This window comes from Ruditapes philippinarum, unplaced genomic scaffold (assembly GCF_026571515.1).
Source record: "Ruditapes philippinarum isolate M1 unplaced genomic scaffold, ASM2657151v2 ctg234_1_1_1_1, whole genome shotgun sequence".
In the NCBI taxonomy this organism is placed as follows: domain Eukaryota; kingdom Metazoa; phylum Mollusca; class Bivalvia; order Venerida; family Veneridae; genus Ruditapes; species Ruditapes philippinarum.
In genome coordinates this window covers 72228-216406 of record NW_026854287.1, presented here as the reverse complement: position 1 = coordinate 216406, position 144179 = coordinate 72228, and the positions used below count along the sequence as shown (strand labels likewise).

The 144179-nt window shown below is 32.4% G+C and overlaps 8 protein-coding genes across 10 annotated transcripts; 4 read left to right on the top strand and 4 right to left on the bottom strand.

The window, feature by feature from the left end:
- The first annotated feature begins 9810 nt into the window (after positions 1-9810).
- Positions 9811-21475, top strand: LOC132739672 (dorsal root ganglia homeobox protein-like). Its single transcript, XM_060727431.1, has 5 exons — positions 9811-10350; positions 19334-19465; positions 19703-19863; positions 20291-20422; positions 20933-21475. Exons 1-5 carry the CDS (start codon positions 10062-10064, stop codon positions 21188-21190), a joined length of 972 nt encoding a protein of 323 aa, XP_060583414.1. The 5' UTR covers positions 9811-10061; the 3' UTR covers positions 21191-21475.
- Positions 21476-32493: 11018 nt separating this feature from the next.
- Positions 32494-50484, top strand: LOC132739681 (nuclear receptor subfamily 1 group D member 2-like). Its single transcript, XM_060727442.1, has 7 exons — positions 32494-32962; positions 36249-37048; positions 37215-37359; positions 39559-39824; positions 41077-41305; positions 41999-42223; positions 42722-50484. Exons 2-7 carry the CDS (start codon positions 36287-36289, stop codon positions 42949-42951), a joined length of 1857 nt encoding a protein of 618 aa, XP_060583425.1. The 5' UTR covers positions 32494-32962; positions 36249-36286; the 3' UTR covers positions 42952-50484.
- Positions 50485-58364: 7880 nt separating this feature from the next.
- LOC132739680 (peptidyl-prolyl cis-trans isomerase FKBP4-like) lies at positions 58365-72624 on the top strand. The gene is made up of 10 exons (XM_060727441.1): positions 58365-58749; positions 61703-61867; positions 62700-62798; positions 64335-64441; positions 65825-65971; positions 66961-67044; positions 68299-68413; positions 68884-69005; positions 69728-69910; positions 70703-72624. Exons 1-10 carry the CDS (start codon positions 58491-58493, stop codon positions 70856-70858), a joined length of 1437 nt encoding a protein of 478 aa, XP_060583424.1. The 5' UTR covers positions 58365-58490; the 3' UTR covers positions 70859-72624.
- A 3146-nt stretch (positions 72625-75770) lies between these two features.
- Positions 75771-92748, bottom strand: LOC132739679 (tetraspanin-4-like). The gene is made up of 8 exons (XM_060727439.1): positions 92655-92748; positions 86832-86979; positions 85632-85823; positions 84788-84862; positions 84116-84232; positions 83016-83159; positions 81329-81412; positions 75771-80878 (listed from the first exon to the last, which is right to left on the bottom strand). Exons 2-8 carry the CDS (start codon positions 86901-86903, stop codon positions 80813-80815), a joined length of 750 nt encoding a protein of 249 aa, XP_060583422.1. The 5' UTR covers positions 86904-86979; positions 92655-92748; the 3' UTR covers positions 75771-80812.
- Positions 92749-94394: 1646 nt separating this feature from the next.
- LOC132739674 (uncharacterized) lies at positions 94395-94898 on the bottom strand. The gene has a single exon (XM_060727433.1). It carries the CDS (start codon positions 94896-94898, stop codon positions 94395-94397), a length of 504 nt encoding a protein of 167 aa, XP_060583416.1.
- Positions 94895-96572, bottom strand: LOC132739673 (uncharacterized). Its single transcript, XM_060727432.1, has 2 exons — positions 96542-96572; positions 94895-96264 (listed from the first exon to the last, which is right to left on the bottom strand). Exons 1-2 carry the CDS (start codon positions 96570-96572, stop codon positions 94895-94897), a joined length of 1401 nt encoding a protein of 466 aa, XP_060583415.1.
- Positions 96573-101293: 4721 nt separating this feature from the next.
- On the top strand, positions 101294-124632 carry LOC132739678 (nucleosome assembly protein 1-like 1-B). Of its 3 annotated transcripts, XM_060727437.1 has the most exons (16): positions 101294-101413; positions 106361-106397; positions 106690-106754; positions 107163-107289; positions 107613-107754; positions 108267-108353; positions 109179-109211; positions 110604-110667; positions 110974-111125; positions 111934-112073; positions 112308-112453; positions 112757-112776; positions 113196-113315; positions 113690-113767; positions 117767-117816; positions 121360-124632. In XM_060727437.1, exons 2-15 carry the CDS (start codon positions 106381-106383, stop codon positions 117776-117778), a joined length of 1203 nt encoding a protein of 400 aa, XP_060583420.1. In that variant the 5' UTR covers positions 101294-101413; positions 106361-106380; the 3' UTR covers positions 117779-117816; positions 121360-124632. The 3 variants fall into 3 exon arrangements, with proteins under 3 accessions (XP_060583420.1, XP_060583419.1, XP_060583421.1); XM_060727436.1 differs by lacking the exon at positions 117767-117816; XM_060727438.1 differs by lacking the exons at positions 109179-109211; positions 117767-117816.
- A 5334-nt stretch (positions 124633-129966) lies between these two features.
- On the bottom strand, positions 129967-135678 carry LOC132739676 (transmembrane protein 183-like). The gene is made up of 4 exons (XM_060727435.1): positions 135464-135678; positions 133241-133351; positions 132016-132220; positions 129967-130994 (listed from the first exon to the last, which is right to left on the bottom strand). The coding sequence occupies exons 1-4, from the start codon at positions 135486-135488 to the stop codon at positions 130379-130381; spliced, it is 957 nt and encodes a 318-aa protein (XP_060583418.1). The 5' UTR covers positions 135489-135678; the 3' UTR covers positions 129967-130378.
- Positions 135679-144179: the final 8501 nt, after the last annotated feature.

The following is a 144179-nucleotide window of genomic DNA, read 5'->3' as shown; positions in this document are numbered from 1 at the left end:
TTAGTACTGGAGAGCAAATTATTATTACATTCAACGAATTGAATCAATGCAGTAACGAACCTACATAAATATAATATTCTATGTATCACATGCACAAAGTAAAGACTGTTTAAAGTAAAAAATAATAATTATCCATTGATGCGCCTTTATTATAACTCTAACATTTATGGCGTCTTCATGTTTGTATAATGGAAATGACATCAGATCTAAATATATGCACAGTCGTACAATACCATTTTTATGAAGTCACAACATTGGCACTAGTATATTATCACGCAGGGCAATTCTGATGCTTCAATCCTTAAAGGCTAAATAACAGCGCACTTAGTTTTTGGAAATATTTTAATAAACACTCTATTTACCCGACTGATTTTAGTAAAATTATGTGTCGCAATTCATTTGAAAAAAAACTGCAATCTTATTGGAAAAAAAGAATTTCAAACACTAACTAGTTTTTCAGCAAGAAACCGCAAATGTTTTAAATCAAACTTAACCTCGATTAAAGCATAATAAACGGTTATGAAGCCAGTAAAACTTTGTTTCGGATAGTTATCGTCATATTTTATTTCATTTATAAATTCGGTAAAATAATCATCTCATCTCAAATAGGGTGATTGAACGGATTGTTCATCCTTTACTATATATGACTGTAAGGCATAGCATATCAACTTTATGTGAAGTCAAAATACATGTATGTTTGTTTTATATTTAATAAAAGACTGTGTAGCAATTATCAATACTTTCAAATAATAATTATTTATCTTTAAAGGTTATAATCTGAGGTGACCTATAAATTTTGAATATTGAACAGTCATTCACTGAATGATATTAATATGTAAGTAAGTGTTTACTACATTTGTATTTTGATGCATGGGAGGCCAATGAGACCATTGCTGTTGCCAAAATACGAGTAAATCATCATAATTATCTTTTTACGGGCTTGACTGACTGATATGGTTTTGCAACTCGGTCTGGTACCTGATAGTTGTATTCGGTGAGCATAGTCGACATGCTAGAGCATTCTTTCATGTTTTCACAGACGCACGAATTTTAAATGCTAAATAATTATGGTTCCATTTTTACACTTTGTATATTAACTAAAAAAAACAGAACCGGTGCAATATCACAGTCCTTTACTGTGTTATCAATGTTTTTCTTATACTACAGAATCCAAATATACCATCAACTTCATTTTCCTCCAAAGAATAATTCTCTCATTATAAAAGGTTATGGTAAATTTTAAATGTCAATGGAAAAAAATTGTTTAAATGTAAAAATTAAAACTTTAGAACTTGAACACCTCATCAAATCATGTTCGAATGAGAGATATTTCTGGATATCATAGATGATTGGAAAATAATAGATCATGTTTTATAAAATTCAGAATGAGTACTCGCAAATTAGAAATTGATATTGGTAAAGATAAAACAAACCTCCAGTAATTTTAAGATTTAAAGATTATGGAAACATTGTGAGTCTTCTGGTGTAGAGGATGAACTGTATTTTCTGGTACTTTGTTTCAAAGATGAAGTAGAGGATGAAATACATTTTCTGGTACTTTGTTTCAAAGATGGGGAAGAGGATGAAATACATTTTCTGGTACTTTGTTTCAAAGATGAAATGCATTTTCTGGTACTATGTTTCAAAGCTGAAGTAGAGGATGGACAGCATTTTCTGGTACTTTGTTAAAAAGCTGTAGTGAAGGATGAAATGCATTTTCTGGTACTTTGTTTACAATATGACAATGAAATAAATTCATTTATCAGCAAAATCACGTTGCAATATAAGAACTTGTTATCTTTATGTTAGAAATGAACTTATTTTTACGTAATGATAATGAATCAGTAATCAACTCTTTTGCAAAAATTATTTACAAATCTAATATCTTAAGATACAAAACAAAATGATGTGTAAAATTGAAGTCATTAAAGAATATGTAATGAACTATGTGTCTTTTGTTAAGATAGTTGTTAGAATTGTTGCAAGAAAGTCACATTCTTATAAAGACTCATTCATCTGCACTCTCTCACTGTTGTTTGCTCCTTATCATTGTGATCAGCAATATTAAATCACTTTTTTGTAAAAGAATATAGTTTGTGTTGTTTAGAGATAGTCAAAAGGGGAAAAAGTAAAATCTGCATATGTATAAAAACACTAAAGTTTTGATATAATAAGATTTTCTTGAAGAAAGAAAAGTTTCAAAATTGTTATTTACAATTATAGCCTGTTTGTTGTTGTTGTTGTTGTTTGTTTGTTGTTGTTGTTGTTTGTTTGTTGTTGTTGTTGTTGTTTTTCAATATTGTAACAATGTGTGATATATTTTGGATTTTTTATTTCCAAGTGAATTAAGTGACACAATTAATTCAAATTTCAAATTGCTTTAAAATTCAGATCTTGCTGCATATTGCTGTTTTCATAAGAATTGTTTACATATTTAAAATGTCCGACCTCATTTTAGCATCTTTTTTTTAAACGAAAGTGATTTCATTCACACGGTTAGTACGCATTAAGTATCCGACCGTACCATTTGCAATAGACAGTTTCGCGAGTCATTGAAAATGTAATGAAAGAGAATATCAATTTTATTGTTGTTATTAAAATGCCTCTTATCTTAGTATTGGCATAACGTTTGCAAAGTGACTCGTAAGTTTGGCACAGATATAAGATTACAGGGCACTTCACATGGCCCTTCATACAAATTTAGGGTCGGCATAAGGGTCAGTTTATTGACTGTAATGCAGGTGCAGAAGAATGCGTGTCATACGTGCTAATATTCTAGATCAAAGTATATTGCTAAATTTTGTGATTTTATTGACATAATATCAAAAAAAGAATTAAGCCTAAATTCCACGACGGTCGTTTGATGGTTTTCATTCGTAAAAGAACAAACATATTGAATATTATGCTTCTTTTTCCAGATATGAGCTTGTAAAAGTAAGTATAGTTAACGCATTGTATTCTATGTTGCTTGCATATAGAACGCACGCTCACCGATTTCACAACGTTTACCATTTTTATTGGGCTACTTGAACCCATCAAACGAGCTCTGGAGAATTTCTTCATTCCGCCAACGGCAGCTCATTTTATAGTACCGTGAATTATCAGGCCTCTCAGGTACTCATAATATACATAGGTGAAGTGATGCTTTCTAGACTAAAATATTTGCTATTTCCTGGAAATTAGCAGTTTATCTCTTAGGTATCGAATCTAGGGCCTATCGGTAGAGAAACAATATGTGTGTCCTATACCAGCGGACTACTGCTCCCTATTAACTTCTAGGAATTTAAAACTGTGATGGTATAAAACGGTCATAATTTTATAATGCTAGAATACGCGTAACTTGGAGTAAAACCTTTCAAACCGCCCTCTCTTTATCCGGAGCCTACTCGGTCAGGTGTCGTGAATTTCTCTAATTTAGTCTTTTATTACAACAACAATTTTATGTCTGATACTGGACAACATTTTACATTCTACAGCACAAATGTCTTTAATTGCCATCATTAGATTGAAAGAGAAAAAAATCTGAACACCCGTTTCACAATCATTTAGTGAATGTTTTGCCCTTCGTTGTTTAGTAGTTGTTGTTTTTTTCTATTTGTAATTTTTATAAATTACGCCAGCGTTCCACTCATACAATTAAAAAGTATTTGCACATAATATAAGCAAATCTCAAATTTCTTTGTAAATCTATCTCAATCACAAACTTGGTGATGATGTATAGAACTGGAAGGGTTTTTTTTCTTCTTTTTTTTATTCAAGAATATTTCTTCATTTCAGTATAATATACAGACAATACTTCATGTTATGGGCTTAGCCTTTATTCTTTTAAAGATGTTTAATAAACCTATTTATGAAATACAGGACTAATACATTAACATCAATAGCTTCCGTTGAAGTGATCCCATAAACGAATAGCCTTTCTCAATGATCTCTTATCACCTGGCATTACAGAGTTTAAATATCAATAATTCATTTTGTATATCAAATTTTGATAAGCATAAACTAATATGAAGTATTTACATACGAAAATTCATATCTACTGCGTACGAAATAGCTTGAGCCTTGCCACTTATTTTCTTTCCGTTGGGTTCATTTACAGTCATTTAGGCTCTCCATCCGAGCAATCTGTCAGAGTTATATGCCCCTAATATATAACCATATCAGGTAATTGTTAAGATTTAATACATTATACCGTGTTCTTATCTTCAATAAGACAATATAAGCAGATTTAATATACAAAGTAAATAATTGCAGCTCTGATAAAGCACTTGAAAGCCTGAATCAAATCCAAAGTAAACGTTCGAGTTCGCTTTCAAACAGTAATACACTTTTGAATGGTTTTGTGAATTTTGACTACTTGATCAGAATTCGTGTCTAATTTTCTATATAAGGCTTTATTGCCTATTTGTTTAAAATCTAGAAACCAATAAATTATTTTAATTTCCATTAAGGTGTGTTTGCATAACTTATGGTATTAAGCCGTAAAATTACAGCATTTTTCAAACAATTTTGAGCCAGTTATCGAAGACAACAAAGTTAATTATTCAGTTAAAAATAACTACTAGTATGTTTCAAATAAAAATTTGATTTTGTTTAGGCACTATTTCCCTAAATGTCTGACAATTTTACTCGATCAAAATACAGATTTTGAAAATATTTAATGAAATATCTTATTTATACCATATTTGAGTAAACTGTTCAAAAAATAGATTATAATCGAGTTCATGTAGTGTGAGTTGATAGACAGGGTCAAATTTCCATTCAGATTCTTTTTGTTATATCGCGTCTTGCTGATCAGGTATATATATTTTTAATAATTTTTATTTCTATAATTCGTTATCTAGCCGAAATGAATTTTTCACATTGAAATATTCGCACAGTGTTGCCCTAAACAGTTTATATATTTATCCATATAATGTATTTGTCTCATGTATTTGAAATGCAGGTATGCAAAAATACTGTTTACATTGTTTTGACAGGAAAAAAAGATATCTGTGTTAATTTATATTTATTAAGTAAATGATTAAGTTTTATATCATTATTACATGTATCAACATAATGTTTATTTCCCTTAATGACGCCACGAGATTTTAAATTATAATCAAATTGGTGACACATTTATTTCGAGCGTTTATTGACATTAATGTCATTGAATATCTAATTATTGATAATATTATCATGCAATATCGATACACAGAGTCCGAAACACTTACCCCCGGGCAACTATGTGGATGTACGCGAATACTAAGAGGTTAATACACGGCAGGAGAGGGCCGGAAGGTGATAATCGGCCCGCAAAATGAATTTTGGACCCGAGGGCTTTAGCCCGAGGGCCATTATTCATTCAGGGCCGATTATCACCTTCCGGCCCTACTCTGACGTGTATTAATGTCTTTAATACACTTGGTAGATCTTATAGTAGCATTTTTAAAAAAGAAAAAAAAACAACAACAACAAATAGAAATCTACTTTGAAGTTCTTTGGTTGAAATTCTTGTGTTCTGTACGGAGATGTTTACTGTTTGTGTGTTCAAAGAAGCAAGTTTTATTTTCATTTTTTTTTTCGGATTGAATTTGTCGTATTATTTCTTCAAATTTCAACAGTAACAAAAATGTTTTTGTACTAAATACGATGTGCTGTCAACCTACTTTCACTTTTACAGTTAACTGTTTCATGACGTAAAATATGACGTCATTGTTTCAGTTTGTGCACGTGCACATGTTCTGCGGGCTGATAACTAGTTCTCGGCCCCGGGCCGCAAACTCATAATTGGTCACGTGACAATCATAATCAGTTGAAATCATAGGCAATTTTGTTACTATATATAGTAACAAGTGTATTAATAGATAAAATAATCCAAATCTTCTCTTTTTTCTCATTTCATCTCAGCATTCACAGTTTAAAAAGCAATATTCTTTACAATCATTTACAAGTAACGTCGATCCTGAAGTGTTAAATAAGTAAATTTGATATATTGTTTAGTTTAAACAATATTCAATTCAATTTAATTCAATACATCCATCTAAACGTACATACGTACATACATACATACATACATACATACATACATCTTCATACTTCATATACTATATTTATATATAATTTTTTTACAATATAAACATAGGAAAAGTCCTTTTAAAGCTCTATAGCTTTATATGTATCTATTTATTGTAAAGGTATTATTGATATGTTGTTATTGTAAAACAAAGTTCCTTTCCGGATTCGTACCGTAAGAGGCAATCTGCCACGGAGGCCCCGGTAGACTGAAGAGTAAAGAATGCGCTTTAATCGAGTCCGTTATAGATGATGAATGAAATCTGTATTGTTTGAATGGGGTTGTTTAACCAACGAATCTATGTTACAGCCGCTTTAATAATAACTGCACAACAATACAAGATGACAAGAACACTTGAAAATTGAAATATTTGATTTCCCTGTTTAAATTAAAGTAGCGGTCGTTAATAAAATCAAGTGGCACATTAAAACAATAGGTTTCGCTACAGGTGTGCTGGCTTGTATGTTCTCAAGCCCAGTCATGTATCCGCGTGAACCACCTGGGCTCAATACTTCACAAATTAAGGGCAATAAACAGATATTCGAAAATTTGTATTTGAGTTTAAATGGGTATTAATCTTCCCAGTTCTTAAAATTTATGTTTTATTGGTTTCAGATAATGTTTGTGGTTTTATTTTTTCTACGTTATATTACTGAGACAGCATTTTAACAAATAACTGAAGTTTGAAAATACCAGCCAATGGTTATATTCTGATATGCTAATACATGTAGAATATATGATCAAACTTTTGTAATAATTATGTTCTAGGTATGTGACATGTTTATGACTGATGTTTATGTATGGAGATGATTTACATATGTATAATTGTAATCATATATCTGTTCTGTTTACTTTACACATATATAAAAACGTATAATAAAAACGCTGATTTGAATTTGCTGTAGCTTTCGGCCTTCTTCAGCGGCATTCATTATACATGCAAATATATTCATATTTATTATATGCATGCCTTATATATAGAAAAGGAAACCATATTGTTACTGTATGTATAGTAAATGGCGCTGAAGAAGGCCGAAAGCTACGGCAAATTCAAATTAGCGTTTTTAATTATATACGGCAAATTAGAAATTCCATCTCTATAAAAGCTTATTGACATAAAAAGAATGTTTAAGAAGTTAAAATGATAAACAAAAGAGTTTATATTCTATGTTTGTTTTCAATTCCAACATAATATAAAAATGGAAAAACGAAAAATATTTTTTAAAAAAATAAAAAGCAACAACAACTTGTGTGTGAAGATAATCTTATATGTTTTTTCTGTGGCCATTTTGTCAATTTCACATGAACTTTACATTTAGTTTTGATAAAACGGCTACGAATCAGCAGGGACAATATTCAAGGAACAACATTTAGGTTATAATTTTTCCGTTCGTCGGAATTGGCCATATTATTGTCACAAACTAATAATTAAATGAAAAATTCTATTTTTGTATCATACGTGTACTAGCAATAAAGCATATTTAAGAAAAAATGTGTTCTCAAGAATTTGGCAGTTAAGCATATCAAAGTATATATTCTATGATTTTTTTTATTTGGGGTAAAAAAAAAACAATATTTAGGAATTTTTTCATGACCATATCTCTAAATATTTCATTCATTCATTCATTCATTCATTCATTCATTCATTCATTCATTCATTCATTCATTTCATTTCATTTCATTTCATTTCATTTCATTTCATTTCATTTCAATCATTTCAATCATTTCAATCATTTCATTCATTTCATTTCTTTTCATTCCTTCATTTATTTCATTTCCATTCTATTTGTTTTATCAATTAATTAATCAATTTAATTATTTATATATATTTATTATTTTTCATTCATTCATTCATTCATACATTCACTTATTTTATTCATTCAATAATTCATCCATTCATTCATTCATCCATTTATTCATCAAATCATTCACTCATTCATTTATTTATTTATTTTTCATTCATTCATTCACTCACTTACTCATTTATATTTTTTCTTATATTTATTAATTCATTCATTAATACACTAACTCTTTCATTTATTTATTTATTTATTTATTTATTTATTTATTTATTTATTTATTTATTTATTTATTTATTTATTTATTTATTTATTTATTTATCATTCATTTATTCACTCACTTATTTATTTGTTTCTTTTATTTTATCTATCTTTCTTTCTTTCTATTTATTTTTATTCATTGAATTAATTAATTTTGAGTGGATGTAGAGATGATAAATTGATCAAGTTATTAAATTTGAATACATGTAATTGTTTAACCATTGAACTGATTTTGTTCAAAACATTATTTTATAATTTAAAGTTAAGTATGCGTATGGAATAAATTAACGCACATGTTAACCGGAACAGAAAGTTGTTGGCATTTGCCACCAGTATAGAGCCAATCCACCTTATTCTTCCGTGCTTATAACAATGTTGGCACATAATTTTTTGTATTTTGCTTTTGAAATCCCCTAAACTTTGAATAGACTGCGGGGAAACTCCAATACTCGCATTCCGCAAGTTAAAAGTTAAAAAAAATTAAGCGGTAGTTAAAAGTTTTACCTTCTTGGAGAAGGAATAATAAAAACTTCTAAAGTGGACTAGCATTGCTTAATTATTTATTCCACTCTGTTATCAAAAGAAAATATGAGTAATAAAACATAAGCTACGTATGATATTCAGGAATAAATACAACGGAAATACCACAACTGTTAAAATGTTTTCCCTATTCAAATCAAAGTGGAAACAATAAAATTTACTCATTTCTAACGCTAAGCTAAAATAATCCGTTTTATGAAACACTACTCTAAAATCATTGTAATGTTACTTCATTCTATTCAAAGTAATTTAAATGTCCTTCTCAAATTCATTTGAAACTTAATGATATGTCTCATGAACAGCACATATATATCATTATATACATATTTTGCTTACTGACATATTATGTTAAATATTAATATTTGGGGGAAAAAGAAATAACTATACAGTCTCTTTTCAAAATATAAAATAGACATCTTTTGAATACACATAGAGAAAATATGTAACTTTTTAAACTCTACACACTACAGGTAATCACAGTATTCGAATAAGTGAATGTATATACTATGGTAGGGAAGCTGCATTTCCTATTACTTGTCAAATTAATTTGGTTTATTCTTATAAAAACTGACATTTTTTTATGACAAGGAAGAATTTACCAGATTTCAATAAATTTCTGCAATAAAAGTAATTTACCTAAAGATGAGCATCGTGTGTCTAAAAACAATATCAAAAACAATACATCTTCTATATCTTTTAAATTGTGTCCGTATATCAATTCATTTTCTTATAAATTTGCTTCTTATTGTTTTCAATCATTGTTTGATCATTATTTGTTAAATGTAGGAGTTCAAACTATTTCTCCCTTTGTGTCTTGTAAGACGGGACTAAAGCATTAAACGCTCAATTGCCGCGCTCACTGTAAATTAATTTTCTCCCCGGGAGGTGCACTTACGTTCTTTTCTGTGATTATAATAATCTGCAAAAACAAAGATTTACACATCTGCACCAAGTGAAAATAGAGATATATATCCTTAATACAGTCGACTGAAATTAACTTAAACTAATACCACTGACATTATTATGTTAACACCCCAAATTATCTTCAGACGGCCCTTCAGATGAGAAGCGACCAATATGATGCCTTGATTTGATCTGTTATCAGTAACAGGCATAATGTATGAGCCCTTAAACACCCAAAATCAAACAAAAGCGCGTTAGAAATGGCCCATTAAGTAGATGTATCATTCAATTGTTAAATAGTCAGCACTGTCAATTTCTTTTGAAATTTTAACTCAGAGACTTTCAAAGAAACTTGTAACGATATGTGAATCTCTTTACTCTAAAACCGAAACAATTTTTGGCTATATTGAATTATCAACGGGGAAGATTGTGCGCTTAATTTTCTAAGTGTTTAAACTTGACATAATTATTTTGAGAAAAGAAAAGTGCCTTTAGTCTAAAAGATGGATTCAAAATCGATAAATTCTGATTCTTTGCAAAGATCGAAACTGTCATCAAAATGTGGTAATAGGTATTCGATAGACATGATTTTAGGTCGTCTGATGAAAGACTCCACTACAAAGGAAACTGATGAATGTTTTGAAACAGAAAACAAAACAGACGACATTGATGCAAGTATAACAGAAATAGACGCTGTTGAAACAGTTACCGATAAAAACGCTACTACAGAGATTGAAGAAAAAGAAAGCGCCACACAGAATGTCATCGAACACAGGCTACATACTAAAGACGGTAGGTTAAGTTATATTGCATTTTTCTTTTCTTTCTTCGTCTTTTTTCGTCGTCTTTTTGTCGGAAGAGATATGCATGTTGATTGATTTGAAGGTGACATATATATAATAAGCTATTTTAATTATGAAGAATCAAGTACTTTGTTAGTTATCTTTATGTTTACAATGAGAAATCATGTACATATATATATATTTTGTTAACACTGAGCTTGTGAGCCAATTTTATACATTATTTAAAGTTTATTTGAAATTATTAGTGCATCGAAAATTGCTTGCACTTACCAGTATCTGAGCTTAAAGCCAAAGGGACATACCCATTAATGGAAGTAACATAATGCTCATTTTTTTGCTGTCAAGTTGAGTTGAATTAAATATATACTAGTATTTCAAAAGAATGAGTTTTATAATAGTGATTGACCAATGATTAATAATAAAATTGTTTATGATAAAATATAAACACTACCCGAATTATAAAAGACTGTCCCACTCTTTTAAAGATTGAACGCTACAGATACATTCCGAATGATAATTATAAGTATGTTCGCGGGTCGCGTTGATTATTCATCATTTTTGCATGGCAAAATATAAAATTGAACACAATTTCGGCTAAAATTAGAGTTATTTTTACTTTTACAAGTGCATCCACAATTTATAATTGAATGGGCATAATGTTTATAATAATGACAGAATATAAATTATTAACAAAATGAATTATATAAAAAGTCGAGCTTCTTTCTTGTTAGAATGTTTATAAAATGAATAAAATAATTTTTAATGTTTTTCTTTATATTTGCGTTCATCATTTCCTGTTTACTCACCTGTACTATATATTATAGGAATGCATTATCTGTATATACTATTTCACACAATTATTACACTAATTTTGTTCGGAATGCATTGGTGTTTAAGCGGTATTATTATCACATAATTCAAAATATTCAATTATGTACAGCAACATTGTATAAAATGCAGGTCCGAAAACAAAATCAAAGACTTATTTAAATTTCTTTCCTGTGAATAGTGAAAGCATTATCATTTTCGTATTATTCGGTTAAAATAAAATAAGATTCAAATAAAATTATATCCACTTATTTTACTGTTAATTTCTAATTGATATATGAATGATACTACATGAAAAAGCCAGGTGTGTCAATTTAAGATAACGGAATCAACAACAACATAAATAAAATAAATATATGTTTTATATATATCTTATAAAGAAAAGTGTTGATTACAAATGTCTCCACATATATCACAACTACGGCAATTGTGCTGCAATGAGTATCAGCCATGCGTAAGATATGTTTTGTACTTAGATCAGAAATGACTTTATTATTGGATTTATCTCTTTCTTCTAAAATGAGGAGCCCTACCTTTATTCTTCGTCAAAGTTAAATGGAAATAAAAACGATACAGATGCATTTATAATTGATTTATTCATACTTAATTGTTATTATTATATGGTATATGTGGACACACACTGTACAAGGCCCTCGTATACATATTATAATTTGAAACAAATAAAACTACCATATCTTGCTCACGTTTAGTTTTGGAAAAGTATCTGAGCACAATAGAACAAATTGATTAAATCATTCCGTGCAGTCTAGCCAGGCTAAACGCTACTGGCTAATTAACTTTTCATTTTAATCTTGATATCTTCAAAATTTATTATGGACAGTCCAATAAAAATGAAATCTAGGCAAATAAATTTTAGAAACTCGTCAGTTCCTAGCTTAATGCAATTTCATGAGATAAATGATAGCTTTGTTTTCATTTAATTTTACAGATATCCTTTGTGCATGTCATTTTATTATTGGATTTTAAAATGGAACTTATACAAGATTGTCATATTTATATGTTTCTATTTCTTGCTTGTAATTATTTTACCAGAGCAATAAAATTTTCTTGAATAGTTAACTATTATAAACGCAAAACGAAACTAGATTTGAATATATGTTTGTATATATTCCCAATTTATATATCATTTGAAAAACAATGAAAAGGCACATCATGCCTCAGAAACAAACTTGTTTTACTTCTCTTGAAAGGGCAAACGTGAATTTAATAATGTTCAAATAATTATTTTAAGGAATGTAAGACGCTTATTACCTGAAAAAAATGTAACAATAAATGTGAAATAATTTGTCATAAAAGTAGCAATATGTGACTAAAGTAGTATTTTGACTTCCGTACAAAATACTAATTCACTATAACTGTACTTATTGTCAAAACCCAACAGATGAAAAAGAAAAATCAGGTTAATGGCCAGTAGTAACTTTATGGATACTATAAAAGTACATAAAAATTAAAGAGCTTTTGAGAAATAAAATTAAAAGCATTTCTGAGGCATAACTGGCCTGTAAGCATCCCCATTTTCCTATAACGTGTTGGTTAGTTTTTTCAAAAGCCAAATTACTACAGATAGTCGAACAAATAGACTGCTCTCTCCGCTGATGGATGTAATAAATTATTTATCTACCTGTCAAACCATTTCGACCAAGATTTACAAAAAAAAGAAAAAGAACAATTTATTATAATCTAGGTCAAAGAGGTAAAGACCCTGTCACACTAGACTGTGCTTTTACTGTGTTTGCACAGCGTTGTTAAAATGTTCAAAGCGCCGCGAGATCGCAAGAACAATCTGATATTTTTGATGACACGGAGACTTCGCGGCGTCTTCATGGCGTTGCTAAGGAGCTTCCACGGCGTTGCAATGCGTTCTTACGGCTTTTTCATTGGCGATTGTCTGCGTTTGGACTGCGCTTCTACTGCGTTCTTTGCGCTTCCTCTGCGCTTTCACAGCGCTCACACGGCGCTATTGCGGCGCTCACACTGAGCTGAAATCGTGCTTCACATACAAGTTCTGAATAGTCGTGTACCTGCAAGCAAGTAGTATTCTAGCTTGCTGCCGTTCATCATACATGGTTAAAAGGATATTCACGTTCTTTATATACAGTGAAAACCCTCAATTAATACAACAAAAGGGACTGCATTAAAGTGGTCTTAATTGCGAGTGGTCTTTATTGTGGATATAATTAACTGTCAAGGCATCTCTATTTCATGACTACTCTATTTGAATTATTATGTATAAACATGTTGAAACAATTATATTATAACCTTCAAATATTACTATAAACTGATGTTATAATATTTATCAATCCTAATTAGTACATTAATTTGACGATATTTAATGTATAAATTATATTTTCATAGGTCTTGTTTCATGTACATAATTCACCTAATAATTAAGAAATTAATTTGTCACAAAAAATGATCAGAAAGTAAAAGTAAACCAATCTGAAATTTATTGTTTTACCTTTATACAATATTCTAATCATAACAGTTTTAACACAATGTTTCGAGTGTTATGCTTTTGAGAATTCAAGCAGATGAATAACAAAATCCTTGTTATCTGAATAGGTATTTACTGGAATATCAGGTGTCCCAACAGTGGGGTTAGATAAAAAAAACAATTAATTGGGACTAAAGCTGGTGGTCTTAAATGTGGATAAGTGGGGTAGTCTTAATTGTGGATCATGTAACCATTAAATTTACGAACAGAAAATTCCGTTCTTTTAAAAAATGGGTCTAATTAGAGGGTTGGTCTTAATTCTTGTGTGGTCTTAAGTAGGGTTTCTATGGTACGGTATTCTGCAATTTCAGATGAACGCAGTAGAATCGTCTTGAGTGCGCAATGGTCGCCATGACAGTGCCGTAGAGTCGCAGTAAGAGCGTTTAGAAAAAATAAAGCTCTGTGAAAGCGCCGTACACACGCAATCTCCGTTCAAGCGCCGAGGCTAATTACGGCGTTTATTAGGCGATACTTCTGCGCTTTCACGGCGCTCCTGTTGCGTTGAAGGAGATGTTACTGAGTTGCTACGGCGTTCTTACTGCGATCCTACAGCGCTCTTTTCAGAACGCGTTTCGAGTGACGGCGTTTGTTTTGAGCATGCTCAAAATGCGCGCCGTCGGTCGGCGTTCTATGCGATGCCACTGCGATGCTATTGCGATGCTGCGGCGATGCTTGCGATTCTACTGCGCTTACCTCGGCGTTCTGAATTTTCTTTGGACGCCGTGAGAACGCCGCTCTAGTGTGACAGAGGTTTTAAGTATAAAGCATAAAACGTTGCCGAACAAAATTCATTTTAGATGCTTGAAGGATTATTATCGTATTGTGTCCTTATCAGTCAAAAACGTATGAATACATGTTTTTTGTGGTTTTTTTTGTTGTTTTTTCCATTAAAAAAGGTTCAGGCGAAAAAATGACCAACGTCGTTTTAAACAAAATAATGATGTATAAAAAGTTAAAAATAGCACATACCTTGTAAACGAGGTATCATGCATCTATTATCATCAATTATCGTTACAGATTAACAGGCAATTATATGATAGTTCAATTATCATCTTCGACATTTTATAAGGGAGTCAGATAGATATCTTCATTTAACATGCTTGCCTTTATGTTAATATTCTTTAACCCCCTCCCCTGCCACACCCCCCCCCCCCAAAAAAAAAACCAAACGCCATAGACACATACACTCACATACAGTTTGATATAATTTGAAAATCATTGTTTTATTTGATTAACTCATGACTGTTATACAAATGGGTTATGTATTAACGCCAAAAATGTTGTCCTACCTTTACAAGGAACATGTAAGATACACTATGCATGTTTTTCCATAAATTTAATGACGAAAGCTCCAATAACGAGGCAAAACTAACAAAAGAAATGAGGGACAAAACAACGAAACAGAAAACAGTTTGGAGGAGAAATGTGTCCGAAATTCTTAATGGACAAAACTGTTTAGTAATGTACACCGTGCTTCTATTAGTTCGCGGTACTTAACGTTTTGTAACAAGAAAGAAAATAACAAATGAAACTTATGATACATGAATTGTCATAAGCTGTAACATATGGGTATTTTCTGCTGTATGATAAAAGGAAACAACAGTGTATTCAGTCAAAATTAGTTTTAATGGACCAGACGTAGATCATATGTCGGCCATTTTGAAAACAGTATGTCATCATTTAAATCGCAGAGAATGGTGTTACACTTAAGTTTTTTCATGTTTCAGTTAAAATTTCTACATGCCATTTTGCTTAATTTTAAATATCAAAACTATCTTTACCTTGTAACTCAAAATGTTTTTCAACAAACAAGAACATTTAGAAAACAATGATAGTTTCAGACGTATACACAAATTTAATAGACTGTTGTTGCTTTTGATGAAATTTGTAAAATGTTGTTATGTTAACGTAAAAATCTAGAGATTTAAAATATTTTGCACAAAAACTTTGTTGTTTAGCTGTATGAATAACATATGTCAATTCTGACAAATTTTAACCCTGGTCTCATGTTAATATGCCATTACCTTGAAACAATTAGTGATGTTGAGTATAGGAAGTTTGTTGCAGAATGTTTTCGAGCGCATTTTAGTAATTAAACTTTCAAATAAATACACTTTTGTATATTATCTTCGAAAAATTATTATAGCAAATATAATAATAATATTAACAAAAACAATAGAAATATTAACAAAAACAAAGTGTGTAATAATGACTTTTTTACATCTAGAATAAACGGACGTTCGTTGATCTAATTTTGTCAATTCATCTTATCATGAATTTTAATGTCGGAGAGCTTCCAAACTCAAAATATATCGTAGGAGATTTTCATTATCAAAATTCCAAAATAAGATATTATATTTCCGTAACATTTTTTTTCTTCAATTTTACTTACGTTTAAAGATATTTGTATTTTAAGTGAAATAATTTTTCGTACGTATTCTTCATCTTTATATTTTTTTAGATATATTCTAATACGCGTATCCTTATTGCATTACATTTTTTCTTTTATTTCAGAAGTCTTTGGGCATAACACTTTTCCTTAATGTAATTGCCTTATGCCATTACATTTTTTCTTTTATTATAGAAGTCTTTAGGCATTGCACTTTTCCTTTAATGTTATAGTCTTATGACATTACATTTTTTTCTCATTTTTTTACAGAAATCTTTAAGCATTACACTTTTCCTTTAATGTAATAGTCTTATGTCATTACATTTTTTCTTTTACAAATGTATTACAGAAGTCTTTAAGCATTACACTTTTCCTTTAATGTAATTGTCTTATGGCATTACATTTTTTTTCCTTTATTATAGAAGTCTTTAAGCATTTCACTTTTCCTTTAATGTAATTGTTTATGGCATTATATTTTGCTTTTATTACAGAAGTCTTTTGGCATTACACTTTTCCTTTAATGTAATATTCTTATGGCAGTATATTTTTTCTTTTATTACAGAAGTCTTCTTTTATGTAATATTCTTATGGCATTACATTTTTTCTTTTATTACAGAAGTCTTCTTCAATGTAATAGTCTTATGGCAATACATTTTTTCTTTTATTAAAGTAGTCTTTACACATTATACGTTTTCTTAAATATTATAATCTTATACCATTATATTTTTTTATTTTATTAAAACAGTCCTTAGGCATTACATTTTTGTCTATAAAGTAATAACGCAAGAATGTTTAGATGTTTCAAAATCAACGCGTCCTACATAACTCGGACAGTAAGTACATCTAAAGAAGTGAAATACGCTGTGCAGTTTTAATGTAGGGCCCTTGTCGAAAGTGATCTTTCTTTCAAAATGTTTTAAGAGCAAATTATTGCGGCGAAAATGAAAAATACAACGCTATAAGCACGACCGTTTCCTGAGCAAGTTAATCCGTGCAATAATTCAAAAGATTTGAGGCAGTAATTTAAACGATTAAGATTATTAGAAAACACTTGTTAGTGGTGAATCGTACAAAATGTTTAATTTACAGCACACTCACAGTAGGGAGGGTAATAAATCCACGTTTAATGTGCTAAAGGGATTTAGTCCGGTTTATTACTAGTGAATGTTATAGGGTTTCTTTTTTTCTTCTTTTCCTTTCTCAAGGGGCAATCTACTTATAGTTTTTCAAATGAAAAACAAAAGTGTAGATTTTAACACAAATAAAATCCATTTCATTATTATAGGTTTTTATAATGAAAAACAAAAGTGTAGATTTTAACACACATAAAATCCATTTCATTATTATCGTTTTTAAATGAAAAACAAAAGTGTTGATTTTACTCACATGAAATCCATTTCATTATTAAAGTTTTTAATAAAATAATAATAATAATAATGAAAAACAAAAGTGTAGACTTTAATACACATGGAATCCATTTCATTAAAATAGACAATAACAATGTTAGCGTTAGTATTTTAGTATTGATATTATTCAGTTTTTTGTTTTGACATGTATTGATATGTATTGTAACATTATTTTTGAAATATATCAATATGTTTTGATATTGTTTATTAATGTATGGACATATGCAATGTTATAAATTAAATTCAACGATAAGCACATCATTCATGTCCGATTTCTTGAAGATTCATATATATCAAATTTCCATTAAACCAAAAAATGGACGTATATTGTTAAGAATAATTACATTTGATGAGACAGAAATAAATAAGAATAAAGAGCTTTAAAGGACCGTGCGTCCTATTTTCAAGTTTGAAGAAGAAGTGACATGTGTATCATATAGAGTCCACTATATAAATCCTAATTGTAACTAAACTGCTGGAAATGTATTAACCTTTAACAGACCAGCATACACAGAGCAGTCGGTTTTGTTGGTAGCTCAATTTTTTTATATTGAAATTCATCTTACAAAGGTTAATTATATTATTAATACGTTATATATTTCAGTAAAGCCAGTAAAATTATATCAAGGAATTAGAACTTAAGACTATTTTGATTAAAAAGCTGTATCAACAAAATTGAATGATAACTTTGAGACGCAAGAAAATGTTTAATTTTTATGCTTATAAATAACTTCGAGACGCAAGAAAATGTTTAAATTTTATGCTTATAAATAACTTCGAGACGCAAGAAAATGTTTAAATTTTATGCTTATAAATTATCAACCTTTCTCTACCATTTTTTCGTGAATAATTGAAAACATTGAAAGCTAATATAGCATGAAACGTGCCTGTAGTAAGATTTTAAACTTGTCAGATATTTATATTGTTTAACAGTATCTTAAAAAAGACCGACTCATGTTGAAAAAGTTAAGATTTATATCAACTGATTACTATCATAACTAATAGAATCAAAGATCGAAATAAATTCAAAGCTTTTATATCAAAGGCTTACTTGGCGTGTTAGGTAATTGAAACACCAATTTCTGACAAGATAAATCTTGACGAACACTCCAACATTTTCTTTAAAAGTTTTCATATTGACAAAGACGTATACTAATAAATTTGCTATTTCTCTCATCTCAATGAAATTTTCAATTAAATTCGCACTAAAGCGGTAACCGAGGGACGAATAACGGGCTTGTTTATTTGTTAAGAGTTTCAATCAATCCGGGTATTAATTTCTAAATTATAATCAAAGGGTGATAGTGTATTAATGGAGATTACGTGTGCTTGCGGGCTGATATAGCGACTTTTATCTCAATTGCCAGATATATCTGGATTAGAAAATGTGTTAATTGAAAGCTCATCCATCAAATATTGCAAAAATTCATTGATAAAAAGGCGGCCAAAACCGCTATCTATTTACAAAGAAATTTACATGCACTTGGAACTTGTTAATATCTTATTAGTATATCTGATACATGCTTTGCTTATAAGTAATATCAGAGTGTGATTTGATAGTAAATTACTGTTGATAGCATAAACAATCGTTTAAGAATTCCTATAAACGCCTTTTGGATTTTGTAGTTTATTTGGTCTTAAATAATGCGAGTCTGAGCCGCAATCTGTGCCTACCCTCTCCAACCATCATGTTATTTATAACTCCGAAAGTGACTCGTGCAGTAGATTTTGAGCAGGGTGTAGAATGCTCAATGTAACTTTAACATAGCAGTTGCTGTCTGTTGTTTGGTTTAGGTAATTTAGCACCTGATTCATGTTTTAGTAATATTTTCAGATTTGAATGAAGACGATTGCCCTGAAACGATTGACATAAATCACGTGACATCAACGTCCAATGAAAATCTCTGTAAAGATACAGGAAATGGAGACAGTCCAACGCCGTCTGCAAGTTCGTCCAATTCTACAGGTAAATCTAAAGACATCGTTTTATTCAGATAATATCAGTTTTTAAATAACTTGTTCTTTCTATGATGAAAAGAAAGCATGGCGTCAGGTCAAACACTTGTGAAAGGAATTTTTGCTATTTAGTATCATTTGTTAAAGCTTTGTCAATTGCATCGTTTTAATGTCTTTCTTTGTTTCAAATTATTAAAAAAATATGATTGTCAAAGTTTTTATGAGGTGTGTGCTCCTAACATTTCAGTATCAGACGACAGTTACCTAAAGAAACGGCGGTTTAGAACAACATTCACTGCGGAACAACTAAAATGTCTGGAGGAGGTGTTCCGAATGACGCACTACCCAGATGTTAACGCACGTGAAGATCTGTCGCAGAAAACAAACCTTCCAGAAGCTCGCGTTCAGGTAATATTTACATTGTGTTGTCGAGTGACATTGAATCACTTGGACCTTAACGCTATGAGTTCGAATCTTTGGATACCTTTATTTTTTTACTCTGTCTAGTTAATGGGTTATTCAATTCAGATGCCTGTATGTATCTATGTGTCCTAATAATGCACAGACGGGCGCCCAGCTCCATTAAAAGCTAGAAAAATGTTATATGACTTTGCCAGAGCCTGCATGGCTTCAACTACAACCAAAAATGCATATAAGCGAGAATAAACTTGTTGTTGAAATTAAATATCCAGTTAGACGAAAGCATATACTACAATGTTAAGTACACTTTCTTAACATATACCTATAACTAGAAAAAATGTATATAAGCAACGATTTGCAAATTCATTTGTTATGAAAATCGACTTCAAGCCTTGATTATTTCATAATCTTTCAGATTTGGTTCCAAAATCGCAGAGCAAAATGGAGGAAATATGAGAAGTTGGGAAACTTTGGTGGACTACAGGATTTGACGGATGTTTCGTTCGTTCCAGCGCCTAAGACAGCTATGAGACCTGATGTTTTTCCGGTAATATTTTACAAGGAGTTCAAATACTTCGTTATTTATAATATGCTTAGGAAAGAGATATCAATTTGAGTGAATTGATGTAGAATGATGCACGGTTCGAGTTCAAATGCACAGGAATATAACCATGAGTGATTTATTACAAAGCATTCGAACATTATTGTACCATAATGCAAGAAATATTAATATCTATTTCCATTCTAACATGTAAAGAAAATGTGTTGAACTACTTTGGTTGAGCGTAGAAGTAATTTTCCTAACGCGTTTTCTCTATTGATATCATATATGACGTCATATTTCTCTGCAGTGTGAAGCGGACTTGAATTTTCGTTTTAGCTCACCGTTGCATAAGCTCAATAGTCAGGTGTCTTAGAAGTTAAAATAGTCTATAAATACTTTCCTTAAAAATAACAATGTCAAACACTGTTACACTACCTACTGTATTCATACAAAAGTTATACAATACATGCCCATGTAGCGCTTTAATTTGAACTTATCATGTCATCTTTTCAGCGGTTTGTCAAAACACGAACAAACTCCGATGACACTTCTGATAACGAATCACCAGAACTTTCTCCATCATTAAGGATGCCTGTCCCACCATTCCCACAATTTTTGCCGTTTCCGATGTACAGTATCCCAGGATTCCCTCTCGGTTGTTTTGGATACAGACCACCGGAAGCACACAGAAGCGGAAGTATAGCTTCACTGAGAATGAAAGCAAGAGACTACGAGGCGGCTTTGGGAATGCAAAACATTTTTAAAACATGAAACATTGAATGATGTTGTAAATATTTAATCATTGGTGCCATTATTTGTTACGTTTGTTTTTGTGTGAAAAGAGTAAACATTGATATGTTTGTTTGGTGTTTTTCTGTTTAACAAGGAGGACAATGTTTGTTTAACTCTTATTTAAAGTGAGGCGTTGGATAAATTGACTTATCACGAAAAAAAACAACAGATATACAGGAATAAAGATCGACTTATATAATACAATACAATATTCCTGAATGTATGTAGAAAGTTATTTTAATAAAATAAAATCATTTGATAAATGTTAGTTGTTGTATTTTGATTAAATGCATGTACTCCCGGTAAAAAGACCTTATATGGACCACCGAAAAGTGCTTTGAACAGTTAATAAATATATGTTGATTTCCAGTATTTACCACGAAAAAAGATCTCAAAAAGACCGCATAAAACGGCTATTTTCGAGGAACTATAGAAGTATTTATTAATAGTATTTTGATTGTTTTACATGAAAACTTTCAAACTGAACCATCACTGTAACTATTTGATCGACATTTTTTTAATAACATACATGTATCTAGAACTAATGACTTTTTGCTCAGTACCGTTACTCCAAATGCAACTTTTCTGCCCTTTCCGTTGAACTCCGGATATGGATTATTGGTAGTTGAGTTGTTCCAGATGTTCTGAGTATGCAATCATTTATTACGTTCAGTGTTTGCACGCATCAAAAAAAAATTATTTGCAGGTTAAAGTCCCATTTTTCTTGCAATGGAAGAACTTCTAACGCACAATCCTCAAAAATTAATTAATGCTGACATCTGTATTATATAGTTCACTGTATGATTCCGTGTTCATAAGTGGATATAACTCTAACCAAAGAGCTAATGTATAAATTGGTATTGAAATAATGCATGAACGAGTAAAAAAGTAAAACAGAAAAAAACATTGTCTCTCTCTTTAACACGTGCCGCTATATTAAAAGTGCATACGCCGCATATGCTCTACAGTGACCATAGAAATGCACGGCCCCTAAGTACTAAACATTTTTAGTTTACCTTGTTGATGAAATGTTCCGATTTAATAAAATGTATGCTTCATGCTTTAAATTTTTACTACCATTGTTTTAGTAACAACAAAAGTCTATTGTTATAGTTATTTTGGATCATCCCTCGAACAGTTCGGAATTAAACATTGTCAATGAGTCAGCAATTAATTGTGTTATATAAACTCAGTTGCAAAAGAAAATTTGCATTTGTTTTCTGGGAAGTTCTGTTTACATAAATAACAGTGGCACATTTGGTGTCGAAATTTGCAAACTTGTATTTACCATACAATGGTTGAACTTGTATTGAAATTTGATAAATATCAAATGTTTGGTTTCCTGTGCATAGCGGAAGATGAAATATTGTGATTTTTGACGTTTTTTATTCCTTTAGTAACTGACCATTAATCAGTATCTGTTGCGTTTATCTCATCTATGGATTCACAAAAGTGTTCGGTACTGCATAGACTTGACGCAACGTCATATGGATAAATGATGTTCCATTTATAAATTCAAGTATTCAAAGGCAAACAAAAACGCATTTACAAAAGACAAATTATCAAATTTCAATTAAATGTAAATTATCATGTCTGCAACATTTGATACCTTTTGCTTTAATAAGTATAAAAAATTCCTTGTAACTTAGTGCAAACTTTCTTTTACAAATCGGTATACATGATGATTGTATAAATTTATCTTTCTTATTTTATTTCCTTGTTATATTCATTCTTTAGTTTAGTTATTTTTTCTTGTGATGGAACCTGAAGATTATTCGAACCAGTCACGGGTCAGTTTCCTCTTACTCAACAGTAATGTTGTCACATAGAAAATCAAAGCACAGAAGGCGCTGAATTTGTTTGGGTCTCAGAATGTCAGAAAGGTCAAGATTGTGAAATTATAAACCAATTTGTTTGTATAGTGTCACCAAATTCTGTTTCCAGTGTTATAACTATAGTAAGTTGGCTATAAGACTAATTGCAACCTGATATTCAATTCAATGTTTATTTGGCTTAATCAATTAAAAAAATGAGTTTCCTGAAATGGGATTTGAACTCCGGGCTCTCGCTTCTAAAGCGAGCGTGTAAACCCCTTGACCATTGGGAGTTATAAGAGAACAGTCTAAAGAATACCATATTATTGTTAATTAGAGTTTGAAACCCTGAGCTGAATATAAGCATGTATATCTATAAGAATAACACAATATTAGAAATCTTCGACCTATCGGGAACTATTTCACGGGGGGGGGGGATCACGTGACTTTGTATAGTAATACCCACGAGAAAATGGCGACTGCTGAGCCCCAGTAAGTACCTTATTATGTTAAATTAAGGTGACAAACGTTTCTTAAATCAAAACAAAACCAAGCGTATCATATGCGCGTTAATTTTCTTCAAATGACATTACAAAGTGCATTATCCTACGTTTTGTGGTTTTTGAGAACATTGTTTGAATTGGTTGAAAATTGCACATTCAGCGATAGTAATTCGCACGAAGCGATATAATTTGGTACCAAAATAAAGGAAAATAAGCTTACTTTCTGCACTGAAGACACAAAATCAATCATTTTATTAACATCTGTTATCGTAGAAGTCCATATAAAATATATTTTCGAAGGTATGTAGCCTACAAATGTTCTTTGCAAGTGTATAGTAAGTAAAACGAACAATTTCTGGATAGTAAGTCGCACGAAAACAAAATAGTAAGTTTCACGCACAGTTTCCATTAGTATACATATACATTAAAAGAAAGTTAAAGTCCATATGTAAAAAGATAGAAAATACTTATTTCAATTATTCAAGATCAAATATTTCACTTTTTGTCTATAGAACGAATGCTTAATTGGTTAATCATAATATATCAAATAAACTTTTGATGGGATTTGACATTACACGGCTCAGTGTTATTTTTCTGTTGCGATAGTAGTTTTTTGACCCCTGCAGTTTCAGGTGTGTCTTGGCCCTCATTTTACTGTAATTAGAAAAAAGATGAACAAATATAATTGCTTGTTAATTGGTATGGTGATGTTTATTAACTGAATGCTGATGTTTTATATGGTAGTATTTGTTACATTTAGTCACTATGCTACTTAATTTATGAAAATATATTGAAGAATTCGCAAGAACAAAATAACTTCTTACAAAAAAAAAAAAAAAAAAAAAAAAAAAAAAAAAAAAAAACAATGATACAGTGATTCAAGTTATGATTAAGGCACATTGTGCCTCAGAAATCCATCTTGTTTTAATTCTTTAGAAATGTCAAACATGTGTTTCATAATGTTTAAATAATGGATAAAACGCATGCTAGAATTTTATTACAACTGAAAAAGGTAGCGCTGAACATTAAGTGATGTGTCGTTAATGTAGCAAAATGTAAACAAAGTAGTATTTTGACTTCCATACGAAATACTTATTCACTAAAGGTATACCATTTTCCAACAGAACCAAAGATGCAAAAGGTAGTTTCAGTATCTAGCAAATGAGTATGTTTTCGGAAACTGTAACAAGATACCAAAAATAAACAGATTTTTTTTTAAATAAAAATGATAGCATTTAAGAGGCATAATTGACCTTTAAAGAAAAAACGGATATTTGAAATCAAACGGTCAAAGATATTTACACCTTTTAAAGTGAAGGCAAGTGGAGTAAAAAAAGAATATTTACATAAAACAATCTTAGATGCTGGGTTTCAAATCACACCGTCAATGTCGGGACACCTGAGTTAAAGCACCGACGTTTTGTTAGCTAGTTTGATGAAAAAATTCAAGGACTCTGGTCGGACTAGAATCCATAGCGGTGAGAAACATGTGTATAAAAAATCAGGGACATTAAACACTCGGCCATGGACGCCCTGAATATCTTATTTACTTACTCTATCACAAACAAAAAGTAAGAGTTTACGACGCAACACATTTGCACATGGTAAGAAAATAAGCGTATAGTAAAAACATAACGTTTTAACAAAACTCCTTGGGTTTATTTATAAAAATCTGCCAGTGTATAAAAGAATAAATTTAATAAAAACTTGGTATACCAGTTCTATGATGGCATTAATTAAATATCAATGTGATATGGCGAAATGTCTTCTCCTTTGCGTTTTTGGTCCAAATTGCAGGTACTGAAAAGTAAATGATGGTGTTGTAATATTTCCTTCTGTACAGTTATTTCTTTATATAGCTAGTTCTAAGGATAACGGATGTGGGTCCAGTCTAACGTGAAAAGGGGCCAAGTGTAACGTACATTGTTGAGTATCAATGTCAATGTCTCATTGAGTTTTTTTTTTTAAGTTAAGTAATCTTTAATGAAATTATATGAATATGAATACATGTACATGTATTATGAAATAATATGAATTATTATTAAAATACTCTCTCGATATTTGTTTCTCTGTCACCGTAGACGGAACACACTTGCAAATTTGAAACCAAATAATTATAAAATTGTTTCGTCACATTTTAGTAAGCTATTGGAAACTGTGCGTGAAACTTACTATTTTGTTTTTGTGTAACTTACTATCCAGATATTGTTCGTTTTTACTTACTAAACACTTGCAAAGAACATTTGTAGGCTGCAGACCTTCGAACAAAATTTTATATGGAATTCTACAGAACAGATGTTAATAAAATGATTGATTTGGTGTCCCTTTAAGTGCAAAAAGAAGGCTTATTTTCCTTTATTTTGGTACCAAGTTATATAGCTTCGTGCGAATTACTATCGCTGAATGTGCAATTTTCACACAATTCAAACAATGTTCTCAAAAACCACAAAACGTAGGATAATGCACTTTGTATTGCCATTTGAAGAAAATTAACGCGCATATGATACGCTAGGTTTTGTTTTGATTTAAGAAACGTTTGTCACCTTAATTTAACATAATAAGGTACTTACCGGGGCTCAGCAGTCGCCATTTTCTCGTGGGTATTACTATACAAAGTCAGGTGATCCCCCCCCCCCCCCCGTGTATTTATTCGTTACAAAAATTAATGCGCCTGTCATTTGACAATCTTTATGCAGTGATCTCCCCTTAATATTTCGGCATTAATGTACATATGAAGGGAAGTAACCGCTTCGAGGAGTTTGGACTACTTTCGGCATTTGCAAATAAGAACATCAGGTCTGACGACCCAAACAAATAAAAACAGTGCTGAGCTGCCACTACCTCCCTCTCCCTACCTTTCTCAAACTATGTACTTGCAGTATTTTTCAAGTTAAACGTGTTTTGATATTTGAAATTTGATTTTGATTCAATTTCTTCGAGAGAAAAAAATAAACGTATATAAAATATATATGTCGCATACATATTTTAGTAGATGGTGCTAGAGAGAAACATGGTCGTTAATTCATTTTGGTTGTTTCAAAGATTAAAAGACTTACTTTGCCTATTTGAAAGTCAGTTACAGTTGTTTGACACTTATGGTTAAGCCTATTCTATTGTATGGGTCGGAAATAAATATATACTATATAAACTCAAAATGTCGATTTTTTACTGGGATGGTTTTATGAGAATTAGGTACATTCTCACATTGAAAATTATTTATAGAATGTTAACTTGTTGGGGCACATTAGTTGGAGGTAAAGCTGATAAAATATTAAGAGAGTAAAATCTGCGCTAGACAATATTGATGGTTCTGATTTTTTTGGTTACACAGAACGATTAAAATTTAAATAACTTTAAATATTGTAATAAAATCACGATTGCGTGCTCAGTTTTACAATTATGGAGAGGTGATGTTTTCAATTATGTTAAGTGTTTAAATTATAGAATACATAAAACACAAGTTAAATAAAATTGAAACATTTTTTGCTATGATTACCAAGAAATTTAGCAATTACTCTTTGTAAATTAAGATATCTCAATTCTCACCAAGGTCCCTTATTTTGGACTTGCGCACGTTGTAAATCAAAAGAATGACCGTTCATTTTACAAAACCCAAAAATAATGGGTTTGCCCAATATCCGGGCCAGTCTGCGCACCCCCGTCTGACAGGGATTTCCCTGCTTTGCTATAATTTCTCTACTTTTAATAGGTCGGTAAAAAGAACAAGCATGGATCCTGATCAGACTGCGCGGATGCGCAGGCTGGTCTGGATCCATGCTGGTCGCAAACCCATTATGTTGGTTTTGTTGTGACGCGGCTCAAGTAGGTGACGAGTGTCATTATTTATTTAACATATGAAATACACACTGACAGATATATCTAAAATTACTGTTCTGGGTTTTCTAGTACATTAAATTTTCAGACTTTGATATGTAGTGCTAAATAATACAAATACTTTACTTAACTTTTGAAAGTTCATTGAGTCATCTTCCTTATTCACTTCTTTGTCATGTTTCTATTATTATTTGTTATATTGTTTGTTCACCCTTATGCCCTTAAGGACAATGAGTTTTGTAAATAGATAAAAACCACAGACACATTAAAGGCACATTATGCCTCAATGGCTCAGAAATCCAAATTTTATTCAGTTCTTTAGAAATGTCAAACATTTGTTTAATAATGCTTTGAAAACAGATTACAAGCATGTTACATGTTTAATAAGTGAAGAAGTAGCACTGAACATGCAGTAATGTGTTGTAAAGGTAGCTAAATGTAAACAAAGTAGTAGTTTTACTTCCATACAAAATAATAATTCACTATACTTATTCCAATTACCAACATAATTAACAAAGTTAGCCAAAAATAGTTTATGCATGTGGCAAATGAGTATTTCTTTGGAAACAGTTACCACATAAACAAAATTTCTAACAAAAAAGTTTTTGAGAAATATCGGAGACATACTGGGCCTTTAACCATTTTAAAAATCGATGTTTTAATTACTTCTCCTTAAAAATCATGTAATGTATGCATAAATTTATAAACGCAAGTACATATGTATTCATTATAAAGTTTACAGTTTTGATAACTTTTTAATTGAGTCACTAGGACATAAACAGGCTGACATAAAGTTAAGACGTTTGGAAGGCATACATAAGGCCAAGAACATGTAGTTACTTTAAGATGTTCGCCTTTAAGGTTTAAAAGTGAATTTTACTACGGCGAGAAAGGCCAAATGTATATAAAAGCTTACAACCAGAGAAGCTAGCCCCGTGTTCATTGAGAAACGATCAAGATCAGGATCAAATTATCCTGATTTCATTTTCATGGTTTTATAGAACTAGAATATTGATAGCATTTTGCTAGAATATAATGGTACGTAAACAAAATGTAAACATTGCTGATTTGTCAGGAAATAAGCCTATTTTGGGATAAATTTGACAAATAACAATGATGGAATCAAAATAAGGATCAATTTTAGGATCAAGATCGATATTTGGATCAAGTGTAAATTGCCTGTATCTTGTAAAATAACAATAAATCTATTCTTAAATTTCATAAAAGTGCTATTTCAAGTCCAATTTTATCAAATCTATTTAAAATATTTAATCTTTGCAGATAAACAATGAAAAATGTTTGAGTTTTTAAACTTGATCCTGATGTTGATCCTAAACCGTAAATCTTAGTGCACAAGGGGTCTGAAAGCTGTATATGCATCGCAACTAGATATTTATTGAGTTCTTTCCTTAGTCTTCTTCGAATCGCATATAGGTTTGAAGCAGGGGGACCCGAGTTCCCCTCTGCTGTTTATGTTCTTCGTGAACGACATCTTAAGGTATATTAATACCGACCTAGATTGATGAACTTCAGCTATTCTTAATACTTTTTTCAGACGACCAAGTATTGTTTGCTTAGTCCCCGCAGAGTTTACAGTCTATGATGTCTGATGTCGAAAGATACTGTAGTCTTTGGGGATTAAAGATAAATACTTCGAAAACAAAAGTAATGATTTTTGAAAAGGGCAGACATACACGTCATGATTTTTATGTTAAAGGAACTCCACTGAAGTTTATAAGCCTAAAAACATAAAAATTTGATTTTTCACATAGATAAACATGAGCACTTAAAACAGAAATATAAATAAAATATAACCAAGAAATATACAAAAAATACATTGAAAACCATATGTTTGTGCTATTCTCAGTCCGATTTGAGTGAAAAGCGTTTAAACGCTTTTCAATTTTGGGTCATTTTTCACTATTATAATAATTATTCTGGAAAAACGGAGGGAGATAATGATCTGAAATTTTGCACATACGTTGTTAGTATAGATCTACATCAACTGGAGTAATAATCTCAAAAAATTATTTCGAGTCCCGTCATGTCAAAAAACCTCAGTGGAGTCCCTTTAACGACACCCTCATTGAACTGGTGAATTCATTCAAATATTTAGGTATCACTTTGTTAAAGAACGGAAACTGGTATAGAACTCAGAAATACATCTCTGAACATGCATCATTCGCTCTTTATAACGTTTTTACCATATTTAATAATATTGAGTTGTCTGTTTCTCAGAAATGTAGAATTTTTGATTCACTTGTTGGCTCAATCCTTAATTTTGGATCAGAAATTTGGGGATGCATGACGGACGCGATGTTGAAAAAATACAGTACATACAAAAATTTTTAGACGACTTTTATGCGTTCGAAAATCAACTAACATCTCGGCGCTATACGGTGAATTAGGCTGTTACCCTTTTTCTGTGATGAGACAAATTAAGATGATTAAGTTTTGGGTGAAAATTATTAAGCTTGACGATACAGAGATTGTTAAAAAAGTTTATTTAATGCTTAAGCAAGATGTTGATTCTGGGAATACATATAACTCGAAAAAAATGGGCTTTTTGTATTAAAAACATTTTAACAACCCATGGTTAAGCGTATGTATGGATCAACCAGTTTGATATAGTGTCCCTTTTGTTATTATCAGACAAAGAATTATAGATGCTTTTATACAGAAATGGTATACTGATAAAAACAATCCTAGTCGCCTTCAAACTTATAGCATTTTTAAACATGATTTTAAATGTGAAAAGTATTTTGATTTAATCACAGACAAAAATCATAGAATTGCTCTTACTAAATTTAGAACGTCATCGTAGAATCTGGTCGATATGAAAACATACCAAGATCAGAAAGAATATATAAATCTTGTTTAATGAGACAACCTGAAACAGAGTATCATTTTTGTTAGTCTGTCCACGTTATAGAGAATTGAGGAAAAGGCTTTTTAAACCTTATTATTGTCATTGGCCGTCTGTTATAAAATTCGATAGCCTAATGTCTTCTAATTCTAAGAAAACTATATGTGCTTTATCTAAATTTATTTACTTAGCAAATAAACAACGTATTTCATAATATCTCTTCTAGTAATATCTGAAAATGAAATGTTGTATTCGAACCATAATTAAATTGTTTAAGATAAGATGTTTGCATGTGCATGGGAACTGACTTGCAACAGTGAATATTACGTTTAGTCTATAGGACTTTAGTGTTCTTCATGTCTTTTATTTTAGAAAATGACAGAATAAGTTAAGTGCAGACTATTCAGGATATTGTAGGTTGGCGTCTGTTTATTTGAAACGTATGCATGCAAGCGCAACATATATATTAAACATATTAAATATTGAATATTGAACATAATATTCCATGAATCATCTTATGTTTGCTGGAAAAATCCATGTTTTGATCTCCAAACATTGTATATATTACAATTTATACTTGTTATAAGCATTGCACTATGCTTTATACAAATAAACTTTTCGTGTTCGTATTCGTATAATCCTTAGTCGTGAATCGCCTCGGTCTTGTTGTTGTGCGCGTTTTGAGTCCGAAGTTTTGCTTTCATTGTTTCGAGTAATCTCCCATTTAGCAGTGCTGGGGTTGTGAAATATGGTCCTCGCTCTCATAAACAGACTTTTATGAAAACCCGAGTCTGCCAATTGTCAACTGTTTTTTGGTTTGTTTTTTTGTCCACGCTCTCCAGGATCTCTTTTTCTCAAACAACCAGTCCATATTAAATATCAGTGTTTTTCTATTTTTCAGACCGTCGGATCATTGATTCAATTTGTTAGTGTTTGAGATTGAAGCAAACGCTTTTCGCCCCGGTGCTAGGGGCCGTGAAGACTTTTCACATTGAATTTATAATCTATGAAAGAATGAAAAGAGGGCCCTGCAAATGTCAACTTTAATTTTCTTTTTTGTTTTCATTGTTCTTCAGGGATCATATACAGATTTTATATTTAATCAAGATTACATTTCTAAAAACCACAACTTTCTTCTGATAATAATAAAATATTTAAAAAAGGATCTAGATATATATATTTAAAGCTACAGGAAAGGGAACTTTCTGCGTCAAAATATGCGGTCCCCGTTTCCGAAATGGGACGAACTTTTACAAAAATTCACCCGTTTTAAATATTCTTTTTGACCCCGAATGGTAAACTCGTGGCCACGCATATAACCGAGCGCACCCCTTAAGTAACCGTCTCCAAGACTGGTAACTGTGGCTACGACATAGTATCGTCGTGCGCAAACTCAGTTAATTATCTCGTGCCCCTCGACCCAAATTTGTAGCTCCGCTGGCCACCGACAATATAATCTCGAGCGCACCACTTTTTTTAAAAGTATTCAGGGGCACGACATAGAACTAGGGCCAAGACTCTGTAACTCGTGCGCACGACTATTAAAAAACGCACAAAAATTTTTGTCACTTTTAAAAATATCATAAATAAATCGTAAAAATCATTTCTTGATTCAAAAAAAGATTTTACAAAATGCGCTGACTTGTATTGAAAATGGCAGCTGATCACATCTGTGCTATGATTGGTATCAAATGCAAAGAATTATTTTTGAATCTTCGCAAATAGTACTGCAAATAGCGATCTGCATCTAGTGGAATTTAAATGTCCGTCGCGAAGAACTTTGTCTCATTCCACCAGCAGCTCGCTATCTTCCGAGGACTTTAAGTAATAATTACATGTACTCTAGAGTTGAAAGTCTACAGTATTTTTAATATAATTTTTTTTTCTTTCTTTTGTAAAATACAGGTAAACATGTAGTCTACACTTTTGCGTGTTGATTGCAAAACAATACAAAGCTCGTATATATATGCATTGTTTTAAATCACAGAGATATATTTAATAAACGTCTCTGCACACATGTACATGCATATAATTATATAGGCCTACTATATACTGTACAGTTCATTCGCCTGCTTGTTGTAAAAAACTGTTTGTTCTGTAAAATACCCTATATAACAGTAATACAATATCGAGTCGGTAATTTCACAACTTTATTAAGTAATCGTTCGATAATCGTCGTTTTGTTCGGTAGTCACGGTAACATAATAAATGTTTTCACCTGGCCTCGGTATCAAAATCTAGGACATACTCTTCTATATTTAGAGGTAAAATTAGACATATTTTACAGATTTCCGGCAAAAACAATCGTGAAATATTTACCAAATGAATTGATTTTAGATTTGATTTGCCTTATTTTCAGGCTCACTAATGAGAACAGTGTTTTTATTACCAAAATATCTTGCAAAGTGCGCAAAATAAAGTATGAATTTGCTTTTCGAATGAGGTCAAAATTCGGCACATTTTCGTGACAATTGCATGAAAAGCTTTCATGATATGAATGGTGTCAATGGGTTTTAAGTCGGTTAAATTTCATTGATAATCTATATTTAATATTGTACATGTATTTTTAACGCATATTCAGTGTGACGTATGTTTGACATGTGTTAAATGTGATTACATCGAATCGTTAATTGGTGTTTTGATCAGCTGCGAGATGATCGCCTAGGAATATTCCTCTATTGATCAGAGTAACAAATAAATCGGAACAGGAAAGGTGGGAAAGAGTCATCACCAGGTAGGTGCAAATTTAATACATGCATAAAGATAGAAATCTGTTGTTTTTTTAAACGTTGTTTGTGTTTGCTTGATTACTGAATTTCTGACCTATTTTAATTGTTTTTATATAGAATTTTTATATAATCATAAATGATTATGTTTATTTACAGAGAGCTGAATGGATTAATTCTTCATGTGTGCAACCAAGCTAAATTACTATAGAAGTAATATTTTGAATCTAAATATAATAAAAAAAAAATCACCAGTCTATAGATAGTTTTTAATGATCACAAGTCTATGGAGACAAGAAAGGGGAAAAAAGAAAGGGGAAAATATTTTTTAAAAAAGGTCATATGTAGTTGTGTACCTGGGGGTTTCCTTGTGCATTTATTCAGTAGAGTTATTGCCCTTTACTTAGTCAAGACTCAATATTTCGTTTTTTCAACTTGTTTCGCACAAAGCCCAAGAAGTGATTGATCTAAAGTCACAGAACTTTACAGAAATGTTGGTCAGCATTTAAAGTTCAAGTTTTTGCATTTGTGGGTTTGCGTGTGGATTTATTCATTATTTTGTAGAGTTATTGCCCTTGACTTATGTAAATATATACAATGTAGGGAATAAAGTTAAGATTTGCATTTCTTAATTTTGTGAAAAATCAATATGTCAACATTAGAAGACTAAGGGTAGGGGGGAGTCATGTACAATTTCCTTTATCCCTCTGTTATACTGTCCTACTGTATTTTAGTAGACTGACAAAACAGTGAAGTGTGTGGGGCATCCATGTCTTATGGACACTCTTTATAATGTATCTGAAAAGGTCTCCCAGCTATGATGCAAGTGGGTTTTTATAATTCGAGAGTGAAGAGTCGGAGTTCATCCTATTGTTAGGGTTTCCTTACACATACTTCATTTCAAAAAGTATATATTCTTTTTTTTTAATAAGTCATTTTGTTGCCATGGCAGCCTTGGTATATACATGTATATTCAATGCATAATGCATGAAAAAGCAGAAACTTGTCAAGGTAGCTATCGATAGTGCACTTTGACTACACTGGACTAGAATTACAGAACAAATGATGAAGATGGATGACTTCTTATCACTTCACTTTTATTACAATAGATTCGATAAGAATGTTAAAGTAAATGCGAGAAAGCCGTTCCAAAATCCAATCTAAGAAGAGAACATATAATCACAACATGATCACATTTTAGTTAAGTGTATGCTATTTCTGTACTGAGTAGCAGCATCATATAGGAATCACTTTTCCATTGTTTGCCCGTCCGGCCGTACCAACTCAAGTGACATTATGGGGTGAATATCAATGTTCATTCTGTACAGACTTGTACTTGTGGGGAAAAAGGTTGCTTATGGGGTGCAAAAATGTGCTTATGTGGTTTTAGAGATCAAAGAAAATCAAATAACCTGATAAAAATGAGGTCTCCTCCTCTAGTAGTAGTAATGCTTTAATGAAAGTCGCCGTATATGACCTTTACTAGAATTAATGATTAATGACCCGTTTTTGATAATTATGAGCAATGTACTTTAAATTTTAATATTAACATTTATAAATTATTCAATTAAATATGTATGAAGCTAGTTTTTGTATGTTTTAACATACAGAAAACAATACTGTTATCTATATTAAGATATTAAACATGTTGCCCCAGATAAGTGACAATTTGCCACAGTTAAATTAACATCATGGCAGAATTTAGTTGGAAATTGTTCAGGTTAGATAACATGTTAGTCAGATTTTTGAGGTCAGACAGTGTCTTGCATGGAAATCCTACATTTTTTATTAAACTATTAATATGGAGATTCATTTCATAAATTTCTGGTTTAACCCTTTACCACATATAGACGTGTTTTGACGGCTTTTCGACCCCCCCCCTTTTTGAGACCTCAAGCAGTGAAAAATTACTCTATTTAGGCCCCAAATACTGTTTCTTGTTTGAAAAAGTGATTACTTTGAAATCAGTTTAGATGAAAAAAAAAAAAACAATGCAAAATAGTGATTTTTGGCAATTTTGAGACATCCCCGTTGCCATGGTAACAGGAAATTTATGATTGAGCATGCTGTTACAGAGGCTATGGTCCAGTAAACATTTGTGCCGAGTTTCATCAGTATTGAAGCATTTTTCATAGTTTCATAGCAGTTTGAACTTGTAACAGGAGGCTTTTCAATGAACAGCCATTTTTTACAATATACTTATGAGGTAAAGGGTTAAGAAAACATTTTAATTAACAGAATTGTTGGAAAATAATATTTCAACTATGAATCTATCTGTTTTATGGTAATAAATAAATGTATATCAGACAATTAAAAGAAAACATAAAAAAGAAGGAGTAGAGCACTGCACCTTTTTCAGGGCAGGGTAGTATAATAAAAGCCAAGTAGGAAGGGGGCATAATTATACAAAACTGATGGGAGAATTGCCTGTCCTGAATACTTCAGCTTTCATGGTTATATCTGCCATTCAGACATGCCATTTAAGTTTTGATAGTAGACAAAAAAATTGCACTGTGAATTAAAAGTGATAATCTTTGATACTTTATGAGAAATAAACCTTCTCACAAGTAAGGGTTAAACAATGGGTTGGGAGTGTCTAAGTCAAAAAGGGGTATAACATTGCTCACTATAGTATCAGAATAATCTGAACATGTGATATCATGCTTCACATTTTGATAATGTACACAAGGTGAATAGCTTTGAAAGTTTCTGGGAATATGGAATATAACTTATTACATGTTTCAGTGACCTTGACTTTTGAACTTTTGATCTGAAAATGAGCATGACAAATAGAACACATCAAGGTGCATATACATAAAAAGTTTTAGGTTCCTAGCTCTATGCACTTTGATTTAATGGCCAGTTTTATCATGTCAGGTTCGAGTGACCTTGACCTTTAAACCTAAAAATGGGTGTGACTGGTAGAACTCAATTCAATGTGCATCTACATACAAAGTCTGGAGATCCTAGATCAATGCAATTTGCATAAATGGCCACTTTAATGATTTGTTATTACAGGTGTCAGTGGCCTTAACCTTTGACCTTATCAGGAAATATGTATGATATATAGAACTCATCTAGATTAATTTATAGCCAGTTTTGAAGTTTGAAGTTCAGTGCATTTTGCTTTAATAGCCAGTTGTATTTTTTGTGATTTCATGTCCCTGTGACCTTTGACCTTTTTACCAATTATTTGTCAGTCAGTAGTTTGTATTATAATTTCAGCAATTTAATGTGTCAATAAAGAGCTGTTCTGTTGGTTATAACAAACAATATCTTTTTTTCTGATTTCAGGAAATATTGTAGAAAAAATATCATCTGATTAGCCTAGAATGTCAGTTTACACTCCTAAAGAAAACCATTTAGTTAAACAACGGTTTGGTTCTAAAAATCAAGAACTCGATTCCTTTGGAAGATTTAGTGAAACAAAATATTTTGAAGGAATTGGAAGTATGGAAAAAGCAATGACACCATTTGAAGGTTCAAATACAGCAGATGAGACAATATCAGACAACATAGGTGGTCTGCCAGAAGTTTTAAATAGATTTTATGAACAAGGAATGAACAGTTTAGACACCGAGTTGACAAGCCAAATTTTATCCTCCATTAGAAACAAATTAACTTCCAGCATGAATCATTCACCTGAAACATCAAAAGAACAAGATGTATCTGAATTGACTTTAATTAAACAGGAAATCCAAGAGGACTTTGTTAATTATAATGATAGTTTTGATAATGAGCTTTCGTATCCCCAAACTTCACAGGCATATCATCAGAACCCGGTGAACCATTACTCAGCCTCTTCATTAGAATCCTGCTCATCTAATGTTAGTCCAGACTCCTCTCTTAATCCATCATATGCCTCATCTGCGTCAGCGTCGCCCAAGGAATTGCTACAATTTGGATTTGCCGAAACAGATTTTGGCCAGTCAGAGCAAGCGGTCAGTTGTGACTCTACACAGACTGCTTCAGGCACTGGAGGAGCGAAATTTAAACAGGCTTCAAAGCAGACAAATTTGCTGCCACCATGTAGGGTGTGTGGAGATAAAGCATCTGGTTTCCATTACGGAGCTAACACATGTGAAGCTTGCAAGGTATAAGTTTACTTAAAACTTCATTGTCTCAATCATAACACATATAATCATAACTCATATAAAAACAACTTATTTTTTATCATAGGACATATATTAATTGGACATATATTAATTTAGGTGCTGTATATAAAATTGTTATCAACTTATCTGCCTCTTGATCTTTCAGGGATTTTTTAGAAGAAGCTTGAAGAAGGACAGACTTGATTTCAAATGTAACGGTTCAAATAAGTGTGAGATTCAAAAGGGTAGACGAAATAATTGTCCCATGTGTAGGTACAACAGATGTCTTAATGCAGGAATGTCAAAACAAGGTAAGATATGGAAATTTTTTATGAATATTACGGAATGCCGTTAGGGCCATTGCCTATGAATGTGTTGATCTGAAACGCGATAGTCGATAGTACGATGGTGAAAACGCGAAATCACAAAACTACGATGGTGAAAATGCGAAAGCACGATGATGAAAACGCGAAAGTACGATGATGAAAACGCGACAGTACGATACTACGATGATGAAAGCGCGATAAACTGTCGTGTTTTCACCATCGTACTGTCGCGTTTTCACCATCGTAGTTTCGTGATTTCGCGTTTTCATCATCGTACTGTCGTGTTTTCATCATCGTACTATCGCGTTTTCACCATCGTACTATCGCGTTTTCACCATCGTACTATCGCGTTTTCATCATCGTACTGTCGTGTTTTCATCATCGTACTATCGCGTTTTCACCATCGTACTGTCGTGATTTCATCATCGTACTATTGCGTTTTCATCATCGTACTATCGCGTTTTCACCATCGTAGTTTCGTGATTTCGTGTTTTCACCATCGTACTATCGACTATCGCGTTTCAGATTAACACATTCATAGGCGATGGCCCTAACGGCATTCCGGAATGCCGTTAGGGCCATCGCCTATGAATGGTTTGAACTGAAACGCGATACTCAACAGTACGATGATGAAAACGCGAAATCACGAAACTACGATGGTGAAAACGCGACAGTACGATGGTGAAAACACGATAGTTTGTCGCGTTTTCATCATCGTAGTATCGTATTGTCGCGATTTCATTATCGTACTATCGCGTTTTCATCCTCGTGCTTTCGCGTTTTCACCATCGTAGTTTCGCGTTTTCACCATCATACTATCGACTATCGCGTTTTAGATCAATACATTCATAGGCGATGGCCCTAACGGCATTCCGTAGAATATAGGACAGTATTACTTTTTTGAGGGGAAAATAATATAATTGTAAAACTATATCAAAGAGGAATAATTTCAAAATCAATATGATTTATAATTGTACATATTCTTTCAATTATGGTAGTATAATAAATTAGCTGATGTTAATAATGGTTTTTTAACCTATGCAACCGGTTCAGACCAAAATCAGCCAAAATAGTTTGATATTCAATATGAATACCGGTATATTATAAATATATTCTGATATTTTCCGTAGAAATAATGAATGGTTTTGTCCAGATTGAAATATAAACATGTTCATATATTTTGTGAGGAAGGGTTAAAAAACAAGAATTACAAAAAGTACAAATGTTGGTTTCAGTGTGAATATTTTTCAGTGTTTCATAATTAAAAAAAAAAAGAATCTTGCTAAGTGTAGAGTATGATAACATATTTTTTGAAGAGGTGAATATCAAAAGGCACTGGAATACAAGTCTAGACCAATACAGCATAATCTCTAAGAGCTTTTAAAACCAAAAATTAATATTTTGTAGAATCTGTTAAATATGCATACCCACTTAAAACATTTTTAGTGGTGTCAGTACTTCTTTGCACCTTTTTGTGTCGCCTCTACGGAGTAGTGGCGACATATAGGGATCACTTCTCCGTCGTCTGTCACAAAACTTGTCCGGACTACTCCTCATAAACTACTGATGCAATTTCATCCAAACTTTACAGGAATGATCAGTACCAAGTCTAGTTGTGCACTGTCTGTCTGTCTGTCACAAAATTTGTCCCAACATGAAATTGGCCATTATGAAGCGACACATGTGATTACTGATCGCTCTTGTTTTTGAAATGTCAAAACATATGCTTTTTTCATGGTACATGTATATTGATTGAAATAAGGTAAGATCTCCAGGTGCAGATTCTGCAAGATTCTTTGTCAGAGTGAAAATTTCAACAAAGTCACCATGGCCTTTGAAGTGTCCTTTCATTTTATCTTTTCTATATCAGTAATCAGATGTGCACATATTTTCTGGACAAACAAGTCATGAAATGCATTTTAATACTATTCCATAGACCATAAAGAAAAACAGGAAGACAGTGTTTGCTTACTTTTTATATGAGCTTACAATCAAATATGCCTTTATTTACCAAAATAATTGGTAATGTTATATATTATCATCAATAGGGGTAAAAAGGTTGAAAATAAAATGTAGTAATACATGCACTTAAGGAATAATAGAAGAAATAGCATTATAATTAGCATTAAATTTCTTTATGTATTTCAGACTGCACATTAATGTTTTCCAATTTAATTTCTTCAGCCATTAAGACAGGAAGATATACACATGAAAAGCGGACACAGGACATTGTCGAGGTGAAAACTTTAAAGGGAGAACTCGGTCCACATTTCCTTCAGCCATCTTTTATCAAAGTAGAATATCCACCTAAAAGTGCAGCCAAGAAGACACTGAGTACAGAAAATCGACAATTGTTAGATTGTATCTACTCCGCTCATAAGCAAATTTTTCCATTTTGGCATAAAGTTCTTGACTCTGGATCTCATCAAATAAAGTCAAGAAAACATGCGGTATGTGGTTATTAAAACTTTATTGAATAAATAAAGAATAAAAGGACAAATGTAACACTTCACAGGCCTAGACATTATAGGTTATCCTGTTATACTATAATTATACCCATTGTCAACAGAGCAAAAGATGTAAAAGATACATGTAGTTCATCTATATGGCAAATGTTGTTGTAACAAAAAATTGTTTGTTTGTTTGATTGGGTTTTACGTTACACAGACACAGTATAGGTCAAATGGTGACATTCCAGCTTTACTGATGGAGAAAGACCTCAGGTGCCCTCCCGTGCATTTTTTCAGGCACGAACTGGCATCTGAGTAAAACCACTGACGTTCCGTAAGCAAGCTGGATAGCTTCCTCACATGAAAGAATCCAAAGTAACAAGAAATAAAAATGAAAACATTTCTGAGGCATAATGGACTTTTTAGTTAGCAGTTCAATAGAAGATTTTGCATTCTCTCCAGAAATTGATACATGCAGTTATGAATCAGGTCATTTGATTAATTTAAACTGACTTTGTAACATACCTTTTTATTTCCCATTTGTGTAAAAATGTAATTTTTATTTAAAGGAACTTCACTGAGGTCCATATGCCTTAAAATTTAAATTTGAATTTCTTACATAGATCAACAGAAACACTTAAAACAGAAAGATATGCAAAATGTAATAAATTAATTAATATTTAAAGTCATATTTTTGAGCCTTCTTTGTACTTGAGTGACAAGCCTTGCAAGACTTTTCAAATTATGTTCATTTTTCACAATTGGAATTATTATTCTGGAAAAACTGAGTCAATGAATGATCTAAAAATTTTGCACACTTTATCTATAAATATCTTCATCAAATGGAACATTAATCTCAAAAAATTAATAACAGTTCCGTCATGTGTAATAACCTAAATAGTGGAGTCCCTTTAATGAAAGAAATATATGTACTTGTCTATTAGTCTAAGCTTTGAACTCTTCCATGTGATGATGCTATACAGCTAGCTAATAGACTGTTGGTGTACTCTGGAGACTGCGTGTACTTTAGTAATAAAGCTCTTATGCATGTACTTGAGTATAAAGCGTTAAATGGGCACCTGATGTGTTCCTCTGCTAGTAAAGCTAGATATTCGCCATATAATCTTTATCATGTTACAGCATTGGTTTGATTCAAAACTAATTGAAAAATTAATTGTTTACCAGTTACCAAATATCTTTATTCTTCTCCTGTAATATTGATGAAAAATTCCCTCTAATTTTACTAAAACAGGAGCAGTATAGGATTAAGACAATTTTGAAATCTGAAACATCAAGTATGGTGTCCGAGGAGTGCAATAATGTCAACACTGAAAGTATGGTGGAGGAGGATGAACGTAAAAATACAATAGATACCGTCACAAAGCACATAGAGATCTCAATTATGGCGTTTGTCAGATATGCAAAGTCTATCCCAGGATTCACAGATCTTACTCTCAATGATCAGGCAGCTCTTGTCAAATGTAAGACCCATTTTTTACAATCTTAAATAAAGAACAAATATTAAATTTCAAATTGCTATTCTCTGTTAAATGGATATTTATTGTTGTTTTGATGCTAAAGAATAACAACTCAGACATACGGCCTTCATAGTCAATTACATGTACTATGCATCAAAATTTCAAACCAGTGTTAAGTAGCTGATAAAAACCTCTGAGATAATTATTATTTCTTAATTATTTGATGGAATTTGATATCTTTGTATATATTTAGATTGAGCTTTATGTGTGTGAAATTCTTTAGCCGAAGTACTGTATGATGATACTATCCTATTAATATGTATCCATTACAAAGTTTCTTTTTTATAGGAAAAAAAAATACATCCCAGGTTTGTTTTAATGAAAAAGATACTTGTTTTAGTCAATTACTTCTTTGTTTAGGTAAAGTTGGCACAGTTGTTCCTCCGCAGTTAATTCAGATGAATCATGTTGAGAATTTGGCAGTTATTTGTTGAGGAAACAGATCCTTCAGCTTATATTAGGAAACTGCCTTCTGATAAATGACTGAATATTTGTTATAACCCAGAGTAGTTAAACAAATGCTTTATAGTCTTTTTTTGACACACTGATAATTATATATAAAATGTAGATTTTATTTCTTATAGAAAACATTATCACAATTTTCTATATCTACAGTGTAATTTTCTATATCTACAGTGTCAAGGTTTGAAATCTGGATGATTGGGGCTCATAAGTTTATGGATTATGATCTGAAGGTGGTATCTGGGCCACGTGGGAACTCGTACCATATGGAAGAGCTTGCTGATGTCATGGATAAAGATTTTGTTAGCTCTCTCTTCAACTTCGCTCAATCAATGCAAGATATCAAACTGACCAATGAAGAGACAGCTCTGCTTAAATGTGTAGCCCTCACTTTTGCAGGTACAAACAATGTAGTTTTTTTTATATTCTATAGGTTCAGTGCCTTTTCTAGGTAATAAGTAAGTTGAAAAGCTACCTTTTTTCAAATGTTTCATTATATAACCAGTCATTACTTTTAAGAAAAGGGTCAAATCAGTTCAATTTTTCTTAGAAATTGAAGGAGCATTGATATTTTGGCACCTGTTTTGAATTTCTTTTGAATTTGGGGTGGGGTGAATATTTTGGAATATTTGGGAATCGGCTGATCAATTTCAATTCAACAGGTTAAATGTTGATGTAAAATAAGGTGAACACATTAAAATTGCTAGATGATAGAACAAGAAATGCAGTTTAAAATTTAACAAAAATGCGATAAGTTGGTAACTTATTTATTTTAGTTTGTGAAGGAAGGAAGCTTTAAGCTTAAAAAGAGACTGTGTAGCAATTATCAATAATTTCTAATATAAAATTTGTGCCTAGTATATATTTAAATGTTGACTTTTGTGGTTTGTTTAACAGATCGTAGTGAGCTACAAGAGCCGGATAAAGTGGAAGCTATTCAGCTGAGACTGACCAACTGTTTAGAAGAGTTGCTAGGAGACGGTCAGAGGTTTGCTAAGGTGATGAATGCCCTGATTCGTCTGAGAGATCTAACCGAGTGGAATAAAACTATCTCTGAAAACATGGTTCTAGAATGGCCAAATATGAAACAGCATCCTTTATTACTGGAAATCATGTCAGTTTCATAATGGAATACAGAATTATTTTTGTTTTGATATTTTTACTCTGGATCAATTTCTTTATATAGTTAGTAAGATTTGAACTAATTAGCACTTTTTGCAGGATATTTTATGTATGTTTAAATGAAGAGTAAGAAATCATACATGGTAGGAATCTTGAATGAAGGCAAGAATTCAAGTTTGATTGAAGAAACCTGATGAAAGAAGGGTTTAGTTCTTTTTTGTGCAAAATGATATTCAGGGTAACGTTTAATTAACATAGCAATGATATTTATATTGGTATGTGTGAATGTTATAAGTCTGTAAGGTATGTAATCTTGAATTACATACGAGGCTTACAGGAAATCATAAATTTGCAATAGTATACTATTATTTTAAAGTGGCATTTAATTAATGCATGTCTTTAAAATGCTGTTTGTGTATTATGTATCTGTTTTGTTTGTTAAACATATTGTTTTTCATTTGACAATCAAGAGAAGGTTTCCTTCTTTAAAGTAAGTGTTTGCCCGTAACATTAACAAATATTGCATATATAATTTCGTTGTTTTGACAAGGTCTCAACTATAAGCAGTTTACATACATATTCATTATTGTATGTGTATTGAAATTGTGTAATAGAAAAGTGTGTTTATTTTTCTTAATTGTGTTCTGATGAAAAATTTATTTTTCCTTTAAAATCAGGGTAAAGAAACATGTGCATATCATGTCATATTGTTTGATCTCTTTCATTTACTATCACATGTACAATATTTGTAATATAGTGTTCTCATTTTCTTAGTTTATGATATTTATATTACTATATTATGTTGAATTTTCTTTGTTAAGTGTCTGTTATGTTAAAGTGACAATATGCTGATCCATAAGATAAGATGTAACCATCAAAGAGTAATTTTAAGATATGATGTAACCATCAAAGAGTAATGTTAAGATACATGTAAGATGTAACCATCAAAGAGTAATGTTAAGATAAGATGTAACAATCAAAGAGTAATTTTAAGATAAGATGTAACTATCAATGAGTAATGTTAAGATAAGATGTAACAATCAAAGAGTAATGTTAAGATAAGATGTAACCATTAAAGAGTAATGTTAAGATAAGATGTAACCATCAAAGAGTAATGTTAAGATAAGACGTAACCATCAAAGAGTAATGTTAAGATAAAATGTAACAATCAAAGAGTAATGTTAAGATAAGATGTAACAATCAAAGAGTTATGTTAAGATAAGATGTAACTATCAAAGAGTAATGTTAAGATAAGATGTAATCATCAAAGAGTAATGTTAAGATAAGACGTAACCATCAAAGAGTAATGTTAAGATAAAATGTAACAATCAAAGAGTAATGTTAAGATAAGACGTAACAATCAAAGAGTTATGTTAAGATAAAATGTAACAATCAAAGAGTAATGTTAAGATAAGATGTAACAATCAAAGAGTTATGTTAAGATAAGATGTAACTATCAAAGAGTAATGTAATGCTAAGATGTAACCATTAAAGAGTAATGTAATGATAAAATTTAACCATCAAAGAGTAATGTAATGCTAAGATGTAACCATCAAATAGTGACTTTAATAAAGTATTTGGCAATGAAAAGTTGAAATATAAGATGTAATTGTCAAAGAATAATGTAATGATGTAATCAACATAGCAAACTTTAATGATAAAGTCATCAAAAAGTAATTTAATCCTGTATTTGAAATGATAAAATGAAGTTATCAAGGAGAAATTTATATAATGATATAATGATGTAGTCATTAAAGTGAAAAATGAATTTATCAAAGAAAAATTTAATGATAAGGTGTATTCATCGAAGAAATGTATTAGTAGTAAAATGGTTACAATTAGTTAACAAAAATGAATTTGTTACAGTATAGGTAAATGAAATGATTGGAGGTAGTCATCCGATATAAATGAGATAATATGAAGTAGTCATAAAAGATTAATATAATTTAGTCAATATATAGGAGCATAACTTTTAATGAAAGTCATTAAAGATGAATTAAATCTTTAAATGTAGCAATATGATAATATGTAGTCAATATTTATGGATATTATTATATGATGTAGTCATAAAGGAGGATTATACTAACAAGATTTAGTCATTAATGATAATAACACTAATGTGATGTAACCGTTTAGTATTATGATTGCATGTGACCAATGAAAGAGAATTTTTTTTAACATATTTAATCAGATATTTTTATTATTATTATAATTATAATGCTATAATCCAAAACTCTGTATTTTTAATTTAAACCGGTGTCTTCTTTAAGTTTTAGATTTTGAAATATTGCAGCCCAAAGTTTTTACAGGAAATATATTATCATGTATATGAGAATATTTGTATATGTTTGTATTGAAAGTTGTTTATATCCAAATCCTACAAGTTATTTGCAACATCTTCAGAAGAATTTCATTGCCCATTTTCTTTGAAAGGGAGAGTGCACGATAGGAGATAGATTTAACTTTGGGAATCTACTTGCTATTAAAGTGTGACCATTTAACCAGAAATGCTGACATGGAAAATTGTTTAATATACTGCTTATATTCCAACTTATATAAGGGATAGTCTGTCTGCTAACAAAAGCTGTGGTATAACAGGGCTTCCACTAGGAATTTTTTTTAGGAAGTCAGGACTTCCTTTCAAGGAATTTTGGAAGTCATGAGGTAAATTTCTGGAAGTCAGTTGTTCTTACGCGTATAATTTTCATGTTTCAATGTTTGATTTATAGTATGGGATGATACAAGTAAAAGCAATTATTTTAATCACAAGATTCTAAAAATGTCATTCCTTTTAATGTTTTAAGTTCAAAGTATCTTTACATGATTGTTGGGTAAATATTTTCAATAGAAGTAAGAACATTACCCTGAAAAGGACTGTATTGTTGTTATTTAAGGACAGTGGTAACCGTGTAGAACGTGATAACATACAAATAATTGCTCATTGGTGTAACAAAAAAAAAATATTTCCAGAAAACTTTTAATTCTTATACTATAAGCATCACTTATTATGTTCATTTTTTCTAAACGAAATACAATGTATTGACTGCCATTTAAGTTTTTCATTAAGAATACTTTCTGGTTTTGTTCATAATTCCTGTTTCATATACATGAAGTGTACAGTAAATACATGTAGTTTAATGTCTTATAGAAAACCGTGCTTAGTGTTTTCTTTTTCTAGAAAAAGCCTGGTTTAATCTTATGGAGCAGGGATCCAATAACCTAACTTTGCATTCCTTTATACATTTGTACATTGTTTATTGTAAAAGTTTAGCACATCATAGTTCACTTTCTTTATTTACTATGTGCTTCAATTTGTGTTTTCTGTATGTAATTAAAACCTGCCTGCATAATAATTCAATTTGTATTAAATTAGAAAAAGCATGAATGTGATAAAAAAAATGATATAAAATTTGTGCCTTTTTTCAGTCCTTTTTTTATACACAAAAGCATTCCAAAATTACGGGAAAAGCAGTTTACCAAAGATGATTTTCTTGTGATGATTGTACATAATTTATATGGGATGTATATGTCTCTCTTGTTATAATTTCTATTGATAGTATATTTTGATATAGTTTATGATCATTATTGACTTGTTATTGAAATCTGATATATATAAAGTTATTTTATATTAATGGCATTTCTTATTTAACCCTTAACCGTAGTTGTGAGTAGCTTGACGATCAACAGCCAGGTCAACCTGCACATCTAGGCAGGCTGACCTGGTTCGTTACTTTTTCACTGACATGATTTTATGTTCATTTAAATATCCTGAAGATGGATTATAAATTGGACAGTATCAGAAAAAGGAAGTTATGGTAAATAGGTTTATTTAACAAACTTGGCAGGTTATGGGTTAAATTGATGTGTTGTTGTTTTTTTTTACCAATAAAACAAACTGAATATTGGTGAGTGTATCTATCCGTGGTTTCCGTTTTAGAAAATCATTGCTAGACTTTTAAGATGGTGAAAACAATGTGATATATAAATTTATTATATACATGTACTTATAAATGAAATATTAAGAAATGTTGATGAAATAAAAATGTATATTTTCATTTTTCATATTTTCACTGTAAAAATTTATTTTTCACTTCAGTGAAACAATTGTTTTTGGTATTTTCACTGGTGTTTTGCTGGACTACTTTGTTCTGAGTTCAGCCTATACAAAATATTTAAGGGGAAGTCTTTCAAATGGCAATATAAAAAAAAGGAAAATGTATATAATTAACAAAAAAATTAAGTTTTTTCTATAAATACAGGATTTATTTTCATCTTGTACTATGAAAATTATCATATTTCACTCAAGGCTACTGTTTCTCATGAAATATTTATTTTCATACCAATAGATAAAAATAAATCTAGTATTTATAGGAAAAAAACTTAAATTTCCTGTAATAACTATGTACTGAATAAATAAATTGACTAAGGCTGTTTTATTATAAAATCTATAAATACATATAGCTTTTATATTGCTCATTTAGGATTTCCAGAATGTTTATTTTTATGAAAAGAAACTGTTGAAAATGCTCTGATAAGGACCTGTTAATATTTTTACTAAACCAATACAATGGAAGGCATTTCAATCTATTTATAGATTAAATGAAAATTTTCTATATTTGATAATTGCTTAAAGTCCAGTGTCACAATTTGTTTTAGTTTTGCTGTAAAGTGATCCAATGTCTGACTGCTGGCTCTTATTGTTTTTGTTTTTTTAATTTTCTCAGCTTTTTTTATGCTGTTTCTGGAAAAAGTCTGATTATATCCACTAGTTTAGATAAGTTATGAGCCAGTGTGGAAGACCACTGTAATCGCCATGTTAGACCATATACATGATTATATAGAAAATACAGCTGTCATTTAAGGCTAATATTCTTACTTTCCTTACTGACTTTTGTGATGCTGTAAAAGACCACATTCTGAATGATTCACATATTAATGTAAAAAATATTTGGAAAATTTAGTCTTGTAAATCAAACAGTTTGGTTTGTTTTTGTACTTTTGATTTTTCAATGCCATATCTATTGTCTATGTAAAAGTAGGTTGAACAGATAAAAGTTGAAAATTTCCACTCTGGCTGTGAATGTATGGCTATATGAGGATGACATGGGAAACTATCCTTAAGGTCAAAGCCTAGTCTTAACATTTTGATTGCTTACAAGATATATTAGGGGAAGTAACTACTGTCACATTTTGTCTAGGTCATATTTTTCTAGTCTTTATTTGCATATCTAAATACAATACAGTTCCTAACTGAGCTAGCTTAGGAAAGGTCAGTGGTTTCTACACAGGTGCCCACTTGTGCCTGATATAATATATAAAAGGGGCACTTCAGGTCTTCTCCCATCAGTAAAGCTGGAAAGTCTCCATTAGACCTTTACAGTACTGTTGGTGTGATTTTTATCATACTTTATATTTTAACAGACTTGTCCTTGTTCGATCTGGATAAAATCAGTTATCATTTTGAGGGAAAATTTTGATATATATACTGACTGAATAGGAAACAGTGCAGACCATGACCAGAAGGCCAAGCTATGCTGACTGACCTTGATCTGCACTGGATGCATGGGTGTAATCAATTGTCACTAATTGGACTAATAGCTAAAGCCTTATTTAATCAAAAGGAAAATACACTTAATACATCACAACATTAATGTCCATATAACCATATGTATACATGTTTGATCTTCAGCCAAGTTGCAAAAAATTAATGTCACCTACTAAGTTGCCGCACATTTTTTAGCTTGAAGCTAAAAGCTTATTTGAACTCTAGAAAACCGTTGTTACTGGATCAAAGATCCATGGGTTTAGAGCAAATACTTTGACCATACAGCCTACACTCCCTTTTTAATATCACACAAACAATAGCTTAAACTTGTGTCATTTATTTTCATTCCATACATGTGTATATATTAAATATAACATGAACATGTATTTCCCAAACTTGTGTAGTTTACTTACAGTGCTTTGTTTACTGAAACATTGTCTAATGTGAAAAATGAGGTTAACTTTTACCGTTATCTCTCCGTTTTATCAGGGTTTATACATTGCTTAAAACTTTTTTATACATATCTAATGAAATAACGTCACTGATATTTCAGTTCAGGGTCAACAAAGACTTCCCTATCTCTTGATGTTTAATTGGGTTACCTAATAAAGTATTAATATATATACTGTATGTAATAATGTTAAAGGGACTCCACTGAGGTTTAAAAGCCTAAAAACATAACATTTTAATTTCTTACATAAATGAGCTGGGGCGCACTTTAAACAGAAATATATGTAAAGATAGTTAAGAAATATACTTTGAAATAAATTGAAAATCATATTTTTATGCTTTCCTTGGCCCTATTTGAGTAAAAAATGTTTAAATGCTTTTCATTTTGGGTCATTTTTTACAATTTGAATAATTATTCTGGAAGAACGAAGTGCGTGAATGATCTGAAATTTTGCACAAAGATTAGTGGTCTAAACCAGACTGAGTACATCAAATGGTACATTTATCTGGAAAAAATATTTTCAGTCCCATCATGTCAAAAAACCTCAGTGGAGTCCCATTAAAATAGGGTATTGCTATTTGTATCTTTATCAATATACAAAGTAATGCTGTTTTTTGTAATGTTAACTTTCATTTGACAACCTGATGTTTAATTATACTATCTATATACACAGCTGCAGCAATATTAAAAGGACTTAAAATACTGAAAAATATTTTTATGAGTTTTCTTTTCCATTTGCAGTTCCAAATTCAATGCAAGATAAGTTTATTACTCAATTTAAGTATTGTAATGGTTAAAAGTTACTTTATATGTACTTGCTGGAAATCTTCAAATCGAGAATATGGTAACTTAATATATTAAACTTTAGGCTTTGTTATTTTAGTTGTTACATTTGCTTGGAGATATAAATGTTTACCAAGACTGTACTTTCCTGTCAAATTAAAGATTTTGTACATTTTATTTTCATTGCAAATACAATTTAAACCCATCTTTATGTAACAGTATTTGTTATGGGGAAAAGTGGGATTGAAGGATTTTGTTGAAATTAAAAGTTTGATTATTTGATTTTTGCCAAATGATATCGTGTTTACCTTTTGTGTCAATTGTTATGTATATGATCTAGTGTTTAATAACAGGTTTAATTGTACATGTACTAAAAATATTCATATGTATGAAAATGAATTAAATGATTGCAAAAATACTGTAACTAAAGAAGATACACATTTTTTCCAACAAATTCTTTATACACAATGAATTTTCAAGGAATTCTGTTTTATTTCTGTGTGTAATTTAGTAAACTTAATCATGCTTTGTAGAATTTGTTCCAGATTTCTGGTCTGGTAGCACTAAATTCTGATGAAAATATTTTACACTATCATTGGGCTGGATATACATTCCAGTGAAATATACATTTTTATTGTTAGTGTGTATGGGTTATTATTTTTTGTTGTTGTTTCACATTTGATAGGCGAAATAATTTCTATGAAATATTATTTTTGTTTTGTTCATACTTATAATATGACAATCAAAATAAATTCTCACTAAATATTTTTTTGTTTTGTTTGATTTAGAAAAATCCATGATGATTCTTCCTTGTACCAATAAGGGAAGTAACTGCCGTAAGCAGTTAAAGGTAGATTGTCCAGCTTTATGCAGGGACAATCGCGCGGCGCCACTACTGTAAAAGGGTTATAGAATTATTCCAGCACTTTTTTTGTTGCGTTCTTCCTGAATACTTGAAAAAGTTTATGTAAATGGCCTCGTATTAAACTGCTGCCAGGGGATTCCAGGCAATACGCTTCCATAACAGAACTTAAATAATTATGTACATAATGTACAGTGTTTGTGTGTATCGTTTACCTCACATGTTTGGAGCTTGCTCCATCCTTTCACAATCATATATTTTTTTTCACAATTGCTTAATGAAAATTCATAAAATGGTCAATGAACTTTTAATCGTGAGAAACAGAGCCCTTTATACAGGTGTTTATCATGAATCAACGCGTTTTCAAACAGACCCCCCCCCTTTTTTTATAGCATTAAATAGGGCTATATTCACAAATAATGACATAACTGCGCTAATTTTCACAATTTAAAGTGCGTCTGACCCGTTCACAAAAGACTGGAAAAAAACACTGATATATATCGTAATATACTATTCAAAATTTGATAAGGGCCACGGTTTTTCTCCAATGACAGCGTCGTTAAACATAAAATTGAACCCCCAAAAAGTTTATAGCGTGAATTTCTTTGACGGCATTAAAACATTTCTGAATTTCTGTGCTTTTGTTTTAAATTTGCAATTCAGCGTTAACTTTGTGTAAGTAAGTTGATATAATGAATCAAAATGTAAGAAGGCGACCAACGCCTGACGAGATGGATAGTGGAGAATACGGTAACTTAATATATTTAACTTATCTCATGGTATGTGGAGGAATACTTGGCAATGGCAAAATAGACTTCTGCACCTTGAAAGCTGAAAAGTATTGTCACGAGATTCAAATGACGTATATGTGCGACAATTTGCAGGTGCATTCAGGGCAATGACTACATACTGCATGCCTCATAACCCAACCTTTCACGTGAAACAATAGAGCTCTTGTCTTGGCTTGTCAGATCCCCAGACCTTACTCCAATTGAACATGTGCGGGACATGCTTCAGAGGCTCAGTTATTGTCGTTCTGAGCAGCCGGGCACTCTTGCAGAACGTCGTGCTGCCATATAAGGGGAGTGGAACAGAATTCCACAATTTAAGATCAATCTGCTCATTAACAGCATGCCCAGACGCTGCCAGACTGTAAATAATGCCAATGGACAGTCTATAAACAACTGGAACTTATTCCATGTAGCCTTCAAAGAAATAGACAAATTTCCGGGATTTATGAATTTTACACACATGCTTAAGTTCAATAATACAACACAAATGATTAAATTCATAAACAATACAAACAAAACTTAATGTATCATAAACTATTCAATGTGTCTAAACCATGATGATTACACGCTACAAAAGTTGCCCTTATGAAATTTTGAATAGAATATCGAGTTAAAATGGTAAAAAAAGCCCAGTCATTTGTCCGAGAAGAGTATACTTAATGACCAAGAACATTTTCAAATGTCTGAAAGTTTTAAAAGAATGACAAAGACTTTTCTCACAGAGATATTCTTTTAATATTTCTACTTAGGTAAATTCAAACCATGCACTATTTGAAATTCTTTAATCACACAAGAAATATTTGAAACCTTCTTTGTTTTTAAAATTTTAAAAACCCATCAGAAACTCTGGACCAATAATAATTTTTAAGCCCAATCCATCGGAAAGAAATTTCGTGGCATGTCTTGTGTGTGAATGTTTGCAAATGCCGTTACAATCAAGTTCCAATCAAATCATTGTACTTCAGGGATAAAGGAAATAAAATTCCACCAATCTTCATCGGGACATTTTGTTGCATTAATTATTAAATGGACATTACTTGAGGACAAAAATCATTCCCGCTGCAATATTTAATGTTTCAAAAATTATGTAAAACCACAATTTTACAAGGATAACATTTTGCTGCTCAACTTTTTTTACCCTGGCCATATACGTATTTTTTAACAGGAGATAACAGGGAAAATACAACAAATTTTCCCGTTGGCCACTTGAAACAACATGTCCTGCAGTGGCCGAGTAGGCCTTTGTTACGCCCTCAAACGATTTAAAACTTTTTTAATAAATGTCTAATTTACCAGTAGGTAGTGATAATATTCATTGTTCGAACAAATATTTAAAGCTAATTTACAAAAGTGCTTAATAGATAATTTTTCTTTTATTGCAAATATTTTTTTTACCAAAAAGGACGAATCTATTGCCCAGCATAATATTTAAAAAAATCAAACGCGAAGGGTAACTATTGTTAAGGGATGTATAATTTACATTTTGCGATATCACCTTTCTCTTTCAAAGTTATTGATCGCACATTACAGTAATATAATATATATTTCGTTTTTCATAGAACATACCTGAATCTGGGTAACATATTCTACATGCATCACACCGTTGCCCTTTGTATACTATGTACGTATTCCTCTTTGAGTATCCGGGTTGACATGGTGTATCGTAAAAATTGCAATGAAGTTCGCTCCTCGCAGGACAGTCACTACACACTAAAATGTAGAATAAGAAAAAATATAATTAAACACTCATTTTAAAAGTATATTTGATTTTTGTACTACAAATGCACCAAACAAATGTGCCAGATTGTGGCAAATTACTCACAACTAGAAACAATGGAAGGGGGGGGGGGAAAGAAATTGTTGAAGAGATCATCCTAGCTTCTATGAACGCCAAGAAAACCTTTGATGGAAATCGAAGTTATTAGTCTGTGTCACCAGTTTAGTCTCACTAGGCTGTTTATTGTTGGTAGCTTTCTTTTTCTTTTATTTCTATATTGAAAAACATAGAATTTTGACAAGAATGTTTCAAATTTAAAACAGGGCAAATTTATTACACAAATTCAACAGGTTAAGGGTTAAATTTACTGCGAAGTCGTCGTAGCATTGTATTTATAATTATGTAATTTTTTTTTAATTTATTCTAATAAGTTATATGAAAATATAATGAACGTAAAACAAAGTAATCTTTGAATATAAAAAAACACAACATTTTTAATGAATCATGAAAACAATGTCTGTTGTAACTCACCATAAGAGACGCAAATAAACAACGAAATAACGAAAAATAATTTCATGTTTCCAGTGCGAAGTTAATCCAAAATAGCAACGCTGGAATGTACTTCGCAAACTTATACCTGACAGTAACGCGCCTCTAGCGGCACGGCAATATGTTGCACGTGTTTCTCTCAGGGTTAAAATAATGTTTTTGACAAGTAAATAGATCATTTGAAGCGATGATAATCTGTTCTTTTCATAGTATATAAATTATTATATATATATTATTTATATATGTTGTATAGCTTTTGTCGAGCCGATGTTCAATTACCTATAATTAAATACATGCATCTAATGAATAGCATCACAGCCAATTAGATTTATTTAGTTATTAACATTCAACTATAGTTGGACGAGTAAACAGCTGTGGTGAGTAATCAAGCTGTGTACTTACTAAATATAATTATATATTATTATATTATTATCATCATTACATATGTTTTTGAGGGGTATGAAGGAAATTTAATTGAAAGCATATACTGTATATATACCACTTTCTTACACTGCAGCAAAGGTCCTTTATGCCTCGCATATACTTTTATTTTTATTTCTCATAAGACTAAGCTTTTGCTGTACTTATATAGTATTACAAGATTAATCACTGGCATATTACATGAATCATCTTTCATTTCAACTGTTGCTTTTTAGAAATAAATACAAGTATAGTGAATTAGTATTTTGTATGGAAGTTAAAATACTACTTTATTTACATTTTACAACTTTTATGACAAATTATATCACATTTATAGTTACTTTCTCCTAGTAACAAATATCTTACATTCTGTTTAAGCAATATTTAAATGTTGTAAAATTCAGGTTTGCACTTTCAAAAGAAGTTTGAAAATTATTTCTAACTTAAAGGCAAAATATGCATTTAATTAAAAATATTTAATAGATATGTTGATATTGTTTAGTAATTATAGTCTGATCTCAATTTGTATAAATGCCTCGTTAAACATTTTGACATTATCCTCATATTACATGTTGTATGCACGTTTGAGTGAATAAAAGATGTGTTGTGTTGTTGTTATATCAAATATTCAAACATATTCCAAATGAACAATTTTGCTGTTTACATTGTTTTGTAACTTTTGTAGAGGTAGGAGGGTTAATTGTAGGGTGGGTAAAGACGGGGAAAGTAGCAGCCAATCAACGCGCCAAACATCTGTGTTCATGGAGCTTAAACACTTAATTGGTACGCTAAAGAACCGGGAAAAGCTTCTGGAATCGGGACATCTTTCTGTTTCTGTATCTTGCACTATCCTACAAAACCTCCAAAATCTAACATGACGTATACTCTTCTGGTATGGGCAACCTGAGGCGAGTATAAAATATCTCAAATACACATACAAATTATAGATCTTCTTTAAATCCCCCCGGAGGCGTGCACGTCGCAGAGAAGGCACACAACAGGTCAAATTCAAGTTATCTCAAGTACCAGAGATGATTGATTGACATGTCGTGACTAACTCAGGAGGCGAACAGAGGCTATTTTTAGATGATACTTTGGCATATATATATTTGTCGTATCTGACCACCGACAAACAAAGAACGGGCTTGAAATGTCGCCGCTGGATGTGGGTAATTTGACCGGACCCAAAAATGAACAGATATTGTGACCCATGTGGGTTCGTCCCGGTGGCCAGTATAAAAACACCTCGAAAACAACAACAAAAATAAGAGATTTAAAGAAGAAAAAAAGTATTTACTTAGAACTTGTAAACGAGGTACATCTGCCAGGTAAAGATGTCTATATGGGTACAATAACAGAAACATATTATAAAACATAATTACTAACATATACATGTATATGGTATCAGTTAGTTCGAATGTCTGGTGGTTGTCAATCATCACAATTTGTATAGAAGAAGTGAGAGCGTTAAGTCATTGCTCTAGTGTTTGCCAGTTTATATCTATTTACACACTACTTTTGTAATAAATGTGTACATATCTAACAGCTGATCTTCAAACCTGTTCAGTCTTTAAGTTACAATATATGCTAACAACATATAAAGTAGTTCAACTGTTTTCAGTTGTAGGCTATGCCAACTTTTAAATTATTACATATTCTGCATAGGTCTTTACGTGTTACTATACTGTATATACTGCGATATATTTAAGATGTATTCAATACTGTCATGGTTCATAAGAACATGTGACATCAAATACAACATTGTGAACATGTAACAACTGGAAACACCGAAAAATATACATAAACTTAATCTATACATCTTAACTTTTTGAAAAATTACTATTTGAACAGCTCTCTGCTTATTTTGATGATATATTTGACAATTATTTATGTGCTTTTAGGAAAGGCCATGGGTATCAAACAACTCTGTTAAGACTGCTTGAGGACTGGAGATAGGCCCTGGACAACAATGAATATGTGGCAGCAATTTTGATGGACTTATCTAAGGCATTTGATTGTCTGCCACGTGACATTCTTTTAGATAAGTTAAGAGCATATGGCTTATCAGGCCCTGCCACCAACCTCATGCAGTCTTATCTGTCAAACAGGAAACAGCAAATAAAAATAGGCAATATTGTAAGTTCATGGGCTGATATATCCAAAGGTGTCCCTCAAGGATCAATCCTGGGCCCTCTACTGTTTAATATTTTCATAAATGACATATTTTTCTTTATAAAAAAATGTACTTTATATGACTATGCAGATGACAATACCCTTTCGTTTCGTACTAAATATTTTGATGAACTAATATGTACCTTAGAACAAAAAAGTAACGATCTTATAAATTGGTTTCATTTTAATAAAATGCAAGCTAACCCTGATAAATTTCAAGCTATTGCTGTAGGGAAGAAAACTTTCACTAAATCCCCAGCTTTCAAAATTAATAGAAGTGAAATAACATGTGACGAAATTGTAAATCTCCTTGGCATCGACATTGATCAACAATTAAATTTTAATTCTCATATAAGCATTATATGTAAAAAAGCAGCTAATCAGTTAAACATCATCAAAAGAATAGGTCACAATTTAAATCAAACAAATAGGTTAACAGTCTTCCATACTTTTATATTGTCTAATTTTATTTTTTGTCCTATGTCATGGCATTTCTGTTCAGAAAATAATACTAAAAAGATGGAAAACTACAGGAAAGAGCACTTAGATTTGTCTATAATGATTTTAATTCAAGTTATGAAGATATGCTGATAAAAGTTAGTATACCAACTCTAAAAATAAGAAGAATGAGGGCTATAGCCATTGAAACTTTTAAAAAAAGTTCATGATATGTCGCCTGCTGTTCTGTCTGACCTTATTGTCAAGAAAACATCTTGTATAAATTTTAAATATTCAAATATTTTGCAGAACCCGCAAGTAAGAACTACAACTACTGGTAAAAAATCTTTCAGGTATGCTGCACCTCCTTTATGGAATTCTCTACCTGACAATTTTAGAAAATGTTCAGATTTTGCTTAATTTAAAAAGTTTATTTCATCCTGGAATGGTAAACAGTGTAAATGTATTGCTTGCAGCTAACTTCTATTTCTTTATTTACTTCACTGTTGTTTATTTTTCTGGATATGAACATTTTTTGGTCTCATTTATTATTATTATTATTGTTATTTTCATTATTTTTTGTGCTTTAAAGGTGTTTTTGCCTTTCTTCCCTGCATGATTCTTGCTTATGTTAATATTATCATTTAGTTTCTAGATAGGATGTTGCTTTATTTGTGATCCTTTTTTTCTCTTTTTGCTTACCTTTCCAGCATGACTCAAGCTAGCTGTTAAATGAGTTCAACTGTTGACTTACATGTATGATCCCTTCTGTCTTTTTGTATTTGTCTGATAACCAATACTATTGATTATAGTCTTTCATAATTAAATCATATATTATAAAAAAATAACTGTATGTTTTTTAGTATTATTTATTTATTTATTTAACTATTCATTAAATTTTTAATTGTTTTATTGGTTTATTCAGAGACATAGATTATCTATGTCTCTGGTTTATTATTTAACTTTAAGTTAATTTTTTTTAGATACTAGACATTGTAAGCATATCTAAATATACAAGCTAGTGATGTAAAATTTTGGTAAACTATCATTTTTTAGTTTTTAGCATCTGATTCATTTTTATAAAAATATCTAAAAAGGACTATTTTATGTATACATCATGTCTAATCAATTTTTATTGTAGCTGTTTTATCTTTGTTGATCATATACATAATGATATATACTGTTGATCTTATATTTAATGTTATATACAGTCGGTTATAAAAGCTCCTAGGGCTTATGTTGTACTGTTGAAAACTTGCCGACTTGATATAAAACTTATCTTATCTTATCTTATCTTTTCTTATAAAACAGGAGAATGAGGGACAATTGTATTTAACCCGTTAATTAAAATAAAGATATAACTAGATTCTTAATAATAACCGAAATATATGCTTCATTTACAAATTCTAGGAGAATCATGATACTTTTTTCAATGCATTAGGATATGATACCTATATAATAGAAATAAACATCAAAAACAGTTGAGGTCTGGATTACCTGCCCTTTGTCTACAATAGAAGCTGGGAACCAGACTAAAACAGTTGTTACTTGTATACTAGTCTGGAGTTCCTTCCCCTTTCGCTACGCAATTTGTTAGATGCCGGGAACCAGAATACTTGTATACATTAATTAGCTCTTTCTGTCTCATTGTTTCCTTTAGGTTAAATTGTGAATCATGAAAGCGCTTGCATGTTTCACACAAACGCTTAACGAAACACGAAAACGAAAGTTGACAAATCGGGAAGTTTGACTAATTTTTTTTTTCAACATGTAAATTCCAGATAAATTTTTAAAAAAGAAAGTTCGGTGCAACAAAATGTCGCGACTATTTGACTTAGACCCTCCCGTAGCGGGAATGAACATGAATATCGATGAAGACAAAGATTTGTCTCCGTTTGATGACGGTGGAATAAGAAAGGTTTTGAAACATCATGGACACGGTGATGATTATCCCAATGCAGGCGACACTGTAACTCTACGATATGTTGCCTATGTCGGAGAAGATATGGCTGATGAATATATTTTTGATTCGTCTGAACGCGATGGAAAGGATTTTGTATATGAAGTTTGTAGAGGTAATTTTTGGGGTATTCAATAATTCATCAGTCATTGGCTAGCTGTACGTGCCCTAGTCAAAATAATTATACTGACGTGCCAAAAATAGATTCTGAGACATTTTCGTTCGGTTAAACATTGTAGAGTCAATACTCACTGTTGAGGCTAGTCGTACGGAATTTTTATGCCACCAGAGCATCTGCGATGGCAAATATATATTGCGATTCATTTGTGTGTGTGTTTTATATAGGATGGCCCCCTATGATACCATTGTACTTATTATTTCCAGCATATTGTACAAGTAAAAAGAACTTATACTTACCTTTTTATTAAATTGTGTTTAGCTGTCGCAACTTGACTTTAAAATACACATAAAATACATCTACATCTACATTGTATGTCGGCGCAATCACACTTGATTATAACGCAACGGGTGGTGCTAGGTCAAGTAAAAGAAATATACAAGAAATGATAGAAAGTTAGAAGAGGTTGGATAGGTCAAAAGGAAGAGATATAGACAAAAGGTCTGGCCAGCTACATTTTGCCTCTTCAACCGAAACCTCTCCGGTTACGGTGGCTGCGGCCGACACAGCCTTGGATATCACTAGTGGGTACTTGTAGCTGGGCCCCTATGCGGATTAGAATGTGAGGGCTGATAGCCTCTGCTTGAAGGATACCAAGTCAGGGGCTTCTGCAACGGAGGCAGGTAGGCTGTTCCACGTTGTGGCTGTACGATAAACTCAATGTCTGCATGTATCGTCAGTCAGGCATGTTTTGAATAGGAGCTTAAACAGAGAGCACTATGAAACCATGGTATGTTAATTGATGGCCCTTTTTAGCTTCAGTATATTTTTTTTCAACAGAATATGACATCAATACAGTTTCAGCAGACGACCTTCACTTGTCAAAATATGAAATTATCAGTTTAATTGGTAAATATGGGGTAAAAAAAAGAAGTATTTTTAACACACATGGGCATCTTTGGATTTTCCTATCATCAATGATTGACAGAAATTTATTTGAAATGAAAATATTTCTATCAATTTCTATCCCAATTCAAAAAAGCAGCACTTCCACTTTCATTTTAATGGTGGAAACAGTATTTGATTTGATTTCTGTGTGTAAAGAACAACATTATCTGATTACACCGGAAGGACACTGAACCCATGGGGAGAACTATAGATTATATATTGAACTTAAAAAATCTTCTTTCTTCTTGGATTGACAAAGGCTAGAGGTTAGATATTTGTCATGAAACATTGGGTAGTGGACCTCTACCAAGGTTGTTCAAATTATAGCCCTGGGGTCTAAATTGGCCTAGCCCCTGGGTCATTGATTTTCATTTTGTACATATAGTAAAAACTTAAAAAATCTTGTGTAGAAGGAAAAAACTTACATTGGAATTTCTGATACATGTTCTTAAAAAAATGTCTTCCTGTTTATTCACTGATGAAGAACATACTAGTTCGAAATCGATATGAATAAAAAATAATTGAATGTACGCGTGTGGTTGGTCTTATTGGAATCATATGATACATGTTCTGCAATTTTTATGTAAATTATTCAATAGCTGGGAGTAAGTCTAAAGGTCACGATTTTCAGAGATATTTATGAAATGATTCAGATCAGGAACTCTGGCAAGACATTTGTGAGATTTTTAGTAGAGATATTAAATGAATCAATTTGAGCACATTATATGGACATTATGATTCACACCATGTATTTTATAATGACTATGTTTTTAGAAATTGGCAATGCTTAATTGAAAAGATGGTATTTAAGAAAAAGTTACTGTTCTTGCATTTCAAAGTTTAATACAGTTATGTTATACAGTGAATACCTATTTTTTGTCAATAAAAATACTTTTATTTTTGACTATGGCCTTTGCATCTTAACATTAGACACATGTGCACATGTGTCTAATGATTTGACATGCTGAAATATGACCTTGACCCCCAAATTCACTAGACACTACTGCATTATTGCAAAGTTTTATTGTATAGTAACAAGAAAAATCTACTTCTGTTATATTAATATGGTGGCATAGCATTTTTTCACAAATGCATTCATGTTTTCAATTATAAATAATTGCACTGATGAAGTCAGTAACTTGCAGGTCTTATTTCATTTTTACAAAGAATTATTTTTACAGATGATGTTTGCCATTTATATTATACGATATCTGATAGATCTATCCGGAATAAGTTCACCTTTAATTAAAGAGTTTTCATGAGCTGATGGAAATGCTGTGTTATTTACAAGTAATAATTAAAAAAATGATTTGCCATAATCTAACCCCTGGAAAATTTTGACTCACAAACTTTCATGTCAAATAAAGTCTATGATTGACCCGACAGCGTTCAAGATTATGTAGTTGTGAGAAACAGGTGAGCTGCATCTTTTAATGGTGAACAAACAACCAGTTTGAAATTTCCAATGCCCGCTAAAAGTAATTGAGATGAAATTTTTATTACAAATTTTATCTTTGTATTTCCACATGGATTTTAATTATTAGTTTTTATTATAAGTCAACAAATCACCTTTCATAATTTTGCACACACAAAAGCACATGGCATTGTTTTTGTAATTGAATAACTGCCCACTCATATTTAAATGAACCCAAGATTAATCTCATACTCAAACAATGTGGCAAGAATTGGTAGCGAAACGATGAATATTTTCACCTATCTTGATCTTTGAAAGACCTTTACTAAAGGAAAGTTTACCAGTACAGGTCTCTGTCAGTGTTTTTGCAGTAAGTAATAAAATAAGAAAAAGTCAGGTTGAGCCTCTGCTTGTTGTGGCTCATGTTTTAAAGAAGAAGCTGTGTGTAGGGGGTATTTATCAAATTCATCGATAATTCTACTTTAATCAGAAGGACAGTTTTCTTAGATTCACTTTAATATATTTAGTTTGAAATTAAAAGCAATGATTATTTATATTTGTCAGTTTTCATTCTTTAAAACATTTTAGGTAAGGTTGTGCGAGGTTTTGAGCTAGCTGTGATGTCAATGAAGCAAGGGGAGAGAGCTATTATTTACCTACAACCAGAGTATGCATTTGGTAGAGCTGGTGCCCCACCGAGGATTCCAAGAGATACGCCTGTAACCTTTGATACAACAATTATCAAAATCGAATGTAAGTTGAAGTTAAATTTTCAATTACCCTGGCATCCTATATAGCACTCAAGTTGGAGTCCAAGGTCTCAAAGGAGTATATAAATAGGGTTGATCCGTTGTGACATATAATGTTGATCTCAAAATTAGATTGTTGATTGGTAAAATTCTTTGTTTCTAACAGTGAACCCAACCTACATAATTTACATAATAAAATACTGTTTTATTATAGTTCAAACAATGAAAATCATTGGAACAAAAAATTCTAAATGACTTGTATAATTTGTATAGAATGAGCAATCAAATTTACAAAAGAGTGGATTATACCAAGCTGTGCATTCTTAAGGCATTTGAACATTTTAATGAGGTTACCATATTATAAAAAGGTTAGCATATTATAAAAGAGCTCAGAGCATTTTGGATGGTAGTGTTATTCTAATTGGGACTATATCTTATAGTTTTAGCCTCACTTTGTGTTTACAATTGCTGTACCCTTTATGAATTGGTCTGCATGAGAAGAAATATGTTGAACCTTGAAATTAAAAAAAAAGGTTTTATATGTATGCAGAAAGATCATGTGATGGTGGTTTTACTTATTTTACCATGTTATATTAATCACTAGCTTCTTACATTAGCCAATGTAACCAGGCCATTTATACATGTACATGACCATTTGACCTGTTAGAAGTCTTCACAGCAAATTTATAATACTGCATTGAAAATAAAAATTAATGAAAAAAATAAATTTGCAGCAGCCATTTGTATTGTAAATGTAATCAGCATTGCAAATGTGCAGTATTAAAATGACAAATTAATTATCATGAAATGATTATTTTGTTATCCTATGTTTATAGGTGAGGATTTAAGTCTTCAGAAAGACAAGTCCATATTGAAAAAAGTGTTGAAGAAAGGGAAAGGCTGGTCTCAACCTAACGAAGGTTGTATGTTGGATGGTAAGAATAAGAGAATTTTTTCTGTCCATTTGTGTATTATGTCCCCCTCCCTCCAACTTTAAGCAAATGATAAGTTAGTACTAAAAACTGTTTATTTGTCCATCTAGCCATCAACAAATAGTTTTCTAGATTTTTTCCATGCAAACTACATAAAACCCTGTCCTCTGGAATATATTTGGCATGAAGTTTAGGTCTCTGTCCACCTTTGCATCCTGAAATAGTCCTGAGACCATCTTTCCGTCCTGAAATAGTCTTCAGCCCATCATTCTGTCCTGAAATAATACTCATTTCATCTTTCTGTCCTAAAGTAGTCCCAAGTTCATCATTCTGTTCTGAAATAGTCTCAAGTGCATCTTTCTGTAATGAAAAAGTCCCCAGTCCATCATTCTGTCCTGAAATAGTCCCGAGTCTGTCCATCATCAGTCTGTCCTGAAATAGTCCCCAGTCTGTCCATCAGTCTGTCCTGAAATAGTCCCCAGTCTGTCCATCAGTCTGTCCTGATATTGTTCTCAGTCCATGATCTTTCTATCCTGAAATAATAGTCCATCTTTAGATCCTGAAATACTCCTTAGTCCATCATTCTGTCCTGAAATTGTCCTCAGTCTGTCTTTATTGTCCTGAAATAATGGATGTTGCAGTCAATAGTTTAAAGTTTGGTCTGTCTTCAAGGTTGCGCAGGAATCTGACCTAGGCTTGGTTTTATACTGATTACACAGGTAATTCTTTAGTGCTGCTAGCCCTCAGTAGGTATATCATGTAACATATGCTGATGTTACAATAATAATTAACTGAATTAATGGATGGCAGGCAATTTATCTATGCTCTTCCTTAGGCAAACATTCAATCTGTTTTTGTAGTAGATCATGTGAGAAAATGAAAAAAACCATCTGTTACCCGTATAATTATTGTAAAAGATATTTTTACACATATACTGTTTAACAGGTTATTCACAAAATTACGGTTATTTTCGTCATATAAGCAATGGTAAAAAAATGACATAAATTAAAACATTGAAAATTAAGATGAAACACTTTAATACCATCTTAAAACCATGGCATTATAGTGTATAAAGCTTTAAATCTGATGCAAAAATTATTGTTTGGATTTTATAAAAAATGAATACTTTCAAAATGTTTGTATGAAATAAAAATGGCAATAAATTGCTTTAAAGCGAGTGGCACATGCACAAAGTCATTGCTAAATGGATAAAAGCCTACATAAAATAGCAAAATAATATTTTGTTCCGGAACAGTTTATTCTGTTTATACGTACATTATTCATGTATTAAATGACATTCTACATGTATGTTACAACTTTACAGCCATGTTACTGGAATCAACCATATCATAATGGAACCAATATAATTTTACTGTTGATAAATTGTATAAAAATATGTCATAAGATATAGATTGATACCCTTTGATATATTTTACATCATTACTATGACTCATGAAATATTAAGCTTCATACCACTTGATGAAAATAAACCCTGAATTTATAGGAAAACTTGAATATCTTCTGTTTATGTATTTTCAGTGCATATTACAGCTAGTTATGATAATAAGGTATACCAGGATGCTGACATCAAATTCCCTTTTGGAGAAGGACCTTCTAAAGAATATCATATTCCAAGATTTGTAGAGGTATTTGTTAATGCTTTAAAGGGTGGCAGTGGGTGAGTGGTTAAGAACATTGACTTCGAACCACTTGCCAATTACTGCTAGGGGTTCAAATCCTGACTTTGGATTCTTTGTGCCTGAAAAATTGCACAGAGCTTTTCCTGTACCAGTAAAGTTGGAAAGTCCCCATATGACTTCTATTGTATTGGTCAAGATAAAACCTGACCAAAAAAAAAATAGTATACACTTCATCTGCCTGAACAAAAATTGAGTAGCTTTGGCACCAGTGTAGAGCAAGACAAGCCTGTACAATCTAACTAGGATCTTTACTGCTAATAGTTGAATTTTTTGTAATTTGATGTTTTTATACCCCCACAAACAAAGTTTAGGGGGGTATATAGGAGTTAGCTTGTTTGTTGGTGGGTCAGTCCGTCTGTTCGTCCACATGGTTTCTGAACGATAACTAGAGTTTGGAATGAGGTTTTGTAATCAAACTTGGTATATAGCAACCTTATGTGCAGACCCTGGTTGGTATTACATTTGGACCCCCTGTGGTCAAGGTCACTGTAACTAAAAATAGAAAATGTTTTCCGGACAATAACTAGAGTTAGGAGAGAGATATTGAAATCAAACTTGGTGTATAGCAAGCTAATATGAAGACCCCGGCTGGTATTGCATTTGGACCCCCTGGGGTCAAAGTCACCATTACTAAAAAATAGAAAATGGTTTCTGGACAATAACAAGAGTTAGGAATGCGATATTGTAATCAAATTTGGTGTATAGCAAGCTTATAAAGACCCCGGCTGGTGTTGCATTTGGACCCCCTTGGGTCAAGGTAAAGGTCACCATTACTAAAATAGAAAAATGGTTTCCAGACAATAATGTGAGTTAGGAATGAGAAATTGAAATCAAACTTGGTGTAAAGCAAGCTTATATAAAGACCCTGGCTGGTATTGCATTTGGAGCCCCTGGGGTCAAGGACAAGGTCACCATTACTAAAAATAGAAAAATGGTTTCCAGACAATAAGTAGACTTAAGAATGAGATATTGTAATCAAACTTGGTGTATAGCAAGCTTATATGAAAAGCCCCGTTTGGATTGCAATGAATTGAAATAATTTTTTACACAGTTCATAGTTCATTTACTATAGGTTTTGTTCAAATTTTTCTTCAGACCACATATTTTTCAAAAAGTTAAAGTTGCTGGTGGGGGGTATTAATCACCTTCAGTGATAGGTCTAGTTTTAAGTTTGTAACTCTTAAGGTAAGCAAAAATCATCTTTCATGTTTCAGGGCCATTATGACCTTAACAAAAAAATTACTGAAGAAGAAAGTTTTAAAAGTGCTCCGTATTAAAGAATATATATTTAAAAGACAGTATTGCTATTGTTATTTTTTTTCTCTTCAGGAGTTTATAGATCAGTGGAAGGTAGGGGAGAAATCTCGTTTGTTTGTGGAAGCCAAACAAGCCTTTGGCGAACAAGGATATCCCGATTTAGGGGTTCCTCCAAATAAGGATGTTACATACATTATTGAAATGAGAAATTTTGAAAGAGTAAGTAAATATGATACTTATTGTGAAACTGTTTAAAGTTGACCATAAGTAAATTATATCCTTTAGTATTAACAATTCATAATAATTGTGATAAAATCATTGATAACATATTACCTTATGAAAGTAAATGTCGCTGTTCAAAGCAGAGTTAGTTATTTATGCTCTTATTCCTGAAAGTATTTACTTTTACAACAAACATGACATTTTACAGTGTTGAGGCTATAGATATAAATAGAAAAAGTAAGATGCATGCAGATAAGGCCTTACTAAACCAATGCTTGGCATACTGTAATCAATCTACATGATTGTATCTGGTACTTGTATAGAAAACGTGTTTAATTTTTTTTTACAAATTTAATGGGATGCAAAGGGAAATCATTTTATAAACATTTTTGAATTAATTGTTTAATAAATGAACTAAATCTGCCTCTATTTGTACCAGTTTAGTGGCAGAAATAGGGTTCTTTTATCTGATAAACTTGTAGTTTCTCTTCTTACGCCTGCTGTGTAAGGTGCATATGACCATGCCGAAAGTGTAAGGTATGGTCAAAGAGTCTGATAGTGAAATTTTATGTTTAATGAAATAATTTTCTGAGAGTTTTAATAGCTTAAGAAGAACCTGTCATTCAAGCCTGTATATGATGAAGTCAGATTTGTCATTAGTGAGTCAAAAAGTAAAAAGAATTCTTCTGTGTGCAGCTGCATCTTCATTTCTCATTGAATTTCAACCATATCTTTTCAGAAATCTTTTTGGGGCATATTATTGCAGGGCTTTATTATTTGACCAAAAATAACCTCAATGCATCATTATTTCAGGGGCATATTATTGCAGGACTTTATCTTTTTACAAAATATAACTTCAATGTATCATTATTTCAGGGGCATGTTATTGCAGGGCTTTATCATTTTACAAAAAATAACTTCAATGTATCGTTATTTCAGGGGCATATTATTGTTAATAAAAAAACCTCTATGTATCATAATTTCAGGTAAAAGATATATGGGAGATGAACAATGACCAAAAGTTAAAGCAGTGTATGATGTTTAAAGAGAAGGGAAACATGTATTTTGGGGTAATTTTTACATATTTTTAGCTCGACTTTTCTATGAAAAGGGGAGCTATCCTACTCGCCCCGGCGTCGGCGTCGGCGTCGGCGTTGGCGTCACACCTTGGTTAAGTTTTTCGTACCACCCCACTTTATTTCAGAAGTATTACAAGTATGGCTTTGAAACTTACCATACTTGTTCACCATCATAACCTCCATCTACAGACAAGAGTACATAACTCTGTCAAGGTTTTTGACAGAATTATGGCCCTTTTTTGACTTAGAAAGTGTATTGAGCTTGGTTAAGTTTTTTGTACCACCTCACTTTATTTCAAAACCATTGGAGGTATTGCTTTGAAACTGACCATACTTGTTTACCATCACGACCTTCATCAACAGACAAGAGGACATAACTCTGTCAAGGTTTTTGACAGAATTATGCCCCTTTTTGACTTAGAAAATACATTGAATATGGGTAAAATCCACTTATTGCCTTAACCCTTTGAGATATTGCTTTGAAACTTTTAATGCTATTTCACATCATTACCCCCATCTGTACGCAAGAGAAGGTAACTCTGTCAAGGATTTGTTTTAAAAATTAAGGCCTTTTATCGACTTAGAATCTTGGTTAAGTTTTTAGTACCAGTCCACTTTTTGACTGAACTGTTTGAGATATTAATTTGAAAGTTGGAATACTTGTTTACAATCATGATTCCCAAACATGTCCAGGAGAAGGTAATTCTGTCAAAGATTTTATTTGAATTATGGCCCTTAACTGTCAATGTTTTGTATTATAGGCAAGCACTAAAAAACTTAAAAAATCTAAAAAAATTCATTCCTATCCACTTGTTCACTTTACCATAAATTATGTCATAATAAAATAATTCTTCACTAAATATCTTAATGCTCATGGCCATTGTTCACTTTAAAAATACAGAGATTCTTGTATTGCCTTTTACTGCAAAAACTTTTTTTATTGGCAAGCAATAAAAAAGTCGAGCGCGCTGTCTTACGGACAGCTCTTGTTGCTAAATAATTATAGGTATAATTATAGATATTCAAAAACAATATATGTAGTTGAATATAATTGCTGAGAACTCTTTCAAAAAAAAGGACTTTCTGCCAATCAGGAGTGTTTTGGGGGGTTTATTTTAACCAACCCTGTATAAATAAGAATTAAAAATATTTTTTCCAATCTTACCGAAATGAGAAATAAAAGTAACACAGCAATTATTCAAATTGTTGGCTGTTGTTATTTGACAATAAAGTTTTGCATTGCAGAGGGAAGAATGGAAGCTGGCTCTGAAATTCTATGATAAAATGTTGGATTTTGTACAATATGATATATGTATGAAAGGGGAGGAAGAGACCAGGAGACATGAAGTCATGGTTTGTGGTGAGTTTTATAAACAATGACTTATCTTTATTAAATCACTGTGGTACTGTTAAAATGAATGGGTCTATAACCGTACAGACATAGAATTAAATCTTAATGGGCTTGTATACTTAAATCAATTGTCTAACTTTCTTTTCATATTTTTAAACAACCATAAAGACATATCACGGCTGTTAACAGTTTTATTCATTTCTGAGGCATAATGTGCCTTTAAGAAAAAGTTTAGCAAATGTAGAAAATTTCACTATGTCCAATGTCCTATGTCCAGAGATATATAACAAGGTAGAATATGATAGATATAGAGACTAGCTTAATTATGTGTGACCCACCATTCAACCCCACCCCCTTCCCTTTCGTAAGCAAAACAAACCGCATAAACAAAACAGAAATTTCCGAATTATATTTTCATTTACCAATATTTGGAAAATATGTTAAATTCTTAATTAACAAATGACTGTTTGTTATTTTAGCATTCCTGAATAAAGCTTTGGTTCTCCTAAAACTAGAAAGATACATGGATGCTCGGCATAGCTGCGATAAAGTCATAGAATTTAACAAGAAATGTGTGAAGGCACTATACAGAAGAGGATTGGTTAGTTTACAGATTTATTTACTAATATCTAACCTGCCAGATGATGCTCTATAGAGGTTTAAGTAATGGGAAAGAGCATCAAAACACAAGGCTATCTGGTTTGTACGAGAGGGCATAGCCCCCGATTCTAACACGACCCGCATTTTTCCCTATTGAACATAGAAGAACCGAAAGTGTGTGTTATTATGCAATAGAGTCACTGTTTGACGTTCTATATTTAGACATGTGACGTAATCATTATACATGTGACGTAACCACTATAAAATCCGACGCGCTGACAATAAGTACGGAAACAAATCAGGCGCAATTTTGCATAATAGCAGGTACGGCAGCATTTATTTGTTTATGTCGTGTTAGAATCGAAATAATATATCCAAATCGGTGATTTTATCACTGGATAACATCACTGTTTGTCGTTCGGATGCGCATCATTATATCACTCGGGCTACGCCCTCGTGATATAATTCCTCGCATCCGAACTCCAAACAGTGATGTTATTGAGCGGTAAAATCACAGTTTGGGATATATTATTTCTTAAATATAAATCAGATTGCAGAGTGTTTTGATGTTCTTTCTCTTTTGTATCATAGTTTAAAAATAATAACATGTTTCCTGTCATCACAACAGTAAACCCCAGAAAAAAAAGTAACAGGTGTAAGAGCATCTTTAAATGTGCTACATTACCTCTATAATACTAAATAATTTTTTTTCTTTTTTGGTAGACATTCTTTTACACAAAGGATTGGCGTGAGGCGAAGGCTGACTTTGAAAAGGTTATTGAACTTGATCCAAAGAATAAATCAGCAAGGAACCACATCAGTATCTGTAATCGTAGAATCAAAGAGTCGGCAGGAGATGAGAAAAAATTGTACCAGTCTATGATGTCTGGTGTTGGTAAAATGGGGGTAAGCAGTCTGTTTAAAATACAGGGTTATCCATATACTTGAAAAAAGTTACAAGATTTCCTGTAGGTGAAATTTTTTAAAGCATTAAGGATAACAAATCCTTACAAAAATTTATGGGAATTAGCTTTTCATCACTTTTTTCTTTTTCTAGAAAATACACCTGCTGCATAAGACATTTATTAAAAACGTATGCTGTTAAAAGATTCCATTCTCAGAGACTTAGGAATGAAACATCTAATAACTAAAACCAGTACCCATGTTATTGGCATCTTGTAAGATTTAGATTATTAACATCTTTAAAGATGCATTATTACGTGTATATATGTATAAAATAATATGAAAAATAATATTGCTTGATTATTGGCTACAACTTTGAATTTGATACATTTGCTACAGTTTCTAATTTGCATTAAAATGTCAATTACAGTTATGTTTCTTTTTTTAACACACACATATTTTACTTTCTTATTTTGCATATCTTGGCTACTTACTTGGAAGAAAAAATCATTTCTAAGGGGCAGATAATTCTGAAAGACATCATTGCTTATTTTTTCCCTTTTTGACATAAAATATTTGCCATTTTCTCAAAAACTGTCAAAGGTATTCTTTTCAAATTTGAAATATTTGTTCACTATCAAGGACAGGTAAGTCCGCTAAGCATGTTTTTAGAATAATGCCTCATTTTCTATGTTTTGTTCATTGACTATCCAGCACTGAGAAAAACTGGAGTTCACTTTCCACAGACAGGTCTTGTTTTCCTATCGTAGTAAATATGTTTTATATTTGTTACAGGGAAATGACCCACACATGTACGGAAGTGGAATGAATGACATAGGTGACTGGGACAATAATATGGCACAAGGAATGATGACATTGGAAGAGGAGCGAGAGGCTTTTGGTGAGACAATGCCTCCAAGGGGAGGTAATAATCACGGACAAGAACACTGACACTTATGTGATTCATCATACCTGAAATAAAGACGCAAGCCAATTCATTCAGAATCATCATTGTGGCAATATTAACAATGAAATACAGTGCTTGGCACTGAAATTAAGAAATTATTTACTTCTACCCAAAATTCTTTCTTTTTACATTACAAAATTAGAGTGAAGGAAAAGTGAACTTCAAATTTTTGAAGCTTCCTATTTTCTGAAATTTTCTGGTCATAGTTCAGTGTTGAACAATATAAAGTACTCATTTCTGCAAGTATTATTTAATGTTTCAAGCATCATGATTTAAAAGTTTTAAACCTTAACCTGCTGGGACAGAAAGTGATCAGCCTTTGATACTGTGGACCAACTTCAAAGCAGGGCAAATCTATTGCACAAATTCAACAGATTAAAGGTTTAAAAAAGAGAGGACCCAGTCAGACTGGCTCTGGCAAATTTAATTTTTGGTTGAAATCCTTATATATTGTACATATTATATTTACATGATTAAAGGTTGTATATTTGCTTATGAATTTTATGTATTATCATTCATCATCTAAAAGCATGTATATTTTAATTTGACTGGTATAATCCATATGTATGCTTGCTGCTTTTTTCTCTACTGCAAGATTTAGTATATACAGAGTTGTAATATTATTTGAATTTTGTACGAAGCTATAAGCTTATATACAGTCTCTGGAATCTTATGAAGACCATTGTGTGTTTATTTTACATACAAACAGCTCTTTTTGTCTGTGTAATGTTTAATCTGGTAACAGGAGGCATTTTTATTAAATTACATGTATAGAGTTAAAGTCCAAATCTGGTGTCTTAATTTTATTTTGTTGTGAAACTTTTTTCAGAAATACTCAAATGAAGATACAAATAAATAGAACTTTTTGAGTCATACATCATTTCCTCAAAAATGTAATGTTCATTGTCATTGTTGTGCAGATTTCATTGGTGTAATTTTGACATTTTCCATTTGAGATCATTTGTAACACATTTACATTTATATTATCCTGGTATAAGAGCCTAATGATGGGAAATGTGTCACCTTTTTGAAAAATATTAACATTTTTATTTGATGTATGTATGTATTAAAGGAGCTCCACAGAGATCCAAAATACATAAAAACACAAAGTTTAAAAAAAACTCAAGTACAATGTACATCAATTTAAAAAGCACTTGAAACTAAAAATTATAGAAGAAATAATAAAGAAATATACTCAGAATTGAACTAAAAATTAATAATAAGTGTGACTTATAGCCCGATATGAGTTGTTACCTTTTTGATTTTTGGTTGTTTTGTGCAACAAAAATTATTATTCTGGAAAAAAAAGACAGAGTGAGCACATGATCTGAAATTTTGTACACAAGTTATTGGTAAAGATTTTATCAAATGGTATACAAAACTTGAAAAAGTAGTCTCATCATGTTAAAAAAACCTCCGTGGAGTTCCTTTAAATTAGAATGACATTTTCTTCGCTATAACTCTTTTCAGATAATCATCATAATGATCATAAGAATCTGGAATTGGGAAACAATATAAAGTAGCTACATTATAACTTTGAAAAGTTTAACAAATATTATGCCGAAGTTGTTAAATCTCCCTCAGATGCTGTGGGAATTATTTTTATATGTGAACATGTGATGTTTACTTTCATATAATCAGTATCATCTTAATTATATCATCATCATGTACATCAGAAATTCATGTTGTCTGCCATTTGTGTGTGTCATCCTTATTTTCAAGTTTTTTGCAATAAAATTGGAATTAACAATTTCTGTGTTGTATTGTGTCTGGAAATAGTTGTATATAAGTTCATGTTATTCTTGCAAGCCGAATACTGATGCTGAATTATAGAAAATACATATTTCCTAGTTGGAATACTACATATCATATATCTATGCTCTGGGCAATTTTAAGTTTTCCACAACATTAAAAAGTGTTGGTTTTTTTTACAAGTCTTAATAGACTAAGTGACCACTAATGTGGGATCAACTTTGACTGTAGGGTGCTATTTATATTTCTTGTAAGAAGCCAAATATCTATGCCCTGGGCTTTGTAGTTTCGGACAAGATTTTCTTAGAAATGTTGACCATACTTTGATGCAAACTAAGTGGTCATCAGGGCAGAGAGATATTTTTGACCCCAGAGCATGAGTTGTATAGTTTGTTGTAGTTCACAAGCCAAAGCTACATGTAAATTATCTTATCTCTGAGCATTGCTGATTCATATATGAAAACTTAAATTAGTTTCCCTATAAAAGTCAATATAAATGACATCCTGTTCGTAAATTTATGTGACAAATTTTGCAAACTTTGAATATAGACCGTACATTTATCTTTAATTGATAGGTTACCTAGTCTACATGGTCTAGTCAGAGTCAGTACTCTGGGTGGGGTCAGGGCTTACCCCTTTGAGGTGATTGTACCATCCATATGTTTTGCAGGAAACTTTATGCTTATGCTTTATGGCATTTAATAAAATTAATCATGGCATTTTTAAAAAAAAAAATAGACCTATCACTGAAGGTGAATAATACCCCCACCAGCAACTTTGACTTTTTGAAAAAAAAGTAGTCTGAAGAAAAATTTGAACGCAAACTATCAACTGTGTACAAAGAAATATTTCAATTAATTGTAATCGCAACTGCGGTCTTGAAATAAGCTTGCTATACACCAAGTTTGATTACAATATCTCATTCCTAACTCTAGTTATTGTCCGGAAACAATTTTTCTATTTTTAGTAACACTTTAACGGTGACCTTGACCCTAGGGGGTCGAAATGCAATACCAACCCAGGTCTTAATATAAGCTTCCTATACACCAAATTAGATTACAATATCTCATTCCTAACTCTAGTTATTGTCCAAAAACTATTTTTTATATTTTTGCGTAACGGTGACCTTGACCCCAGGGTGCCAAAATGCAATACCAACCAAGGTCTTCATATAAGCTTGTTATACGCCAAGTTTCATAACAATATCTTATTCCTAACTCTAGTTATTGTCCGGAAACCATATTTCTATTTTTAGTAACGGTGACCTTGACCTTAACCCCAGGGGGTCCAAATGCAATACCAACCTAGGTCTTCATATAAGCTCGCTATTCACCAAGTGTGATTACAGTATCTCATTCCTAAGTCAAGTTATTGTCCGGAAACCATTTTTCTATTTTTAGTAACGGTGACCTTGACCTTGACCCCAGGGGGCCCAAATGCAATACCAACCCAGGTCTTTATATAAGCTTGCTATTGGCCAAGTTTGATAACAATATCTCATTCCTAACTCTAGTTATTGTCTGGAAACCATTTTTCTATTTTTAGTAACGATGACCTTGACCCCAGGGGGTCCAAATGCAATACCAACCCAGGTCTTCATATAAGCTTGCTATTCACCAAGTTTGATTACAGTATCTCATTCCTAAGTCAAGTTATTGTCCGGAAACCATTTTTCTATTTTTAGTAACGGTGACCTTGACCTTGACACCAGGGGGCCCAAATGCAATACCAACCCAGGTCTTTATATAAGCTTGCTATAGGCCAAGTTTGATAACAATATCTCATTACTAACTCTCGTTATTGTCCGGAAACCATTTTTCTATTTTTAGTAACGGTGACCTTGACCCAAGGGGGTCCAAATGCAATACCAACCGGAGTTTCCACATAAGGTTGCTATATTCCAAGTTTGATTACAATACCTCATTCCAAACTCTAGTTATCGTCTGGAAACCATGATGTGGACCGACCGACCGACCAACAAGCTGACTCCTATATACCCCCCCCCCTAAACTTTGTTTGTGGGGGTATAAAAAATCCCTTTTTTCATTTAAATATATCGCTTTTGTTTTTCCTGCATCCATACAAGTTCATCCTTGCTGTGATTCTTCCCATGAAAAAAATTTTAAGTGACCTTGGGGCAGAGGCTTTTTTTTTTACCCCAGGTGCACGATTTATATCACTTTATAATTATTTACAATGTACATGCCAAATCATGAAATATCTAAGTTCTGGGAATTGTTGTTTGTGAACAGATTCTTTAAGACACGTTTTCCATTTAATTCTATGTGAACTAAGTGACTCTCAGGGCAGGGCTATATTTCTTGACCTCATTCATGATTTATATAGATGTCCACTGGGCAATGCTACATGCAAAATATCAAGGCTAGGTCACACTAGATTACCTATGGAAGTCACCTAAAAGTAGGGGCAAATTTAAGCCCAGGTGTAAAGTTTTTTAGAGGACCACAAAATGACACTTCATGTCAAATATTTGTAATCTGTGCAATTTAGTTTCAGAGGAAAAAAATTTAAGACCTCCATTCTACATGTATATAAATCTATGAAGACATGTATACTTTACTATATAAATCTAAGTTACCCCTAGGGCAGGGCCATTTTTGACACCAGGGGCATGATTTATATCTTTGTAGAGGTTCATGAGCTAATGCTTCCATTTTGATAACTAATCTTTGGGCATTAAACATGTGGTTTCAAACAAGACCTGAATGTATTTTTATATGTAAATGAAGCCACACTGTGGTGGGGCCAATTTTTACCCAAGGGACATGATTTAAATAACTTTTGTAGGTTAAGTATCATAAGGTGTTGATACATAAGTACCAGTGTTGCTATATGCCAAATCTCTTAGCTGTGACCACTGCAGTTTCTGAGTAGAGATATTGAAGAAATTTATTTTATCCATATTTTTAGGTCTTGTGATCTAGGCCTACCTTATCATAAGATTGGAACCTACTATTTAATTGTAATAAAGTGGTCATCTAAAGATCATGTTCAAAATACACCATGTGGTTACATGGAGCTTTTGTTTAAAGTGTGAACAATTGACAACATGCTTTCAGAAAAAAACTCGCTTCTAATTAACACTTTTGCTCAGGTGAGCTAAAAATAAGAGTAAGCAACAAATTGATATTATTTACTTTATTTCTAAGGGTTTACATGGTATACATGTATAACACCCTCTTAAATAATGCGAACAATATAAAATTACAAAATTTTGTTTATATCCGTTGTACAAATTTCTTTTTACGAAAATTGCCCAAAAATATAAATAAAGTTCACTAGACCTTGTGCTTTGCATAATTACTCTTGCTCTTCCAAGCCTTTATTGTGAAAACCCTCCCCCCCCCCATCCCCCTCAACAAGCGTAATTGACCCTATCCCCCTCTCCCAAAGTTTTTGTAATGGTCTCTCCTGAATATGATTGACCCGTCCTGCTTTGATTATGGTGCTGTCCACAAGTGTAGACTAACTCATGATGGTACATGTATATGCCTGTCAACAATAGTACTGACAAAATGTTAACACAAGGTCTAGCAAAATCATTTTATAAATTATTTTCTCGGGCCTAAAATCACAGATGTAGTTCAACAAATCTCCGAATATAAGTCTATGAAAAAACATAAACACATATAACTACTACAATATAAGTACTCTATAATTGAATGTCTACGAGCAACAGCTATATGAGCTTGGTAAAAGAACTTTTTCACACTTGTAAAAAATCTGTATAAAGTATAAAAGATGAGACAAAAAATGCATACATATTTCTATGATATTAAAGTAACTTCAAAGTGACACTTTTCCTTTAAAAAGTGTCATTGTTAAAGCATGCATACAATATTTAAAAAAAATAATAAAGAACAGAAATGTTTTATAATAATAACCTCTTAAAAAGGCCATTAAACCAGATCATTGATCAATAAAATCAAATTAAGAGATCACACTGTGTACATACACAAAAGTACTGACCGATTTTCGAAACTATTCTCCAAGAAATTTCATCAAAACTTAGTTTTGCACAAAACAAATTCTGACCTTTCATTTTTCAGCTGTAAAAGTTTTAACAAAAAATTCAAATTTGAAAAACACACTTTTTTTCTTTTTATGATCATACATGCATTTTCACTGCAAAGCTTGTTTCATACAAATTCAACAAAGAAATAATCTGAAACTTCACGATCAACATGATCAACTATCCATTAGCAACATGATCAACTATCCATTAGCATGTATATATTACTAAAATATCAAAATGGATAGTAATTATTATAGTTTCTTCAAAATTCAAAAGTTAACAAATTTATAACTTAATATAATGCGACAGGTTCATATAAAAATCTTCGCAGATAGATCCTGATTTTTTACAATATTTACCTCCCTTGCCAAAAGTGGCAGCCATTTTGGGGTTCAATATTCTATATAATATAGAAATTTTGACAAAATATGAAATAAACAATATAAACAGCCCATTTATGTGAATGTCCAAATTCTTTATACATATGCAGCAAAATATTACTTTCTGCACTAATATGTAAAAGGTTTTTAGCAGTTTTCATGGAGATGACAGAATTATGAGAGAGTTTAACCTTATCTTAAGCATATATGTTGGAAATGATCCCCAAAATGGTGGCCAGGGGAGGTAATAATTGCTATATAAAAAGCATCTATAGGCAAATCTATATTGATGTTTACCAATTAAATACATATATCTTAAATGGACTTATCTATCTTTCATTTTGTACAGAAGCATTCATCATTTGTAGGGGAAAGTTTCAAGTAAGTACCCATTCTCTAGATGAGTGCCTCATAACAACAGCATATGCCAACAAAAACAATAAAATCACATTAAATATCTATGTTTATACCTGTATAAAAATGTAGCAAAAATTGATAATAATTTTATACAATTAATGTAAACAGACCTTTTCTGTGAAATAAATTATAATAAAATAGTTTTGTTCATGTAAAAATCCATGTAATAAAAACAATATCTTAAATTTCAAATAAAAACAATATCTAACATCTGAAATTAAAACAATATCTTAGATTTATTATATAAACAGTATCTTAGATTTAAAACAGTATCTTTGATTTAAAATCGAGTAAAAATGCTGAATGTACAAATCACAACCAGTGTAACACATAAAGGAAGCATCATAAATCAAAACAGCAGTACAATGTATAATGCCAAAAAAGCAGAAAACATAAATATATGCTTATGAAATGTAACAAGAGCTGCCAGTCAGACAGTACGCTCAACTATCCGGTACCAATTATTCTCAATGTTTGGTTAATATAACAAAACCCTATATAGAAGAGGAATTTTCTAAGTTTGCAAAAAGGAATAAATCAATGAACATTGAGATATAGGTCTTGGTTTTATATACTTATAACCAAAAAGCTATGTTTAAAGTTTAAAATAAATTTCCTCATAGAATTCAAACACAAACTTTTAATCAGGAATTTTCTAACTAAACAAGATATAATTCATTAAAGACTTTAAAAAGTTGCATGCAAATCCTTAACCAAGTGTTACACAATTTCCTTTGACATTGAAGTATAGTCAAACTAATAAAACTGTTCATGAGGAGAGAAAATATACAATATGTATATAATATGTATATGAGCATGTATGGGATTACAGGTAATAAATGGGTGAAAGTTTGATAAATAATTTAAAGCTGGGATGGTATTGCACTGGATGTTTTAGTTTGTATATATATGATATAAACCGGTATATAATTACGCTGATTAAAATACCTGTCAGTATAGAGACAAAATGCCACACCTTAAACAAACTAGGCCTATACTGGTTAAAACATCAACAGGAATATTATCAGAAAATGTAACAAAATTAAATTCAGACTACATGATAAGTATTTAAGATCTAGACAAATCTAATAAGAATTCAAATATTCTAAGGTTTTCATAAAAAAGTACAGGTAAATTATTTCTATTTTTTTAGTTTTTAATCTAAATGCTGTTAAAAAATATATGTATTAAAGCTTGTGATATCTTGATACAAATTATACAGAGGTGAATGCAAGATATTCTAAAGTAAAATAAATTATATGTTTATGAGGGTTAATATATATGGAGAACTTTTAATTTCTAAGCAAAAAAAGAAAAGCATCAACACATAAATATTCTGGGTTTTTTTCCTTATGATCTGGGTTACATATATGATTTCCTGCAATCTTTGTCAATAAACAAATTCCTATGTTTTTCTACAAATATGTAATCTACGACATCAAAACATTGATGACTTTCTCCTATAATGGCACAATAATATGAGCCGTACCATCACAAAACCAACATAATGGGTTTGCGACCAGCATGGATCCAGACCAGCCTGCGCATCCGTTCAGTCTGATCAGGATCCATACTGTTCGCTATCAGTTTCTCTACTTGTTACAGGGTTTGTAAACAAGCAGCATGGATCCTGATCAGTCTGCGCAGATGTGCAGGCTGGTCTGGATCCATGCTGTTCGCAAACACATTATGTTGGATTTGTCATGGCGCGGCTCAAATATTTATTCACAGATCTGATTTTCCTTCACCAAACTTCCTGTACTGTAATGTACACATAAAAGAAGAAAAAAAAGACTCAACACTGTAGCAATTCAAACAGGTAACAATAAATTCTACTAAAACAATAATGCCATAATTAAATCAAGTTTAGCACAACTGAGAAATTTAAGAAATGTAAAAATTTGGAAAAAAATCAGGGGAAAAATCACAACAACAGCTTAACTAAGCATGCTTACAGTAATGAGGAATTTTAGGACCATATAGTAGTTACATTAAATCTAATTGCCAATAACATGACAAATTTTACTATGTAATTCATTAATAACAATCAAAATAACTTTAGTTTTAGCTTAGTTAATAATTATTTTCAAATTTTTGGAATATTGTTATTAATTAAAATTAATTAAATTATAATTGAAATTGTACTAATCCCTGACCCTATTTTTGGGGGGAAAATAAACATTAACTGCCATTGAGAATGAGTGTTAAAAAGAGCCATCTTAAGAAGGGGAAATACTTTTAAGCCCAGATGGCTGAATATGTAATACATATTCAAATGTAAAAATAAAAAACATCCTATAAGTAAATTAAAATGGTCCCTTTGACTAATACCATGCCACAGTCAATAAAATTGTTTGTTTGCCACTTTAGACCCATACTACTTGAGTTAGGTTGGGTAGGTACATGGATAAGTAAAGTCTATTATTTTCTGTTATGGCACACAACCATAAATAGACTCAAATTTAAAATATAAAAATCCTTGCTATACAAAGACTACATAAAAATTTGTTTTCTCAGCCCCCAAAAATTTTCCAAACGGTAGAATCTTGGTAAGGGACGATCAAAGGTGGCAAACAAACGATATTTTATATAAAGCCTCAAGTAATAACATATCAATCTTCATTAAAACATCAATTGTACTGTAAATTTTAAATATTTCGAAATGCAAACAGTTAGTCAAGAGACTGTAACCACTAGCCTACAAAGGCCCACTTAAAGCAGCATGCCTTCAGACTTGTGCTCATTTTCATGAAAATGTATCTAAAAGTAAAATCTTGTGAAGTAACCAAAAGGAAGCAATTTTCATATTACAAACATCACTCACAACCCATGTAAATTACCAAAATGAGGTCAAAATATTCGAAAATAGCCTTTACAGTGTACTGTGTTAGTAACGCAGTAGAAATATGATTATATAAATACTAAAAAAATCAATAATTAAATTGCACATAACATGTAAACTATTACTTCAATCTTGAAGCTTTTTAATTTTCATAAAATCTTAGAACGTTTTTCACAGGTTTGATTTTATTGAAATATTTTGGCTCATCTGGAGACATGCAGCTTTAATATGACTGTGAAGACCCATTTTATTTGGCTATATAGTCAGCCTCTTCCATCGAACTAGGCCTGTTTTCAAACTGCTACAGATCAACAATTAAATAGTTGAAATTGATGGAAGAAATACATGTTCTGTTGAACTTTTTGATGTGTAAAAATTTCTGCATATCAACTTGTGTTGTCAACCACTTTGTTGGTGTGTGTTGCATATTAATGTTAATTAAAGAACTCAAATTCTCCACATCAGCTCAATGTTGGCCAGTTTATTGTAATGTGTGGATTGACTGCCAGTATCATAAGATGGACTTATTTTTCCTGAGACAACAAAACATAGCAACAGCAGCTGTCATTGTCAGTATCTGAAATCAACATAACAATCAATTAGTACTGGGGGATTATGATAATTATAGTTTTTCTTTTTGGGTTGGTTTTCTAGTTGCATCATCACTGTTAAGGTAATCTTGTGAGTTTTTAGCTTTACTGGTGAAAGAAGGCATCAGGTGTCCCTCTTAGTATTATTTCAGGCAAAAACAGACACCTGAGTAGAACAATTATACTTCCATTAGCTAGCTAGAAGCTATTTCTTTCCAGCAAACGAAGACTCGTACATAAGTTAAGCAGAAAAGGATATTTGAAGACCTGTCTATTTCTAACCTCTAGGTTTTCTTAAAAATGGCTACTTTTTACATCTAGAGCACTTTGTAATAAGACTGTCACAAGAAAAATCAAAAACCAAATTATTCCCATTTCCATACTGATATCACCTTGAATCTGAAGTTCAGTTAAGCTAACAAACTGTAAGTACATACCTGTATAACAGCCACCACTAAAGCTAACACTCCAAGTGTGTACATATTTTTCATGAACCAAAACTTCACCTCTTCTAAACAACCCTGCAATAAATCAAACAAAGACATAGTTGTATTATATGGTAATATTATGTGACAAAATAATCTTAATTAAATAACTCAGCCATACATTAAAACAGTTGACGCATAACATTATACAAATGTACACACTGTACCGAATTCAACAAGTGGAAAGACAATATATTTATCATTTTCATGATAATTATAACATTCACTGTCTTTTTAACATGCATCTTGGTGCAAAAAGGCTTTGTTAACTTAATTTTACAGAATATAAATGACAAAACTTCTTATTTAAGTTTTCAGAAATAGAAACAGACCAGGATGCTATATAAGAATAATCTAACTAATAAATTACTTCACAGGCTGTTTTAATAAACTTGATCATTTTTATGAAAACAAGAATTTGTAACAGTTACCAACGTCCCCCGCCTCGGGAAAGTTTTATATGAAGCATAAAATTGTGCTATTTCAAAAGATTGAGGTATGGATTTCAGGACTTTTAGTCCAAAATTATGATCAATGCTAGATCTGCAAATGCAACAATAAATTTATTAAAGAAATACTAGTAAAATGAAACACGGAATTTAAAATTCTATCATGTTAACCTTTGACCTCTAAGTGTGACCTTGACCTTGGAGGTAGGGGTGCAGGTGTTGTGCATGACATATCGTCTTATTAATATTACTATTTGTGCCAAGTATTTTCAAAATCCCTTTAACTATGTAGAAGTTATAGATCAGACACAAAATATACCCTATAACAGACTATGTCAATCTTTGACCTTTAAGTGTGACCTTGGAGGTAGGGACCCATGTTTTGCGCCTGACATATCATCTTATTATTGTGATTATTTGTGCAAAGTATTTTTAAAATCCCAGGTTATGGACTGGACACAAAATATACCCTATAACAGACTATGTAAATCTTTGACCTCTATGTGTGACCTTGACCTTGGAGGTAGGGACACATGTGTTATGCATGACATATTTTCTTATCATTGTGACTAGTTATTTCAAAATCCTGAAGAAGTTCTAGATCAGACATAAAATATACCCTAAAACAGACTATGTTAACTTTTGACCTCTCAGTGTGACCTTGAACTTGGAGGTAGGGATGCAGGTGTTGCGCAAGACACATTGTCTTATTATAACAAGTTATTTCAGATTCCTTTGATAAATGACAAAGTTATGGACCGGACACGAAAGTGTGACGGACGGACAGACGGACGGATGGAGCCTATTACTATATCCCCCTTTTTTCTTCGAAAAGACGGGGGACAATAAACAATGACATTATAGTACTAAGAGAAAGACGCCTATCATATGTAAATACAATGATATTCTATAAATTCAATAAAGTAACCATTTAAAAGAAAAGACAAACATGCAGGAAGACACTTCTGAATGATTTAAAAAGAATGGATAGACATCAAGAAATTCTCAAGTAGCTTCCTGCGGTGGTTTTGCCAACAGTTACAGCAGGTGCTTACCATAGAGTATTGAATTATATACTTTAACACTCTACCATCTGTATAATTTTATATGGCTGTATCAAAAATATGTTTTGTAAAAGCGACTAGTTATCACATTATTGACAGTCTGCTAGCAATGAATGGTGTACTAACCCTGCTATAAAATGCGGCTGTACTGCCAGCATAGCCACACCCATCTATTGGCTGAACACAGCATGAATCTGGTACACTAGTCTTATCTGGCCATGCTGATATACTGTACCAATCTGTATGATTGTCTATACCACAACATTCAAACTGAAAAACAAAACAAATAAAAACATTATATAACTGATAATTTAGATTGCTTTTAAAAAGTTTTACAGAAATTTTCCTCAAATCTGAGGTAGAAAAATATGTTCTCCAAAAGGATCTGAAAACTGCATCATATAACAAAGGGATGTAATTCAATACATTCTAAGATAGTGTTAAGTGTCTTGGTCATTGAGTCCTATAATATTGATCCTGAAGACATGTGTAGTTCCAAGAGAATATCTTCATATGCTATAGAGATAGAACTAGTAAACAAAATTCTCCAAGCAGAATCATATAAATTTAAAGTCTTCAGCTACCTTGAATAGTTATTTATAATCATATCTCCAAAGAAATTATGTTTAAATTTATTTATTATTATTATTTATTATTTAAATTTATTATAAATTTAAAGTCTTAAGCTATCTTGAATAGTTATAATCATATCTCCAAAGAAACTTATAAGGTTCAGCTTTAATAGATGTGTGGTTAGTGTGAGTAGGCTAGCATAAAGCAAATGCTATAATACCAATGCTAATGCAAAAGCCCAAGTGAGAAGGATAGCTCTCCCTATTATATGAAAAGCTATATATGTCAGGGTGGTAAAGTTTTTTTTTAATGTAATATATATTAAGTATTTAATATATATTAAGTATAAACACACAAGACTGACAAAGTCACTTTAAACATTCTTCTCTGTTCTTCAGGTTTTTTTCATATCCTCAAAAATAGCCAATAATTTCCAATTTCTCTGCAAGTGACCAATCCTACAGGATTTCTGAACCAGCAGTGTGTGACAAATTACCATTACACTTGATGTCCAAAATCAAATGTCACAAAAAATTTACTTCTTACCAAAGGATTAAACTAGCAACATCTGAGACTAATACTCTTCCTTGAGCTAACGGGGCAGACAAATCATGTTAAACAAAAACAAACGAAGTAAAGAATAAAAATCTCACATGAGTTTGTATACTATCAACTACTGCCACGACACCCCCATTCTGTTTGCCTGCTAATTCTGGCCTGTAGTCTTCTTGTATACTCAACTTGACCTCCTCGTGTAAAAATCTGTTTATCTGTTATAAAGTCAAAATGCTATGAACACATGATTTATTATAATTTGAAAGCAAACGGCACTTAAAACCCATGTAATTTACCAAAAACAGGTGAAAATATAAAAAAAAAAAAAGCCTCTACTGCAATAGTAATGCAGGAAAAATATGGTGAAAAGTATTGCAAAACCGATAATTTAGCGCACATAATATGTAACTTCTATTGTGAATCTTCTTACTTCTCAGTACACTTTTCTCAATGTTTTTTTTATTTTCTTTAAATATTTTATCTGGAGGCATGCAGCTTTAATATTTTGTCTTTCAGATCAGTATTATGTTCAACTAAATGAAGATGGAAATTTAAGAAGAGGAAGTAAATATGTCACTGAAGCTTATATAATCCTGTATAATATTGCTTTCAGCTCTTTTCCTTTCTATCAAGTTTGTTTATCAACAAGTATACAATATTGTTGTAAGAATGTCATGTAAATTGTATTTCTTACAGTAGATATAAGTAAATGTAATTATGTATTACTTTGTCAACCACAAACTACTTGAAAGCCAGATTTATATACCCACCTGTTGTTTATGAGTCAGGCACAGTGAGGTTGCTGCCACCTCTAATCCAAATATGACCAGTACAAACACAAAATACTGAAACATAAGTAAAGCAATTTGGGATCAAATAATCATTTGAACATTAGCTTGCTGAAACCAAGTTAGTATGATAAGCCTTTGCCACCAGTATAGAGCCAGGCCTGCCAGCACACTTGTGTAGTCTGACCAGGCTCTCGCTGTAGCCCGGTTTTTGTATTTTGATATTACATTCATGATTCCGTAACATTTTAAATTGAATGTTCCAAATTCAAAGCTGAACAAAATACATTACATAAATTTAGCAGGTGAAGGATTCAGTACAATGTATTTGATAAGTAATTCGCTTTGCAAAGTACTTCATCTAAAGTAATTTGTATCGGTATCTTTTAGTCACATACTTGGCACGTGCCGCTTCATGTACAAGTATTTTATAATAAGTATTATTATAGTAATTCACCAAAGATTAAATGGCAACTTCTAGCTTAATATGAAAAAGAATAACAGTTGCTCTTCAGATAAGAGCAAAAACCATGCAAACATTGTATAGGCAATGCAAAGATACATGTAACTTGGTGTACAATCAACAGTTCTAGACTAAACTTTTGGAATACATGTCATCTTTTTTCTTGTTCTTGGTCAAAAAAATACAAATATTAAGAGATGTGCAAAAGACAGTAATTGTTATAATTTACATGTATATACATTATAATGTATGAGAATTATTCATCTACAGATAAAAACCATGTTATCATAATCTAGAGGATTTTGTAGAAACACCATTAAAATCAGTCACATTTTCAAAATACTGAATTAAAACAATACATACAACAACTAGCATGCACTGAGACTCCAGTATAGCTCCACAACATCCACAAAATCCCAGGATAAAGATAATAGCCCCAGCACAGATTGTCAGTACAGTTGCACTGAGAAATGCAGTATCAGGAAGCAATGTATTGTAGGGCGCTCTATTTACATGCATCCAGATGCCTACTGTCAGCACACCCAGTCCCAATAACTGTAATGAACACAAATAGAGATGTGTAAAAACTGCAAATATATTAAAGATTTTACTTTAAATAACATTTAAGATAATAAATTTAATTTGATTCCAGGTAGAGTAAAAGGTTCTTCATTTATTTCCTTGGTAAAGAGATACATGTACATTGAAATAAACTTTGTAAAGTGTTTGCTTTTTGTGTATGCATTAAGTTTTCATTATTGGGAATATTCAGTCTGTTAGTTTAATAGGCATACATAGAGCAATGGAAAAATATGACAAACACATATAAAATTAAACATTCTAAAATCAAGGTGACAGTTCATTTATTAAAAAAATAAGTGGAAAGGTATACTTTTGAAAAATGGTTAAAACTAAATTGTATGCCAAAGTAGGACTGTCATTGATGGAAAATTTTGTAACGATATATCGAGAGACAAATATGGACGATATATTGATATATCAACTTTGCCAGAAGATACGTTGAAAAACATTTAAATATGTGATATAAATTTGGATCATTGTGCTATACATGCTTGTATTGGACATTACAAACAGTACAAACTAACAAAAAGTTTGTTTTTTTCTGTTATTTTTGCCACTGACATTTGTAAACGGAGTTTAAAGTTCAAGTTAGCCAAGAAAACTGGAAAAAATACTTGCAAAACAGAGAGGTATACTCACTTAGAGAAATAGTTTATATATTTTAGCTTGTATCGATATTTGAAAGTATGTATCGAGATTGTATCAGATGATGAATATCGATGATATGTCAATATTGTGATATTCAATGACAGCTCTATGCCAAAGGAATGAATAAAACCATTAACCCTAACCCTTCTGGAACCATAAGTAATAAGCATTTTTTGTTAGAATAGCCAGGTCACCCTGCATGTTTGTTGGCTAACTTTTAATTTCATCTTGATATTCCACAATTGATAACAGACAGTTCCCCAAAAATGGAATCAGGTCAAGTCCATTTAAGAAATTCCAGCAGGTTACTAGGTTACTAAGGAGATTACTTACCCAGACAAGGATATTGAAGGCTATAAAGCAGTACTTGATGCAGCAAAATGCTGACCCTTTATGCCTGCCCATCTCTTGACTTGTTCAATCTACACTTGGCAGTCCTCAGTACATTTACACATCAACTATATGTGCTGTGGCTTTACATCTACAACAGAAAAGTGGAAATTTTAAAAATCAAATAGGTGTAAAAAAGTTCCATTACAGGGAAAACACTGTTACATATGTTTGATTTTTTGAGAACAAAATTAAGACTCATTCAGTTTGCACAGAGAACTGATAACAAGAGCTGTCTGTAGGAGAGAATGCTAGACTATTCTCAGTTCTTAATAGTAAAACAAAAGCCTGAATAATGTAAAATAGAAGAACATAACTGAACTGTGTCAAATTTTTTGGTCTCTAGGTTAAATATTATGAAATCTGTATGAAAAATGTTCCAAAAGTGTTCGGTTGACAATAAAGCACATTAGTAATCAAGTTTGGACACGGATTTACATTACAAGGATCGGACGCTTTCGTTTTAGCTTAAAGTCTCGTCGCGCGCATGCGCGGAAAAACACATCGGATAAAAGTGGACAGAATGAGAGATGGCGGAACGCGCGGAGTGCGAAATATGACAGATTTTTACATGAGTATGTGGTGTTATTGCAGATTTGTGAAAAATTATACACATATGAATGTATTGATACAGTATTATTTTTTGCCGCTAAAGCATTAATATATGAAAATATGCCGATAGAACCATGCAACACTTAGTTAAAAAAGTACTTAATTTAAAAAATATTTGCCTATTGTTTAGGCATACTCTCTACACTTTGGCGCCCTTTTACTTCTAGCGCAAATTATTACCGCGATTCATATTAAGATAATTCTTTTTTACGTGGTTAATAATGGGCGCATTGCAAAAAAAAAATTCTTGATTGCTAAAAAACTTTTTAAGAAATTCATGTTTAAAATTTGTCTTTATTTCTTTCAATTATTTTCAAATGATTTGTACATTTTTTTTGATTACCTGTATATTACACAATAAAACAATAAAAGTGGAACAAACAATCAACACAGGAAAAGTTTTAAAGTTTATTTAATGATGCTAACCGACGTTTCGACTCTCACGAGTCTTCATCAGGGTTATAAAATATCAGAATAATAGAAAAACAATATTTAGCTGTATGCTGTATATTAGTATAAATATAGTAAATATTCTACTAATTAGTATATTAAATACATTTTTAAGATCTTTTCTAGACAAGCGTTCATATATAGATAAATTCATTAGATTGGCAAGGAAGAAACTTTTATTGGCATACAGAACAGCTGTTTTATAATATTTTTTTTTATTTTGAAACAGATTTTTTTCATAGATATCCTTTACAATTCACGTCAAATGATTTTTTTGTCATATGTTTATTTTCATTATTTTTCAAGGAAAGGGCTATACAAATTTAGTTGTATATTTTCTATTTCATTTATAAATGTTAATAAAGAAAATAGATTTACATTGTACAATGTATTTATATATATCCTCTTCAGAATCATTTTCTTATCACACATACCATGGATTGTAGTTAAAGACCGCGCACATACAAAATATACATTCAAATTCTATTTGTTTTTGATGATTGAGTGTTGCAATTATCACATGTAACCTGGTAATGAAAGTTTGAAAATAAAAGTTTTCAATTATCACTTGTTACCTGGTAATTAACCCCCTTCAAAAGTATTTAAACTTCAAAGAAATTTAAGCGATGTGTAAAAAATAATCAAAAGTTACTTTTATTTCGTATAATACTGACTCAAACTATAAAGATTTTTATTGTTTTTCTAGCATTACATTAAAAAATATCAACAGGCATTCAAATAAAAAGAATAATTAAAATATACGAGTGACATTGTAAAGCCCGCAATACATTACCCGTAAAACAATTGTGCGTTAATAAATTTGACTACATAACCCAATAAATCTTAAATATTGCATCTTTGATCATCTGTGAATAACTAACATCGGCTTCTTTTTTATTTTGAAATTTAATTTATTATGTTACCATAATAATAAATTTCAAATACCTGCATTATATATAAAAAAATGTAAATTTACCGCGGATTTCGTCAAGTTAAATTTTTTAATTGTCGTTGCGGACAGATAAACTGTACCTTTAAAAAATAGATTAGATATTTGAATTAAACAAGTATTTTTCTTCAAAATAAACTTTAAATTTCCAAAGTCGGATAATAAATGGAAAAGCTATATGGTATTTGGTAAAGTAGGTATACGTTGCGAACGGGCATTTACGCTTAGCGCCGGTAAATTATCGATTGATGTATCTTTATCGGGTGCATGCATTTATATAGGGTTAACTGGGAGTGTCTGATCCCTGTAATATAAATCCGTGGTTTGGATAACAACGGTTAATGTGCTTCTAGATATCATGAATCTTTTTTTCCATCTTGAAATAATAGTTATTCACATTATTTCTTGAGTAGGAAAAGTTAATGAAGCAAAATTAGTCCCAAATACCTAATAATAAAAATGGGGCCGGGTAGACCAGAAAGCAGATTGACTTAGGCCGGATTGACTAATTTGGGGCCGGATTGACTTTGAGGCCGGAATCCGGGTCAGCTCAGCCCTAAAACGTACTCGGGCCCCCAAGTCAGCTCGGCCCTATTCCAACTCGGCACGGGTCAACTCGGCCCACTTTTCAATTATTAATATTTAAGTTTGTGTTATCACTATTTATTGTAATTATTTATAATACATCTATTGATAGTTTCCGAACTAGCAGCAGACAGGCTTTTCTTATCCGTAGAATTGCGAGTAAAGATAACTGATTGCGTATCTCACGGTATTTCTGACTCGTGGTAGGTTTAACCGTAAATTTAAATACCTTCACAGGGCCGGCAAAATCTCAGAAAATTGTACTTGTCCACGGACAAGTAACCTAAGAAATTTACTTGTCCGTACTCAATGTTCACTTGTCCGTATTTATATTTAATGTTTACTGCAAATGTCAATAAAAAGAGCAATATGATTATGAACTTTCTTTCAATTTTATTAAACATTCTATGCCATATGTTTAATAATATAATATATTATGATTGTAATATAATATATTTATAAAATGTTAACGGCAGTAGATTAAAGTAGAACGACAGCGATGGACAAATTGTGTATATTTTACTGGAAGGAGCATTGGTCTTTTGCCAGCACTTTTTCAGTTTTCCTTGCACCCAAATTGCTCTAAAATATTATCTTCATTGTTTTGCACTCTGGTATCATTTCTTATTTATTCACTCCTTATTCTATTCATCTATATAATATTCATTTCAATGATTTGAATCCTTTTAAAAAATCATATGTACTCTTGAGTTAGATTTGTCAAATTGATGACATCTGGCTTTTTTTAACGATATAATTATGATTGCCACAGAATGTAATATCATATACGTACGTATATACGCTTGGTTGCAGCGGATGAATTGTGAAAATTTTGACATCATTACCATCGGCGACGATGAAACTGACATGTATACATTAACACCAGTATTAGACATTCAAAAACAAAGGCATTTTCACAAGAAATCTTTACATAAAATAAATTATAAAATGACTTTGTCCACATAAATTCAAGCAGTCAAATTGCCGATATGAGCGTAAATATTCCCGAATGACCTGGAAAAGCTATACAATGTATTTAAATTTCATTCTACACAGCGGTATTTCAAAGACAATTGTTGCGAGATTGATGCTGTGTCCGATGATCTAAACAATAAATGCGATTGAAAAGACCACAGCTTCCAATTCAATTTTATGGCAGAACCCCGTTGCTACCGAAAATATTTTATTGCAGAGGCTAAGTCGGCAGTCATAAACCAAAACAAACATATACCCTCAATAATTAGTTAATTGCCGCGCGCATGCAGTAACTGCATGACGTAAGGAAAACCCCAAGCCTGGTTGGTCGCTATTTATGTAAACACTTAAAATAGTAACACCCTAATATGCACGGAATGCCCTTATGACAGACACCACACTTCACACGCTAGTTTTCGTATTAAATGTGTGATTTTCCTTCTGATTTAGATCTATTAGAAAAGAACTAGATTTTTTTCTTCAGAATTCCTCTTTTAGCCGCCGAAATTTACTTGTCCACGGACAAGTAAACTGCATAATTTTACTTGCCCGGACCTACAATTTTACGACTCGGGCAACTCGGACAATTGATTTTGCCGGGCCTGCCTTCAGAGTCAAACAATGTGTTGAAATATTTATTGTTACCGGCTATTATCATCAATCAGTGTGTATATTAAGGATACCGGTTAATTAGGTGATAATTATGATTGACTCTTTCAATCATTTGATTAGTGACCACCTGCAATTAATTAGAAGCTTATGATATGAAGTAAACACGTTTTTGTTTCATTTTTTTTTTTAAATATTACTTTACAAACAAATTGCATCTAAGGAAACACATTTTTATTAGATTTATATTAATTTTATCGAATCTGCAAGACAAATAAAAAAAAAATTCTAAATGTACTTATTTCGGCAGAAGTGTACTGGGCAGGAACCAGTTTTCGGACAATACCAGTTTCCGGACAAGTTTTATAACGGCTTGATTTTAACTTTATCAATGGCGATAGGTATTATATGTCATGAAGATGCTTGGTTTGATTGTTTGAGAAAATAAACTTCCTTCCAAGTTGATACATCATTAAAATTTCGTGAGGATATCTTACCTGTGTTTTAAAAACAGCCTTATATCCCTTTGGGGCAAGTGATTTGTTCTGCGCATGCGCACTATTTTGTTTATTTCTGGATATAATTTGGGGTAGCAATAAATGCACAATGTACTTCATTCGAAGTTCATTGGGTAGCTAAATCTGTAACGTATCGGAAAATGGTGTTTAGCTAGGTTTACTCCACTTTCGCACTTCGTTGCTGCCGTACACACAAAAATATCCGTTACACTTTTCAGTCATTCCGAGACCCATCACGTGATCGTTAATTTTCCTATCATAAAGATTTTTCAGAAAATCAGCTTAATTATATAAGAAAGCTAATATGTGAGAAGAATTTTTTTGTTATATTTGAATAATTATCAGTTAAAAACAGATATGAATAGCAGCTTAATATATGTCAGGAAACTGGTTCTGCAAGAGTGAACAATTTACACTTTTGATGACCTAATTTAACCCTTCAGTTTGTACATTGCTTACGTCACCAGGCAGTATTAATTGTGTTATCAGACATAGTTAGAGCTCAGGTTTTTGGTATGTTAGTTTTATTAATGCATGTTAGTTTTATTAATGCATATTTATTATTAAAAAATAGACAATTAAAAAACTTGAATTCTGTCCGGAAACTTGTTTTCTGCCCAGTAATTATATAATTATAAGATATTTCTCATTATTCATTTACCTTAACAACATGCAAAGCAAAGTTTATACGTTATATATATTTTTGTAAAGTGGGCCGAGTTGACCCGTGCCGAGTTGACCCGTGCCGAGTCGGTATAGGGCCGAGTTGACTCTCTTCCTTGAGGCCGGATTGACTGGGGCCGGGTTGACTTGTAATGCAACAAAGTCAGTGCAAAATATTTCTCGCATGGTTCTAGTCAAAATATTTTAACGTGCAAAAACAAGATTCTGAGATATTTTTGTTCTGGTTGTAGAATGGAGAGGGGATATGATCTTTTTTGGCAATACACAAAATAATTTTTGTTGAACTAGAATAGACCAAACACAATCTTGAATATATTCACATGATAACGAATCAAATTATTTATATCTTGAGCACTCGGATTCAATAAACAGATCGATACTTACGCTAGAATAAACGAAATACAGTGAATTTAATTATACTTCTTGTCAAAATATTTAGATTGCTGCCATTTTAGGTTAAAGGTCACAATGATGTTTAGGGGGCAGGGGACATATTCGAATGATGGCCCCGGTCAAATTTTTTAATAACTCAGACATGGTGTTTTGTATATAAATCCGTGTTTGAAGGTACTGATACTGCTGCACCTTCATGAAGATTGCCTATATTGGTATATTTTAGGTGTGATTTTGGCTGGGTGGGGGTAAATATAAATTGCTGTCAGTCATTTTTTGAAGGAGCAATGCATGCAAACTATTATTTTCTTCAATGTATGTCATATATCATTGAATAATGCTGTGCAACTGGTTATCTGCCTGTGAAACAGATTTTGAAATATTTGGAATTGTGTTTCTGGCCACACTGAAATACAAAATTTTTCATTTTTAGGTCCCCTGCCCCCTTATATTCCGTCATGTTCGGTATCCGTTATCAAGATAAAACAAAAGGTTATGCAGTACTAAAATGTATATTATACAATTCACAAAGTCAACTAAAGTTGGTCATCATCATCATCATCATCGTCAGTAATCGCCTCACTCTTCATAGAGCATAATCGCGATGAAATTAAAATTATGTACATGCGCAGCAATTGGTTTCCTCTTTACAGTTAAAAATTGTCTATTTACATCTTTTTTAAAATCTGGTAAAAACTGGCAATGGGCAATGTGTCTAGTTGGTGGTTGTGTGTTTTGTCAGCGCCGACTTGAACCCCTCCAAGGTTGGTTTCTCAACAACTTGTATGGGTAGGCGATTCCAGAGGATGATGGTGGCCGGAAAGAAGCTGTTCTGGTACACAGATTTCTTACAAGTGAGCTGGCTGAGTTGTTGTTGGTTGCCTCTTGATGTTCTTGCATTACGTAGTGGGGGATCTGGTGTGACGTCTACAAGGTCATGCTTGATCTTGTAGAGCATGTGACTCTTGCCATGTCTCTTCTCTTCTGTAGAGTGGTCCAGTGTAGTGAATTTACCATCTCTGTGACACTGCTCTGGCGTGAGTAGTCATTCATGACAAACCGTGCTGCTCTTCTTTGTACTCTTTAGTTGGTTGATGTGGCTGTCAGCAGCAGGTGACCATACAGAGGAGGCATACTCAACGCTTGGCCGTACGTAGGTGTTGTAGGCTTTGGCTTTGGCATCTGGTGGGCTTGACCGGATGTTTCGGCGCAGGAAAGCTAGGGTTGAGTTGGCTTTTTTCGTTATATTGTCGATGTGGCATTTCCAAGATAGGTCTGGTGTGATGGTGACTCCAAGATACTTGGCCTGGTTGGTTACATTGAGGGTTGTCTGGTGTATTGTGTATGGGAAGATAATGGGGTTCCTCTTGGTGGTAATTTGGATGACCTCACATTTGGCAGCATTGAACTCCATTTGCCATTCCTTCTCCCAGACTTGGAGACTGTCAAGGTCGTCTTGTAGGACACGGGCATCCTCCTGGCTCTTGATCGTCCTATCGAGGAGACAGTCATCAGCAAACATGCCAGTCCTCGACTTTACCCTAGAGGGTAGGTCGTTGATGAAAGCAAGGAAGAGCAGAGGACCTAAGACGCTGCCCTGGGGCACTCCGGATGTGACAGGGGATGTGTGGGAGTGTGAGCCTTCCAGGACCACGCGCTGCGTTCTGCCAAAGAGGAATCCTTGGACCCATTTTAATGTGTTGCCTCTGACCCCATAATTGTCTAGTTTCATCAGCAGTCGTGTGTGTGTGAGACCTTGTCGAATGCTTTGCTGAAATCGAGCAGGATAGCATCTATTTGTTCATTTTTGTCAAGTCCTTTGACAAGGTTGTTCACAGTGGTGAGTAGCTGTGATTCACAGGAGCGACGGCGTCGGAAGCCAGACTGGGAGTCAGACAGTATGTTGTTGTTGTCGAAATGAGCCATGATGTTGCTAAAGATGATATGTTCCAGGATCTTACAGGAGATTGAAGTGAGAGAGATAGGTCTGTAGTTGGATGGTGTAGATCTGTTTCCTTTCTTGAAGATTGGGGAGACATCAGCTGTTTTCCAGTCAGCTGGGAGTGTACCACTGTCTAGAGAAAGCTGGTAGATTCTGGTCATGCCTGGGGCAAGTTCCTTGGCACAGAGTTTGAGGAGCCTGGTAAGTACTTTATCTGGGCATGCAGCTTTGTGTTGCTTATGTCCAAGAAGAATCTTGAGGACACCCTTCTCTGTCACAGTAATATAGCTCATATCTGGAATATGGCGTTTTGGTAGTTGTGGCGGTTTAAGTCATCTTCTTTAGTGAAGACAGAGGTGAATTGGTCATTTAGTATGTCAGCTTTCTGTTTACTTCCACTGAAGGTTATCCCATCTTTCTTCAAGGGTGCTACTCCAAAGTTTTCTTTCTTCCTGGATTTGATATACTGCCAGAAGACTTTGGGGTTTTCATGGTCCTCACTCAGCATTGAGGCAACATGGTGGTCATGTGCACGCCTACATGTCAGCTGGGCTTGGCGCTTGATAGTTATGTATCTGTCCCAGTCATGTTGGGTGTTAGATCGCCTTGCACGCTTGAACCAGCGTTTCTTCTGCCGTGTGATACGTCTGATGTCTCTGGTAACCCAGGGTTGGTTGTATCTTTGTGATGTCTGTCTTGCTGGCACCTCCTCTGCAACTATATGTGTGCATCCGTGCTTAAAAAGTGTCCAGCAATCTTCAATGTTTGTGTCAGTTAGGTTGAGGATGGTGTCAGAGAGATTGCTGCATTTCTTTTTCATATTATCAATGTTGGCCTTACCCCACATGAGTAGAGTGTGTTTAGGTGGTTTCAGGCGGGGGACACACATGTTCGTGTCGATAAAGACTGCATGGTGGTCGCTGATGCCGGGCATGGGGGAGCATTGGTTGACAAGATCTGGTCGGTTTGAGAAGAACAAGTCAAGGATGTTGTTGCCCCTGGTGTGGAAATCTATCATCTGGGTTAAGCCAAGGTCCGGTTCCATATGCAGAAAGGCTTCATTGATTGACTTTTTGTATTGATGACCTTGTATGGTGTTATTGGTCCAATTTATATCTGGCAGGTTGAAGTCTCCAGTGATCCAAATAGCAGATTTTTTGTACATTTTACAAACTTTTGATATGGTGTCGAAAAGGTTGTGGGCATAAGATTCATCGTTGTTTGTTGGTCTATATGCTGACCCTATAATAAGTGATTCATTGTTAGCACATTCTATCTTAACAAAGACAATGTCACATATTGAGTCTACTTCAATTCTTTCATGTTTGATGGTATTTTTGATCAGGATTATGCTACCTCCATACCCATCACGTCTGTCTTTACGATGGATGTTAAAATTGCTATTTGGGGGAAGAATTTCGGCATCATGGATGTCAGGCTTGAGCCATGTTTCGCATCCGCAAAGGATATCACAGTTTATCGAATCAAGAAGGTTCCAGAAGCTGGCCCTTTTCTTTGAACTGGTTATGCTCTGTATGTTCAGACTGGCTAGACGGATGTTGTTGGTACGAAGCTTTTGCTTATTTCTGGCTTTAGGACTTGAGCATGATGGTATTGGTGCTTGAGCACTTTTTGAGCTTGATGTTGAACCACTAATACCTGATAAGTCAGATATGCTACATGAGGAGATGCTATCTGGGTGCGAGATATCACTACTGTTTATCGAATTTAAGCTGGCGGGATGGTCTGGTCAGTCCCATTTTGAGATTAATGCCACCAGTTTTTCTCTATAACTTGAAAGCGATCAAAGAAAAAAACGAAAGGAAAGAGACATCTTCTTAAATTAGGCGTGCTTGGCAGGTTTTATATTATATTTCCGAAATTCAAAGACATTAATAATTATAATTGTGTTTGCTTTATACAGAATCTTTTTTACCAACTGAGCTATTCGGCTGCTTACACATCATCTCCCCTAAGTTCTGAACCGTGACAGTTTGATTGTGTAGGAAGCTATAAGCTTATAAACACACTTTCGAATCCGTTCTTGGAACCAACCAGTACTGAGCAATGAGTGTAAAGTTTCTTGCTCAAGGAAACAAGGACTGGCCCCTGATGGGACTATCTTTATAATTTCATTTAAATAAAACAAAAAACACACAAATAAATAAAATAATTTCATTTATATATTCCCGCAAAAACAAATTACATCTAAAACACAAAATATCACAAAATCATACTTTTTTCTTAGTTAAACTTTTAACTTGGCATGTAACTTATTAGAACTAAATTTTGGATTTTGAATCACATTGTTTCTATAACAGACCTATAATTTAGTCTCAGTTACTATCAAAAATTAATAAAGGGAATTGTAATGATCATGAAGATATGAAGGAAGAATAATAGAGGAATGCTTTGTTGTAAATAAAGGCGTGAAGAGGAACAAAAGCTCCCTGTCATCACTTCTGTGATTAAGCCGTGCTCTCATTAATATCAATTTTGAGATGAAAAGCACAGTTGACTATAAATTCAACTACAGGATTCAAAATCATCAGTCATATTTTTTTTCATTTCAAAAATAGCTACAATGTGAAAATAATTGGCCAAAACTATTACATTAGTAATCTTAATAATGATACCTAAATTAACTTGTCTTAAAAAATCTTAAATATTAGAAGGCCTAATGTAAATATTACTAGTAAAAATTGACTTCAAACCACATGCCTGAAATAGTGAATGAAGGGGTACAAGAGGTCTTCCTCGACATTAAAGCTGAAAAGTCGCTTTATGGTCTTTACAGTGTTGATCTGACATAAATCCAATCCAATAAAAATATAATATGGTTAACCTTGAACATAAATAGTAAAAATTATTTTGGTTTAATGGTTTTTGCATTCTATTAATTGGAAAACCAACACATTTTTCTGGTAATACGTGTTTTGTTGACAAATGTATGATATAAATAATTTACTAAAAGCTATAGCTTAAGGTCTTCAGCGTACCCGTTTATATACTATGACATGACGCATCAGATGAAAAACAAAAATGTTAAAAGCAGCTTATAAAGTTTTTGAAGCCAGAACTATAAAAGCTAGTGCTGGTAGTACTAATACTAAATAAGTTGCCAAGTACATGTATTGGTACTGATACTTAAGTACCATAACCCTAGTTCTGATGCATGACTTTTCCAGATCAAGGTTGGCAATGATAAAGTCACACATGACCACCTACTTCACAAGTTGCGTCATCAGGGCATAGATAATTGGGAAGTTAGTTGGATAGAGATCTTCCTCTAGCTCGCGTCTTAATCATTGCTGATGACTCCCTATTACAAAGGAGAATCAGGACAAAAGAGGAATGTGCCATCATAGAGAGCGACATAGAAAGATTAGAGCAATTGGAAAAGGAATGGCAGATAAATAATTATAACAAATCAAATGTGTGGTATTACGGTTCACACGCCGAGGAAAGTCGCACTTTGCAGCCACCTATTTCATCCATGGCCTCACAATCTTAGTAGATCCGAATGAAAATATTTTTGATTGAATATGAATGAAAATGTGTCATGGAATCCACGGATTGAATGGAAATCAAATATAGCACTTATGTGAATTCCTTTCTGTTATGATATCAAGATTAGATAACTCTTTACATGTTTAGTTGTATAGTTAATGGGATTACTTCCCTTTACTTGATATTCATTAATGCTATGTTATATATATGATCATGCCTCTCTGATACCTGGGTCATTTCTCACTTGAGCTCTGGTCTTAACAACATGTAGTAAATGGTTATAATAAATTGTAGAATAGTTTGAATCTTGTTATCATCCATACAACATAACACTTTCCATGACAGAGTTTCGTCTTCATTATTCAACTGTACATAATACATGATCAATACATGCAAGTTTTACATTTCTATATTGATTTAAATAAACAAAATTTCGTATATTATTATTTTGATTGGAATGAAAATTGATTAAAAATGCTTTTTCTTTTTGAATTGAAAGAGTAGAAGATAATAGTTAGTAATAACAACAGCAGAGGCAGCAGCAGCTGCGTCACACAGTTTGCCATGGAAATGAAGTGTGGGAAATGTAGTTATGAATCGAAACGCACTTTTTATGATTTGAAGCCTTGTTAGAAAGGTAATACCTTGAAAGTATTGTTGACTTCTTCCACCAACGGACGAAAAATAGGATACAGATCGACAGCATGAAAAAGAAGTATCTTATCAGAATAGATCTACTGTAGGGTGGACAGGCAAAGACGCTGATGAATCTCGGATGGATGGCTAATTCATGTGCCGAGCATGTACACACACACACACACGCACACACACGCACGTGCGCGCGCACGCACGCACCACATGTAGACACACAGGAGATGCATCCAAGTCTGAAAAGTCAAAATTGTACAAGTGTATACGTTTTGTGTTTTTAGACGACTTATATATGTGTTTGAAAGAATTAAGTTACTGCGGATGAATTTCTTATATGTTTGTTGTTTATGTTACACTTTCAGCCAGAACAGGTAGTTCACAAATCAATGATCTAACATTATGCTCACTGCAAAGGTTTGCACATTATTTATAAATATATATATAATCCTAGCCATGAAATATATTTCTGAATAAAAAAAGGAAAAATCATGAACAACAAAACAGGGATAAAAAGAAATCAACAAGTTTATCCTTAAGAAGGTATGTAATTCCGGTAGGGACATGTCACTTTGCTTATTTGCCAACTACTGAATTGCTTATTTGCTAATTGCTAAATTGCTTATTTGCTAATTGCTGATTTGCTTATATAATTTGTATGCTATCGTCAGGCGACAGTCCGATTCGCGGAGTTCTTGTTTGAAATGGCATAACAATTAAGTCTTTTTAGACTTTATTTCAAGCTCATGAACCTATATCATGTTGTTATGTTTATAAAGTTTTGTTAATTATAACTTGTGACAATTTTATATTAAATTTCGAAAAAAATAAATAAATTCAGTTTCAAAAAGTAGTTGTTTTTTTAATTATCTTGAGTTTCAATTTTAGCTCCACTATTCAGAGAATAGGGATACCATTCTACCCACCAAGGAATTTGTTTTCTTGGTAACTTGCTTTTCTGTCATATCTCTGTTACTACTGGTTATATCTAACTTCACATAAGCATTAGACAACAAGCATACACAGTATACTGAGAGGCTTTGTCCATTATACCCTGGGTCATGACCAAATTTCAAGAACATTGAAACAAAACTGGGATTTCTAGAGTGGTTAATAAAGGATTCTATGACTACGAGCTAGTTTTTGACTCATGTAACCCAGTTAATATCTTGACCTAAATATCATCCAGATGAACATTGTGACTAAGTTTGATGAGGACCATGTCCAAATTGTGACCACTACAGTGTTTACATGATTTTTGTATGATATGACATTGTGACATTGATTTGGCCCCCACATGACACATTTCATCACAATCTAGAAATCCACAATATTAACATTGTGGCCAAATTTGATGAAGATCCAAACACAAGTGGTACCTCTCTAGTGGTTAAAAGCAAAATGTTGATGCACACACATACAGAAGTGATCTCAAAATCTTAGAGAGCTTAAAGCGAAGCCTATTACTTGAGTGCGAAGGCAAACACAAGTGTTTAGCATGCACCAAGTGGATCATTTCTGATACTATGTGTTTGAACCACTAAAAATGAGGCCCTCCATGACAAATATGCTGAGAATAACGATCCCTTTATACACATTTTATAGTTTTGTTTTCAAGTTCTTTTATTTTCAATCTTCACCCAATAATTTTCACTTATATATGTGTAATCATGCAAGTGTTTATTATGACATCAGTCTTTGACTTTAGCTGTACAAAAAGATCTATAGCAACACATTATAAGGCATTCTCAAGGACATGTCAGCCATCAATTGTAGACATATATCTGCGTAGACATCACTGCAACTAAATTAATTGACCAACAGTATTCTTGGAAAACCGCTGAATTTCCAAGAATACTGTTGATAGAAGTTAACTGGTTAATTGTCTGTAGTCAGATTTGCTATACCTCTTGCACAGTGTAAACTAATTCTATTGCAAAAAAAAAGCAAATTAGCAATTGGCACATAAGCAAATACGTAAACCAGCGGTTCACAAATAAGCAAATCAAATTAGCAATTCAGCAATAATTGGCAAATAAGCAAATTTGCCATTAAGCCTATCAGCCATTGGCAAATAAGCAAATCGGCAATTAGCAAATAAGCAATTCAGCAATTGGCAAATAAGCAAATTGGCATGTCCCTACCGGCATTCGACAAAGAAGGGGTATAGATGGATACCGAAAATAATCTATTTTCGCGAAAATAAGATCGCGGCTACGAAAATAAGATTTATTTTTGAAATAGTACATTTATCTGTTTAAATAATTATGTTAATTATATATTTATGCATTCTTTGAATGATTTTACAGCAAATTAAAATTTCAGAACACATAAGCTTGAACCATGTGAATCAATGGTCACATGGCTGAGAAAGTTGGTAATGGATGATACTTTACAGTAAAGTACGTGTTCGACTAAAAATGTTTTTAAAAGTACGTGATTAATTGTGTCCCGATACCTTGTTTGAATGTTTCACAACAAACAAAATTTACAAGGACACATTCCCCGCCAAATGGAATGCGACTTTTCTGTTCCTAACGAAGGCTATGATTGGATAAAATAATTAGATGAACCAATCAAATAGCTCGGTACCTTTTAATGAATGATCGTCCATTTTGCCCCTCGTGTTTTGCAAGTCAAGGTATCGTTGGTAAGAAAGTGATTTGATTTGTCGATATGATACCTAATTTATATTGTGTCACTGTCATTTTCCCTAGGACTTTGTACTTTATTTAATGATAACTTTTCAATTCCAAAAACAGTCATTTTCTATATTTATTTTTATGTGAAACATCATCGGAGACGGAGATTTTTTTTCAGGCGCCAGATTCCTGAATTAATCAAATGTCGGAATATTTCTAAATATTACTGCCAAGTCAATTACAAACTTGCACGATAATGTAAAAAGGTTTTTACACAAACGTTGACACCATTCTAGATCATAGATCATTGAACTGATCCAAGATTTCTGTTTATGGAAGAATTGTTACCAGGCCCCAATTATAGAACGAATAGATAATTCTATTCTGTTTTGGTTTCCCACACACATGATGCAAGTCTTGTTTTCATTTCTAATTTCAAATGTGTTACTATTTTTTCTGGCATCTATACATTTCACCAGGACATTTTGGCTTTGGTCTATTCATCATCTTTTGGCCCTGGACTCTTCAGTTATGTTTTGTTATAGTATTGTAAAGGAAGGGATTTATCAGTAGACATGTTTGACATGACCTATATATGTTGTTACAGCTTGATTGGTCAAGTGATTAGATTATCTTGAGTGATAGTTGACCAATCAAGCTGTAGCCTAACAACAAAAGTCTACAAAAGGTGGTAAATCAATGTGCATCAAGCTGTATCATGTGCCAAGTCAGTTTGAATTTATTCCATATACAGGGCACTCTTGGTTGTTTTTGGGGCTGAATATGCCATAATGGGTACCATTCCCCTCTCAAAATCATATGTATTTTACCCCTAGATCAGAAAAAAATCCACTCCAAATTCTAAAATAAATCAACTTAAACAGGGTTCGCACAGGTCTTGAAAAGTGCTTGATAATGATCTTGATTTTGAAAAAAATGCTTGAAAATGTCTCTGATGCTCGTAAAAATAAAAGTGGTCATCAATTAACAAGAAAATTTAAACCAATTTTGTACAAAATGGAAAGGAAAACTTTGCCAAAATTTTTTAATTACCTCTTGGCTCTACTTATTTATATTATGAATGTTTATGAGTATGAAATGAACAGAAAATGTGTTCTACGTCATCACTTTTTGCATTAGCGGTTTTCACGAGTATAAACAAAAAGTAAACTTTGAAAATTATGGATAAAAAATGTCTAAAAATGGAGAGAAAAAAATGTAAATTCTTGCTCAAGTTGCTTCTAGATTATCCATCAGTTATCATATAAAGCAATGTTTGAAATGCCCATTGCAGAGAGCTGGCGGATATGCGTGAAGATAATTGAAATAAATGGTATATCATGTATAGCCCATAGGAGAAAGTGAAAGTGCAGTAAGTATTAGAGAAGCAATACATGTAAGAGAGGAAACACCCTTTAAGGAAAATGCAGGATAAATGACCGTGATAAGATGCCTGAAGTGCACACTTTGCTTTAAGATAGAAGTCTTTGCTTGACATTTCGATTGTTTGCAGGAACTCTATTGCGGGACGTGTTGGACTGTCCTTGAAAATGCAAAATTGGCCTTAAAAAAGTCCTTGGAAAAGTGCTTAAAGTTAGTTGACAGATTTCTGTTTGAACCCTGTTAAAGTAATTTGTTTGATTTGTTAGTCTAATACTAGCTATTGATTTCAATGGTAGGAAAATTACAAACCATTGAAACCAATGGTAGGAAATAGTGTAATGAGTAAATGTGATAGAAAATACACTAAAAACATGATAACATAAAATTTCGAATTTTGCTTGAAAACAATGTAAAATTTCCCTTCCTTAGGGTATGGGTACCTGTCCCCAAAAGGTGTCTAGTGCCCTGATTTATAAATTTATACTCTTTAATTATAGAATATTTTTTGGAAAATTATTTTTGAATGTCATATTTTTGTAATTACTAGTATTATGCAGTGTTGCATCTAGAATTTCTAAATTATGGGGGATTGTCCCCCACTCAATTGAAAAATGTGGGGGACATACATTTACCTTACAATATGACATTCGGAATAGAATTCATTTATTTTACGTTTAGGCATTTTTGACAGCAATTGTACGCTCAAAAACGGAAGTAGAAAAAATAATATATTGACGAATAATACAAAACACACGCAAGATGACTCAGTCGGCTGCTACATGGGATTAAGTACGTATTTTAGTCATAACCAAACATGGCTGAAGCGTTAAAGATACGATGAAGATAAACTGAATTAAGTTGAAAAGATTGTCAGATGTGCGACTTGGCGCGCACTGACTTCATTAAAATGCGCGATCTGCATAAAAAATGCGCAAATCGCGCAATCGCGCGGCCTAGATGCAACGCTGACCTATTATGGACATTCAGGTGGTCAAGTGCCCACTCTTTGAGTTGCTTGGAGATCTAGGTATTATGGTGCAAAACCATGGTATTGACAGACACGACAGATAGAAGTTTAAAAAAACCTTTTTCCACCGCTCCTCACTCCTTTAGAAAAATAAAAGTAATATTTGATATTGTACGAATCATTGTGACACATACCCCTAGGATCATTTTATATCTTCAGGCTTCGCGAAAGTCGGACATGTCCGGCAAAAATCAGGCCGGTCCGATATTTTTTTTCGGAGTTCCGGACCTTATGTCCGGTACGAATACCGGGATATATCCAAGACCGATCAAGACCGAGTTTTCTCCCTTGAATAAAAAAATGTAAAACGAGTTTTGATTCGCCGTTTCATTATAAGTGTCCGATACATACGACTGTCAATAATCAAAATGTCGGTGTTACTACATTATTACGCTGGCGCTACGCCCGGCAAAAATCGTAAACTATCCAATGAAGAAAAAAAAGCGAAACAAAAGGAATACGAGTCCAGACGCCCGCCGAGAAAATTTGTGGGTAAATGGAAAAATGGCCGCTTTGATCATGAATGTTTTGATTTCCAAACAGAGTCCATCCACAGGTGCTTGAAACAAACTTTTTAAAGTTTTATATGGGCTATATACTATATATCTTTATATACATATATAGACTGGTTATGTAAAATATTTGAATATATGTGACTTGCGCCTGTGAGTCCATTAATCTGGATAAACTCAGGGCTCATCCGGAAGGGCGATTCAGGCGAAAACTTTGCCGTGTATATTTCCATTTCGCTCTCACAATTGATCAAAGAGAAGTCAACATCGCCGATAAAATCTTAATTCCCAAAGAATAATTACTTGGCGATGTAAAGAGCAGAGATTGTATACGCCCATATGACGACTGCTAATTATCATTATCCAATCAGAGCGTCGCTTTATACTACCCTTCTACCTGTATGCAAAGCGATAGACCGCCTACTCTAGACAGTAAATAATGTGAGCATCGGCCCGAAACGGGTATAATTGTGTGACAGTTTTGCGAGTTTAATACGGGATTTGGCGATAATTATAGATTGTTTTTTCCCCGATCATCTAAACACGTGCAAATCTTCCCTAATTGATATACACGCGGTGTTTAACCCGAGTAAAGGCGATCTGCAATGGGTTTTTCACGGCTATCACAAAACTGTTAGTCAATTAAAAATAATCAATTTCATTAATGATCAGCGACCGGATTAAAAACTTAATCATAGTTTTGAATGATTTCAGTCTGTTAACAAAAATTAGTTAACATAAATTAAAAAAATTGTTATGTCGCTCACGTCATGGCTACAGGGCGAAATGCCCAAACCTAGAAGTAAAAGAAAGTTACTGATTCTGACGCAAAAATTTAAGAAAGCCAATTCGCAAAAATCTTACGATTGGTATGTTGAAGACAGTGAGAGTGTTTGGCATTGTTATCTTTGTAGAAATGCCAAATTTGACACAGCTTACGCACGTGGGCACGACATCCCGGAAAAACTACGAATCATGATCGGCATGCTACATATCGATCGTATATCATGTGTACATGTATATAACGGAAAGAAGTGTTCTTATTGTTTCAATATATATATTTGTTTTAATGTCATAAATATGACGCTCAGATTAAGATTTATCAATATTGTAAATTTCAAAAAGCATTATTTATAAAGATATTACGAGTTTAACATTTCATGAAAATAAAGGGAGGTAATTAGAAATTTATTTTCTATAATTTCTCAGTCAAATTTTTCAATAAGAAATGAATGTATTTAATTTTAGTGATCAAATATAATGTGCACAAATGTTTGCAGTACATATTTTACATATTCTTCGATGTTTGAAAATTGTTTTATAAGCATAACTATATGTACATAAATATGACATTACAACATGCAAGATCATATAAGAATTTTCTGTAATCAGAACAGAATAGGCAGATTTTGTTTGAAACTTTATCTTCTATTAAAAGTGAGGAAAGTAAAAATATGAAATTAATTTATTCATCAAATTTTTTCTTACACATTATTATCAATAAATCTACATGAAAATATATAAACAAATATGTAGAGAAAGCTTATAAATTAGCTGATAAATAGTTTAATTGTGTTTATATTATAGTTAAGGATGTATAGCCATGCATGTTAATGCATACACATTGGGCTGTTTCCCTTCTCCCTATTTTTCGCGAGGAAGTCACTTCTCCCTAAAATTTCCCCCAAGGATGAGCCCTGTAAACTAATGTTTTATTTAAGGGAATAAAATTGTGTTGCAAATCTTTAAAAGTTGTTATGTCTTTAAAAAAAAAAACACCAAGGTATTACCATATACATATATTTGGGGGAAAAAATTCGGTCAGACAAAAGTTCTTTCGGTCAGACAAGAATTGAAAGTTTGTCTGACCGAATGTCAGGCAAATTTATCAGCAGTTTCGCGAAGCCTGTATCTGTGTCACTGTGCACACAATGAAAAAAAGCAGTACTTAGTATCATTCATTTGTGACATCAGAAATTGTCTAGTAGGAAAACAATTATAATTTTAATGCATGCAAAATATATTTATTACAGGCTGACAAAGAACATTTAAAATGGCTGATCCAGAAGTGTAAGTATAAAATATTCATATTATACATGACATACCTATAACTTAGTTTACTAATTTACATATTTATACTATTAAGTATTCCTTCTGATAACTGTAGACCTGAATTTGGGTACACTATGCTTAAAACAATTAATAAATCTTGTCTGTATTTTATGTAGAATAATGAATGTGCATTAAACTTTAACCAAAGACAATACATGTGTATTGTTTTTGCAGTCAAAGATTTTAATGATTGTATTTTGACTAAAGGTGACTGTCACTGGCATTGCTTCATAAGATAATTATTTTACAGTGTACCTGATGTAGAAGCAGCAGATGCTGGAGGTGAAGAAGAACCAACAAGTGAAGAACCAAGCAGTAAGCATGTTTACTAATATTAAAAAGCAGTTGTTTTTTCCCAGCATGTTAAGACTGTCTCCTGTACACTTGACATTGTTTTGCTTTTATGTTTGAAAGACCTAAGGCTATGATTACAATTTTAGGAAAAAGACTGAAAAATCAATTTTTATTGTTACTGAAGCTTCAGTAAAAAATAATGTGCAAGAATATGGAAGGAATAATTTCCAGAAGAAATATGATTAACTTATTATATGAGCTGTAAAGGTGACCATTTTGTTGTGGCAAATTGGAAAACCTTTATTCATAGACTTAATATGATGCATGCTTGAAGTGTTTGTATCTGATGTCATACAAATGATAGTTCTATATGTTTTTTTTGTTTGTTTTTTTCATTTCCACAATGTATGCTTTTTAATCAAATATCAGGTCAGGGAGATGATGTAGCTCAACCAGCAGTTCTTGCCAGTCAATTGATGCGGGACCCCATGATGCTTGCTGCTCTACAAGATAAACTAGGCAGTATGGTGGGAGGTAACTCTGGGTACATACAAAGGTATTAAATCAGATCAAATTGTTTTGTTACTCATGCTTTTAATTTGGATTTTTTTCTCTGTTTATATAAAAATTGTTTTGTCTTTGACAGAATTTATTAGTGATTCCACCAAAATATTGAAGTATAGTGTGAGAGGAGACAGTTGATAACATTTTTTGTCTAAACCACCACATCTAAGATGGCCATTCTTCAATCTATTATTAGATCAATTTTATTGCTGTTTGTTGAAATCTCAATCATAAGCAGTTATCAAGGTCATGTTCAGGATTAAATAAAATCTGCAGGACAAGGATTCATTTAAATCTTATGTTCTGGAATTTCAGCTTGCCAAAAGCAGTGAAAAGAAGAATTAAGGCACTTAAAAAGCTACAATTTGAAGCTACGAAGATTGAGGCTGAGTTTTACCGTGAAGTCCATCGTTTAGAATGTGAATATGCTGCCAAGTATTCACCTTTGTTTGATAAGGTTTGCCACATACTTTGTACAGATTATTATCATTATCTACCTAAAACTTATGAGTGATTAAAAAACTGACATTATATATCTTGCTTTTAAAAGCTGTCCAATTATGTTATGTGGAAAAGCTATTCTGCACGATTATTTAAGTTCTTCTTTTAATATTAAAAGAATCCTTGCTTGAAATAATGAATGTATGTTGTGAAGGGTTGGAGTCGTGCGTGGTATAGAAGTATTTCATGGGTACTTTAGGTGGCTAACCTGAAAATATTATGTAACAGTTCATGGCACAGTTTTTACCATTTTCAGGCATAGTGTTATGTGCAAAATTCAAGACCCTGTTGTCAAGGTCAAGATCACATAAGTCAAAGTTCAAATCGAAATTTGGTATAGACCACTTAGTTATCACGAATTTAGGGATTTTATTGTAAAAGTTGGCAAGTTGAGACTGGGCATTTATGTTTGGCGTATTTTGTGACTCTCACACTATTGTGTAAAGATTGTATTTATATTTTATATAGAGATCAACAGTGGTTACCGGAGATTATGAACCAAATGATGAGGAGGCAGACTGGCCTAGCGATGATGAAAAAGATGAAGAATTAGCAGTAAGGCTTTATATCATTATGTCAGAGACTTTGGCTTACAACGTTCATATTTGTTGAAGAATATTTCATGAAATAAAAGTATAGGGAAAGTCTTAGATAAAAGATACCTTATATATAAAAGATACCTTTATAGGAAATTAACCTTTTAAGAGCCTATCATTTTGAAAAGTCTACTCTAGTTAAAAAATGCCCATCTTTTGACACCATACAATAATGAAACAAATACATTTATGAAAAATGAAGGGACCAATGCATTGGCAGTTGTCTTAATGAGGTGTCTTTTTGAACAGCAGCGAAGTGTAGGCATGATCTTTTGACAGGATACCTGTTTGTTAAATACATCATTGACTTTTTGACATTTAATTAATTATTGATTACTTTTAAGTCTGTATTGATAAAAGATGGACAAAAAATAGCAATGATACATCCATACAGTTCTATCATTGACAGCTCTTGTGGAATAATCTGAATAACTGCATGCTTTGTGTCAGATACAAAACACACTGATATTGAAGAATGGCTTTTAACAAAATTAAATGGTTTCACAGCATTAATCTTGTGTTGTAATTTGAATTCCATTAGCGAGACTCCAGAGGTTAGCTTAATAAATTGTTAAAGTTTACAAAAGAATTGGTATATTTTATGCTTAACCTGCTGATTTTGTGTAATGGATTTGATTTACAAGTTGAGAGGATTTCAGTATCAAAATACAAACAGTATAGAGACTGGCTCTTAATTCTGATGGCAATGGCTTTTAGCTTCCACTTCCAGCAAAATAAGGGTTAAATTAGTGCCTTTGTAATGAGTGTTTATTTTGTTTTGTAGAAAGGCACAGATGAACTTGCATCTGGAGACAAGGTACATAATCTTATATTAAATTTGCTGTGAAATCATTTACTTTTGATACTAAGGCATATTTGGGTTAATCAATAGATTTTGGGTTAAATTTTTTGTTGCAGGAAAGTAATTTCAGATGTGTATAAAATGTAAGAAATGTTAAATCATAGAACGTAATTTTGGAAATTGATTTGTTCTGGGTTATCTTAGCTATGAAAAGAAATGGTTTCACAGTTTTTCTTGTAATTTTATGTGTTTACTCATAATGAGTTGATTTCAGAATGATTATATGTATAACTTGACTATATATATATATCCTCTTTGAACTCTGATAAAACATGGATGTATCTGAACAGCCTTTGAAATAACCATTATTGTATGTAGCCCATATAGGCTACCCCCAGTGTTTCTTCCAGCTTTGATATTTTGGTGAAAACTTTTGACCCACTTTATCTGATTTTAGGAGTCATTATGCCTAAGTGTTATGCCGTTAACCAAGAAATTAAAGGAAAATATCAACCACAATGATTAAATATATCAGTCTCTTATAATTCATTCAGCCATTGCAAAAAGAAAAGAAAATATTGCATAAAAATCATTAGTAGATAAAGAGAAAAAAATCTCTTTGAAATTACCCAAGTTAGCTCCATTCACAGGTCAGCTTTTAATAGCTTAATTGTGATTACTTTTGCTTCATGGTTACCATATTGGTAGTAACACTAGTGCACTTGCTGTAATCAAAGTTTGTAATGATTGAAGCAGGGTTGTGTAGACAAGTTTGTTTTGAAAATGGGATAATTAACAGAACAAGAGGCAATAATTGGGTGTAATTATATTACCCCCTGGGATGTTTGAAAACAAATTTTTGTCTATTGATAAATTAACATACTGTTAAAAGGTAAGAAGTCATTAAAATCAGACAAAGCAGTGCATGATTATAAGATAGTTTGTCATGGACTTAAATTTAGCATAGTTGAGATTCATTGTTAATCGATTTAGAACAAATTCCTACGACACAGGAAAAAATAAGCCAAAAATGTGCTCTGGAAGAAACACTGAGGCTTGTAAAATATCACTTAAAGACAAAAAAAATGGCTAAGAGATGAAAAGTAATAACTGAACAATACAAAAATGTCCAGTTTTAGTTATTATCTCCCAGTCTGCAAATGTTTTACTTTGTGATAATTATTCAAAATTTTCTTCTCTTTTTATATATGCCAGAGCAATACTTTGCATTGAAAGTGATATATGAAAAAGTGTGCAACTGGTCTGAGGTTGTTCTTTCAGTGACGGCACTAAGTTGGCTGACAAAACATATACTGATTTTAGTGGAATTGTAAATTTTGAAAATGCAGCAGACCACACCACATTCTTGTAATTCTGTAAACTTAATTTGATATCATTGGTTGACAGGAAGAAGTAAAGAACAAAGCATCTTTAGAAGACAAGAAAGAAGAAGATGGTGAGAAGAAAGAAGGTAGGTATATATATGATGAAATGTATGGATGAAGAAATAGGAAATTACTTGTCAAAATACTCATTATCTTTGAAAAATGCTAGTAGTTAGTTGGATTTCTATGCATATAAACTAGCAAATATAAGTGAATTAATGATAGTGCAAAAACTGAAGGAAATATTTGAAGTTTGGCTTGATCGAGGTTAACGTTGTTTTAGATGAGAGTTGTATGTTTCAAAATAAGTGAACAAAAAAGATACAAATGATTTCATACATGTATAAAAAGCATGAAAAAAATTGGAGGTGCAAAAAATAAATGTTTTTCAGAGAAAGAAGAGGAGAGTAAAGGCATTCCAGGTTTCTGGTTGACTATATTTAAAAATGTTGATATGTTAGCTGAGATGATTCAACCCCACGATGAACCTATCCTTAATCACCTGCAGGAAATCAAAGTAGAATTTAAAGAAAAGGACCCAATGGTGTGTGTTTTGACTTTTGTTAGTGTTTGTGTAGAATTTTAATGCAGGAAAAAGAATTTAGAAATTGAAAAATTGTTTGTTAGCTTGGAGCAGGAAACAAGAAATTGTCTTATTCTCCAGGAAATGATTAATTGCTTCTTTAAATAGGAAACAAGAAATTTTGTCTATTCTAGAAAACAAGAAATTGTTTCTATACACTAGGAAATGAAATATTGTGTCATATAGGAATTGCAAAATTGTGTCTTCATTTTGTCATGAAACTTCAAAACATGCATTATGATAATCTTAATTCATGTTAGATAGAGAATGCTTTTTTTCTGAGAACAGTATCTAAAATAAGTTTGACAGCTTCCAGTGATTTTCACCTTGTATAACAGAAGCCTTTTTACAGTGGCCAATAAAAGACCTTTTCACAATAGAAATTTCCTTTAAAATCACCCAGTTTTCCCAAAACTGCACTTAACCAGCTATTTTTCTCCCTAAATTAGCAATAGTGATAATTTCCTCCCAAATCAATCAGCTAAGGCCTCTTCCCAATTAAGTTAGTAAGAAAAACTTACTTCTAACAATTGTCAATTTCCTAACTGGATTGATATAAAGAATAAAGTTTGCATGGCAGCTTTCCAGTCATTTTAAGGCAGGGTGATTTGAATTCTCAAAATATGCATCTGTCTTAACACTTGTCTTGAATATCCTTGTCTGTGACTTCCATACAACTACCAGGATCTGGTATTACCTTACTTTATTTCTGTAGAAAAATTTAAAAAGGACTTTTGCTATATTAAAGTTGTCTTTTTCTCATTTTCAGGGTTTCACATTAGAATTTTTCTTTGAACCAAATGAATATTTTGAGAATAAAAAATTAACCAAGGAATACATAATGAGATCTGAGCCAGAAGAAGGGGACCCTTTCTCATTTGAAGGTCCAGAAATAATCAAATGTCACGGGTATGTACATTTTAGTTGAAGATGTATAGAAATAAATTATACAATTTCAAACTAAATGGCTGATGAAAAAATTGTCACAGATTATAATCAGTTTACTGTCTTTGATAATATATTGTAACTAACAAGGAATTTTTTTATGCCCATATTTTTATGGCATATATTTTCGTCTGTCATTCCTTACTGGGTTCATCGAAAGTGATAATTTGGAAATACCTTCATTTTATCTTTATGCAGGTGTAAGATAGATTGGAAAAAAGGAAAGAATGTGACAGTTAAAACAGTGAAGAAAAAGCAGAAGCATAAAGCTAGTGGTACCACAAGAACTATACAAAAAACAGTGCAAAGTGATTCATTCTTCAATTTCTTTAGTCCACCCTCACGTGAGTATTGTGAATTTTCTAAACATCTTGATAAAATTGGAATATGACCAAATTTTGTTAATTGCTGTTATAACTGAAAGGTTGTTGAAGAATTATGATAGAGCTTTATGTGTGAATGAAACATAAATGCTTTAGGCCTGTGAATATCTGTCCAGAGCTTTAACTTTACAAAGGTTGAAGGCCCAAATGGCCTATGATCTAAAAAAAAGTTGTTTTGCAGTCTGCATTCCAGCAAAGAATATAGCAATTAACTTAAGATTATTGATTTATTGATGCATCATTTTATTTTATTATTTGTTTCAGCTCCAGAAGATGAAGAAATGGTAAGTGTAAACTTTAAAGTAAAATTATATTTTTGTTTTGCATGTGTGCTATCTTTATTTTAAAAAAAAAACATATGTTTTGTTGTAGCACTTTAATGTAGATTAAGCATCTTATCACAAAAATAGTTGTCAGTAACTTATTTAAATGAACTATTTTATTAAAAAAAGATATAGTAGTTAACTTGGGATCTTAATAATTAAGATTCCATAACTTTATTTCAATTCATATTAAATTTTAGTTGATATTGCATTAAGAAAACAAAGAATGTCAATGGAGAAACTCTGTTGCAAAAATATAAAGATAAACAGCTTGAATCAAAGCAAATCAGCAAATAGCTTGCATCAGAGTAAATCAGTCAATCAGCCAGTGGTGTTGTGTAAGTTTTGATGATTTGTGAGATTTAAATGTTATTATTCAGGATGAAGACACAGAAGCACTATTAGCAGCTGATTTTGAAATAGGTCACTTCATACGAGAACGGATAGTTCCGAGAGCGGTCCTGTACTTTACTGGAGAGGCACTAGAAAATGATGATGATGTAAATTATTATATTTTGTTTTTTGTTTAAAACTTTTTACTTCAACTAGTTTTGAAAATATTAATATTGATCAGTCGGCCTAGTTTATATTAAGTTTTTCTAACTGAATTACAGACCTCGTACATATGTGAGTTAAATTTCCTTTAAGGGATGTTGAATTTCCCTCGAGGAAGTTATCCAGAAATAACTGATTGAAATTTATAGTTATATGTAAGTTCTTGCTTGTGCCTAAAAATATACATTGCAAGGGCGAACTTTAGTCATCGTCCTTTATATTTTAAGTCTTAATAATAATCATGATTCTTGCTTGAAAAATTGTAACATTGTTTGCTTAAATTGTTAAATAACTATGTAGTGTAACAATGTTATTTTAGGATGATTATGGGGATGAAGAAGAAGGAGGTGAGGAAGGAGATTATGATGAAGATGCTGATCCTGATTATAATCCTGGTGTAAGTACATACACTGTCATCATACAATGGTGCTTTGTATTATTTGTTTAAATAGGATGTAGTAAGAAAAGTAGTCTAGCTAGTGATTTTTCACCTTATATATAACTGAGGCCTCTCAATTGAAATCCTGCAGTTTTTCCAATAATCTGAACTTACACCAGCTCTTGTACTTCCCAAATTGGAAAGCTTAGCAATATTTTTTCCCAGAATCAAGATACTTAGGCCTCTTCCCAATTTAGTGATTTGATGCATCATTGTCTTAACACCTGCAAACTTTTTAAAATAGCCTATTAATAAACATCCAGTATCAACGTGAAATGACAAGGTGCAGCTGTAAGACAAAGGGAATTATTCTTGATTTTGTAGAATTGATGCAGAATTATAAAAAAAGATTAAGGAGATTGTTCTTATTTTTGGCATACATTTCTATCTAGAATTATGTTTCCGTTTCGTAATTTATAGTTAGTAAGTTAACTTAATTATAGATACTTGAAACTACTGTATAAGTGGTTAATTTTGCGACGTGGAAATATTTGCGATTTTTTGGGAATTAAAATTATTTGTCGCACAAAAATTATTTATTTTTTGGCAAACTTTCTTCTTTCATTTGAAAACACGTGTTCATAAAGCATCCTACATGACTAAGTTAAACTGTTACTGGTACTGAGATAATTTTTCTCATTGCTTGTTTAAGTATGGTCTTAACAAATAACAAATGTTTTAATGAAACAATATATGTGTTATTAACCCAATAGGTTATTCATATAACAAAAGAATGTTTCAAAATATGAGATCAGCTCCTTTATCAAACTAACAATGCATAATTCAAACAGTTATATAAATAATAAGGGTATTAAACAAAAGAATAGAACGGTTACAATAACGGCATATTCTAAACATGTACCTGCTTAATTTATGATGTCAAACAAAAACAGTATTAAATTCAAGAAATCATATATTCGCAAATATTTCTGCACGCAAAAAGTCCGCTTTTTGACATTCGCAAAAATTTTGTGACGCATAAATATCCTTTTATACAGTATATTACATATATGAAAAAAAAAAAATGGTATGTAGAAAGAATACATACATTGATGTTTTCTCTTGTCAAACTCATTGTTCCAGACTGGTAAATTTATATCGAGAGAGTTCCAAGAGCATTGTGCACAGCTTGCCCTTGGCCGTATGTCTAAGCCATCAAGCGCACCATGTGATACTCGTTTGTTTCTTAGACCTAGCTCCGGTTCCGCTGTGAGACGAGAAATGACTATGCAGGCTGACTTAGCAAGCCGCCCAAAGACTGCTCCACCAAGATCTCCAAGAGAATTTGATCGTGTATCCGATAAACCGCCTGTTGCCACTTCAGCATTTACTGCCTCAAAGTCTGAGAACACCTTAGTAAGAGAAGGGACTGAGATATTTTTACCTAATTCAGTGACATCTGAAAAAGTGATTGAGGCTAAGCCCGATGTACCCCAAATGACGAGGGAAAAGACTTTCATTACAAAACCTTCAAATCAGTTCTCAAAACCACCATGTATTATGCCAAGAGAGAAATCATTTATAAAAAGCCCAAGGCGGAAAGGGGCAAAACCAAGCAAGCTGTTTGTGAATAAGCTTGGGAAAGAAACTATTGAATCAGCTGAGGAGTGTAGTGAGTCTGATGAAGCAGCTGAACAAGAGGGTACAGGGAAGGATCAAAATATGAAGATGAAATCTAAAGTAACAATTGAAATGGATAAAAAGTCAACTGATAAACTCCAAGGGGTGAAAAATGTTAAGGCTGCTACTAAAAAAGAAGAAAAGAAATCTGCTAATGTTACTACAGGGTCAGTTGAAAAATCTGCTGATGTTACTACAGGGTCAGTTGAAAACAAACACCATAGAACTGGTGTCAAATCCAAACATCATGAACACAAAACCAAACATGACCAGAGATATGGTAATTTAAAGACATCTGGTAGTTACAACAGAAAGGATATTGCAGAGAAACCAAATGCAAAAAATACAGCATTTTCTATTCTGCAGAAACTTACTGGGAAAAGGAATAAGGAAGCTCATAGGGCAGGCCAGGTGCCGAATGTTAACAAGCCAGTACGTAAGTACAAATTCTCAACACCATCAACTGGCAATGCTAATAGAGAGGTCAGTATACCAAAAGACATACAAGGTGACTTACAGCGTATACCTGCCAATAGAGAGCAGAATACAAATGAAAAGATTGCTGCTAAAAAGTCTGTTGCCAGAGAAGCTCATAAGCTTCAAGCTGGTTGTGATACAGAGCAAGGACATAGAAAACCTGCGTCTGCTCCTGTCAGAGTAAACAAAGAAACGGCAGGGAAATTTCCTGTGTATGAAACTAAAGAACCAGTTTGTAAACCTAAACATGTAGCTGTGAGAGAGAGCCAAAGTGCAAATCCTCGAATAAAACATAAAGGCCCTTCTGCCCAGCAAGGCGAGTTTACATCACAGAAAAATAAACCTCTAAATACTTCAGAAGACACTGGAATAAAAATTCCAACAGAAGATAACAATTTTAAATCATTTCCAAATTCACAATCTAAGATGAAAACTGAAGAAAATTCAGTGTTGAGAAAATCCAGTCATCATTCAAGAGGTGCATCATCATCAAAGTCAAAAAACAAAACTGTGGAAGAGTATCCAGTACCGAGTTCATCTGAGCCAATATCTGGTCAAAAGAAAGGAGTTAGAATACAAAATGCTATGATCTCCACAAGCATGGAAGTTTCTGAATCTAATGTTGCTGTTGCTGAGGAACCTGAAGGTGGAAGAATCAGTGTTGCTAGGAGCAACACACCAGCTAATCTACACCCAAAGCTAGAGGACAGTCCGTATGTCAGAGTGAATCCTTTACTGCAGTCTGGCAAGCATAGACGGCGGCAAGGGGCAGGTAGTGCACATAGCAACACTAGGAGTTCTGAACAAGGATCTAGGAGCGATTGCAGTGATGCTAAGGATGTTGAGGAGAAACACTGTAAATGTGATTTTAGTTATACCCAGAGTGTGATTGATCTAAATTGTTACTGGTTTAACAATCTTACATGATGATATGTTTAAGGGGTCTCAGTGGCAAAGTGTCTCGGTTAACTAACTTCTAATTACTTGTCTGTCTCTTTGGTTGGAATCCATCCAGAGATTATAAAATTGTGTTTTAAACTACCCGGTTAATGTTTCTATGGTTGGTTCTTCCACCAAGGCATTTCCTTGTGCCTAAATGAATTGTGGAAGGCTTTTTATTAGGAGCTTCCTCTCCAGTAAACTGTCATATGACCTTAACATTGTCAGTGTGAGTTTAAAAACCCAGTCAAATATATATTTAAAAAAAGCATCATTTGGCACAATGTTTGAATCCAATTTTTTCACAGTATATATATATCCACTCTGGTAACTAACATCACATTAACTGTGTCCGGTCTGATGTGTGGAGACATAAATCTGCAAAGTATATGTATCTGTCCTGTTTGTGCTTTCATTGTGTGATAAATCATGTTATTTATAGGTAATTTCATCAAAACAGCTTTTATAGAAATGCCTGATCCATAACTTGAATAATTTAAATGCAACAACAGTAAATTGTTTCTGTATATTTGGTAGCAATATGTTTTAATCAGTTCAGTGTGAAATTAAATGTTCCTGTCAGTGTTGCCACTGGTATATGAAACAGGATGTAAAATATTTTCAGCGCTTTACTTGAATTTTTACCCTCAGTTATGTAAGAAAACCCTTATGTTCTGAAGAGATGTTCTGGTATAGAATGAGTATATAGGAGAAATTAAGAAATTAGCATAGAGTGACATAAGAAATTGTGATTAAAGCAAAGCTTAAATTGTTAAGTGTTAAGTTGGAAGTGAAGTCAGGTGGGGCAACATGTGTATCCTCAACCAGTAAAGTTAGCGACAATATGCTAATAGCATTGTTGTCTCTAACCTTAAAAAATGAATGACAAATTTTATTTATTTGGTTGTTTTCTCTTCGTAGGGCTCCAAATAGAAATCAGTTTTGTATACACACATCTGGAATGTTAATAGGTATAGTTTCTGAAAACTTGATCAAAGCTAGCATTATTTCTGTCATGCTTTCATAGACAAGTTGAAATATATTTAAAGGTGTACCTCTCGTGTTTTGCTGTGCTTTAATTATGTTTATTGTATTATATTGGACTAGTATTGTCCTGACATTTGGTTGTAATGAATTTTTCCTGTTCTGTTAACTTATCGATTCCAAGCATGTGTTCAGCTGGTTGATTCTGCTTGCCTTCAAATCCACTCTCGCTATGGTTTAATCTTAACACCGCTCATTTTATCTCTTTTCCCCTTCAGCAGCCCATGCCAGTTTAAAAAGGGTTAAAATGATTTTTTAGCTGTTAAACATATTTATGTATAGGAATTACACAATGTATTTGGATTTCAATGGCTATGTTTAGTTTTTAATAAGAATTTCAAAGGCACTGCCTCCATGCTTAGTTAAGGAAATATGGTTTTTAGTACAACTGGAATTACACAATGTATATGGATTTCAATGTTTTAATAAGAATTTCAAAGGCACTGCCTCCATGCTTAGTTAAGGAAATATGGTTTTTTAATATAAGGAATTACACAAGATTTGGCATTTAATTTTTAAAGTTTTCTAACACTCCTCTTTTCGCTTACCTTTAAGGGTAATGCGTTTGAAACTTTAAATACTTTAGTGACTATCTACCACCCAAAGATATATTCAATTGTTTATTTGGAAAGTTGTTTGTACCACCTCACTTATTTCCTATACCCTTTGGGGTATTGCTTTGAAACTTTAAATACTTGCTAGTCCCACTCCAAGGCAATTATATAAAATGTTTCGGAGAGCAGTGAACTTGGAGGTTAGGTAGCAGGAGAGAAGCAAGTAATAAATTTATTTTCAACCTACAGTGTCTATTCTAGGAATTGAAAAATAGGGGTGATTTTCCCCCCTCTATTTCAAAAAAGGGGGCGATTTTCAAAATCAAAGGGCGCCAATATAAACTGCCAATGTTAAATCGTCTGCATTAAGTTTACACTGAGGCGTTCAACCGATGAAATAATTATTTAAAACGATAATATTAATTTAAGGCAGCAGAAGTTGTCCCCCCTGAATTTTTAAACGAAAACAAATTATTACAGAACTGCCGCGATTGATTATAAAGGGATTGGCAATACAAATAATCGAACTATCTTTCACGTCTAGATCATAGCCAAGCTAGGAATTGCCTCATTTTTCTTGATTATTTACTACACTAAAATGGCCCCCAACTGTCAGACCTAAGCACACTAGTTCCGGTCGATACGGAACATTCCGTTAATTTCCGTCAACTCACGTAACCAGTACCATACGGTACTAAATTATTATAATTAGCTTACAGTAACCTCCCTTCGGTTTTCGGTGTAAATGTAAACAAAACAACCAAATATAATGCGGGATGGAAGTTTTACGGATTTATTAACTTTTTTTATAGATGCGCGATTTTCACGCACATGATTTTGAATTGTGCGCGATCTGTTAAATACTAGCGTGAATCGCGCAATCGCGCGTCCCAGAATAGACACTGAACCTAGTGGGCTTATCCTCTGCTATGATTTTGGAACTGCTCTTTTTATTTCAAGAACAAAATGTTAAAATTTGAAACGAGTTATATTGCATGCATATGTAAGCTAACCTTAGCTCTATATTTTTGTGTTGACTGCAACATAGTACCAGCAACATATAGGGATCACTTCTCTGTCATCTGTCCATCCGTCACAAAACTTGTCCGGAGTTCTCAAAACTTACTGGTGCAATTTCATCCAAAATTGATAGGAATGATCAGTACCAAGTCTAGTTGTGCATTTTGACGAAATGATTTTTGTCAGAATTATAGTACTTTTATATTTTTTGTGTTTAAAAGTTTTGTCCAGACTACTCTTACTCTAATGCAATTTGTGTGAAACTTAACATGATTGATCGATACCTCAAGTACTTGTGCATATATAACAGATTTTCTGGTTGAATGATATTTATAGCAATGAATTAAAAAAAAAAAAAAGCATTAAGAATTAAAAAGCATTTTGGACTGACAATGATTTTTGTGTGTCCTGTTACACATCAGCTGCAACATGCTACAAAGTAAGAAACATACAGGAAACAAACTGGTCAGTGACCCCTCAATACAACAGAACTGCCTAATTGGCTGTCATCAGGCGACACATGTGATCACTAATTGCTCTTGTTCTGTAAATTCCTGCAAAATCTTGTGCATATCTGTAAGTGGAGGTGAATTAAACAGTGCTATTATCTTTATGTAATTAATATGGAAAGGTTTTTGTTGGGAGCTTAAATGATACTTATAGGGTATCTATAACATTTAAGGGTGTAATGTCACTGACTCAAAATTGGCTGTCACATGACCTGACATGATCAGTATACAGTATATAACAGAGAAGGTGCAGACAGATGATGGAAAATATAGAAGAAATGTTAATTTTATTTGTAGAGCGTACTATATTTATACCTGTTAATCTTTAGCTAACCTTTCAGGTTCAATTTTAAACCTTGGTGACTGTTGAAAATAGGAAATATTATAACATAAGACTATGAAAAACTTCAAAATAAAAAGTTAAATTTTTATTGTTAAGGTCAGTGCCTTCATACCTGGGCATATCATATGACGAGTGTACACACATTAAATATTTTGTTGTTTTACTCCCATCAGTAAACCTCTAGTGTACATTAATTTTTTTGTTGGACTGGAGTGCATTTGTGTTTCATGTCCTCATCTTGTATTTATTCAAGAATGATCATAATTTTATTGGGAACGCATGTACATATGAATGTTGTTTCCCTACATCATGTCATTATTTAAAATTAACTGTTCATGGTTGCATGTTGAATCCCAGGCTGATATTGCTGCTTTTATTCTGTTTGGAGCCCATGTTTGAGAAGAGAGCTACTGTTCAGATTTTTTTCACATGTTTCAAAAACAAAATAATCTTGTATGTGATAATATGAAATAATCTTTAAACATACACTTGAAAGATTCTTTAATATGAACATACTTTGATAATCAAAGTTATTATACTTCTAAGCTTATTTTATATAAAAGATAATTCTGCAATGCATCATAATTGTTTTAATAAATCTTAACTGTTATTTTATGTGATTTCTAGGGTTATATGTGAAACTGAACTAAAAGTTTCTTTGATGTATGCTTTAAAATTTCACATATGAAGTTAAGACTTGTTCACTAAATTTTAGATTAACTGAAGGTAGTAAGCAAATTTATTTGACCTTATTTTCACAAATATTATTTATTTGGACATTTTAGCTGGGGAAGAATTGATTTCCTTAAAATTGACTTACTATATCAATGGACAAAAATCATGGAAATTTTACTTGCATTTCTTGATTTGTACTGTCTTAGCTAAAATTTCAGAATGGAATATACTTTGTTATACATAATGTTTAACATCACACGAAATTAAATAATCTAGTCTGCTTGCCTATGATACAATTATATATACATGTATAAGTAATTATATGATTATAATGATATATAACTAAATGATAATAATATGTATTTACAGAAGGAGAAGCCTGCAGACTGTAAACAACAATGAAGTGCCCTGATTCTACTGTCAGACATTTTTCTTCATACAAAAACAAAATAGAAACTGTTTCCTCATTCACTCACGTCCTTTCCGCAGTGTTCGGTTTCTTAGCCAGCTGACCAAGAAATGGAAGCTTTTCACTTGAGTGCATTTGTTGCTAGGCAACTATTTACAGTTGTTCTTTTTTCCTGTGATGTTTTCAAAGCCTCCGTTGGCGTTTTTTCAAAGCTTTCAGAAAAGAGTCTGTGTAGAAAAGTTATTTGTTTTAAAAAACAGTGCGAAGAAGTTTTTAATAAATTACCAAATACCAACTTTCAAAATTGTTCATACAGTGTTAGAATGTAAACTTATTTCATATAACTTTTTATATTATTCTTGGTTTGTTACACATGTTTTAAGAAGATTTTAAATGTTAAGATGGGAGAAAATATTGTGTCAAGTGTTGCATATGAAATGAATTGAATCATAGCTAAAAGATTGGTTTATGTTTTCATTATTTTAACATACATGTATTGGTGTAAATGTGGTATCATCAATTTTGACTCTTGAAAGGACAGGCTTTACAGCTGCTAGTGTAGTATGTTTATTTGTGCAATGATTTGGACTGTTAATGACTTGCAATAATTATGTTAATGAATATTACTTATTACAAACCACCCTCAGTGAATAACTGTTTATTATCTGTATTTTACTCGGAATTGGTAACATAGGACTTTCATATATATGCTCTTGAATTAAACCTTAATTGTTGACAAGGTCAGATTATTTTTTGTAAAGTGAAGTGTTCATTTGGTCACATTTTGTGAACTTTTGTTGAGAAAATAAGTTTAATTTTATTGGCTAAATTACCTTGTAAACTGAATGAGATTTTTATGCTGACGACAGGCTATCCTTGCTTTTATGCTTATAATTTTTTTATTTTACTTTTTTTTTTGGAAGTTGTTTCTGCATTTTGCTTAGAAGCACAAGAGTTAAGAAGTTTAAAATCCAAATCCTTTTTAATAGTAAGTTTAGATATTGCCAGTTGCGTTAAATATTTAAAGTGATGAGATCTCAGGAAAAAAGGGGGTTGTATTTTCTGTAATTGTCAAATCTTGTGATTAAAAGAAAAAGAAAAAAAGATACTACTTTCATGTTGAAATGTGTTTGACAGATACTTATTGTTACCTGAGCATATTGATGAACGTAAATACTTTTTTTATGATTTCAAGAATAATATAAGAGAAAAGAGATCTGATATTAGTTAGTTATTATGTTGATGGTGAGATTACTTCATAGTAAAGTAAGTTATTTGAACAGCATGGGATTGTTGGTTCATTTTTGTATCAACATTTTAGACCACCTTGAACATTTCCAGTGTGCAAGGAGATTTCATTTCATATCATTATTTTATTACCTCCCCTGAATATGATACCTGATAAGTTGTTTTCTAGTCTTTTATTTAAAAATAAACATGGGAAATCTATATTACAATTAGTTTGCTGTCTCCCTTGGCAACAAGTTGTTACCAGTCTTCAAATATTTGAGACATTGTATTGAAGGGCCCATTATGCCCCAGACAGCATCAAACAAACTTATTTTACAACTACTGATTTCGAATTCAAATCTCTTGGATACATTTCCAAAGTTAATATTTCATCAGTCATGCATTTTTAAAAAAGAATGTTTCATTTTTTTTATAATAGATTGTTGAATGATTGTTTTACCATGCATTTATAGAGGTGAAGGTATTTTTAAAAACGGCCTAGTCAGTTAAATATTCTTGAAAAACTAAAATTATGCTCGATAAAAAAGGAGATCTTGTAGGTATAACACATTGCTTGAATGTTAAATGTACAATTTTTTTAAAGTTGACAATTTTGTATTTTTTTTGTGACTAAATAACTTGGTCTCTAAACTTTTTTCCCCATAAAATATAGATTTTTACGCCCATACTTCATACACCTCGTTTACTGAAAATATGTTTGATTTCATTGCTGAATGTTTCTTGTTGTTTTTTTGTGTGTGTATAATATACAAAAGGCACTTTAATAATATTGTACATATATTCTGTTGGTATCATAAGTTTATAATATAAATGCCATGTTTTTAATGTAAGTTTCCCAAATAAATGCACTAATCTTAAAGTGAATAGGTCTACAACATGCACAATGTCCATGCGTTTTTTTTAAGATAAAAAATTGAAACATAAATTAAAGCCAATGAAAATGTATTTTTATAATAAAAAATTTGTGTAGGAAATAGTGCTATTACATTCCTAAGTGAATTGATAACCTTTCTTAAAGATAAATGGTTAACATTGTGCCCCAGAATGGAAAGCCAATAATATGATGTATGCCAATAAATGTGTATGAATGCACACACACGATGAACTTAAAATAGTGCTACAGCTTATCTGTTCTAGACCAAGTCACTTTAAGTATAGTCTATGCTTGTTTTGGTTGTTACATAAATTTGATGCCTAACAATTCGGTACCTATGTATATATAAATAGTAATCCACCTTGTTTCAACTCTCACACAGTGCTTTTGAACAAAGATTTTTTCCCCCTTAATATACAGTAGTACAAAGTGAAATTAATTTACCATTCACTTTTAAGTTCTATAACTGGACCATTTATTGTTCAGTATTTCAAATTAGTAGTTTTTTCAACTGCTTTCAAAATTGATGTATGGGTAATTTCTGCTAGCTCAAGTAGATTGTTTTTTTTCATTCACCACGTAGGTTATAATGTCATTGTGTACATGTTATATATATGCTTAAAATTTTGAAAGCTATTCTCTTGGTGATGAGACTATTAAGGGTAGAAAATTACAAAGAAATATTTGAAATTTATCTCGTATTTTTGAAGACAAGGCACAAACTGAACAAAATCACATTTAGGGTATGCTAGTATTGTTCTTTATAAACAATTTGATACTGGAAAAGGGTTGAGCTGTATCATTAACATGTCTTCATTAAAGAATATTATTTAAGAGTTTCCACAATATTCGTCATATCAAGGAATATAGATTTTTGTGAGATTTTTAAAAAAAATGAACCAAAAAGAAAGAAAAAACATTTTTCTCCAAACCCATTTCTGAATTACTTTTTTTTAAACAGAAAGGTTACTGTGATAGTAAGTCATATTGGGGAAAATAAACTTACACACTTAAAAAAAGTAAACATATGTCATTTACTGATTAGCATGCTTGTGTATTTACTATGAAAGTTGATGTGAAAAATGAATAAAATATGTTTAAACAATTACAGGCAATTTTGTTTTGACTTAGCACATAGAAAAGGTGGTTATTATTAAGTTTTGGGAGGTTTATAGGAGTCACCCGGTGGTATCCGTTGCATTTTCCTTGTCTGGAGCTTAACTTGAAGACTAATGGTTGGAATCCTAAATGACTTCATAGAATGGTCAGGCACAATAAGAGGAAGTGCAGTGCACAAGATTGAAGAACCATAACTCCATCTTGACTAATTACAGAGTTATTGCCCTTTGTTACTTTTCCTTGTCCGGGGCATAACTTGAAAACTACTGGTTGGAATCCAAAATGACTTCATAGAATGGTCGGGCACAAAAAGAGGAAGTACAATGCACAGGAACCATAACTCCATCTTTACTAATTACAGGATTATTGCCCTTCTTTACTTTTCCATTACTTTTTTTGTCCGAAGCATAACTTGAAGACTGATGGTTAGAATTCAGTACAACTTCATACAATGATCAAGCACATTGAGAGAAAGTGCAGTGCACAAGAACCATAACTCCATCTTGACTAATTACAGAGTTATTGCCCTTTGTTACTTTTCCTTGTCTGGAGATTACTTCCAAACTACTGGTTGGAATTCAATACAACTTCATACAAACGTCAAGCACATTGAGAGAAAATACATTGTACAAGAACCATAAATCCATCTTGACTAATCACAGAGTTATTGCCCTTTGATACTTTTCTTGTCCAGTGCATATCTTGAAAATTAATGGTTTGAATTCAATGCAACTTCATACAATGGTCAAGCACAAGAACAATTACTCTATCCAGAGTGATTGCCCTTTGTTACTTTTACTTGTTGCAAAGCATAACATGGAATTCAATACATTTTCATAGAATGGTCATGCACAGTGCACAGAAACCATAACTCTTTCTTGACTCATTTAAGAGTTTTTGCCCTTAGTTACTTTTTATTGTCCAGTGCATAACGTGAAAATTAATGGTTGGAATTCAATGAAACTCCATACAATGGTCAAGCGCAGTGAGATAAAGTGCAGTGCACAAGAACCATATCTATTTGGACTAATTATATAGTTGTTGCCCTTTGTTACTTTTTTGCCCAGTGCATAACTTGAGAACTACAAGTTGGAATTCAATGCAACTTCATACAATGGTCAAGTGCAATGAGAGGAAGTGCAGTGCTCAAGAAGACTGAGAAGTGTAACTCTTTCTGGACTTATTACAGAGCAATTCAATAAAACTTCATCAATGGTCAACCACAGATAAATGAAATGTAACATGCAAGAACCACAACTATCTTTAATTGCCAACAACCTCTAGTTCAATTTTGTTACTAGTAACATCCTCATTTCCAAAGCAGTCATGCAGGGGTAATAATCACATTTAGTGATAGTTCTAGTTTGATTTTGCTTGTGTTGATTACTTTAAGGTGGGGCAATAGCTTAGTTGGTTAGACCACTGACTGTCACTCCCGAGTTCAATCCTTGATAACACCCTAAGGATTTTTCAGAAACACTTCGTGTTTCCCACCTACCTAGAGGTATACTGGTAAAAAACCCAATTGATCCTCGCATGTATCCTTTTGAATCATGACTGTAGGGTCAAAATTGGAGCTAGCCCTATGTGACTTGATTGGAAAAGCTTTTTTCCAAAATTTAATTGATTAGAGCCTAGATATACTGCATGTAGCATTTTCTAGAGGACTTTTATTAAGGTTGTTCAAATAACCCTTGAATCAAAATACATGTAGACTGCATGAAAGCAGACGCTTGGTGTAAGACCCTGCCTCCAATGTGATCACCCCTGTAGACACTGCATCAAAAATATTTAACATTTAAACATGAATTGGACAGCTGTTACAACAAAAAAAACTGGTTTTCAAACAATATTCAATACCTTTTACCTTTTAGTAATCTAATGATTGCTATCCACATGGGTTCAAACCCTGACAGGGGCAAGTCGTTGTTTCCTTGAGCAAGAAACTTTACACTCATTGCTCAGTACTGGTTGGTTCCAGGAACAGATTCGAAAGTGCATTTATAAGCTTATAGCTTCCTGCACAATCGAACTGAAATAAATTCTATATATAATACCTTTTACCATCAAGTCTCAATATTGAAAGGACAGGGACCCCCAAGCATCTGTGCACCAAAGGGGTCCTATGAATTTATATGTAGACACAGGATGACTGACAAAGCTTTGGTATTTTATGTGTGGTGTGGACTTTTTGTCCAACATTTTGCAAATCATGACAATGGGATCAAAATTAGCCCCTACTAGGATGGCCCAGATATTTCGACATCTATGGATGGACTTTTGAATGCTTTTGTATAGATAAATGTTATACAATTAAGATTATGTGAAGCTCATCAGTTATGTAGCTCTTAGGTTTAGGTAACACTACATAGAAATGTTTTCATTTAAGTTTCTAGTCAAAGATTTTATCATTCCTGGATAGATTTTAAAATAAGTTGGCATTAATTTGTTAAACATCATAATAATGAGTCGTACTCTAGAAGTTATCAAGTAAATAGCCATACCACGTCCAAAGTCATTATATGAATTCATGCAGAATAGTGCATACATGGTTGTGTCTGGTCAATAATTCTGTCGTTTCTGAATGGATTTTAAAAAAGACTAAACATACATGCCTTAAACCATCGTTGGAACCCCACTTGGAATGATTTCCCTGAACTACATTTATCATGCAATTAAGTGTATACGTAAGGAGTAAGTCAGTATGCATGGGTTACTGAGGATGGTGTTGAACATGTGTCCCTCGCAAGAATAACAAAAAAAAAGTTCAGCTAAAAGATTAAGGTCTGAGATCATGATTGAGAATATATGGTTTTGTCTGGTCAATGACTTTGTTACCAAGTTTGTTCAAATTATAGCCCTTTTTAGCAATTATAGCAATTTTCTTTTATGCGCAAGTAACTAATTGTCCTTTTACAATCTTTAATCTCTTGATTTGGTAGACATTTTAAAACCTACCTTTGATGAAATTGATAAGCCTAAAAAAATTGCCGCCAGCATAGAGCTACGGCAGTGTGCACATCCGTGCTGTCTGACCGGTCTGTATTTGAGCCTAACTTGATTAACCAGAAACTGATAATGGACATTCCATAAATGGAAACTGGACAAGTCCATTTAAATAATATAGCAGGTTAAATGTGTGAAGGAAAACATGAACAAATTCAGTATTCATATAATTTACTTATTCTGTTAAAACAAAATGAGTACAAATCTTCTCAAAAATAGGTTTAACATAATACCGTATATATTATATATAACAAAATACTGTATATATTATATATAACAAAACTTACAACAATTTCATAAAATAAAACCTAGAACATATATTTCAAGATTAAACATGTTTAGTGACGTGTGTATGCAAATGATTTGAAATAATGACGGAGATAAATATTACAGCAGAGAAATTTGAATATCATCAGGTATGTTCTTTGCACAGTTATTTCAAGCTTTAAAATAAAGATTACAAGATTAAAAAAAACAAAAACAGCAACATTTGTCTTCATTTATGTATCTATTTCCACACGGGGGTCCGTACTCTCAGTGCCTGAAAGGGCAGATGGAACCTCATTAAGCCTAGAACACATCTATTTCCACAAGATATATTGATTTCAATTCTATCAAATTGTAACATCCATTAACCCTTTCACTGCCATAGTGACGGCTTATGCCGTCCCTGTTATTTTCGGCGTATTTGCCATATGGACGGCTTTAGCCGTTTCTATAATAATAATAGTAATAATAATAAATTAATGATAATAATAAAATAAAAATAATAATAAATATAAAGAAAATTATACCATCAACAATATTTTTATTATACTCACAGATTTGGAAACATATATAATTATTATAATACTAATAACAAATAATAATAATTATATTAATTAATAATATAGTAATTTCTTAGAAAACCCTCTGGCAAATAGGTGATCAATAAAACAATAACCCTCTGGCAGCAAAAGGGTTAAAGTGACATTATGCTCATTTTTTCATTGTCAAGCTGACCTGAATTTACTATATATTTCAAAAGATTGACTGAGATAATAGTGATTGACCACAAGGTGATATTGGAAAATGTTAAGGATAATATATGAATCTGCCTAAAATATGTAAAGGCTGCCCCACTCTTTATAAATTGAACATCACAGGTAACTTCCAGGCGATATTTACAGAAATTTCCTTAAGCTATGCGAGTTATTTGTTGTTAATGTTTAATGCGCAGTAAATTATATAACTGAAAAGATATTATGGGAAAATGTAACCTTATTTCGACTAGTAGTTGTAAACTTGCTTTATACCCTTGGACTGGCATAATGTCACTTTTATATATAAATTTATTTAATTTTATATGTTCAAAGCTTATTATAGTTATAAAATTGACATGAACTATTTGTGTAGAAACATTTGCACACATTTGCTGTGACATTCAATCCAAAAATTGTTTCTTTTTCATAAACTTACTTTAGATATAACTACATGTATATGCTTTTAATAAATACATTGAAATGTTTACAGGGTCTCTTTGGTTTCTTTATGAATGAATTTATACATGTTTTATGTTTTTGTTTTTCAAGTAAAATATATATAAATAATATTAGATGTCCCAAACTATTTACTGATTTCCATGATACATAGGTAATATACAATTTAACATTGGAAACAAAACTTTGCTTCTACATGTATTTAAGCAAATAAAATCACTCTATCATAAACAGAGAAACAACTAGTGGTAATAGTTTACTAATTAATATAGCAAAGCAGCCATAGGGCATTCATTTAGATTGAAAGCTTTTGATGAAATCATCTTACTACCTAAATTTGGCAGTTGATTACAAAAATAGTTTGCTTTTCCTGAATTTTTTACACTATATTTTAAATGTGACTTCCAATGTGAGAGATTTTGCTGTCCCCTACTTTAAAATTTCAGAATTTAATGGAAGCCCCGCAACACTGGAAACTTTATGTTAAACTTTGCTTCTGTGAAATTAAATACACATACAATAGGTTTAATTATGTAAATTAACCTGGAGAAACATGGGTAAATGATTTCAGAATTTTCAGAACTTTCAAATGCCTTTTTCTTCAGCTAAAAGGCTTAATCGATGATTTAAAGATTTTTTTAAAATTTTTCCATCTTTAACCTATGGAAAGACAAGAACTTTGCTTCCTCACTGTATTTGATAGTGAAAAAGATAGTGTTACCACCTCCCTTATTACCCATAATAATCTTGTAAACAATAAGGAATGTAAGCAGTTCTATCATCATAAGTCTTTGAGGTAAACAAAAAAGCCAAATATTATTTCCATTAGTGGCATCTCATTTAAATTCCAATAAGCATTCTTTAATGAACAAAACAATAACAAATCTGTTTTAAAATTATCCTAGAATTTTGATTTACATGCAGTCTGTATTAAACAAAATCTTCTTTTTCTTTACCTTTTTTTTCTACACATGATTATTTTTTAAGATGAAAGCATACAAAACAAAACATTGCTCATGGCTTATACATGTATATCCCCTTGCTTGCTGGAAAGAAACAGCATTTGCCAGAGGTATAGTCAGTTGCCTGAACTTATTCAAATTTTCATTTTCACAACTCAAAATTTCACAACTCAAAACATTCGTAATTAATACAGAGGCAAAATAAGGTTTCAAGGGTTTAAAATCTTGGTTCAGTAACCCAGCTTACAACATAGACATATCTAATATGATGAACACACCCCAGTCTACATCAACTCTCGTTTGTCAGTATCATAGATTGTGTATCAGTAAAGCTAGGATGCCACCATGGGTAAACCCTGACCTCTAAAACTGGGTCAAGGACAAGTTCGTGCATGCTCATCTGATTCTTTTTAGAAGTTGCACGGAAGCTCGTATCCATGACAAGTTTCAGCCTGTGGTAACGCATACTTCCGTGACTAACATTGAGATAAACACCATTCAAAATAAGACCCATAACAATTGGTAGTGGCGTGAATCCCGGACACGTTACTTCCAATATTGAACAGTTATTATCAGGATTGTAGAATAAATCTTGATGCCATTTCTCAAAATTCCTAGACTTCAGACTGCATCTTTGATTACTGCTTAAGTCAACATTATCTCCTTTTCTGAACTTAAAATAAAAACTCCACACATTTTTTATCTTTTTATGCCACGTAAGTAAGCATCTTTGTCCAACAAGACAATGTGGCTCGTTCTCAAATGGTACCATTGTTTTGGTACGATTGACGAATGGACGATACATATAAAATAACATTCTAATTGTTCTTGCTCGAAGTCCATGAATACAATCTAATGCCTGTTGACGGAGATCATTGGGAATGTCTGCTGCATCACAGTAGTACCTGAATAATATACAATTAAAATTATGTACTAAACATACTAAATTTAAAACATATTTATTATGTGTTGAAACATATTTATTCAAGCTTTTACCACCTTCCAACTAACAAAAAAAGAACTATCTAGTCCATAATGGCACTTTATAAACCAACCAGTACTGGTGCCACGTGAATAGATATGGTTGTGACCCATGTAAGGCTTAAACTAGCAATCACTAGGCTAAGGCTCACACCTTTACCACCGCTCCTTTTAAAAAGATGTTTTTTATTTTCTATCTCTCAAAACACACAGTATACATATTGTCCATAGTACACTTTATCCCCCTTCATTTGCCTGTCACATTGATATGATTATACTCTTATATGTAATTCAAAAACTTCAAGTTTTATAATAATAAGTTATATATATGATTACAAAATAATAAGTTTCAAAAGCCAATATGACCGAAAAAAATTCTACAATGTTATTATTATTAACTAGACAAGTGTCACAGTGACCTTGACCTAATGAGCTCAAAATCAATATGGGTCAGCTACTGGCCATGGGCGATGAAGCTACCAAGTTACCACAACTTATGCTTTCTTGAGTTATTGATTGAATACTGATAACAGGAATTTTTTTATGTACAGACAGTCGGACCACCCCATCACAATATGCATCCTCCATGACTGTGCTCTCCAGAAGGGTTAAAAAATTTATGTGCTGATTATGTGCCTTTGTGGTTTGGTTAGCATAACTTGTTTTAAGAATTCAACATTCCTTTAGTTTAAAAATAATTCACTTAAGCTAAACAGTGAAATTAAAAACTTTAAGAAAATTTGAACCATTTTCAATCTATATTTTTGTTTGCCTGTTGTTGTTGATTTTTTCAATACTTTCAAAGGAAAAACAAATTATACTGTGATTTGTTTTTGCTAGATTGTGAAGTGACCTTAGTTAATCTTGAATCCATGATTCCTTGATTTAGTGACAGACACCTAAACGTAAAGTAATCAGAAATCTCTCCATTAAATAAATCATTACCTGAGATAAGTTGTTTTCCAGAATTGTACAGTATGCACAACTGCATTTGTTCCCCTACATAAAAGAGCAAAAGTTGTCACTGATTCAGGGTAGATAAATCTTGCTAACTGAAACCAAACATCAACAGGGTAGACAACTCCACAAGTACATGTATTATCCTGTAGTTTTTTCATCTTTTTCATGTTTGGAGCTTTCTTCACATGTTCTGAAAAACATAACATACATCTGCATGCATTATGGGACATTTGCAAAATTGTACACAAGTGACATAGTGAACTAATTCTATGCATGAGGACTATAATAGTTTTAAATGCTAATGATGATATTTTGAATTGCATCATGACAGTGCATAGTGCAGCATTGTTATGTGTCATACTTGTACAAAGTTTCTTCATGAATGCTATTATTTACACAGTGCCCATGTTAACATTTCAGTATACTATACTTCAAAAATTATTTGTGGGCCACTAATTTTTGTGGATAAGTCAATTCTGCGAATTTAAGGACCAAGGAAATTTCCTTTCGTCTCCGGTAAGATTATTTTGCATCACATTAAAATTACATTTTACCTTTTGAAGAAATAAACAAAACAGTCAACGAATTTAAGAACCCAGAGTCATGACTTTGTCCTTTTTTATAAAAATAATATAAATGTTATTAGTATTTTTTATTATTACATTTGGTCCAGTATTTCAAATGAATCATAACACATTTTACTTCTGTAAATAGGCTGTCTATTAATCAGCCTAGAAAATTTACAGTTTATATGAAAAAAAATTCAAACAATAAATTGGTCAAGGTTTATAACATTTAACTTTTAAGCCAACACACACCTTAAGGTATTGGTTTTTGAAAAAAATTAAAATTATTTCAATCACTAAATTTATTGTCAAATCTATAAATTAGGTGAAATACTCTTGTTAAAATTATATTGTTAATTGTAAACATTATTATATTTAATGTATTAAAGTATGCTGAAATAGCACCAATTCTATTAGTAACAGGATAGAATCAACATACATGTAGCATTAAAATAATACATTATAAATTTGGTCATACACATACTTTGAGTTAAACATGCAGTGTCATTTGCATCAATGGTAATATTCACATGTCTGAAAATGTTGATATATTTTTTCAAAAGATTCCTTTTTTTTTTACATAGTTTACTCACCTGGTGGTGTGCTCCATAAATTGATCAATTTATACAGTATTAATGCATTACCTTCACTTTCATCTGACTCTGAGTCTGTCATCTTGTCCACTGTGATATCAAAGTCATCGAGGTCCTTATCAAACCATGATGGTTCTTCAACAACTACCATACTGCTTATTTCTGTGTCATAATAAACAAGAGGGCCATGATGGCCCTGAGGTCGCTCACCTGTATATACGCCCCCCACCCCCGGGCCAATTTTTACCCAAGGGCTTTTATTTGTTTATTTGAACAGACTTGGTAGACACCCATAAGATGTTTCATGCTAAACATCTAAGTTCTAGCTCATTGGCATTTTTAAAAGAAGATTTTTAAAGTGTTTACTATACACATATAGTTAAAAACAATGTCACCCCTGGGCCAGGACCAGTTTTGACCCCCGGGCGTTTATTTTAACAAACTTTGTAGATATTTACTTAAAGATGTTTCATGCTTAATATCTAAACTCTAGCTATTTGGGTTTTTCCAAAGAAGATTTTTAAGTTTTTGCTATACACATATAAGGAAAATCAATGACCCCCCCCCCCGGGCGGGGCCAGTTTTGACCCCAGGGCTTTTATTTGAACATACTTGGTAGACACCCATTAGAACATGTTTCATGCTAAATATCTTAGCTCTAGCTCTTTGAGTTCTTTAAAAGAAGATTTTTTAAGTTTTTACTATATGCATATAGGGAAAATCAATTACCCCCTGGGGCGGGGCAAATTTTGACCCCAGAGCTTTTATTTGAACAAACTTGGTAGACACTCATTAGAAGATGTTTCATGCCAAATATCTAAGCTCTAGCTCTTTGGGTTCTTTAAGTTCTTTTTTAAGTTTTTACTATATGCATATAGGGAAAATCAATGACCCCCAGGGCGGGGCCAATTTTGACCCCAGGGATTTAATTTGAACAAACTTGGTAGACACTCACTAGAAGATGTTTCATGCTTAATATCTTAGCTCTAGCTCTTTGGGTTCTTTAAAAGAAATTTTTTAAAGTTTTTACTATATGCATATAGGGAAAATCTATGACCCCCTGGGGCGGGGTCAATTTTGACCCCAGGGCTTTTATTTGAACAAACTTGGTAGACATTCACTAGAAGATGTTTCATGCCAAATATCTAAGCTCTAGCTCTTATGGTTCTTTAAAAGAAGATTTTTTAAGTTTTTACTATATGCATATAGGGAAAATCAATGACCCCCGGGGCGGGGCCAATTTTGACCCCAGGGCTTTAATTTGAACAAACTTGGTAGACATTCACTAGAAGATGTTTCATGCTTAATATCTTAGCTCTAGCTCTTTGGGTTCTTTAAAAGAAGATTTTTTAAGTTTTTACTATATGCATATAGGGAAAATCAATGACCCCCGGGGCGGGGCCAATTTTGACCCCAGGGCTTTAATTTGAACAAACTTGGTAGACACTCACTAGAAGATGTTTCATGCTTAATATCTTAGCTCTAGCTCTTTGGGTTCTTTAAAAGAAGATTTTTTAAGTTTTTACTATATGCATATAGGGAAAATCAATGACCCCCTGGGTCGGGGCCAATTTTGACCCCAGGGCTTTTATTTGAACAAACTTGGTAGACATTCACTAGAAGATGTTTCATGCCAAATATCTAAGCTCTAGCTCTTACGGTTCTTTAAAAGAAGATATTTTAAGTTTTTACTATATGCATATAGGGAAAATCAATGACCCCCAGGGGCGGGGCCAATTTTGACCCCAGGGCTTTTATTTGAACAAACTTGGTAGACACTCACTAGAAGATGTTTCATGCCAAATATCTAAGCTCTAGCTCTTATGGTTTTTTAAAAGAAGATATTTAAAGTTTTTTCTTTTGGTTGCCATGGCAACCAGAGTTCTGCATGGAATTAAATTCTTTGAACAATTTTTAAAGGTGACCACCAAAGGAACATTCCTGTGAAGTTTGGATGAAATTGGCTCAGTGGTTTATGAGGAGATGTCATTTAAAGCAAAAGTTTACGGACGGACGGACGATGGACGGACGACGGACGGACGGACGCCGGACGAAAAGCGATCACAAAAGCTCACCCTGTCACTTTGTGACAGGTGAGCTAAAAATTAGTGTAAGTTTATGTTCATTCTAACATACTTCACAATCATTCCTTTTGAACTTAGGCATCTGAATTCTAAACTTGCATCATTTCGTAACAATGCACTCAGAACATAATGTACATGTAGATATTTATTTCTTAAATGTACAATGGTTAAGAAATGTCAATGATTTTACCTTTCTTATCAATATGTTTGGACATTTCTCCTTTCTTTGGTCTTATTCCTGAAAAGTTTCCTGGCTTGGAGTCAGCATAGTCATGTAGTGTAATATCTACAAGAAAGAAAAAATACTGGATTATCTAAAAAGATCTTTGAAAAAAGGTGGTTTTGCTTTCTATTTATACCAAGTCTTTTCATTTAGCTAGTTGGAAGATCTATCTTAGTGTAAATGCTTCAGGACAGGTAAAATTGTAATCACAAATACAATTTGGGCCATCCTTAAAAAAATGTTTGTTTGCAGTAACGCGACCGACTCACAAAATTTGCCCCTACACAAATTTTTTTTCATGTTCTGGATAAAAAATTATTTTTTTTGAATCAGAAAATTATGCCTTGTGCTTTGTTATCTTCCTTTTAAATGTTAATAGAAGAAATACAAGAGCTGTCCGTAAGACAGCGCGCTCGACTTTTTTATTGCTTGCCAATAAAAAAAGTTTTTGCAGTAAAAGGCAATACAAGAATCTCTGTATTTTTAAAGTGAACAATGGCCATGAGCATTAAGATATTTAGTGAAGAATTATTTTACTGAATTGTGTGATACCCTTGAACACTGCAGCAAAGTTTGAAATGTTTAAGTCAAAAGAGGGCTGGTAAGAAAGAAAAAAAAACTGAGTTGAGCCTTAAATAAATTTAATTCTAAGTCGATAAAAGGCCTTAATTTTTAAAACAAATCCTTGACAGAGTTACCTTCTCTTGCGTACAGATGGGGGTAATGATGTGAAATAGCATTAAAAGTTTCAAAGCAATATCTCAAAGGGTTAAGGCAATAAGTGGATTTTACCCATATTCAATGTATTTTCTAAGTCAAAAAGGGGCATAATTCTGTCAAAAACCTTGACAGAGTTATGTCCTCTTGTCTGTTGATGAAGGTCGTGATGGTAAACAAGTATGGTCAGTTTCAAAGCAATACCTCCAATGGTTTTGAAATAAAGTGAGGTGGTACAAAAAACTTAACCAAGCTCAATACACTTTCTAAGTCAAAAAAGGGCCATAATTCTGTCAAAAACCTTGACAGAGTTATGTACTCTTGTCTGTAGATGGAGGTTATGATGGTGAACAAGTATGGTAAGTTTCAAAGCCATACTTGTAATACTTCTGAAATAAAGTGGGGTGGTACGAAAAACTTGACCAAGGTGTGACGCCGACGCCGACGCCGGGGCGAGTATGATAGCTCCCCTTTTCATAGAAAAGTCGAGCTAAAAATGTAGTTCTTATTAAATTAGAATTCAGATATCAATTTATTAATTGTTACCAGATTATCAAAGCATTTATTGTCCAGCATTTTGAAATTCCATGTTTATTTGGGAGTACAGTTCAATAAAACATGAAAAAAAATATAAAAAAATCGACCTACCTACCCACCTTGAAAATTCTGGGTCGGGTTACTGCAAACAAACATTTTTTTAAGGATGGCCTTGATATTACGTCTTGTACCAACCAGGAAATTGATTTGGTGAAAGTGCCTTATGGTAGGTGTAACTTTTGTATGAAGATGCATGAAAATTGGGGATTCTCAATTGATTAAGATGGGGTGCTGTTGGCAGGTTTGGGTTTTGAGAAGCTTGCAAGGAAATTTTCAAAGGTATCAATGTGAGTGGGTTTCAAGTGAAAAATACTTCTGTCAATGAGTGTGGAAAACCAGTGTTTCTGCGGGACTAGTATTTTAGGGTCATTTGTGACACTGTAGTGTATAAGAATATGGGTGTGACTGTCATTTGAAATTATGAAGGGTCATATTTCAAAAAAGTATAAACTACACAAGTAAATCTCAGAACTGTTTTGTCTTACAGTTTAACTTCAATTTCTCACTCCAACATCTTACTTTATGTTTGAAAAAAAAAGCCATTCTTTCTGTTTCTTCCATATTTCAACTGCTGTTGGAAACAGACAGTCTTCCAATAAAGGACCCAGGCTTACCTGCATTAAAACATTTAACCTGTTTTTTTCCCCAGTTTTTTGCAGACATGTTGATATTATTCTATAGGGTTAACGCACGTTTTTCCGTGTTATAACGTCTGCAGAGTCCTGAGGAACGGTTGGTGCCCGAGCCCGGTAGGGCGAGGGCTCCAACTGTTCCGAGGGACTCTGCAGACTTTATAACAAGAAATAAACGTGCGTTGACGCTATTATAGCATAAAATTTTCAAACAGAGTCGTGATGTATAGTTTATACAAAACACAATTACATTAAATTCTTGTGCTTGGACGGTATTTATCCAATTCTATGTTTTACGTATGCGTTTCATTTTTCCGGGGCCAACAATTTGGAAAATTCTCGGAACCGAACGAAATTTTGAATTTTAATTGATTTAACAAAGCTTGGCCTTTGGAGATTTATTATTTCAAGAAAAAAAACTGTTACATTACTCTACCCTCTACCCAAGACAAAATATGACCCTCAGAAATTCTTAGAATGATTTCAGATTGACGGTAGACATCAGGATCGGTTTTTCTTTTTAAGCAAACAAGTTTACAAAAAAATCAGGCACTAAGCATTATTCTCTTAAAGAAATATAAAGAGCATTTATCAACATATACATAAATAAAAAACATTATCTCATATTAATTTTGTGTTATCTAGTTTTGTTAGTTAATCGGAGTGTTAAACTGAATGACAGGTAGATTCTACTGTATTTGTTTACATTGACAACTGTCCGTTTCTTAGAAAGGGCGACAACCAAGATTAGCACCGATGTCTATACGCCGTTTTTCCGGCATAGTTACTTGAATATGCGACTGAGGCCCTCGAATTTCAATATAACAAGAGCGCATGACTCTTTGGCAAACAGGCCAAATCGTCATTTTTTGTTTGTTTGTTTACTGGGCCCTGTATGTATTGCGCATAGGTGAAACCGGGCTATAACAAGAGCGCGTGACTATGTTAACACATGGTTTTGGTCCCGTTATAACATGGGCAAAAGAGGGGAAAATAGCCGATTTTATGCTATAATAAACATTAAAGCCCCTTTCTTTTGTGGTACATCTGTCATTGTGAGAAAAGCCACTGCATACACAAACTACTTTGTTTACCAGACTAACTGTACATGTCTAGAACCTGGATAACGATACTGAATAGTAACTGATTATAGAACAGTTAAAAGTCAGACAGAAAATGTGCTAATAACAATACTGAATCAGTTAGCAACTTATAAATACGTGCAGTTACCAGAAAAAAATGACGTCTGGTTAATCAAACAATAATAGGTGATATATATGGGATGGTGCTAATAATAGGAGGAATAACTTAATGAAAAGACATTTACAATTACGATTAAATTATGACTGTTTCATAGAAAAAGTGCTTAGCCTTTGCAAATTTTAATTTGTCATCTGTGAAATTATTGTGTCAAAAAGCAGAGTAGCAGCCACTGCAAATGGATCTATTACTAGACATAAGAATCTTAGTAACAATTCCCCCAGTTTAAGCTGTTTGTCTAGGAATCATCTTAGTTATACCTGTAGGATGATTCTGGGCTCTGATGGAAAGTCTAAGCCCTTTTAAAGCCCCTCTTCTTTTGACAAACATTCAACACTTCTTCATTTGGTCTCATCACTATTATATCACTATTATATTTATATTCACTTAATACAACTTTCAGTTTACACATCTATATAATTTTGCAGCATAATGTTACAATAACATTTTAAACTTTATATGGAACTTCTCCGGTCCAGTGTTGATCTAGCTTGATTTTATAATCATGAACACTTTTTGAGTCTACTACATTTTTTGGCAAATTATTCCATGTTTTAATTACACGTCATGAAAACTGATTCAAGCAATGAGTTGTAAAAATTACTAGTAAAAAAAAAAAGACCTATTGCAATATTCTTAGTTCATCTATACTGGCATGCGAGCAGCTCCCATACAAAAATCGTAGAAACTCGTAGCTCACACACCAAAAAATTGAATGTTACACATCAATTCGGCTCGTCACACAAATCATGGAAATTCCATTATGTTATATCAGTGTTCGCGTTTACTGAGTAAACATATCAATTTACTAGCTAAAATTGCCAGGGAGGAAAGAAAAAAAGGGTTGTTAAGTCCCTGGGACGAAACATTTTTTCCCCCGATAATAATTGGTTAATTCTCTTGCTCTGATTGAAAACGGATTTTCTGTTCGCTTTAAATAAATTGTATTTTAAGAACTTGACTTTCACCTCATTTTGATTTGTTCCCTTCTCATAAGCAATGCAGATTTATATCCCAAACGTAGACTAGGAGCAAGTGCATGGCCTAGTTTTGGGCCAACCTATCAATGGTATCCGCGAACATCAACAGTCACTGTCGTCAATATGTTTTGACATAAGAGACTGTTCCGTTGTTAAGTAGGAAAATGTTACCTTTGAAAAGGTAAAATACACATGGAAATATGTACAAAAAATATAAAAGTATTTAAATAAACCCTTATCCATTGCTTATATAAATGCTAGATATGAAGTAAATTTAAGTAATCAGCAGTCTCTTTTCCACATTCTTTCGAGACTGGAGACCGTTTAAGACTGTAGACCATCGATTTGCAGGCTCTTCAACATGACGAATTGAACATGACTGTTAATGTTTTTTTTTTAGTTAATTGACCTTCAGCCCTAACCTCTTAAATATTATTCAAGAGCACACAGCCGTCAAATTATAGATAAAGTACACAAATTTGATTGTATTATGAAGTTATGCAAACATTGACATTTTTGTAATTGAGGACTCGTCCCATTTGAATTGGGACGTAACAGATCTATTAGCACTGAGTCCCAGGTACTCGGTAAAGTTAGGGAAAATCGCTAACACTGTATAAACATGGAATAACCCTTAGTTATGAGGCCTCATATGGGGTACCGAAATTATCCATTATTTTGTATGAAGAGAACATAAAATATAACCCATTATTATTATTATACAATGTTGTTAAATCAGACCTATTTTTCATTTATAATTGTTGAACAGACCATTTTTCCAGAGGTAAAAAGATGTAATTCAGGAAATAGAAACGCTGGTATCTATTACCTGGTACCGTTACCCCAACACATTCACATGCAATGACGTGCTTGTATGCATTAAAGCCATAAAATTATTTAATAATAATATAGTAATATAGATCAAAATTCTGATAATTAAACAAGTTTTCATCGCATTGCCTACTTATCTGTACACAGGTGGTATAAGTGGGAAACCCTTTAACTGGCCTCACACGTAAGTGTTTTTGCGCACATGCGCAAGGACGCAATCCCCCAAAGAAAACAAGGTCACGTTTTCACAACGCAGAGGTGAAACTAAAGTGATTTATTTTAAATTCAATCTGGAAACAGTTAATAAATAATTATCTACTACACAAACTTTTCTATCTCCAACGTTTCGAGGGGTTAAACCCCTCTTTTTCAAGGAGTTTCTGTTTATTTTTATATAAATCACATATTTATCTTCTTACGACGTCATTTCCTGTATGCATAACTTAGTTTAAGATAAGACATGTAAGAAGATAAATATGTGATTTATATAAAAATAAACAGAAACTCCTTGAAAAAGAGGGGTTTAACCCCTCGAAACGTTGGAGATAGAAAAGTTTGTGTAGTAGATAATTATAAAGTGATTTAAAATGAAACTTTTTATACGTACTGCCGAACTGACACTTAGATTTTGTTTCGTTTATGCATGAGTTTGATTTGAAGAATGCAAGTAAAAATCAAGTGTTTAAACGAAAAATATGGGTACTGGCTACTGCTTCTGTTCGGGGAACTGCTCGCATGCTAGTCCTAGCCTTGTCTGAAAGTGTGGATCTGCGGCATTTATTAAATATCTCAATGGTTCTTTATCAAAGACAATTGTCTTAACGTATAAAAACTAAAAGTAAAATGGTGAAATAATATACTTTGCTCTTAGTCTTAATCTGATTAAATTTAAAATGTCTTTCCTGTCTAAAAATAATAATTATACTGCTTTATCTCTGATAAAGTTTGATGGTTTGCGCATGCGTCAAGTGGCAGCTCTCGAAAATTTTTCGGACTGTTTTTTTCCTATTTTAATTAAATTCTATGGTTGTTTTAGTCGTGAACTGGATGAAAACATCGTCTTTTTAGTTTTATGAACAATACTGTTTTAGTTTTTAAAGGATTTTAAGTTGTTACGAGCAGAAAATTAGTTTTAATTTTTAGAGCCTGAATTTTACACGCGGGATCCGCCATCTTGGATATTTTTTTAGTGTGCTTCGGAACTTTTTACGTTTTTAAGAAACTTTTTAAGGATTTTTAACTGAGGATTTATTGATTTTACCATTGTGCCTGTCAACATGACCACTAGTAGTTTTATATATGTACTGTTTTTTAATGTTTATAACTCGTGTTAAATTGTCTGACTGTGAAAATATGTACAAATCAGAAGTTCTACATGCAAAACACCAGGCCTGCACTAATGGGACAGTTTTCACTTCTATTCATAATATCCCTAATATGATCCATCAATATCTGAATATATCTGGATATGGTAGTAGAAAAACTTGGAAACCACTTATACAAACATATAAACAATGTAACCCGTTTGTTTTGACTCTGTTGATATCGGGGGACATCGAAACAAACCCCGGCCCTTGTAAAGACTCTTGTGGATCTTGCTCTAAACTGGTGCGAAGTCGTGATAAGAGTTTACAGTGCGATGACTGTAATGTCTGGGTACATGCACGCTGCGCTTCTATTGATGACCAACAATACTCAGATTTGCAAAGCAGCAATGAGAAATGGTATTGCCAAAACTGCTGTGCACCGTGTGGTATATGTACGGGAAATATATTCAACACTGATCCAGCAATTGAATGTGAAAATTGCAAACTTTGGATACACAATCAATGTGCGTACGTGTCTGATGCCGAATATCTCGTCATCCAAACTACAAACTGTTCATGGATTTGTCCTTCATGTAACGACAACAACACATCAACATCCTTTTCAAGTTTCTCATCCAGCTTTGAAACTAGGAATCAATTTGAAGCCCTTACGGAAGAAACAGATATTAAGCAAACTGTTGAAAAACAGAAATTTAAAATAAATGGAAAAATAAAAGTTTATTTCAATTAACATAAACAGTATTAGAGGGAAGAAACTGGAAATACAAGCCTACCTAGAAGCAGAACAACCCGATGTTGTAGCATTACAAGAAACAAAGATAAACTCTAGCAATAAATGTCTAATGAACTTATCCCTGAAAATTTAGGATATAATGTTTATCGGAACGATAGGACAGCTAAAGGAGGAGGAACAATGTTGCTCGTCAAATCCTACCTAAATCCGGCACCAATTGAAATCACTGGAAAACGGTTCTGAATCTGTTTGGTGTAAAATTATCTCCAATGGCAAACCTCACTATATATCTAAGCTGGTACAGACCACCTGATGCCCCTATTGAATATATTAATCTTTTAAAGGAACAATTAGACAAAATTAAAACTTTTTGGAAAGTCCATACATACAGCCAGCAATCCATATCTTGGGTGACTTCAACTACCGTAAAATAAACTGGACATCTAAACTAATTAAAGATACTGACTCATGTTTATCGGACTGTGAAGGCCAATTATTCATAGACATTTTAAACGAGGCTAGTGCAGAACAACTTGTTCTCTTTCCAACTAGAGAAAGTAACACCTTAGACTTATTGGTAACAACTTTACCTGGTCAGTTTAGCAACATTCACTCTCCAGATCAGTTTAGTGACCATGACGCCATTATGGGAACATTCAGCTGTTATGTACCTAGGAAATCTATGCCAAAACGTAAACTTTTTAAATACTCAAAAGGTGACTATACTCAAATGAAGGAAGATGCTGTTAATTTTTCCAAATACAAATACTTTAATGGTTACCAAAACAAAAGATCAGTAGAAGAAAACTGGAATATGTTTAAAAATTTTATAATAAGTACATCTGAAAAGAACATTCCTAGCAAAATGTCAGGTGGAAAAGAGTCTCTACCTTGGATAAATAATAATATTAAGCGTCTGATTAAAAGAAGAAACCGCACACATGCTTTGTATAAAAAAACTGGCAACTCAAAGATTAAACAAAGATGGAAGATTCTAAGAAGTTCTATAAATAATGAATTGAAATCAGCACACAGTATGTTTGTTAACGATCTCATTGGTGACATCAAACAGGACTCAAAACCCTTTTGGAAATATATAAGTAGTCAAAAGAAAGACTCGCAAGGTATACCACCCCTAAAGTCAGGAAACGGTAAATCCGCCGAAACAGACATAGATAAAGCCGAAACACTTAATCGCCAATTTACTAGTGTTTTTACAGAGACAATTTACAGTTCTGTTCCGTACTCCAAACCTTCTACTGAAACCATGAAGAAAATTATAGTTACTAAAAAAGGTGTTGAAAACATTCTAAAAAAATGTCAATCCGAGTAAAGCAATGGGTCCTGATAACATCCACCCTAGAATACTCAAAGAACTTTCATATGAAATATCAGAAATCCTAGCCCACTTCTTTCAACAGTCAATTGATTGCGGATTAATTCCAGAAGACTGGAAGAATGCGAACATTTGCCCATTGTTCAAAAAGAACGATAGATCCATTCCAAGTAACTACAGACCTGTGTCGCTGACATGCATTACTTGTAAATTGTTAGAACATATAATTTGTTCCAACCTCATGCAACATTTAGAACAAAACGGTATTT

Coding starts and splice junctions, on each gene's coding strand:
- LOC132739672 (XM_060727431.1), top strand. CDS start 10,062: ATGGATTCAAAATCGATAAATTCTGATTCTTTGCAAAGATCGAAACTG. Junction 10,351..19,333: donor CAGGCTACATACTAAAGACG/GTAGGTTAAGTT, acceptor TAATATTTTCAG/ATTTGAATGAAGACGATTGC. Junction 19,466..19,702: donor AAGTTCGTCCAATTCTACAG/GTAAATCTAAAG, acceptor CTAACATTTCAG/TATCAGACGACAGTTACCTA.
- LOC132739681 (XM_060727442.1), top strand. CDS start 36,287: ATGTCAGTTTACACTCCTAAAGAAAACCATTTAGTTAAACAACGGTTT. Junction 37,049..37,214: donor ACACATGTGAAGCTTGCAAG/GTATAAGTTTAC, acceptor TTGATCTTTCAG/GGATTTTTTAGAAGAAGCTT. Junction 39,825..41,076: donor TAAAGTCAAGAAAACATGCG/GTATGTGGTTAT, acceptor TTACTAAAACAG/GAGCAGTATAGGATTAAGAC.
- LOC132739680 (XM_060727441.1), top strand. CDS start 58,491: ATGTCGCGACTATTTGACTTAGACCCTCCCGTAGCGGGAATGAACATG. Junction 61,868..62,699: donor AACAATTATCAAAATCGAAT/GTAAGTTGAAGT, acceptor CTATGTTTATAG/GTGAGGATTTAAGTCTTCAG. Junction 65,972..66,960: donor AAATGAGAAATTTTGAAAGA/GTAAGTAAATAT, acceptor TCATAATTTCAG/GTAAAAGATATATGGGAGAT.
- LOC132739679 (XM_060727439.1), bottom strand. CDS start 86,903: ATGGGCAGGCATAAAGGGTCAGCATTTTGCTGCATCAAGTACTGCTTT. Junction 81,413..83,015: donor CAGCCGCATTTTATAGCAGG/GTTAGTACACCA, acceptor GATTTATTGCAG/GGTTGTTTAGAAGAGGTGAA. Junction 80,879..81,328: donor TAGTGGTGGCTGTTATACAG/GTATGTACTTAC, acceptor TGTTGATTTCAG/ATACTGACAATGACAGCTGC.
- LOC132739674 (XM_060727433.1), bottom strand. CDS start 94,898: ATGAGCTATATTACTGTGACAGAGAAGGGTGTCCTCAAGATTCTTCTT.
- LOC132739673 (XM_060727432.1), bottom strand. CDS start 96,572: ATGATGTGTAAGCAGCCGAATAGCTCAGTTG. Junction 96,265..96,541: donor GCAGCCGAATAGCTCAGTTG/GTAAAAAAGATT, acceptor CTGACTTATCAG/GTATTAGTGGTTCAACATCA.
- LOC132739678 (XM_060727436.1), top strand. Junction 106,755..107,162: donor AACAAGTGAAGAACCAAGCA/GTAAGCATGTTT, acceptor ATCAAATATCAG/GTCAGGGAGATGATGTAGCT. Junction 107,290..107,612: donor AACTCTGGGTACATACAAAG/GTATTAAATCAG, acceptor CTGGAATTTCAG/CTTGCCAAAAGCAGTGAAAA.
- LOC132739676 (XM_060727435.1), bottom strand. CDS start 135,488: ATGTCCAAACATATTGATAAGAAAG. Junction 133,352..135,463: donor CAAACATATTGATAAGAAAG/GTAAAATCATTG, acceptor ATTATGACACAG/AAATAAGCAGTATGGTAGTT. Junction 132,221..133,240: donor AGAGTCAGATGAAAGTGAAG/GTAATGCATTAA, acceptor TATGTTTTTCAG/AACATGTGAAGAAAGCTCCA.